Genomic DNA, 144,179 nt, shown 5'->3' with positions numbered 1-144,179 from the left:
TTCTGTGCTTGTGTGATGTGTCTGATGTGTGCTCTGTGCTTGTGTGATGTGTCTGATGTGTGCTTTGTACTTGTGTGATGTGTCTGATGTGTGCTCTGTGCTTGTGTGATGTGTCTGATGTGTGCTCTGTGCTTGTGTGATGTGTCTGATGTGTGCTCTGTGCTTGTGTGATGTGTCTGATGTGTGCTCTGTGCTTGTGTGATGTGTCTGATGTGTGCTCTGTGCTTGTGTGATGTGTCTGATGTGTGCACTGTGCTTGTGTGATGTGTCTGATGTGTGTTCTGTGCTTGTGTGATATGTCTGATGTGTGCTCTGTGCTTGTGTGATATGTCTGATGTGTGCACTGTCCTTGTGTGATGTGTCTGATGTGTGCTCTGTGCTTGTGTGATGTGTCTGATGTGTGCTCTGTGCCTGTGTGATGTGTCTGATGTGTGTTCTGGGCTTATGTGATGTGTCTGATGTATGTTCTGTGCTTGTGTGATATGTCTGATGTTTGCTCTGTGCTTGTGTGATGTGACTGATATGTGGCTTGTTCTTGTGTGATTTGTCTTATATGTTGGCTGTGCTTGTGTGATGTGTCTGATGTGTGCTCTGTGCTTGTGTGATATGTCTGATGTGTGCACTGTGCTTGTGTGATGTGTCTGATGTGTGCTCTGTGCTTGTGTGATGTGTCTGATGTGTGCTCTGTGCCTGTGTGATGTGTCTGATGTGTGTTCTGGGCTTGTGTGATGTGTCTGATGTGTGTTCTGCGCTTGTGTGATGTGTCTGATGTGTGCATTGTACTTGTGTGATGTGTCTGATGTGTGCTCTATGCTTATGTGATGTGTCTGATGTGTTTTCTGTGCTTGTGTGATGTGTCTGATGTGTGCTCTGTGCTTGTGTGATGTGTCTGATGTGTGCTCTGTGCTTGTGTGATATGTCTGATGTGTGCTCTGTGCTTGTGTGATGTCTGATGTGTGCACTGTGCTTGTGTGATGTGTCTGATGTGTGCTCTGTGCTTGTGTGATGTGTCTTGTGACGAACAGCCCACCGCCGTTCGTCCACTTACGGGCGACACTAACGGGAGTCCCGCTGCCACCAAAACGCGACGGACAGCGGACCCTGTGTCACCACTATGTCACAGTCCCACCACTGACACGGGTGTATCAGCGGACGGAGGGGCGTGACACAATGCCGGCACACGGCTATCACAGGCGCAGTGGGGCTTATCTTAGTTATCCCAACACTGGCACCATGTGACCAAAAATATCCAGCAAGCTAATCTCGCTCTACAATTTGCCGCAGGGGGAGTTTAATTTGGATGCCCCACCACTGCTATCAATCTTCCAAGTACTGCGGGGATTTATGTATATCCCACTTTCCCAGTTCCACTTTGGAACTCACAGCTCTCCGGCGCCCCCCTTACCCTCAGGTCAGTCAGGGAACTGCACCTAGGATAATTGGTCGCCGGACGGGCTGCCTGTTGTGAACCGGCAATTAGGCTTCTGCAGTAAGGGAATTATCAATGCTGTGGCTGCAGACCCTTATTCAGCAATATAAGACCCTTCTGTACTGCCAGCAAGCCGTAATAGCCGTACACAACGCGCTGCCACCAGTCACGGTTACTTAATTCACAGTGTTAAATTAAGAGGGTCCGTGGCAAACCCCTTGAATTAGTAGCGATTATCTATCAAAGGCGTATAGTTCGATTCTCAGAGCATGGAGACAGATCTAAATAATTTCATTTATTTTCCGAAAGAGGACAGTGATTACAGATAAAAGTTGCTATAAAATTGAGACATAAAATATGTACAGTACAGGTATAAAATAAAAGTGGAGAAAACAAAGAGATTACACTCACAGTTCCATATTGTTCCTTAGGCAGACCATGCGGCTTTAAGGGAGGAGGAGCCACACGTCTCCATTCATCTGGAGTTCTTGTCAGCACGGACTCTGCAGCTGTTCTGAGCTGGTTTGCCCAGGAAATGCCTTATAGACTTTCCTATGTGACATCACGGAGAGGTGCATTCTGGGTTGATCCCACCTCTCTTATCCAAGTTATGTTTTGGCTACAAAACTTAGATTAGCTATAACTTTATGGGAGAAGCTGGTATGGACTCATCAGTGGTATCATGTTTCCCAGCGTAATGAGCCCATCAAGAAAACATCAAACATCTATGCGATATGACTGTCCATTTGGGCGCAAATCATATCTCAGGTTCTGGACATCCGAGAGTTTTGCAACAGGCACCACAGCGAAGCTGGGTCTGCTCGGATCGCAGAAATATGATTTTCATATCTCTACTGGGTATGGTTTTCGCGGGACAATCCCTTATTGTTTTATTCAAACTCCTGGTTTCAAACAAAGAGTTTAGTTCCCGCACTTTTTTTCTCTTTCAGCTGAGAGAAGCCAAATGGTGTGAGGAAGATGGTTTAAGGTTTCAGAGCTAGCCCAGGCAGGGGGGCACTGGTCAGTGTGTGAGTGAGCCATGGGCGAAAAGAGGAGGGGGGAAGGTGCTGCATGAGCTGACAGCCTGCATTGGCATAGAGGGCTGGATTTTTCTGGAAAGTTACAACAGAAAACATCATATTTTGTAGACAAAACCCCATACCTCACAGACATTGTACATCACACCTCCCCCCTTAAGAGGGCGCTAAGGAGGCATTACCTCTCGGTAATCGGCCATGCGCACCTCAGCGGGTTCGCCCCGGCGGGACAACCCATCGGCATTGCCGTTTTCGCTGCCCTTCCTGTGTTTTACAGTGAAGTCGTACTGTTGAAGGGCAAGGCTCCAGCGGAGCAACCTTCCATTGGTTCCGGACACTGTGTGCAACCAGCTCAGAGGGTTGTGGTCGGTTACCACCGTGAAGGCGCGCCCATACAGGTAGGGCTGCAAACGCTGCAGTGCCCACACCATGGCCAGACACTCCTTCTCGATGGTCGAGTATGCCACTTCCCTCGGCAAAAGTTTCCGGCTCAGGTACAACACGGGGTGCTCTTGGTCCCCCGAGTCGACCTGGCTAAGCACAGCACCGAGGCCAAACTCGCTGGCGTCGGTCTGTACCAGAAACGGGCGACTGCTGTCGACTGCTCTCAACACTGGAGAGTTGCACAGGGCTGCTTTCAAAGCTTGGAAAGCCGCCTCACAGTCATCTGTCCAGTTGACTGTTTGGGGTAGCCTCTGCTTGGTGAGGTCAGTCAAGGGTTTGGCAAGGGCGCTATAGTCCTGTACGAACCGCCTATAGTACCCTGCAGTGCCCAAGAAGGACTTCACCTGTTTCTTGGTCCTGGGGGTGGGCCAGGACACGATTGCGTCCACTTTTCCTGGCTCCGGACTCATGGAACCCCCGCCTACCCGGTGCCCCAGGTAGTGGACCTTGCGCATGCCTATCTGGCACTTCCCCGGCTTGATGGTCAGGCCTGCCTGGTGAAGACGCTTGAGCACCTCCTGGAGGTGCTGAAGGTGTTCCTCCCAGGTGGAACTGAAGACGGCAATATCGTCTAAGTACGCCACTGCGTACTCCTCCAGTCCCCGAAGCAGGTGGTTGACCATCCGCTGGAAAGTGGCAGGGGCATTCTTCATGCCGAAGGGCATGACCGTGGACTCGTACAGTCCAAAGGGGGTGATAAAGGCGGATTTCTCCTGCGCCTCAGGGCTCAGGGGAATCTGCCAGTATCCCCGACTCAAATCCATGATGGATATGTAGTTGGCGTTTGTCAACCGCTCGAGCAGATCCTCGATGCGCGGCATCGGGTGGGCATCAGAGGTTGTGATGGCGTTGAGCCCCCTGTAGTCCACGCAGAACCGGGTGGTTCGATCCTTTTTAGGCACGAGGACTACAGGTGAAGCCCACGCACCTTTTGACCGTCGAATCACCCCCAGCCTTAACATCTCATCGATCTCTTGGCGCATGACTTGTTGCACCGTTTCAGAGATCCGATAAGGTGTTCGCCGTAATGGGGCATGATTCCCGGTGTCCACCTCATGAACCGCTAACTCCGTCCTCCCAGGACGGTTGGTGAACACGGGCCGGAAGAGTTCCAGGGTGGCCATCAACTGCAACCGCTGGGACACGGTGAGCGAACCACTTATCTCCATGTCCTCAATGGACCCATTGGCCTTGGCCTGGGCCAGCATGTCCAGGAGGGAATCTTCCTCCCCATCCTCTGGCAGATTGCAGACCGGTAGGACGCAAGCTTCACGTTCATAGTGCGCCTTCAGCATGTTGACGTGAAAGGCCTTGCGCCTACCCCGAGCATGGTCAAGCGTGACCACGTAGGTGACCGGGTTGAGCTGTTGGTGGACGACGTACGGGCCGTCCCAGGCTGCCTGAAGCTTATCCGTTGGTACAGGGACCAGCGCCCACACCTTTTGACCCACCTGGTAGGTCCGCTCCCGGGCGTTCTGGTCGTACCAGTGCTTCTGGTCAGCCTGAGCCTGCGTCATGTTGTCATGCACCAACTGCGTCAAGGTCTGCATCTTGTCACGGAAGCGCATGACATAATCCACGATGGACACTTCTGTGGGGTTTGGCTCATCTTCCCAGGATTCTCTTATCAACCCAAGGGGTCCCCGGACTCGCCTGCCATACAGGAGCTCGAAGGGGGAGAACCCGGTCGAGGCCTGCGGAACTTCTCTGTAAGCGAACAGCAGGTGTGGGAGGTACCGCTCCCAGTCGCGCCCTTGGGTCTCAACCAGTATGCGGAGCATCTGTTTGAGGGTACCGTTGAAGCGTTCACACAAACCATTAGTCTGTGGGTGATACGGACTCGATACCAGGTGCGTCACCTGCATTTTCTCACAGAGAGCCTCCATTAGGCGAGACATGAATTGGGGCCCTTGATCGGTAAGCATCTCCCTGGGAAATCCTACCCTTGAAAAGATGGTCACCAGTGCGTCAGCCACCTTATCTGCCCTGGTTGAAGACAGAGCTACTGCCTCTGGGTACCGGGTAGCGTAGTCTACCACGGTGAGAATGTATCGCTTTCCGGAGCTGCTGGGGACGGACAGCGGTCCTACAATGTCCACCGCGATTCTCTGGAAAGGCTCCTCTATCACCGGCAAAGGAATAAGGGGAGCCTTAAGAGCAGGCCCCGCCTTACCCACTTTTTGACAGGTGGCACAGGAGCGGCAGTAGTGTGTTACATCTGTCCCCATCTTGGGCCAATAGAAGTGTTGAGACAGCCGTGCCTTTGTTTTGCTGATCCCCAAGTGTCCAGCGAGTGGAATCTCATGGGCAATCCGCAACAACTCAGTTCTGAACTGATAGGGGACGACCAGCTGTCTTTCCCTCAACCACTCCTTTTTAGGATCTCCGGGTACTGTCTCCCGGTACAACCTTCCTCGTTCCCAGAACACCCTCTCCTTATCAGACTTGGAGGTGGGCGTCTCGGCGAGACCTCTCAATTTCTCCAGGCTGGCATCTGAGTGCAGAGCAGCCTGGAACTCCATGCTGGAGGCTGCCAGAAGTGACGTCAGGGTCCCCTCTTTACTGGGACCCTCTGGAACCGGCTCTGGGTTCACCTCTGGTTCAGTCTCTCCTGTAGCAGCAGAGGGTCCAGAAGACAGTGCGTTACCTGCGATCTGGGCACTCTGACTGCGTGTGACAGCTGCTATGTATGCTGTCTCCCTGGGGATTTCTGCAGACCCACCAGCTGGTGCTGCCCTGGGCTCTACCTCCCCATCCACCCCCAACACTTTAGGAGCAGTGCTACTTATGGGCCAGTTACCTTCCTCGGTGGCACTGGTCAGCTGCATGGCATTACCTTCCTCATGGTCCCCATGCACCTCCCCATTCTCTTGAGCACCGTTGCTTGCTCCTGCCAGGGGTTCCTCAGCCGTCTCACTCCGCAGAGTGACGGGGCTGAGCACCTCGGTACCTGTGGACACATCTACCGTTTCAAAGAAAGGGTTAACGGGTTCAGTCGGCACAGATACATCAACATCATCATTCCTAGGAAAAGAATGGTTATCAGTTTGCTTTGGTACAATCACATCAGCATCATACCTTGGGAAAGAATGGTTGTTAGTTGCATCATTACTCATCAAGGCATTAGCAGGTAACACATTCAGTTTCCCATCATCAACATCATCAGGGTTAACGTTACCCTTATTATCAGTTTGGGGAAGGGTGTCAGGGACATAGTATGCAACCATCCTCCCCAAGTCAGTCCCCAATAAAACATCAGTGGGCAAATTTTCAGACACTCCCACCTCCCTCAACCCGCTCCCAGCACCCCAATCGAGATAAACTCGTGCCACTGGCAAGGGACAACGGGTGCCTCCAATCCCGGTGACAGTCAGGGTTTTCCCCTCAACAAACTCTTCAGGGGCCGCCAGTCCAGGACGGATGAGGGTTCGTTCAGCCCCGGTGTCCTTGAGGCCTGTAGCAAGACGGGCCCCCACCTGAACAGGTTGAACGTTGTCGTCAGCCCTCCCAACCACACCTCCCACCAAAAGAACAGAGGCGTTGGGCCCGGGGGCCTTGGCTGGGGGGTTCTTCGGCCTATTCGGACAGGTGTAAGAGAAGTGACCAGGCCGCTGGCAGTGGTGACACAGGCGACTGTCAGTAGCCGGCCTGTTGTTGGCAACAGGGACAGGGCCTCCGGAGGGACGGCCAGCTGGGGCATTGGGGTTGGTTGCTGGCTTACCCCCTTTCCAGCTGGTGGTGACTGGCCTCCGCGTCTCGGGCTTCCGGTTGGCCTCGTGGTTGTCGGCGATCTGCGCCGCTTTGTCCGCGTTCGTTGGTTCGCGGTCCAGGATGAACTGTCGGACCTCAGCTGGGCAGAGATGCAGGAACTGGTCTTTGATCATCAGGTCCCGTAGCTGCTCAAAGGTTTCAACGGACAGTCCATGGATCCACTGGTCAAAGTGGGTCCTGAGTCCTTGCACCACATCACTGTAGCTATCGTGTGGGCCACGTTGGAGGTGTCGGAACTTCTTTCGGTATACCTCAGGTGTCAGCCGGTATTTGGCGATCAGCGCCTGCTTTATGGCGTCATAGTCGTCATCGGCTTCTGGCGGAAGAGAAGCAAATGCCTCCAGGGCTTTGCCTTTTAGCCCTGGGGTCAAGTACCTTGCCCATTGGTCTCTAGGCAGCTGGTACTGTCTGCAGGCTTTCTCAAAGGCTCGCAGGAACGTGTCCAAGTCCCCATCCTTTTCCATCACGGGAAAATGCTCTGGCCGGGGTTTAGGAGTCTGGACGCTGCTGGGCTCACGGCTTCGGGCTGTGGGGGCATTCCACCCCCGCTGGAGCATCTCCAGCTCATGGGCCCTCTGAGCTTCTGCATGGCGCTCAGCTCTCTCAGCCTGGGCTTGACGCTCGACCCTCTCAGCCTCAGCTTGGCGCTCACGTTCGGCTTGGGCCTCCTGCCGATATTGCTGGATCAGCCTCACCCGCCCATCCCTGTCTTCGGCGGGGAGTTCGTCCAAGGCCATTTGCAGATAGGGGTCCACCCCGTTCTGGTTGAATGTGGGGCCAGCGCTCAGGAGTGGAGCCTCTGCTGCAGCCCCATGGCAACTTGGGCCAACTTCTGCGCTCGCTGGATTCTGGCCGTTGTCCAGCTGCACCAGAGCCGCGATCATTTGATCTTTGGTTCCTCCTGCGGCGTCTATGCCTCGGTACGTGCATAACCCAGCAAGGGTGTCCTTTTTCTGCTTCTGATACCACTCCACTGTCATCGCCGCCATGGTTGCCAAATAAAAGATAGAAAAAGAAAAACGAAGAAACGGGAGGGGGATACTTGCAAGTACACACTAATGTCTCAGGACTAGTAACCACTGAGTCTGTTCTCCAAAACCTATGATGCAGGATTCCCGCAGGAACCGTGCAGGTTTTTAGTGAGAGGAATGATTGCTCAAACCAAATCACTAATGCTCTAGGATTATCCCACCGCTCTGCCACCAATATGTGACGAACAGCCCACCGCCGTTCGTCCACTTACGGGCGACACTAACGGGAGTCCCGCTGCCACCAAAACGCGACGGACAGCGGACCCTGTGTCACCACTATGTCACAGTCCCACCACTGACACGGGTGTATCAGCGGACGGAGGGGCGTGACACAATGCCGGCACACGGCTATCACAGGCGCAGTGGGGCTTATCTTAGTTATCCCAACACTGGCACCATGTGACCAAAAATATCCAGCAAGCTAATCTCGCTCTACAATTTGCCGCAGGGGGAGTTTAATTTGGATGCCCCACCACTGCTATCAATCTTCCAAGTACTGCGGGGATTTATGTATATCCCACTTTCCCAGTTCCACTTTGGAACTCACAGCTCTCCGGCGCCCCCCTTACCCTCAGGTCAGTCAGGGAACTGCACCTAGGATAATTGGTCGCCGGACGGGCTGCCTGTTGTGAACCGGCAATTAGGCTTCTGCAGTAAGGGAATTATCAATGCTGTGGCTGCAGACCCTTATTCAGCAATATAAGACCCTTCTGTACTGCCAGCAAGCCGTAATAGCCGTACACAACGCGCTGCCACCAGTCACGGTTACTTAATTCACAGTGTTAAATTAAGAGGGTCCGTGGCAAACCCCTTGAATTAGTAGCGATTATCTATCAAAGGCGTATAGTTCGATTCTCAGAGCATGGAGACAGATCTAAATAATTTCATTTATTTTCCGAAAGAGGACAGTGATTACAGATAAAAGTTGCTATAAAATTGAGACATAAAATATGTACAGTACAGGTATAAAATAAAAGTGGAGAAAACAAAGAGATTACACTCACAGTTCCATATTGTTCCTTAGGCAGACCATGCGGCTTTAAGGGAGGAGCCACACGTCTCCATTCATCTGGAGTTCTTGTCAGCACGGACTCTGCAGCTGTTCTGAGCTGGTTTGCCCAGGAAATGCCTTATAGACTTTCCTATGTGACATCACGGAGAGGTGCATTCTGGGTTGATCCCACCTCTCTTATCCAAGTTATGTTTTGGCTACAAAACTTAGATTAGCTATAACTTTATGGGAGAAGCTGGTATGGACTCATCAGTGGTATCATGTTTCCCAGCGTAATGAGCCCATCAAGAAAACATCAAACATCTATGCGATATGACCGTCCATTTGGGCGCAAATCATATCTCAGGTTCTGGACATCCGAGAGTTTTGCAACAGGCACCACAGCGAAGCTGGGTCTGCTCGGATCGCAGAAATATGATTTTCATATCTCTACTGGGTATGGTTTTCGCGGGACAATCCCTTATTGTTTTATTCAAACTCCTGGTTTCAAACAAAGAGTTTAGTTCCCGCACTTTTTTTCTCTTTCAGCTGAGAGAAGCCAAATGGTGTGAGGAAGATGGTTTAAGGTTTCAGAGCTAGCCCAGGCAGGGGGGCACTGGTCAGTGTGTGAGTGAGCCATGGGCGAAAAGAGGAGGGGGGAAGGTGCTGCATGAGCTGACAGCCTGCATTGGCATAGAGGGCTGGATTTTTCTGGAAAGTTACAACAGAAAACATCATATTTTGTAGACAAAACCCCATACCTCACAGACATTGTACATCACATGTCTGATGTGTGCTCTGTGCCTGTGTGATGTGTCTGATGTGTGCTCTGTGCTTGTGTGATTTGTCTTATATGTTGGCTGTGCTTGTGTGATGTGTCTGATGTGTGCTCTGTGCTTGTGTGATATGTCTGATGTGTGCACTGTGCTTGTGTGATGTGTCTGATGTGTGCTCTGTGCCTGTGTGATGTGTCTGATGTGTGTTCTGGGCTTGTGTGATGTGTCTGATGTGTGTTCTGCGCTTGTGTGATGTGTCTGATGTGTGCTTTGTACTTGTGTGATGTGTCTGATGTGTGCTCTATGCTTGTGTGATGTGTCTGATGTGTTTTCTGTGCTTGTGTGATGTGTCTGATGTGTGCTCTGTGCTTGTGTGATGTGTCTGATGTGTGCTATGTTCTTGGGTGATGTGTCTGATGTGTGCTCTGTGCTTGTGTGATGTGTCTGATGTGCGCTCTGTGCTTGTGTGATGTGTCAGATGTGTGCTTTGTACTTGTGTGATGTGTCTGATGTGTGCTCTGTGCTTGTGTGATGTGTCTGATGTGTGCTCTGTGCCTGTGTGATGTGTCTGATGTGTGTTCTGGGCTTATGTGATGTGTTTGATGTGTGTTCTGCGCTTGTGTGATGTGTCTGATGTGTGCTTTGTACTTGTGTGATGTATCTGATGTGTGCTCTGTGCTTGTGTGATGTGTCTGATGTGCGCTCTGTGCTTGTGTGATGTGTGCTTTGTACTTGTGTGATGTGTCTGATGTGTGCTCTGTGCTTGTGTGATGTGTCTGATGTGTGCTTTGTACTTGTGTGATGTGTCTGATGTGTGCTCTGTGCTTGTGTGATGTGTCTGATGTGTGCACTGTGCTTGTGTGATGTGTCTGATGTGTGTTCTGTGCTTGTGTGATATGTCTGATGTGTGCTCTGTGCTTGTGTGATATGTCTGATGTGTGCACTGTCCTTGTGTGATGTGTCTGATGTGTGCTCTGTGCTTGTGTGATGTGTCTGATGTGTGCTCTGTGCCTGTGTGATGTGTCTGATGTGTGTTCTGGGCTTATGTGATGTGTCTGATGTATGTTCTGTGCTTGTGTGATATGTCTGATGTTTGCTCTGTGCTTGTGTGATGTGACTGATATGTGGCTTGTTCTTGTGTGATTTGTCTTATATGTTGGCTGTGCTTGTGTGATGTGTCTGATGTGTGCTCTGTGCTTGTGTGATATGTCTGATGTGTGCACTGTGCTTGTGTGATGTGTCTGATGTGTGCTCTGTGCTTGTGTGATGTGTCTGATGTGTGCTCTGTGCCTGTGTGATGTGTCTGATGTGTGTTCTGGGCTTGTGTGATGTGTCTGATGTGTGTTCTGCGCTTGTGTGATGTGTCTGATGTGTGCATTGTACTTGTGTGATGTGTCTGATGTGTGCTCTATGCTTATGTGATGTGTCTGATGTGTTTTCTGTGCTTGTGTGATGTGTCTGATGTGTGCTCTGTGCTTGTGTGATGTGTCTGATGTGTGCTCTGTGCTTGTGTGATATGTCTGATGTGTGCTCTGTGCTTGTGTGATATGTCTGATGTGTGCACTGTGCTTGTGTGATGTGTCTGATGTGTGCTCTGTGCTTGTGTGATGTGTCTGATGTGTGCTCTGTGCCTGTGTGATGTGTCTGATGTGTGCTCTGTGCTTGTGTGATTTGTCTTATATGTTGGCTGTGCTTGTGTGATGTGTCTGATGTGTGCTCTGTGCTTGTGTGATATGTCTGATGTGTGCACTGTGCTTGTGTGATGTGTCTGATGTGTGCTCTGTGCCTGTGTGATGTGTCTGATGTGTGTTCTGGGCTTGTGTGATGTGTCTGATGTGTGTTCTGCGCTTGTGTGATGTGTCTGATGTGTGCTTTGTACTTGTGTGATGTGTCTGATGTGCGCTCTGTGCTTGTGTGATGTGTCAGATGTGTGCTTTGTACTTGTGTGATGTGTCTGATGTGTGCTATGTTCTTGGGTGATGTGTCTGATGTGTGCTCTGTGCTTGTGTGATGTGTCTGATGTGCGCTCTGTGCTTGTGTGATGTGTCAGATGTGTGCTTTGTACTTGTGTGATGTGTCTGATGTGTGCTCTGTGCTTGTGTGATGTGTCTGATGTGTGCTCTGTGCCTGTGTGATGTGTCTGATGTGTGTTCTGGGCTTATGTGATGTGTTTGATGTGTGTTCTGCGCTTGTGTGATGTGTCTGATGTGTGCTTTGTACTTGTGTGATGTATCTGATGTGTGCTCTGTGCTTGTGTGATGTGTCTGATGTGCGCTCTGTGCTTGTGTGATGTGTCTGATGTGTGCTTTGTACTTGTGTGATGTGTCTGATGTGTGCTCTGTGCTTGTGTGATGTGTCTGATGTGTGCTTTGTACTTGTGTGATGTGTCTGATGTGTGTTCTGTGCTTGTGTGATGTGTCTGATGTGTTCTTTGTACTTGTGTGATGTGTCTGATGTGTGCTCTATGCTTGTGTGATGTGTCTGATGTGTGTTCTGTGCTTGTGTAATGTGTCTGATGTTTGCTCTGTTCTTGTGTGATGTGTCTGATGTGTGTTCTGTGCTTGCGTGATGTGTCTGATGTGTGTTCTGTGCTTGCGTGATGTATCTGATGTGTGCTCTGTACTTGTGTGATGTGTCTGATGTGTGCTCTGTGCTTGTGTGATGTGTCTTATGTGTACTCTGTCCTTGTGTGATGTGTCTGATGTGTGCTATGTGCTTGTGTGATGTGTCTGATGTGTGCTCTGTGATTGTGTGATGTGTCTGATGTGTGTTCTGTGCTTGTGTGATGTGTTTGATGTGTGCTCTATGCTTGTGTGATGTGCCTGATGTGTGCTCTGTGCTTGTGTGATGTGTCTGGTGTGTGCTCTGTGCTTGTGTGATGTGTCTGATGTGTGCTCTGTGCTTGTGTGATGTGTCTCATGTGCGCTCTGTGCTTGTGTGATGTGTCTGATGTGTGCTCTGTGCTTGTGTGATGTGTCTGACGTGCGCACTGTGCTTGTGTGATATGTCTGATGTGTGCTCTGTGCTTGTGTGATGTGACTGATATGTGGCTTGTGCTTGTGTGATGTGTCTGACGTGCGCACTGTGCTTGTGTGATATGTCTGATGTGTGCTCTGTGCCTGTGTGATATGTCTGATGTGTGCACTGTGCTTGTGTGATATGTCTGATGTGTGCTCCGTGCTTGTGTGATATGTCTGATGTGTGCACTGTGCTTGTGTGATGTGTCTGATGTGTGCTCTGTGCTTGTGTGATGTGTCTGATGTGTGCCCTGTGCCTGTGTGATGTGTCTGATGTGTGTTCTATGCTTGTGTGATGTGTCTGATGTGTGTTCTGCGCTTGTGTGATGTGTCTGATGTGTGTTCTGCGCTTGTGTGATGTGTCTGATGTGTGCTTTGTACTTGTGTGATGTGTCTGATGTGTGCTCTGTGATTGTGTGATGTGTCTGATGTGTGTTCTGTGCTTGTGTGATGTGTCATATGTGTTCTATGCTTGTGTGATGTGCCTGATGTGTGCTCTGTGCTTGTGTGATGTGTCTGGTGTGTGCTCTGTGCTTGTGTGATGTGTCTGGTGTGTGCTCTGTGCTTGTGTGATGTGTCTGATGTGTGCTATGTGCTTGTGTGATGTGTCTGACGTGCGCACTGTGCTTGTGTGATGTGTATGATGTGCGTTCTGCGCTTGTGTGATGTGTCTGGTGTGCTCTGTGCTTGTGTGATGTGTCTGGTGTGCTCTGTGCTTGTGTGATGTGTCTGATGTGCGTTCTGCGCTTGTGTGATGTGTCTGATGTGTGCTCTGTGCTTGTGTAATGTGTCTGATGTTTGCTCTGTTCTTGTGTGATGTGTCTGATGTATGTTCTGTGCTTGCGTGATGTGTCTGATGTGTGTTCTGTGCTTGCGTGATGTGTCTGATGTGTGTTCTGTGCTTGTGTCATGTGTCTGATGTTTGCTCTGTACTTGTGAGATGTGTCTGATGTGTGCTCTGTACTTGTGTGATGTGTCTGATGTGTGCTCTGTGCTTGTGTGATGTGTCTTATGTGTACTCTGTCCTTATGTGATGTGTCTGATGTGTGCTCTATGATTGTGTGATGTGCCTGATGTGTGCTCTGTGCTTGTGTGATGTGTCTGGTGTGTGCTCTGTGCTTGTATGATGTGTCTGATGTGTGCTCTGTGCTTGTGTGATGTGTCTGATGTGCGCTCTGTGCTTGTGTGATGTCTGATGTGTACTCTGTCCTTGTGTGATGTGTCTGATGTTTGCACTGTGCTTGTGTAATGTGTCTGATGTGTGCTATGTGCTTGTGTGATGTGTCTGATGTGTGTTGTGTACTTGTGTGATGTGTGCTCTGTACTTGTGTGATGTGTGCTCTGTACTTGTGTGATGTGTGCTCTGTACTTGTGTGATGTGTCGGATGTGTGCTCTGTACTTGTGTGATGTGTTTGATGTGTGCTCTTTGCTTGTGTGATGTGTCTGATGTGTGTTCTGTGCTTGTGTGATGTATCTGATATGTGCTCTGTGCTTGTGTGATGTTACTGATGTGTGCTATGTGCTTGGGTGATGTGTCTGATGTGTACTCTGTCCTTGTGTGATGTGTCTGATGTGTGCACTGTGCTTGTGTAATGTGTTGTCTGTACTTGTGTGATGTGTCTGATGTGTGTTCTGTGCTTGTGTGATGTGTCAGACGTGCGCACTGTGTTTGTGTGATGTGTCTGATGTGCGTTCTGCGCTTGTGTGATGTGTCTGATGTGTGCTCTGTGCTTGTGTAATGTGTCTGATGTGTGCTATGTGCTTGTGTGATGTGTCTGATGTGTGTTCTGTACTTGTGTGATGTGTGCTCTGTACTTGTGTGATGTGTGCTCTGTACTTGTGTGATGTGTCGGATGTGTGCTCTGTACTTGTGTGATGTGTTTGATGTGTGCTCTTTGCTTGTGTGATGTGTCTGATGTGTGTTCTGTGCTTGTGTGATGTATCTGATATGTGCTCTGTGCTTGTGTGATGTTACTGATGTGTGCTATGTGCTTGGGTGATGTGTCTGATGTGTACTCTGTCCTTGTGTGATGTGTCTGATGTGTGCTCTGTGCTTGTGTAATGTGTCTAATGTGTTGTCTGTACTTGTGTGATGTGTCTGATGTGTGTTCTGTGCTTGTGTGATGTGTCAGACGTGCGCACTGTGTTTGTGTGATGTGTCTGATGTGCGTTCTGCGCTTGTGTGATGTGTCTGATGTGTGCTCTGTGCTTGTGTGATGTGTCTGATGTGTGCTCTGTGCTTGTGTGATGTGTCTGATATGTGGTCTGTGCTTGTGTGATGTGTCTGATGTGTGGTCTGCGCTTGTGTGATGTGTCTGATGTGTGCTATGCGCTTGTGTGATGTGTCTGATGTGTGCTCTCTGCTTGTGTGATGTGTCTGATGTGTGCTCTGTGCTTGTGTGATGTGTCTGATGTGTGCTATGTGCTTGTGTGATGTGTCTGATGTGTGCTCTGTGCTTGTGTGATGTGTGTCCTGTGCTTGTGTGATGTGTCTGATGTGTGTTCTGGGCTTGTGTGATGTGTCTGATGTGTTCTGCGCTTGTGTGATGTGTCTGATGTGTGCTTTGTACTTGTGTGATGTGTCTGATGTGTGCTCTATGCTTGTGTGATGTGTCTGATGTGTTTTCTGTGCTTGTGTGATGTGTCTGATGTTTGCTCTGTACTTGTGTGATGTGTCTGATGTGTGCTCTGTACTTGTGTGATGTGTCTGATTTGTGTTCTATGCTTGTGTAATGTGTCTGATGTGTGTTCTGTGCTTGTGCGATGTGTCTGATGTGTGTTCTGTGCTTGTGTGATGTGTCTGATGTGTGCTCTGTGCTTGTGTGATGTGTCTGATGTGTGCTATGTGCTTGGGTGATGTGTCTGATGTGTACTCTGTCCTTGTGTGATGTGTCTGATGTTTGCACTGTGCTTGTGTAATGTGTCTGATGTGTGTTCTGTGCTTGTGTAATGTGTCTGATGTTTGCTCTGTTCTTGTGTGATGTGTCTGATGTGTGCTCTGTGATTGTGTGATGTGTCTGATGTGTGTTCTATGCTTGTGTGATGTGCCTGATGTGTGCTCTGTGCTTGTGTGATGTGTCTGGTGTGTGCTCTGTGCTTCTGTGATGTGTCTGATGTGTGCTCTGTGCTTGTGTGATGTGTCTGATGTGCGCTCTGTGCTTGTGTGATGTGTCTGATGTGTGCTCTGTGCTTGTGTGATGTGTCTGACGTGCGCACTGTGCTTGTGTGATGTGTCTGATGTGCGCTCTGTGCTTGTGTGATGTGTCTGATGTGTGCTCTGTGCTTGTGTGATGTGTCTGATGTGTGCTCTGTGATTGTGTGATGTGTCTGAGGTGTGTTCTGGGCTTGTGTGATGTGTCTGATGTGTGTTCTGCGCTTGTGTGATGTGTCTGATGTGTGCTTTGTACTTGTGTGATGTGTCTGATGTGTGCTCTATGCTTGTGTGATGTGTCTGATGTGTTTTCTGTGCTTGTGTGATGTGTCTGATGTTTGCTCTGTACTTGCGTGATGTGTCTGATGTGTGCTCTGTACTTGTGTGATGTGTCGGATGTGTGCTCTGTACTTGTGTGATGTGTCTCATTTGTGTTCTGTGCTTGTGTAATGTGTCTGATGTGTGTTCTGTGCTTGAGCGATGTGTCTGATGTGTGTTCTGTGCTTGTGTGATGTGTCTGATGTGTGCACTGTGCTTGTGTGATGTGTCTGATGTGTGTCCTGTGCTTGTGTGATGTGTCTGATGTGTGTTCTGGGATTGTGTGATGTGTCTGATGTGTTCTGCGCTTGTGTGATGTGTCTGATGTGTGCTTTGTACTTGTGTGATGTGTCTGATGTGTGCTCTATGCTTGTATGATGTGTCTGATGTGTTTTCTGTGCTTGTGTGATGTGTCTGATGTTTGCTCTGTACTTGTGTGATGTGTCTGATGTGTGCTCTGTACTTGTGTGATGTGTCGGATGTGTGCTCTGTACTTGTGTGATGTGTCTGATTTGTGTTCTGTGCTTGTGTAATGTGTCTGATGTGTGTTCTGTGCTTGTGCGATGTGTCTGATGTGTGTTCTGTGCTTGTGTGATGTGTCTGATGTGTGCTCTGTGCTTGTGTGATGTGTCTGATGTGTGCTATGTGCTTGGATGATGTGTCTGATGTGTACTCTGTCCTTGTGTGATGTGTCTGATGTTTGCACTGTGCTTGTGTAATGTGTCTGATGTGTGCTCTGTGATGGTGTGATGTGTTTGATGTGTGTTCTGTGCTTGTCTGATGTGTCTGATGTGTGCTCTATGCTTGTGTGATGTGTCTGATGTGTGCTCTGTGCTTGTGTGATGTGTCTGATGTGCGCTCTGTGCTTGTGTGATGTGTCTGATGTGCGCTCTGTGCTTGTGTGATGTGTCTGATGTGCGCTCTGTGCTTGTGTGATGTGTCTGACGTGCGCACTGTGCTTGTGTGATATGTCTGATGTGTGCTCTGTGCTTGTGTGATGTGACTGATATATGGCTTGTGCTTGTGTGATGTGTCTTATATGTTGGCTGTGCTTGTGTGATGTGTCTGATGTGCGCTCTGTGCTTGTGTGATGTGTCTGATGTGTGCTCTGTGCTTGTGTGATATGTCTGATGTGTGCACTGTGCTTGTGTGATGTGTCTGATGTGTGCTCTGTGCTTGTGTGATGTGTCTGATGTGTGCTCTGTGCCTGTGTGATGTGTCTGATGTGTGTTCTGGGCTTGTGTGATGTGCCTGATGTGTGTTCTGCGCTTGTGTGATGTGTGCTTTGTACTTGTGTGAAGTGTCTGATGTGTGCTCTATGCTTGTGTGATGTGTCTGATGTGTTTTCTGTGCTTGTGTGATGTGTCTGATGTGTGCTCTGTGCTTGTGTGATGTGTCTGACGTATGCTATGTGCTTGTGTGATGTGTCTGACGTGTGCTATGTGCTTGGGTGATGCGTCTGATGTGCGCTCTGTGCTTGTATGATGTGTCTGATGTGTGCTTTGTACTTGTGTGATGTGTCTGATGTGTGCTCTGTGCTTGTGTGATGTGTCTGATGTGTGCACTGTGCTTGTGTGATGTGTCTGATGTGTGTTCTGTGCTTGTGTGATATGTCTGATGTGTGCTCTGTGCTTGTGTGATGTGTCTGATGTGCGCTCTGTGCTTGTGTGATGTGTCTGATGTGCGCTCTGTGCTTGTGTGATGTGTCTGATGTGAGCTCTGTGCTTGTGTGATGTGTCTGACGTGCGCACTGTGCTTGTGTGATATGTCTGATGTGTGCTCTGTGCTTGTGTGATGTGACTGATATGTGGCTTGTGCTTGTGTGATGTGTCTTATATGTTGGCTGTGCTTGTGTGATGTGTCTGATGTGTGCTCTGTGCTTGTGTGATATGTCTGATGTGTGCTCTGTGCTTGTGTGATATGTCTGATGATTGCACTGTGCTTGTGTGATGTGTCTGATGTGTGCTCTGTGCTTGTGTGATGTGTCTGATGTGTGCTCTGTGCTTGTGTGATGTGTCTGATGTGTGTTCTGGGCTTGTGTGATGTGCCTGATGTGTGTTCTGCGCTTGTGTGATGTGTCTGATGTGTGCTCTATGCTTGTGTGATGTGTCTGATGTGTTTTCTGTGCTTGTGTGATGTGTCTGATGTGTGCTCTGTGCTTGTGTGATGTGTCTGACGTGTGCTATGTGCTTGTGTGATGTGTCTGATGTGTTTTCTGTGCTTGTGTGATGTGTCTGATGTGTGCTCTGTGCTTGTGTGATGTGTCTGATGTGTGCTTTGCACTTGTGTGATGTGTCTGATGTGTGCTCTGTGCTTGTGTGATGTGTCTGATGTGTGCACTGTGCTTGTGTGATGTGTCTGATGTGTGTTCTGTGCTTGTGTGATATGTCTGATGTGTGCTCTGTGCTTGTGTGATATGTCTGATGTGTGCACTGTCCTTGTGTGATGTGTCTGATGTGTGCTCTGTGCTTGTGTGATGTGTCTGATGTGTGCTCTGTGCCTGTGTGATGTGTCTGATGTGTGCTCTGTGCTTGTGTGATTTGTCTTATATGTTGGCTGTGCTTGTGTGATGTGTCTGATGTGTGCTCTGTGCTTGTGTGATATGTCTGATGTGTGCACTGTGCTTGTGTGATGTGTCTGATGTGTGCTCTGTGCCTGTGTGATGTGTCTGATGTGTGTTCTGGGCTTGTGTGATGTGTCTGATGTGTGTTCTGCGCTTGTGTGATGTGTCTGATGTGTGCTTTGTACTTGTGTGATGTGTCTGATGTGTGCTCTATGCTTGTGTGATGTGTCTGATGTGTTTTCTGTGCTTGTGTGATGTGTCTGATGTGTGCTCTGTGCTTGTGTGATGTGTCTGATGTGTGCTATGTTCTTGGGTGATGTGTCTGATGTGTGCTCTGTGCTTGTGTGATGTGTCTGATGTGCGCTCTGTGCTTGTGTGATGTGTCAGATGTGTGCTTTGTACTTGTGTGATGTGTCTGATGTGTGCTCTGTGCTTGTGTGATGTGTCTGATGTGTGCTCTGTGCCTGTGTGATGTGTCTGATGTGTGTTCTGGGCTTATGTGATGTGTTTGATGTGTGCTTTGTACTTGTGTGATGTATCTGATGTGTGCTCTGTGCTTGTGTGATGTGTCTGATGTGCGCTCTGTGCTTGTGTGATGTGTCTGATGTGTGCTTTGTACTTGTGTGATGTGTCTGATGTGTGCTCTGTGCTTGTGTGATGTGTCTGATGTGTGCTTTGTACTTGTGTGATGTGTCTGATGTGTGTTCTGTGCTTGTGTGATGTGTCTGATGTGTTCTTTGTACTTGTGTGATGTGTCTGATGTGTGCTCTATGCTTGTGTGATGTGTCTGATGTGTGTTCTGTGCTTGTGTAATGTGTCTGATGTTTGCTCTGTTCTTGTGTGATGTGTCTGATGTATGTTCTGTGCTTGCGTGATGTGTCTGATGTGTGTTCTGTGCTTGCGTGATGTGTCTGATGTGTGTTCTGTGCTTGCGTGATGTGTCTGATGTTTGCTCTGTACTTGTGAGATGTATCTGATGTGTGCTCTGTACTTGTGTGATGTGTCTGATGTGTGCTCTGTGCTTGTGTGATGTGTCTTATGTGTACTCTGTCCTTGTGTGATGTGTCTGATGTGTGCTATGTGCTTGTGTGATGTGTCTGATGTGTGCTCTGTGATTGTGTGATGTGTGTTCTGTGCTTGAGTGATGTGTTTGATGTGTGCTCTATGCTTGTGTGATGTGCCTGATGTGTGCTCTGTGCTTGTGTGATGTGTCTGGTGTGTGCTCTGTGCTTGTGTGATGTGTCTGATGTGTGCTCTGTGCTTGTGTGATGTGTCTGATGTGCGCTCTGTGCTTGTGTGATGTGTCTGATGTGTGCTCTGTGCTTGTGTGATGTGTCTGACGTGCGCACTGTGCTTGTGTGATATGTCTGATGTGTGCTCTGTGCTTGTGTGATGTGACTGATATGTGGCTTGTGCTTGTGTGATGTGTCTGATCTGTGCTCTGTGCCTGTGTGATATGTCTGATGTGTGCACTGTGCTTGTGTGATATGTCTGATGTGTGCTCCGTGCTTGTGTGATATGTCTGATGTGTGCACTGTGCTTCTGTGATGTGTCTGATGTGTGCTCTGTGCTTGTGTGATGTGTCTGATGTGTGCCCTGTGCCTGTGTGATGTGTCTGATGTGTGTTCTATGCTTGTGTGATGTGTCTGATGTGTGTTCTGCGCTTGTGTGATGTGTCTGATGTGTGTTCTGCGCTTGTGTGATGTGTCTGATGTGTGCTTTGTACTTGTGTGATGTGTCTGATGTGTGCTCTGTGATTGTGTGATGTGTCTGATGTGTGTTCTGTGCTTGTGTGATGTGTCATATGTGTTCTATGCTTGTGTGATGTGCCTGATGTGTGCTCTGTGCTTGTGTGATGTGTCTGGTGTGTGCTCTGTGCTTGTGTGATGTGTCTGGTGTGTGCTCTGTGCTTGTGTGATGTGTCTGATGTGTGCTATGTGCTTGTGTGATGTGTCTGACGTGCGCACTGTGCTTGTGTGATGTGTATGATGTGCGTTCTGCGCTTGTGTGATGTGTCTGGTGTGCTCTGTGCTTGTGTGATGTGTCTGGTGTGCTCTGTGCTTGTGTGATGTGTCTGATGTGCGTTCTGCGCTTGTGTGATGTGTCTGATGTGTGCTCTGTGCTTGTGTAATGTGTCTGATGTTTGCTCTGTTCTTGTGTGATGTGTCTGATGTATGTTCTGTGCTTGCGTGATGTGTCTGATGTGTGTTCTGTGCTTGCGTGATGAGTCTGATGTGTGTTCTGTGCTTGTGTCATGTGTCTGATGTTTGCTCTGTACTTGTGAGATGTGTCTGATGTGTGCTCTGTACTTGTGTGATGTGTCTGATGTGTGCTCTGTGCTTGTGTGATGTGTCTTATGTGTACTCTGTCCTTATGTGATGTGTCTGATGTGTGCTCTATGATTGTGTGATGTGCCTGATGTGTGCTCTGTGCTTGTGTGATGTGTCTGGTGTGTGCTCTGTGCTTGTGTGATGTGTCTGATGTGTGCTCTGTGCTTGTGTGATGTGTCTGATGTGCGCTCTGTGCTTGTGTGATGTGTCTGATGTGTACTCTGTCCTTGTGTGATGTGTCTGATGTTTGCACTGTGCTTGTGTAATGTGTCTGATGTGTGCTCTATGCTTGTGTGATGTGTCTGATGTGTACTCTGTCCTTGTGTGATGTGTCTGATGTTTGCACTGTGCTTGTGTAATGTGTCTGATGTGTGCTATGTGCTTCTGTGATGTGTCTGATGTGTGTTGTGTACTTGTGTGATGTGTGCTCTGTACTTGTGTGATGTGTGCTCTGTACTTGTGTGATGTGTGCTCTGTACTTGTGTGATGTGTCGGATGTGTGCTCTGTACTTGTGTGATGTGTTTGATGTGTGCTCTTTGCTTGTGTGATGTGTCTGATGTGTGTTCTGTGCTTGTGTGATGTATCTGATATGTGCTCTGTGCTTGTGTGATGTTACTGATGTGTGCTATGTGCTTGGGTGATGTGTCTGATGTGTACTCTGTCCTTGTGTGATGTGTCTGATGTGTGCACTGTGCTTGTGTAATGTGTTGTCTGTACTTGTGTGATGTGTCTGATGTGTGCTCTGTGATTGTGTGATGTGTCTGATGTGTGTTCTGTGCTTGTGTGATGTGTCAGACGTGCGCACTGTGTTTGTGTGATGTGTCTGATGTGCGTTCTGCGCTTGTGTGATGTGTCTGATGTGTGCTCTGTGCTTGTGTAATGTGTCTGATGTGTGCTATGTGCTTGTGTGATGTGTCTGATGTGTGTTCTGTACTTGTGTGATGTGTGCTCTGTACTTGTGTGATGTGTGCTCTGTACTTGTGTGATGTGTCGGATGTGTGCTCTGTACTTGTGTGATGTGTTTGATGTGTGCTCTTTGCTTGTGTGATGTGTCTGATGTGTGTTCTGTGCTTGTGTGATGTATCTGATATGTGCTCTGTGCTTGTGTGATGTTACTGATGTGTGCTATGTGCTTGGGTGATGTGTCTGATGTGTACTATGTCCTTGTGTGATGTGTCTGATGTGTGCTCTGTGCTTGTGTAATGTGTCTAATGTGTTGTCTGTACTTGTGTGATGTGTCTGATGTGTGTTCTGTGCTTGTGTGATGTGTCAGACGTGCGCACTGTGTTTGTGTGATGTGTCTGATGTGCGTTCTGCGCTTGTGTGATGTGTCTGATGTGTGCTCTGTGCTTGTGTGATGTGTCTGATGTGTGCTCTGTGCTTGTGTGATGTGTCTGATATGTGGTCTGTGCTTGTGTGATGTGTCTGATGTGTGGTCTGCGCTTGTGTGATGTGTCTGATGTGTGCTATGCGCTTGTGTGATGTGTCTGATGTGTGCTCTCTGCTTGTGTGATGTGTCTGATGTGTGCTCTGTGCTTGTGTGATGTGTCTGATGTGTGCTCTGTGCTTGTGTGATGTGTCTGATGTGTGCTATGTGCTTGTGTGATGTGTCTGATGTGTGCTCTGTGCTTGTGTGATGTGTGTCCTGTGCTTGTTTGATGTGTCTGATGTGTGTTCTGGGCTTGTGTGATGTGTCTGATGTGTTCTGCGCTTGTGTGATGTGTCTGATGTGTGCTTTGTACTTGTGTGATGTGTCTGATGTGTGCTCTATGCTTGTGTGATGTGTCTGATGTGTTTTCTGTGCTTGTGTGATGTGTCTGATGTTTGCTCTGTACTTGTGTGATGTGTCTGATGTGTGCTCTGTACTTGTGTGATGTGTCGGATGTGTGCTCTGTACTTGTGTGATGTGTCTGATTTGTGTTCTATGCTTGTGTAATGTGTCTGATGTGTGTTCTGTGCTTGTGCGATGTGTCTGATGTGTGTTCTGTGCTTGTGTGATGTGTCTGATGTGTGCTCTGTGCTTGTGTGATGTGTCTGATGTGTGCTATGTGCTTGGGTGATGTGTCTGATGTGTACTCTGTCCTTGTGTGATGTGTCTGATGTTTGCACTGTGCTTGTGTAATGTGTCTGATGTGTGCTCTGTGATTGTGTGATGTGTTTGATGTGTGTTCTGTGCTTGTCTGATGTGTCTGATGTGTGCTCTCTGCTTGTGTGATGTGTCTGATGTGTGCTCTGTGCTTGTGTGATGTGTCTGATGTGCGCTCTGTGCTTGTGTGATGTGTCTGATGTGCGCTCTGTGGTTGTGTGATGTGTCTGATGTGTGCTCTGTGATTGTGTGATGTGTCTGATGTGTGCTCTGTGATTGTGTGATGTGTCTGATGTGTGTTCTGTGCTAGTGTGATGTTTTTGATGTGTGCTCTATGCTTGTGTGATGTGCCTGATGTGTGCTCTGTGCTTGTGTGATGTGTCTGGTGTGTGCTCTGTGCTTGTGTGATGTGTCTGATGTGTGCTCTGTGCTTGTGTGATGTGTCTGATGTGCGCTCTGTGCTTGTGTGATGTGTCTGATGTGCGCTCTGTGCTTGTGTGATGTGTCTGACGTGCGCACTGTGCTTGTGTGATATGTCTGATGTGTGCTCTGTGCTTGTGTGATGTGACTGATATGTGGCTTGTGCTTGTGTGATGTGTCTTATATGTTGGCTGTGCTTGTGTGATGTGTCTGATGTGTGCTCTGTGCTTGTGTGATGTGTCTGATGTGTGCTCTGTGCCTGTGTGATGTGTCTGATGTGTGTTCTGGGCTTGTGTGATGTGTCTGATGTGTGCACTGTGCTTGTGTGATGTGTCTGATGTGTGCTCTGTGCTTGTGTGATGTGTCTGATGTGTGCTCTGTGCCTGTGTGATGTGTCTGATGTGTGTTCTGGGCTTGTGTGATGTGTCTGATGTGTGTTCTGCGCTTGTGTGATGTGTCTGATGTGTGCTTTGTACTTGTGTGATGTGTCTGATGTGTGCTCTATGCTTGTGTGATGTGTCTGATGTGTTTTCTGTGCTTGTGTGATGTGTCTGATGTGTGCTCTGTGCTTGTGTGATGTGTCTGATGTGTGCTATGTTCTTGGGTGATGTGTCTGATGTGTGCTCTGTGCTTGTGTGATGTGTCTGATGTGCGCTCTGTGCTTGTGTGATGTGTCTGATGTGTGCTTTGTAGAATCATAGAATCATAGAATCGTAGAGTTGGAAGGGACCTCCTGGGCCATCTGGTCCAACCCCCTGCTCAAAGCAGGATTCGCTAAATCATCCCAGTCAGATGTCTGTCCAGCATCTGTTTGAAGACTTCCATTGAAGGAGAACTCACCACTTCTCGTGGCAGCCTGTTCCACTCATTGATCACTCTAACTGTCAAAAAGTTTTTTCTAATATCTAATCTGTGTCTCCTCCCATTCAGTTTCATCCCATTGCTTCTAGTCTTTCCTTGTGCAAATGAGAATAAAGTTGATCCTTCTACAATGTGACAGCCCTTTAGATATTTGTAGACAGCTATTAAGTCTCCTCTCAGTCTTCTCTTTTGCAAACTAAACATTCCCAAATCCTGCAACCTTTCCTCATAAGACAGGGTTTGCAGACCGGTCACCATTCTGGTCGCTCTTTTCTGAACTTGCTCCAGTTTGTTGATGTCTTTTTTAAAATGTGGTGCCCAAAACGGACACAATATTCCAGATGAGGTCTGACCAAAGAGGAGTAGAGGGAAATAATGACTTCACGTGATCTAGACTGTATGCTTCTGTTAATACATCCTAGAATTGCATTTGCCTTTTTTGCTGCTGCATCACACTGTTGACTCATATTCAGTCTGTGATCTATTAGTATACCCAAGTCTTTTTCACATGTGCTGTCACTTAGCCCTATTCCTCCCATTCTATATATGCTTTTTCCATTTTTATTGCCCAGATGTAGTACTTTGCATTTCTCCCTGTTAAAAACCATTCTGTTAGTTGCTGCCCACTTCTCCAGTTTATTTAAATCTTTTTGAATCCTCTCTCTCTCTTCTCTAGTATTAGCTATCCCTCCTAGCTTTGTGTCATCAGCACATCAGTACTTGTGTGATGTGTCTGATGTGTGCTCTGTGCTTGTGTGATGTGTCTGATGTGTGCTCTGTGCCTGTGTGATGTGTCTGATGTGTGTTCTGGGCTTATGTGATGTGTCTGATGTGTGTTCTGCGCTTGTGTGATGTGTCTGATGTGTGTTCTGTGCTAGTGTGATGTGTTTCATGTGTGCTCTATGCTTGTGTGATGTGCCTGATGTGTGCTCTGTGCTTGTGTGATGTGTCTGGTGTGTGCTCTGTGCTTGTGTGATGTGTCTGATGTGTGCTCTGTGCTTGTGTGATGTGTCTGATGTGCGCTCTGTGCTTGTGTGATGTGTCTGATGTGCGCTCTGTGCTTGTGTGATGTGTCTGACGTGCGCACTGTGCTTGTGTGATATGTCTGATGTGTGCTCTGTGCTTGTGTGATGTGACTGATATGTGGCTTGTGCTTGTGTGATGTGTCTTATATGTTGGCTGTGCTTGTGTGATGTGTCTGATGTGTGCTCTGTGCTTGTGTGATATGTCTGATGTGTGCACTGTGCTTCTGTGATGTGTCTGATGTGTGCTCTGTGCTTGTGTGATGTGTCTGATGTGTGCTCTGTGCCTGTGTGATATGTCTGATGTGTGTTCTGGGCTTGTGTGATGTGCCTGATGTGTGTTCTGCGCTTGTGTGATGTGTCTGATGTGTGCTCTGTGCCTGTGTGATGTGTCTGATGTGTGTTCTGCGCTTGTGTGATGTGTCTGATGTGTGCTCTGTGCTTGTGTGATGTGAGTGATATGTGGCTTTTTCTTGTGTGATTTGTCTTATATGTTGGCTGTGCTTGTGTGATGTGTCTGATGTGTGCTCTGTGCTTGTGTGATATGTCTGATGTGTGCACTGTGCTTGTGTGATGTGTCTGATGTGTGCTCTGTGCTTGTGTGATGTGTCTGATGTGTGCTCTGTGCCTGTGTGATGTGTCTGATGTGTGTTCTGGGCTTGTGTGATGTGTCTGATGTGTGTTCTGCGCTTGTGTGATGTGTCTGATGTGTGCTTTGTACTTGTGTGATGTGTCTGATGTGTGCTCTATGCTTGTGTGATGTGTCTGATGTGTTTTCTGTGCTTGTGTGATGTGTCTGATGTGTGCTCTGTGCTTGTGTGATGTGTCTGATGTGTGCTATGTTCTTGGGTGATGTGTCTGATGTGTGCTCTGTGCTTGTGTGATGTGTCTGATGTGCGCTCTGTGCTTGTGTGATGTGTCTGACGTGCGCACTGTGCTTGTGTGATATGTCTGATGTGTGCTCTGTGCTTGTGTGATGTGACTGATATGTGGCTTGTGCTTGTGTGATGTGTCTTATATGTTGGCTGTGCTTGTGTGATGTGTCTGATGTGTGCTCTGTGCTTGTGTGATATGTCTGATGTGTGCTCTGTGCTTGTGTGATATGTCTGATGTGTGCACTGTGCTTGTGTGATATGTCTGATGTGTGCTCTGTGCCTGTGTGATGTGTCTGATGTGTGTTCTGGGCTTGTGTGATGTGTCTGATGTGTGTTCTGCGCTTGTGTGATGTGTGCTTTGTACTTGTGTGATGTGTCTGATGTGTGCTCTATGCTTGTGTGATTTGTCTGATGTGTTTTCTGTGCTTGTGTGATGTGTCTGATGTGTGCTCTGTGCTTGTGTGATGTGTCTGATATGTGGCTTGTGCTTGTGTGATGTGTCTTATATGTTGGCTGTGCTTGTGTGATGTGTCTGATGTGTGTTCTGGGCTTATGTGATGTGTCTGATGTGTGTTCTGCGCTTGTGTGATGTGTCTGATGTGTTCTTTGTACTTGTGTGATGTGTCTGATGTGTGCTCTATGCTTGTGTGATGTGTCTGATGTGTGTTCTGTGCTTGCGTGATGTGTCTGATGTGTGTTCTGTGCTTGCGTGATGTGTCTGATGTGTGTTCTGTGCTTGCGTGATGTGTCTGATGTGTGTTCTGCGCTTGTGTGATGTGTCTGATGTGTTCTTTGTACTTGTGTGATGTGTCTGATGTTTGCTCTGTTCTTGTGTGATGTGTCTGATGTATGTTCTGTGCTTGCGTGATGTGTCTGATGTGTGTTCTGTGCTTGCGTGATGTGTCTGATGTGTGTTCTGTGCTTGTGTCATGTGCCTGATGTTTGCTCTGTACTTGTGAGATGTGTCTGATGTGTGCTCTGTACTTGTGTTTTGTGTCTGATGTGTGCTCTGTGCTTCTGTGATGTGTCTTATGTGTGCTATGTGCTTGTGTGATGTGTCTGATGTATGCTCTGTGATTGTGTGATGTGTCTGATGTGTGTTCTGTGCTTGTGTGATGTGTTTGATGTGTGCTCTATGCTTGTGTGATGTGCCTGATGTGTGCTCTGTGCTTGTGTGATGTGCCTGATGTGTGCTCTGTGCTTGTGTGATGTGTCTGGTGTGTGCTCTGTGCTTGTGTGATGTGTCCGATGTGTGCTTTGTGCTTGTGTGATGTGTCTGATGTGCGCTCTGTGCTTGTGTGATGTGTCTGATGTGTGCTCTGTGCTTGTGTGATGTGTCTGATGTGCGCTCTGTGCTTGTGTGATGTGTCTGATGTGTGCTCTGTGCTTGTGTGATGTGTCTGACGTGCGCACTGTGCTTGTGTGATATGTCTGATGTGTGCTCTGTGCTTGTGTGATGTGACTGATATGTGGCTTGTGCTTGTGTGATGTGTCTTATATGTTGGCTGTGCTTGTGTGATGTGTCTGATGTGTGCTCTGTGCTTGTGTGATATGTCTGATGTGTGCTCTGTGCTTGTGTGATATGTCTGATGTGTGCACTGTGCTTGTGTGATATGTCTGATGTGTGCTCTGTGCGTGTGTGATGTGTCTGATGTGTGCTCTGTGCCTGTGTGATGTGTCTGATGTGTGTTCTGGGCTTGTGTGATGTGTCTGATGTGTGTTCTGCGCTTGTGTGATGTGTGCTTTGTACTTGTGTGATGTGTCTGATGTGTGCTCTATGCTTGTGTGATTTGTCTGATGTGTTTTCTGTGCTTGTGTGATGTGTCTGATGTGTGCTCTGTGCTTGTGTGATGTGTCTGATATGTGCTCTGTGCTTGAGTGATGTGTCTGATGTGTGCTCTGTGCTTGTGTGATGTGTCTGATGTGCGCTCTGTGCTTGTGTGATGTGTCTGATGTGTTTTCTGTGCTTGTGTGATGTGTCTGATGTGTGCTCTGTGCTTGGGTGATGTGTCTGATGTGTGCACTGTGCTTGTGTGATGTGTCTGATGTGTGCTCTGTGCTTGTGTTATGTCTGATGTGTGCACTGTCCTTGAGAGATGTGTCTGATGTGTGCTCTGTGCTTGTGTGATGTGTCTGATGTGTGCTCTGTGCTTGTGTGATGTGTCTGATGTGTGCTCTATGCTTGTGTGATGTGTCTGATGTGTGTTCTGGGCTTATGTGATGTGTCTGATGTGTGTTCTGCGCTTGTGTGATGTGTCTGATGTGTGCTTTGTACTTGTGTGATGTGTCTGATGTGTGCTCTGTGCTTGTGTGATGTGTCTGATGTGCGCTCTGTGCTTGTGTGATGTGTCTGATGTGTGGTTTGTACTTGTGTGATGTGTCTGATGTGTGCTCTGTGCTTGTGTGATGTGTCTGATGTGTGCTTTGTACTTGTGTGATATGTCTGATGTGTGCACCGTGCTTCTGTGATGTGTCTGATGTGTGCTCTGTGCTTGTGTGATGTGTCTGATATGTGCTCTGTGCTTGTGTGATGTGTCTGATATGTGCTCTGTGCTTGGGTGATGTGTCTGATGTGTGCTATGTGCTTGGGTGATGTGTCTGATGTGTACTTTGTCCTTGTGTGATGTGTCTGATGTTTGCACTGTGCTTGTGTAATGTGTCTGATGTGTGCTCTATGCTTGTGTGATGTGTCTGATGTGTGCTCTGTGCCTGTGTGATGTGTCTGATGTGTGTTCTGGGCTTATGTGATGTGTCTGATGTGTGTTCTGCGCTTGTGTGATGTGTCTGATGTGTGCTCTATGCTTGTGTGATGTGTCTGATGTGTGTTCTGTGCTTGTGTAATGTGTCTGATGTTTGCTCTGTTCTTGTGTGATGTGTCTGATGTGTGTTCTGTGCTTGTGTGATGTGTCTGATGTGTGTTCTGTGCTTGTGTCATGTGTCTGATGTTTGCTCTGTACTTGTGAGATGTGTCTTATGTGTACTCTGTCCTTGTGTGATGTGTCTGATGTGTGCTATGTCCTTGTGTGATGTTTCTGATGTGTGCTCTGTGATTGTGTGATGTGTCTGATGTGTGTTCTATGCTTGTGTGATGTGCCTGATGTGTGCTCTGTGCTTGTGTGATGTGTCTGGTGTGTGCTCTGTGCTTCTGTGATGTGTCTGATGTGTGCTCTGTGCTTGTGTGATGTGTCTGATGTGCGCTCTGTGCTTGTGTGATGTGTCTGATGTGTGCTCTGTGCTTGTGTGATGTGTCTGACGTGCGCACTGTGCTTGTGTGATGTGTCTGATTTGCGCTCTGTGCTTGTGTGATGTGTCTGATGTGTGCTCTGTGCTTGTGTGATGTGTCTGATGTGTGCTCTGTGATTGTGTGATGTGTCTGAGGTGTGTTCTGGGCTTGTGTGATGTGTCTGATGTGTGTTCTGCGCTTGTGTGATGTGTCTGATGTGTGCTTTGTACTTGTGTGATGTGTCTGATGTGTGCTCTATGCTTGTGTGATGTGTCTGATGTGTTTTCTGTGCTTGTGTGATGTGTCTGATGTTTGCTCTGTACTTGTGTGATGTGTCTGATGTGTGCTCTGTACTTGTGTGATGTGTCGGATGTGTGCTCTGTACTTGTGTGATGTGTCTCATTTGTGTTCTGTGCTTGTGTAATGTGTCTGATGTGTGTTCTGTGCTTGAGCGATGTGTCTGATGTGTGTTCTGTGCTTGTGTGATGTGTCTGATGTGTGCACTGTGCTTGTGTGATGTGTCTGATGTGTGCTCTGTGCTTGTGTGATGTGTGTCCTGTGCTTGTGTGATGTGTCTGATGTGTGTTCTGGGATTGTGTGATGTGTCTGATGTGTTCTGCGCTTGTGTGATGTGTCTGATGTGTGCTTTGTACTTGTGTGATGTGTCTGATGTGTGCTCTATGCTTGTATGATGTGTCTGATGTGTTTTCTGTGCTTGTGTGATGTGTCTGATGTTTGCTCTGTACTTGTGTGATGTGTCTGATGTGTGCTCTGTACTTGTGTGATGTGTCGGATGTGTGCTCTGTACTTGTGTGATGTGTCTGATTTGTGTTCTGTGCTTGTGTAATGTGTCTGATGTGTGTTCTGTGCTTGTGCGATGTGTCTGATGTGTGTTCTGTGCTTGTGTGATGTGTCTGATGTGTGCTCTGTGCTTGTGTGATGTGTCTGATGTGTGCTATGTGCTTGGATGATGTGTCTGATGTGTACTCTGTCCTTGTGTGATGTGTCTGATGTTTGCACTGTGCTTGTGTAATGTGTCTGATGTGTGCTCTGTGATGGTGTGATGTGTTTGATGTGTGTTCTGTGCTTGTCTGATGTGTCTGATGTGTGCTCTATGCTTGTGTGATGTGTCTGATGTGTGCTCTGTGCTTGTGTGATGTGTCTGATGTGCGCTCTGTGCTTGTGTGATGTGTCTGATGTGCGCTCTGTGCTTGTGTGATGTGTCTGATGTGCGCTCTGTGCTTGTGTGATGTGTCTGACGTGCGCACTGTGCTTGTGTGATATGTCTGATGTGTGCTCTGTGCTTGTGTGATGTGACTGATATATGGCTTGTGCTTGTGTGATGTGTCTTATATGTTGGCTGTGCTTGTGTGATGTGTCTGATGTGCGCTCTGTGCTTGTGTGATGTGTCTGATGTGTGCACTGTGCTTGTGTGATGTGTCTGATGTGTGCTCTGTGCTTGTGTGATGTGTCTGATGTGTGCTCTGTGCCTGTGTGATGTGTCTGATGTGTGTTCTGGGCTTGTGTGATGTGCCTGATGTGTGTTCTGCGCTTGTGTGATGTGTGCTTTGTACTTGTGTGATGTGTCTGATGTGTGCTCTGTGCTTGTGTGATGTGTCTGACGTGTGCTATGTGCTTGTGTGATGTGTCTGACGTGTGCTATGTGCTTGGGTGATGTGTCTGATGTGCGCTCTGTGCTTGTGTGATGTGTCTGATGTGTGCTTTGTACTTGTGTGATGTGTCTGATGTGTGCACTGTGCTTGTGTGATGTGTCTGATGTGTGTTCTGTGCTTGTGTGATATGTCTGATGTGTGCTCTGTGCTTGTGTGATGTGTCTGATGTGCGCTCTGTGCTTGTGTGATGTGTCTGATGTGCGCTCTGTGCTTGTGTGATGTGTCTGATGTGAGCTCTGTGCTTGTGTGATGTGTCTGACGTGCGCACTGTGCTTGTGTGATATGTCTGATGTGTGCTCTGTGCTTGTGTGATGTGACTGATATGTGGCTTGTGCTTGTGTGATGTGTCTTATATGTTGGCTGTGCTTGTGTGATGTGTCTGATGTGTGCTCTGTGCTTGTGTGATATGTCTGATGTGTGCTCTGTGCTTGTGTGATATGTCTGATGATTGCACTGTGCTTGTGTGATGTGTCTGATGTGTGCTCTGTGCTTGTGTGATGTGTCTGATGTGTGCTCTGTGCCTGTGTGATGTGTCTGATGTGTGTTCTGGGCTTGTGTGATGTGCCTGATGTGTGTTCTGCGCTTGTGTGATGTGTCTGATGTGTGCTCTATGCTTGTGTGATGTGTCTGATGTGTTTTCTGTGCTTGTGTGATGTGTCTGATGTGTGCTCTGTGCTTGTGTGATGTGTCTGACGTGTGCTATGTGCTTGTGTGATGTGTCTGATGTGTTTTCTGTGCTTGTGTGATGTGTCTGATGTGTGCTCTGTGCTTGTGTGATGTGTCTGATGTGTGCTTTGTACTTGTGTGATGTGTCTGATGTGTGCTCTGTGCTTGTGTGATGTGTCTGATGTGTGCACTGTGCTTGTGTGATGTGTCTGATGTGTGTTCTGTGCTTGTGTGATATGTCTGATGTGTGCTCTGTGCTTGTGTGATATGTCTGATGTGTGCACTGTCCTTGTGTGATGTGTCTGATGTGTGCTCTGTGCTTGTGTGATGTGTCTGATGTGTGCTCTGTGCCTGTGTGATGTGTCTGATGTGTGTTCTGGGCTTATGTGATGTGTCTGATGTATGTTCTGTGCTTGTGTGATATGTCTGATGTTTGCTCTGTGCTTGTGTGATGTGACTGATATGTGGCTTGTTCTTGTGTGATTTGTCTTATATGTTGGCTGTGCTTGTGTGATGTGTCTGATGTGTGCTCTGTGCTTGTGTGATATGTCTGATGTGTGCACTGTGCTTGTGTGATGTGTCTGATGTGTGCTCTGTGCTTGTGTGATGTGTCTGATGTGTGCTCTGTGCCTGTGTGATGTGTCTGATGTGTGTTCTGGGCTTGTGTGATGTGTCTGATGTGTGTTCTGCGCTTGTGTGATGTGTCTGATGTGTGCTCTGTGCTTGTGTGATGTGTCTGATGTGTGCTCTGTGCTTGTGTGATGTGTCTGATGTGTGCTCTGTGCTTGTGTGATATGTCTGATGTGTGCACTGTACTTGTGTGATGTGTCTGATGTGTGCTCTATGCTTATGTGATGTGTCTGATGTGTTTTCTGTGCTTGTGTGATGTGTCTGATGTGTGCTCTGTGCTTGTGTGATGTGTCTGATGTGTGCTCTGTGCTTGTGTGATATGTCTGATGTGTGCTCTGTGCTTGTGTGATATGTCTGATGTGTGCACTGTGCTTGTGTGATGTGTCTGATGTGTGCTCTGTGCTTGTGTGATGTGTCTGATGTGTGCTCTGTGCCTGTGTGATGTGTCTGATGTGTGCTCTGTGCTTGTGTGATTTGTCTTATATGTTGGCTGTGCTTGTGTGATGTGTCTGATGTGTGCTCTGTGCTTGTGTGATATGTCTGATGTGTGCACTGTGCTTGTGTGATGTGTCTGATGTGTGCTCTGTGCCTGTGTGATGTGTCTGATGTGTGTTCTGGGCTTGTGTGATGTGTCTGATGTGTGTTCTGCGCTTGTGTGATGTGTCTGATGTGTGCTTTGTACTTGTGTGATGTGTCTGATGTGTGCTCTATGCTTGTGTGATGTGTCTGATGTGTTTTCTGTGCTTGTGTGATGTGTCTGATGTGTGCTCTGTGCTTGTGTGATGTGTCTGATGTGTGCTATGTTCTTGGGTGATGTGTCTGATGTGTGCTCTGTGCTTGTGTGATGTGTCTGATGTGCGCTCTGTGCTTGTGTGATGTGTCAGATGTGTGCTTTGTACTTGTGTGATGTGTCTGATGTGTGCTCTGTGCTTGTGTGATGTGTCTGATGTGTGCTCTGTGCCTGTGTGATGTGTCTGATGTGTGTTCTGGGCTTATGTGATGTGTTTGATGTGTGTTCTGCGCTTGTGTGATGTGTCTGATGTGTGCTTTGTACTTGTGTGATGTATCTGATGTGTGCTCTGTGCTTGTGTGATGTGTCTGATGTGCGCTCTGTGCTTGTGTGATGTGTCTGATGTGTGCTTTGTACTTGTGTGATGTGTCTGATGTGTGCTCTGTGCTTGTGTGATGTGTCTGATGTGTGCTTTGTATTTGTGTGATGTGTCTGATGTGTGTTCTGTGCTTGTGTGATGTGTCTGATGTGTTCTTTGTACTTGTGTGATGTGTCTGATGTGTGCTCTATGCTTGTGTGATGTGTCTGATGTGTGTTCTGTGCTTGTGTAATGTGTCTGATGTTTGCTCTGTTCTTGTGTGATGTGTCTGATGTATGATCTGTGCTTGCGTGATGTGTCTGATGTGTGTTCTGTGCTTGCGTGATGTGTCTGATGTGTGTTCTGTGCTTGCGTGATGTGTCTGATGTTTGCTCTGTACTTGTGAGATGTATCTGATGTGTGCTCTGTACTTGTGTGATGTGTCTGATGTGTGCTCTGTGCTTGTGTGATGTGTCTTATGTGTACTCTGTCCTTGTGTGATGTGTCTGATGTGTGCTATGTGCTTGTGTGATGTGTCTGATGTGTGCTCTGTGATTGTGTGATGTGTCTGATGTGTGTTCTGTGCTTGTGTGATGTGTTTGATGTGTGCTCTATGCTTGTGTGATGTGCCTGATGTGTGCTCTGTGCTTGTGTGATGTGTCTGGTGTGTGCTCTGTGCTTGTGTGATGTGTCTGATGTGTGCTCTGTGCTTGTGTGATGTGTCTGATGTGCGCTCTATGCTTGTGTGATGTGTCTGATGTGTGCTCTGTGCTTGTGTGATGTGTCTGACGTGCGCACTGTGCTTGTGTGATGTGTCTGATGTGCGCTCTATGCTTGTGTGATGTGTCTGATGTGTGCTCTGTGCTTGTGTGATGTGTCTGACGTGCGCACTGTGCTTGTGTGATATGTCTGATGTGTGCTCTGTGCTTGTGTGATGTGACTGATATGTGGCTTGTGCTTGTGTGATGTGTCTGATGTGTGCTCTGTGCCTGTGTGATATGTCTGATGTGTGCACTGTGCTTGTGTGATATGTCTGATGTGTGCTCCGTGCTTGTGTGATATGTCTGATGTGTGCACTGTGCTTGTGTGATGTGTCTGATGTGTGCTCTGTGCTTGTGTGATGTGTCTGATGTGTGCCCTGTGCCTGTGTGATGTGTCTGATGTGTGTTCTATGCTTGTGTGATGTGTGTTCTGCGCTTGTGTGATGTGTCTGATGTGTGTTCTGCGCTTGTGTGATGTGTCTGATGTGTGCTTTGTACTTGTGTGATGTGTCTGATGTGTGCTCTGTGATTGTGTGATGTGTCTGATGTGTGTTCTGTGCTTGTGTGATGTGTCATATGTGTTCTATGCTTGTGTGATGTGCCTGATGTGTGCTCTGTGCTTGTGTGATGAGTCTGGTGTGTGCTCTGTGCTTGTGTGATGTGTCTGGTGTGTGCTCTGTGCTTGTGTGATGTGTCTGATGTGTGCTATGTGCTTGTGTGATGTGTCTGACGTGCGAACTGTGCTTGTGTGATGTGTATGATGTGCGTTCTGCGCTTGTGTGATGTGTCTGGTGTGCTCTGTGCTTGTGTGATGTGTCTGGTGTGCTCTGTGCTTGTGTGATGTGTCTGATGTGCGTTCTGCGCTTGTGTGATGTGTCTGATGTGTTTTCTGTGCTTGTGTGATATGTCTGATGTGTGCTCTGTGCTTGTGTGATGTGTCTGATGTGTGCTATGTACTTGTGTGATGTGTCTGATGTGTGCTCTGTGCTTGTGTGATATGTCTGATGTGTGCTCTGTGCTTGTGTGAAGTGTCTGATGTGCGCTCTGTGCTTGTGTGATGAGTCTGATGTGTGTTCTGTGCTTGTGTAATGTGTCTGATGTGTGCTCTGTGCTTGTGTGATGTGTCTGATGTGTGCTATGTGCTTGTGTGATGTGTCTGATGTGTGCTCTGTGATTGTATGATGTGTCTGATATGTGTTCTGTGCTTGTGTGATGTGTCATATGTGTTCTGTGCTTGTGTGATGTGCCTGATGTGTGCTCTGTGCTTGTGTGCTGTGTCTGGTGTGTGCTCTGTGCTTGTGTGATGTGTCTGATGTGTGCTCTGTGCTTGTGTGATGTGTCTGATGTGTGCTATGTGCTTGTGTGATGTGTCTGACGTGCGCACTGTGCTTGTGTGATGTGTCTGATGTGCGTTCTGCGCTTGTGTGATGTGTCTGATGTGTGCTATGTGCTTGTGTGATGTGTCTGATGTGTGCTCTGTGCTTGTGTGATGTGTCTGATGTGTGCTCTGTGCTTGTGTGATGTGTCTGATATGTGGTCTGTGCTTGTGTGATGTGTCTGATGTGTGCTCTGTGCTTGTGTAATGTGTCTGATGTGTGCTATGTGCTTGTGTAATGTGTCTGATGTGTGCTATGTGCTTGTGTGATGTGTCTGATGTGTGCACTGTGTTTGTGTGATGTGTCTGATGTGTGCACTGTGCTTGTGTGATGTGTCTGATGTGTGCTCTGTGCTTGTGTAATGTGTCTGATGTGTGCTCTGTGCTTGTGTAATGTGTCTGATGTGTGCTATGTGCTTGTGTAATGTGTCTGATGTGTGCTATGTGCTTGTGTGATGTGTGCTCTCTGCTTGTGTGATGTGTCTGATGTGTGTTCTGTGCTTGTTTGATGTGTCTGATGTGCGCTCTGTGCTTGTGCGATGTGTCTGATTTGTGCTCTGTGCTTGTGTGATGTGTCTGATGTGTGCTCTATGCTTGTGTTATGTGTCTGATGTGTTTTCTGTGCTTGTGTGATGTGTCTGATGTTTGCTCTGTACTTGTGTGATGTGTCGGATGTGTGCTCTGTACTTGTGTAATGTGTCTGATGTGTGTTCTGTGCTTGTGTGATGTGTCTGATGTGTGTTCTGTGCTTGTGTGATGTGTCTGATGTGTGCTCTGTGCTTGTGTGATGTGTCTGATGTGTGCTATGTGCTTGGGTGATGTGTCTGATGTGTCCTTTGTACTTGTGTGATGTGTCTGATGTGTGCTCTGTGCTTGTGTGATGTGCGCTCTGTGCTTGTGTGATGTGTCTGATGTGTGCTCTGTGCTTGTGTGATGTGTCTGATGTGTGCTTTGTACTTGTGTGATGTGTCTGATGTGTGCACTGTGCTTGTGTGATGTGTCTGATGTGTGTTCTGTGCTTGTGTGATATGTCTGATGTGTGCTCTGTGCTTGTGTGATATGTCTGATGTGTGCTCTGTGCTTGTGTGATATGTCTGATGTGTGCACTGTGCTTGTGTGATGTGTCTGATGTGTGCTCTGTGCTTGTGTGATGTGTCTGATGTGTGCTCTGTGCCTGTGTGATGTGTCTGATGTATGTTCTGGGCTTATGTGATGTGTCTGATGTGTGTTCTACGCTTGTGTGATGTGTCTGATGTGTGCTTTGTATTTGTTTGATGTGTCTGATGTGTGCTCTATGCTTGTGTGATGTGTCTGATGTGTGTTCTGTGCTTGTGTGATGTGTCTGATGTGTGCTTTGTACTTGTGTGATGTGTCTGATGTTTGCTCTGTTCTTGTGTGATGTGTCTGATGTAAGTTCTGTGCCTGCGTGATGTGTCTGATGTGTGTTCTGTGCTTGTGTCATGTGTCTGATGTTTGCTCTGTACTTGTGTGATGTGTCTGATGTGTGCTCTGTTCTTGTGTGATGTGTCTGATGTATGTTCTGTGCCTGCGTGATGTGTCTGATGTGTGTTCTGTGCTTGTGTCATGTGTCTGATGTTTGCTCTGTACTTGTGTGATGTGTCTGATGTGTGCTCTGTACTTGTGTGATGTGTCTTATGTGTACTCTGTCCTTGTGTGATGTGTCTGATGTGTGCTATGTGCTTGTGTGATGTGTCTGATGTGTGCTCTGTGATTGTGTGATGTGTCTGATGTGTGTTCTGTGCTTGTGTGATGTGTTTGATGTGTGCTCTATGCTTGTGTGATGTACCTGATGTGTGCTCTATGCTTGTGTGATGTGCCTGATGTGTGCTCTGTGCTTGTGTGATGTGTCTGGTGTGTGCGCTCTGTGCTTGTTTGATGTGTCTGATGTGTGCTCTGTGCTTGTGTGATGTGTCTGATGTGTGCTATGTGCTTGTGTAATGTGTCTGATGTGTGCTATGTGCTTGTGTGATGTGTCTGATGTGTGCTCTCTGCTTGTGTGATGTGTCTGATGTGTGCACTGTGTTTGTGTGATGTGCCTGATGTGTGCTCTGTGCTTGTGTGATGTGTCTGATGTTTGCTCTGTGCTTGAGTGATGTGTCTGATATGTGGTCTGTGCTTGTGTGATGTGTCTGATGTGTGTTCTGTGCTTGTTTGATGTGTCTGATGTGCGCTCTGTGCTTGTGTGATGTGTCTGATGTGCGCTCTGTGCTTGTGTGATGTGTCTGATGTGCGCTCTGTGCTTGTGTGATGTGTCTGATGTGCGCTCTGTGCTTGTGTGATGTGTCTGATTTGTGCTCTGTGCTTGTGTGATGTGTGCTCTGTGCTTGTGTGATGTGTCTGATGTGTGCTCAGTGCTTGTGTGATGTGTCTGATGTGTGCTCTGTGCTTGTGTGATGTGTCTGATGTGTGTTCTGGGCTTGTGTGATGTGTGTTCTGCGCTTGTGTGATGTGTCTGATGTGTGCTTTGTACTTGTGTGATGTGTCTGATGTGTGCTCTATGCTTGTGTGATGTGTTTTCTGTGCTTGTGTGATGTGTCTGATGTTTGCTCTGTGCTTGTGTGATGTGTCTGATGTGTGTTCTGTGCTTGTGTGATGTGTCTGATGTGTGCTCTGTGATTGTGTGATGTGTCTGATGTGTGCTATGTGCTTGGGTGATGTGTCTGATGTGTGCTTTGTACTTGTGTGATGTGTCTGATGTGTGCTCTGTGCTTGTGTGATGTGTCTGATGTGCGCTCTGTGCTTGTGTGATGTGTGCTCTGTGCTTGTGTGATGTGTCTGATGTGTGCTTTGTACTTGTGTGATGTGTCTGATGTGTGCACTGTGCTTGTGTGATGTGTCTGATGTGTGTTCTGTGCTTGTGTGATATGTCTGATGTGTGCTCTGTGCTTGTGTGATATGTCTGATGTGTGCACTGTGCTTGGGTGATGTGTCTGATGTGTGCTCTGTGCTTATGTGATGTGTCTGATGTGTGATATGTGCCTGTGTGATGTGTCTGATGTGTGTTCTGGGCTTATGTGATGTGTCTGATGTGTGTTCTACGCTTGTGTGATGTGTCTGATGTGTGCTTTGTACTTGTTTGATGTGTCTGATGTGTGCTCTATGCTTGTGTGATGTGTCTGATGTGTGTTCTGTGCTTGTGTGATGTGTCTGATGTGTGCTTTGTACTTGTGTAATGTGTCTGATGTTTGTTTTGTTCTTGTGTGATGTGTCTGATGTGTGTTCTGTGCCTGCGTGATGTGTCTGATGTGTGTTCTGTGCTTGTGTCATGTGTCTGATGTTTGCTCTGTACTTGTGTGATGTGTCTGATGTGTGCTCTGTACTTGTGTGATGTGTCTGATGTGTGCTCTGTGCTTGTGTGATGTGTCTTATGTGTACTCTGTCCTTGTGTGATGTGTCTGATGTGTGCTATGTGCTTGTGTGATGTGTCTGATGTGTGCTCTGTGATTGTGTGATGTGTCTGATGTGTGTTCTGTGCTTGTGTGATGTGTTTGATGTGTGCTCTATGCTTGTGTGATGTGCCTGATGTGTGCTCTGTGCTTGTGTGATGTGTCTGGTGTGTGCGCTCTGTGCTTGTGTGATGTGTCTGATGTGTGCTCTGTGCTTGTGTGATGTGTCTGATGTGCGCTCTGTGCTTGTGTGATGTGTCTGATGTGTGCTCTGTGCTTGTGTGATGTGTCTGACGTGCGCACTGTGCTTGTGTGATATGTCTGATGTGTGCTCTGTGCTTGTGTGATGTGACAGATATGTGGCTTGTGCTTGTGTGATGTGTCTTATATGTTGGCTGTGCTTGTGTGATGTGTCTGATGTGTGCTCTGTGCTTGTGTGATATGTGTGATGTGTGCTCTGTGCTTGTGTGATATGTCTGATGTGTGCACTGTGCTTGTGTGATGTGTCTGATGTGTGCTCTGTGCCTGTTTGATGTGTCTGATGTGTGTTCTGGGCTTGTGTGATGTGTCTGATGTGTGTTCTGCGCTTGTGTGATGTGTCTGATGTGTGCTTTGTACTTGTGTGATGTGTATGATGTGTGCTCTATGCTTGTGTGATGTGTCTGATGTGTTTTCTGTGCTTGTGTGATGTGTCTGATGTTTGCTCTGTACTTGTGTGATGTGTCTGATGTTTGCTCTGTACTTGTGTGATGTGTCTGATGTGTGCTCTGTACTTGTGTCATGTGTCGGATGTGTGCTCTGTACTTGTGTGATGTGTCTGATTTGTGTTCTGTGCTTGTGTTATGTGTCTGATGTGTGCTCTATGCTTGTGTGATGTGTCTGATGTGTGCTCTATGCTTGTGTGATGTGTCTGATGTGTGCTCTGTGCTTTTGTGATGTGTCTGATGTGTGCTCTGTGCTTGTGTGATGTGTCTGATGTGTGCTATGTGATAGTGTGATGTGTCTGATGTGTGTTCTGTGCTTGTGTGATGTGTGCTCTGTGCTTGTGTGATGTGTCTGATGTGTGCTCTGTCCTTGTGTGATGTGTCTGATGTGTGCTCTGTGCTAGGGTAATGTGTCTGATGTGTGCTAGGTGCTTGGGTGATGTGTCTGATGTGTGCTCTGTTCTTGTGTAATGTGTCTGATGTGTGCTCTGCACTTGTGTGATGTGTCTGATGTGTGTTCTGTGCTTGTGTGATGTCTCTGATGTGTGTTCTGTGCTTGTGTGATGTGTCTGATGTGTGCTATGTGCTTGTGTGATGTGTCTGATGTGTGCTCTGTGTTTGTGTGATGTGTCTGATGTGTGCTCTGTGCTTGTGTGATGTGTCTGATGTGTACTCTGTCCTTTTGTGATGTGTCTGATGTATACTCTGTCCTTTTGTGATGTGTCTGATGTGTGCTCTGTTCTTGTGTGATGTGTCTGATGTGTGCTCTGTGTTTGTGTGATGTGTCTGATGTGTGCGCTGTGCTTGTGTGATGTGTCTGATGTGTGCTCTGTGCTTGTGTGATGTGTCTGATTTGTACTCTGTCCTTTTGTGATGTGTCTGATGTGTGCTCTGTGCTTGTGTAATGTGTCTGATGTGTGCTCTGTGTTTGTGTGATGTGTCTGATGTGTGCTCTGTGCTTGTGTAATGTGTCTGATGTGTGCTATGTGCTTGTGTGATGTGTCTGATGTGTACTCTGTCCTTTTGTGATGTGTCTGATGTGTGCTCTGTGCTTGTGTAATGTGTCTGATGTGTGTTCTGTGCTTGTGTGATGTGTCATATGTGTTCTGTGCTTGTGTGATGTGCCTGATGTGTCCTCTGTGCTTGTGTGCTGTGTCTGGTGTGTGCTCTGTGCTTGTGTGATGTGTCTGATGTGTGCTCTGTGCTTGTGTGATGTGTCTGATGTGTGCTATGTGCTTGTGTGATGTGTCTGACGTGCGCACTGTGCTTGTGTGATGTGTCTGATGTGCGTTCTGCGCTTGTGTGATGTGTCTGATGTGTGCTATGTGCTTGTGTGATGTGTCTGATGTGTGCTCTGTGCTTGTGTGATGTGCCTGATGTGTGCTCTGTGCTTGTGTGATGTGTTTGATGTGTGCTCTGTGCTTGTGTCATGTGTCTGACGTGCGCACTGTGCTTGTGTGATGTGTCTGATGTGTGCTCTGTGCTTGTGTGATGTGTCTGATGTGTGCTCTGTGCTTGTGTGATGTGTCTGATGTGTGCTCTGTGCTTGAGTGATGTGTCTGATATGTGGTCTGTGCTTGTGTGATGTGTCTGATGTGCGCTCTGTGCTTGTGTGATGTGTCTGATGTGCGCTCTGTGCTTGTGTGATGTGTCTGATGTGTGCTCTGTGCTTGTGTGATGTGTCTGATGTGTGCTCTGTGCTTGTGTGATGTGTCTGATGTGTGCTCTGTGCTTGTGTGATGTGTCTGATGTTTGCTCTGTACTTGTGTGATGTGTCTGATGTGTGCTCTGTACTTGTGTGATGTGTCGGATGTGTGCTCTGTACTTGTGTAATGTGTCTGATGTGCGTTCTGTGCTTGTGTGATGTGTCTGATGTGTGTTCTGTGCTTGTGTGATGTGTCTGATGTGTGCTCTGTGCTTGTGTGATGTGTCTGATGTGTGCTATGTGCTTGGGTGATGTGTCTGATGTGTGCTTTGTACTTGAGTGATGTGTCTGATGTGTGCTCTGTGCTTGTGTGATGTGTCTGATGTGCGCTCTGTGCTTGTGTGATGTGTCTGATGTGTGCTCTGTGCTTGTGTGATGTGTCTGATGTGTGCTTTGTACTTGTGTGATGTGTCTGATGTGTGCACTGTGCTTGTGTGATGTGTCTGATGTGTGTTCTGTGCTTGTGTGATATGTCTGATGTGTGCTCTGTGCTTGTGTGATATGTCTGATGTGTGCACTGTGCTTGTGTGATGTGTCTGATGTGTGCTCTGTGCTTGTGTGATGTGTCTGATGTGTGCTCTGTGCCTGTGTGATGTGTCTGATGTGTGTTCTGGGCTTATGTGATGTGTCTGATGTGTGTTCTACGCTTGTGTGATGTGTCTGATGTGTGCTTTGTACTTGTGTGATGTGTCTGATGTGTGCTCTATGCTTGTGTGATGTGTCTGATGTGTGTTCTGTGCTTGTGTGATGTGTCTGATGTGTGCTTTGTACTTGTGTGATGTGTCTGATGTGTGCTCTGTTCTTGTGTGATGTGTCTGATGTATGTTCTGTGCCTGCGTGATGTGTCTGATGTGTGTTCTGAGCTTGTGTCATGTGTCTGATGTTTGCTCTGTACTTGTGTGATGTGTCTGATGTGTGCTCTGTGCTTGTGTGATGTGTCTTATGTGTACTCTGTCCTTGTGTGATGTGTCTGATGTGTGCTCTATGCTTGCGTGATGTGCCTGATGTGTGCTCTGTGCTTGTGTGATGTGTCTGGTGTGTGCGCTCTGTGCTTGTGTGATGTGTCTGATGTGTGCTCTGTGCTTGTTTGATGTGTCTGATGTGCGATCTGTGTTTGTGTGATGTGTCTGATGTGTGCTCTGTGCTTGTGTGATGTGTGTGACGTGCGCACTGTGCTTGTGTGATATGTCTGATGTGTGCTCTGTGCTTGTGTGATGTGTCTGATGTGTTCTCTGTGCTTGTGTGATGTGTCTGATGTGTGCGCTGTGCTTGTGTGATGTGTCTGATGTGTTCTCTGTGCTTGTGTGATGTGTCTGATGTGTCTTCTGTGCAGTGTGATGTGTCTGATGTGTGCTCTGTGCTTGTGTGATGTGTCTGATGTGTCTTCTGTGCAGTGTGATGTGTCTGATGTGTGCTCTGTGCTTGTGTGATGTGTCTGATGTGTCTTCTGTGCAGTGTGATGTGTCTGATGTGTGCTCTGTGCTTGTGTGATGTGTCTGATATGTGCACTGTGCTTGTGTGATGTGTCTGATGTGTTCTCTGTGCTTGTGTGATGTGTCTGATGTGTGCTCTGTGCTTGTGTGATGTGTCTGATGTGTGCTCTGTGCTTGGGTGATGTGTCTGATGTGTGTTCTGTGCTTGTGTGATGTGTCTGATGTGTGCTCTGTGCTTGTGTGATGTGTCTGATGTGTGCTCTGTACTTGTGTGATGTGTCTGATGTGTGCTCTGTGCTTGTGTGATGTGTCTGATGTGTGCTCTGTGCTTGGGTGATGTGTCTGATGTGTGCTCTGTACTTGTGTGATGTGTCTGATGTGTTCTCTGTGCTTGTGTGATGTGTCTGATGTGTGTTCTGTGCTTGTGTGATGTGTCTGATGTGTGCTCTGTGCTTGTGTGATGTGTCTGATGTGTGCTCTGTGCTTGTGTGATGTGTCTGATGTGTCTTCTGTGCAGTGTGATGTGTCTGATGTGTTCTCTGTGCTTGTGTGATGTGTCTGATGTGTGTTCTGTGCTTGTGTGATGTGTCTGATGTGTGCTCTGTGCTTGTGTGATGTGTCTGATGTGTCTTCTGTGCAGTGTGATGTGTCTGATGTGTTCTCTGTGCTTGTGTGATGTGTCTGATGTGTGCGCTGTGCTTGTGTGATGTGTCTGATGTGTTCTCTGTGCTTGTGTGATGTGTCTGATGTGTCTTCTGTGCAGTGTGATGTGTCTGATGTGTGCTCTGTGCTTGTGTGATGTGTCTGATGTGTCTTCTGTGCAGTGTGATGTGTCTGATGTGTGCTCTGTGCTTGTGTGATGTGTCTGATGTGTCTTCTGTGCAGTGTGATGTGTCTGATGTGTGCTCTGTGCTTGTGTGATGTGTCTGATATGTGCACTGTGCTTGTGTGATGTGTCTGATGTGTTCTCTGTGCTTGTGTGATGTGTCTGATGTGTGCTCTGTGCTTGTGTGATGTGTCTGATGTGTGCTCTGTGCTTGGGTGATGTGTCTGATGTGTGTTCTGTGCTTGTGTGATGTGTCTGATGTGTGCTCTGTGCTTGTGTGATGTGTCTGATGTGTGCTCTGTGCTTGTGTGATGTGTCTGATGTGTGCTCTGTGCTTGGGTGATGTGTCTGATGTGTGTTCTGTGCTTGTGTGATGTGTCTGATGTGTGCTCTGTGCTTGTGTGATGTGTCTGATGTGTGCTCTGTACTTGTGTGATGTGTCTGATATGTCTTCTGTGCTTGTGTGATGTGTCTGATGTGTGCTCTGTGCTTGTGTGATGTGTCTGATGTGTTCTCTGTGCTTGTGTGATGTGTCTGATGTGTCTTCTGTGCAGTGTGATGTGTCTGATGTGTGCTCTGTGCTTGTGTGATGTGTCTGATGTGTCTTCTGTGCAGTGTGATGTGTCTGATGTGTGCTCTGTGCTTGTGTGATGTGTCTGATGTGTCTTCTGTGCAGTGTGATGTGTCTGATGTGTTCTCTGTGCTTGTGTGATGTGTCTGATGTGTGCGCTGTGCTTGTGTGATGTGTCTGATGTGTTCTCTGTGCTTGTGTGATGTGTCTGATGTGTCTTCTGTGCAGTGTGATGTGTCTGATGTGTGCTCTGTGCTTGTGTGATGTGTCTGATGTGTCTTCTGTGCAGTGTGATGTGTCTGATGTGTGCTCTGTGCTTGTGTGATGTGTCTGATGTGTCTTCTGTGCAGTGTGATGTGTCTGATGTGTGCTCTGTGCTTGTGTGATGTGTCTGATATGTGCACTGTGCTTGTGTGATGTGTCTGATGTGTTCTCTGTGCTTGTGTGATGTGTCTGATGTGTGCTCTGTGCTTGTGTGATGTGTCTGATGTGTGCTCTGTGCTTGGGTGATGTGTCTGATGTGTGCTCTGTGCTTGGGTGATGTGTCTGATGTGTGTTCTGTGCTTGTGTGATGTGTCTGATGTGTGCTCTGTGCTTGTGTGATGTGTCTGATGTGTGCTCTGTACTTGTGTGATGTGTCTGATGTGTGCTCTGTGCTTGTGTGATGTGTCTGATGTGTGCTCTGTACTTGTGTGATGTGTCTGATATGTCTTCTGTGCTTGTGTGATGTGTCTGATGTGTGCTCTGTGCTTGTGTGATGTGTCTGATGTGTGTTCTGTGCTTGTGTGATGTGTCTGATGCAGGCTCGGACTGGCCCACAAAGGTACTCTTGGATCCCTCGGTGGGCCCCGCCCCCGAATGTCACTGTCACTCACTGGTCGCTGGTACCCAGGGGCAGGGCCGGCGTCAGCACCCGGGCAAGTGCTGGGGCCCTGGCGAGATGGGAGGGCCCACTCACGCTGTCTGGGATACCCGCCGGCCGCCGCCACGCCCCCCATGTACTGACCCCATCCTGCGCCCTCCGCGAGGGACCCACGCAGTGACGCAGCCCCTTACAGCCAGCAATGATCATCGCTTCCTTCCACTGTAATCTTGTGTGCGGTGCCAGCACAGGACCTGTGATGAGGTCACAGGAGGGGAGGAGTCGGGTCACATGACCAGGGTGGCTGCAGGACTCTGCTCTGCTGGCCGCTTTTCATTATGGTGCTGGTCTGGATGGATGAGGTAACATTTATGTGTGGGACAGTGGGGTCAGGGAGGGGTTTAACAAGGTGGATGTAGCAGAGCCGTGTGTGTACTTGTGTGGGGTCAGGATGGGTTTACAAGGTGGATGTAGCAGAGCCGTGTGTGTACTTGTGTGGGGTCAGGAGGGGTTTACAAGGTGGATGTAGCAGAGCCGTGTGTGTACTTGTGTGGGGTCAGGGAGGGGTTTTACAAGGTGGATGTAGCAGAGCCGTGTGTGTACTTGTGTGGGGTCAGGGAGGGGTTTTACAAGGTAGATGTAGCAGAGCCGTGTGTGTACTTGTGTGAGGTCAGGGAGGGGTTTTACAAGGTGGATGTAGCAGAGCCGTGTGTGTACTTGTGTGGGGTCAGGGAGGGGTTTTACAAGGTAGATGTAGCAGAGCCGTGTGTGTACTTGTATGAGGTCAGGGAGGGGTTTTACAAGGTGGATGTAGTAGAGCCGTGTGTGTACTTGTGTGGGGTCAGGGAGGGGTTTTACAAGGTGGATGTTGCAGAGCCGTGTGTGTACTTGTGTGGGGTAAGGAGGAGTTTACAAGGTGGATGTAGCAGAGCCGTGTGTGTACTTGTATGGGGTCAGGAGGGGTTTACAAGGTGGATATAGCAGAGCCGTGTGTGTACTTGTGTGGGGTCAGGGAGGGGTTTTACAAGGTGGATGTAGCAGAGCCGTGTGTGTACTTGTATGGGGTCAGGAGGGGTTTTACAAGGTGGATGTAGCAGAGCCGTGTGTACTTGTATGGGGTCAGGAGGGGTTTACAAGGTGGATGTAGCAGAGCCGTGTGTGTACTTGTGTGGGGTCAGGGAGGGGTTTAACAAGGTGGATGTAGCAGAGCCGTGTGTGTACTTGTGTGGGGTCAGGAGGAGTTTACAAGGTGGATGTAGCAGAGCCGTGTGTGTACTTGTGTGGGGTCAGGGAGGGGTTTTACAAGGTGGATGTAGCAGAGCCGTGTGTGTACTTGTGTGAGGTCAGGGAGGGGTTTAACAAGGTGGATGTAGCAGAGCCGTGTGTGTACTTGTGTGGAGTCAGGGAGGGGTTTAACAAGGTGGATGTAGCAGAGCCGTGTGTGTACTTGTGTGGGGTCAGGGAGGGGTTTAACAAGGTGGATGTAGCAGAGCCGTGTGTGTACTTGTGTGGGGTCAGGGAGGGGTTTTACAAGGTGGATGTAGCACAGCCGTGTGTGTACTTGTGTGTGGTCAGGGAGGGGTTTTACAAGGTGGATGTAGCAGAGCCGTGTGTGTACTTGTGTGGGGTCAGGAGGGGTTTACAAGGTGGATGTAGCAGAGCTGTGTGTGTACTTGTGTGGGGTCAGGAGGGGTTTACAAGGTGGATGTAGCAGAGCTGTGTGTGTACTTGTGTGGGGTCAGGAGGGGTTTACAAGGTGGATGTAGCAGAGCCGTGTGTGTACTTGTGTGGGATCAGGGAGGGGTTTAACAAGGTGGATGTAGCAGAGCCGTGCGTGTACTTGTGTGGGGTCAGGAGGGTTTAACAAAGTGGATGTAGCAGAGCCGTGTGTGTACCTGTGTGGGGTCAGGAGGGGTTTACAAGGTGGATGTAGCAGAGCCGTGTGTGTACTTGTGTGGGGTCAGGGAGGGGTTTAACAATGTGGATGTAGCAGAGCCGTGTGTGTACTTGTGTGGGGTCAGGGAGGGGTTTAACAAGGTGGATGTAGCAGAGCCGTGTGTGTACTTGTGTGGGGTCAGGAGGGGTTGTACAAGGTAGATGTAGCAGAGCCGTGTGTGTACTTGTGTGGGGTCAGGGAGAGGTTTAACAAGGTGGATGTAGCAGAGCCGTGTTTGTACTTATGTGGGGTCAGGGAGGGGTTTAACAAGGTGGATGTAGCAGAGCCGTGTGTGTACTTGTGTGGGGTCAGGGAGGGGTTTAACAAGGTGGATGTAGTAGAGCCGTGTGTGTTCTTGGGTGGGGTCACGAGGGTTTTCCAAGTTGTACGGAGCAGAGCCGTGTGTGTACGAGTTGTACGGAGCAGAGCCGTGTGTGTACGAGGTGTACGGAGCGAAGCCGTGTGTGTAAGAGGTGGATGTAGCAGAGCCGTGTGTGTACTTGTGTGTGGTCAGGGATGGGTTTTACAAGGTGGATGTAGCAGAGCCGTGTGTGTACTTGTGTGGGGTCAGGAGGGGTTTACAAGGTGAATGTAGCAGAGCTGTGTGTGTACTTGTGTGGGGTCAGGAGGGGTTTACAAGGTGGATGTAGCAGAGCCGTGTGTGTACCTGTGTGGGGTCAGGAGGGGTTTACAAGGTGGATGTAGCAGAGCCGTGTGTGTACTTGTGTGGGGTCAGGGAGGGGTTTAACAATGTGGATGTAGCAGAGCCGTGTGTGTACTTGTGTGGGGTCAGGGAGGGGTTTAACAAGGTGGATGTAGCAGAGCCGTGTGTGTACTTGTGTGGGGTCAGGAGGGGTTGTACAAGGTAGATGTAGCAGAGCCGTGTGTGTACTTGTGTGGGGTCAGGGAGGGGTTTAACAAGGTGGATGTAGCAGAGCCGTGCGTGTACTTGTGTGGGGTCAGGAGGGTTTTACAAAGTGGATGTAGCAGAGCCGTGTGTGTACCTGTGTGGGGTCAGGAGGGGTTTACAAGGTGGATGTAGCAGAGCCGTGTGTGTACTTGTGTGGGGTCAGGGAGGGGTTTAACAATGTGGATGTAGCAGAGCCGTGTGTGTACTTGTGTGGGGTCAGGGAGGGGTTTAACAAGGTGGATGTAGCAGAGCCGTGTGTGTACTTGTGTGGGGTCAGGAGGGGTTGTACAAGGTAGATGTAGCAGAGCCGTGTGTGTACTTGTGTGGGGTCAGGGAGAGGTTTAACAAGGTGGATGTAGCAGAGCCGTGTTTGTACTTATGTGGGGTCAGGGAGGGGTTTAACAAGGTGGATGTAGCAGAGCCGTGTGTGTACTTGTGTGGGGTCAGGAGGGGTTTAACAAGGTGGATGTAGCAGAGCCGTGTGTGTACTTGTGTGAGGTCAGGGAGGGGTTTTACAAGGTGGATGTAGTAGAGCCATGTGTGTACTTGTGTGGGGTCAGGGAGGGGTTTAACAAGGTGGATGTAGTAGAGCCGTGTGTGTTCTTGGGTGGGGTCACGAGGGGTTTACAAGTTGTACGGAGCAGAGCCGTGTGTGTACGAGTTGTACGGAGCAGAGCCGTGTGTGTACGAGGTGTACGGAGCGAAGCCGTGTGTGTACGAGGTGTATGGAGCAGAGCCGTGTGTGTACGAGGTGTACGGAGCGAAGCCGTGTGTGTACGAGGTGTATGGAGCAGAGCCGTGTGTGTACGAGGTGTACGGAGCGAAGCCGTGTGTACGAGGTTTATGGAGCAGAGCCGTGTGTGTACGAGATGTACGGAACGGAGCCGTGTGTGTACAGAGCTGAGCCGTGTGTTTATGGAGCGGAGCAGAGCCGGGGGTGTACGGAGTGAAGCTGCGTGTGTACAAGGTGTACGGAGCGGAGCCGTGTGTGTACGAGGCATACAAAGTGGAGCCGTGCGTGTATGGTGGGGAGCATTTATACCTCTCGAGTCCCAACTGTCCCGGATCCAGCGAGACAGTCCCGATTTTGAGAGAGAGACTGCCCCAGCCGGGAGCATACTTTCCCCGCGGGACACAGGAGTACACAGCGGACCCCCAAGGAGCAATTTAAAACTTGCACGTAACGTTCTGCCGGAAGTGACGTGCTGGAAGCTTATCAGAAATTAGGTCATTTCAGTAGGAGATTGTGACGGAACCATGGAGGCACTTCAGGGAATGCTTCAGATCCATCACCGTGTCCTCCTCTGACAGCGGACAGCGAGATTGCCTTGGAATCGGGGATGTCGGCCATGTGAGCGGATCATGATCTGTCCTGCACCAGGAGGCTCAGGTAGGCACTACAATGGGAGCTGGGCTGCTATAGTATCTTTATAGAATTTTTCTTTCTCTGTTTCTTTCTCTCTCTGTTCTTTCTCTCTAATCTTTTTTTTCTCTCTCTCTGTTCTTTCGCTCTCTGTTCTCTTTCTTTCTTTCTGTCTCTGTTCTTTCTCTCTGTCTGTTCTCTCTTTCCTCTTTCTTTCTCTGTTCTTTCTTTCCCCTCTTCCTCTCTGTTCTTTCCCCTCTTTCTTTTTCTCTCTACCTCTCTGTTCTTTCTTTCCCCTCCTTCTTTTTCTCTCTCTCTGTTCTTTTTTTCTGTCAACTTTTTCTCTCTCCGTTCGTTCTTTCTTTCTTTCTTTCTTTCTTTCTTTCTTTCTCTCTTTGTTCTTTTTTTCTGTCCACTCTTTCTTTCTCTTTGTTCTTTTTCTTTCTTCTTTCTCTCTGTTCTTTCTTTCCCCTCTTTCTTTCTCTATCTGTTCTTTCTTTCTTTACCCCCTTTCTTTCTCTTTCTCTCTGTTCTTTTCTTTCTCTGTGTTCTTCCTTTCTTTTTCTCTGCTCCTTTCTTTCTTTCTTTCTTTCTTTCTTTCTTTCTTTCTTTCTTTCTTTCTTTCTTTCTTTCTTTCTTTCTTTCTCTGTTCGTTCTTTCTATGTTCTTTCTTTCTCTCTCTGTATCTTTCTCTGTTCTTCCTTCCATTCTTTCTCTTTCTTTCCCTGTTCTTTATTTCCCATCTCTTCTTTCTTTCATGCGTACACTACTAATCAGTAGCCTCCATCACATGAACGTGTTTTGCCACAGAGCGAGTGTCCGTGTGAATCACATGCGTGTCCGTGTGATCCACATGGAGACAAGTCCGTTTTTGGCCGTCACCACGCATGTCACATGGCATGAGTCGTGGTATGTGTTAAGGGGGGGCCAACTGAGACTTTTTCGCCCGGGGCCCTCAAAAACCTGGAGCCGGCCCTGCCCAGGGGTGGGATTCAGCGGGTTCTCCCTGGTATCTGGTACACAGGCCAACGCCGGGTCAGTGAGTTACTGTCTGTATGTGCTGCGTATTGGGGACCTGTGCTGCCTACTAGGGACCTGTGCCTGCCTTTTGGGGACCTGTGCTGCCTATTAGGGACCTGTGCTGCCTACTAGGGACCTGTGCCTGCCTATTGGGGACCTGTGCTGCCTACTAGGGACCTGTGCTGTCTATTGGGGACCTGTGCTGCCTATTGGGGACCAATGCTGCCTATAGGGAACAATGCTGCCTATTGGGGACCTGTGCTGCCTATTGGGGACCAATGCTGCCTATAGGGAACAATGCTGCCTATTGGGGACCTGTGCTGCCTATTAGGACCTGTGCTGCCTATTGGGGACCTGTGCTGCCTATTGGGTACAATGCTACCTATTGGGGACCTGTGCTGCCTATTGGGACCTGTGCTGCCTATTGGGGACCTGTGCTCCCTATTTGGGACCAATGCTGCCTATTGGGGAACAATGCTGCCTATTGGGGACCTGTGCTGCCTATTGGGGACCTTTGCTCCCTATTTGGGACCAATGCTGCCTATTGGGGACCTGTGCTGCCTATTGGGGACCTGTGCTGCCTATTGGGGACGTGTGCTACCTATTGGGGACCTGTGCTGCCTATTGGGGACCTGTGCTACCTATTGGGGACCTGTGCTGCCTTTTGGGGACCTGTGCTGCCTATTGGGGAGTTGTGCTGCCTATTGGGAACCTGTGCTGCCTATAGGGACCAATGCTGCCTATTGGGGACCTGTGCTGCCTATTGGGGCAGCTAATCGCACGGGTACCGGGAGGCTTTCGCCGCTAAGACCGGCAGGCAGCAACACTGCCTGGCTGCTCCGGGGGAATTTTAGCCCCCCCTGCAGATACGAACGCTTCGATTGGCTGGGCTGTGTAGCATCTACCATGGAACTCTTGTTGGGACAAAAGTGATCACTATACCCCCTACGTTAATCCTTTGGGGTGTAGATTCCAAAATGGGGTCACTTTTTAACTTCAAAGTAACACAGGTCAGATTTGCAAAAAATGGCCTGGGCATTAAGGTGAAAACAGGCCTGCGGCCCTAAAGGATTAAATGAATCGTAGTGCGGAAAGATCTGCAGCATATGAACAACGGTGCAGCTTTTAGTAGAATTAGGATGCTGAAATGATGCAGATTTGGCGTGGGATATACGGCAAAAGAACCCATTGTGTAATTCTGCGGTCTCAAAGCCTAAATGTTGAGTTGTACATTACTGTAGGCGGGCCCCTAAAGTTAATTCCCTTAGTGGGCCCTAGACACCCCAGTCCGACCCTGGTGCTATCGGAAAGAGTCTTCAGTGCTGCTGGATCAATCCTGACAGAAAAAAGGACCCGTCTGTCGATCCAAAATGTGGATGATCTAACCTTCATTAAAATGAACCACGCATGGGTTTCCAAGGATTCTGTCCCACCGTCCTCTGATGACACATAGGTTGACAGAAAAATGGCTTGCTTTGGTCCTCCTCTTCCTGGGACTTGAACAATTTCTCATTTTGCATCAGCTGAATGTTCAACATCAACATATGCCGCTTTCTAAAACTCCCTAACTGTGCTGCCCCCCCCCCCCCCCCCCATGGCCGGGGTTACCACCTAGAGCACAAAACCGTGCGAGTGCCGTTGCCCTGGACAGGTGGGTAGGCCGACTCTTGGGCGCGGGCACTGGCACAGGGTCCCTCATAGTGCAATCAGGTGTCTCTGACGGTGGTGGTGCACACCCGCCGTCAGACACACCGCCGTACTATGAGGGGCCCAGTGCCAGTACCGATGCCCACCAGTGGGCCCCCCTTGCTTGAGCAGAGCCCCAGCATTTGCAATGTTTACCTCTCCCTGCTCCTCCGCTGTGTAATCTGGGCCGTCAAATCCATACTGGGCCTGACACCGTCTGAGCCTGCCTCCTGATCTATAGACATATATTTTGAATGTGTACACTATGCTATCCATACATGTTATCCGGTGATACGGTACCCTTTCTCACCTTTGTGCAATCACGTGTAATCCATACTGGGCCTGACACCGTCTGAGCCTGCCTCCTGATCTATAGACATATATTTTGAATGTGTACACTATGCTATCCATACATGTTATCCGGTGATACGGTACCCTTTCTCACCTTTGTGCAATCACGTGTAATCCATACTGGGCCTGACACCGTCTGAGCCTGCCTCCTGATCTATAGACATATATTTTGAATGTGTACACTATGCTATCCATACATGTTATCCGGGGATACGGTACCCTTTCTCACCTTTGTGCAATCACGTGTAATCCATACTGGGCCTGACACCGTCTGAGCCTGCCTCCTGATCTATAGACATATATTTTGAATGTGTACACTATGCTATCCATACATGTTATCCGGGGATACGGTACCCTTTCTCACCTTTGTGCAATCACGTGTAATCCATACTGGGCCTGAGAACGGTTGGCGAGCTGTTAAGCAAGCTACAGCACCTGTGGTTTGCACACGTAAGTTTTTCATTTTTTCAGGAATGACGGTTAGGCCTAATTCCGGAACTGCGGTTGACCTGCACTTACTGGGAAATCATCGTTCGCGGGTAATAATTGTAATCCCAGATCCCCATCACTAACGGTGTTCAGCGGGTTATCTGCACCTGTAAGGCTAGTTTCATATTAGCGCTTTTGAGTGCAGCACCGGCCTGCGCACGGCCGCCTCTAAGCCCCGCCCCTGCCGCGCCTCCGCCGGTAGCTCCGCCTACCGGCGCATGACGCTGCATGTGTCCTGCGTCCCCTATCTTTATCACTGGGGGCGCAGGCCGTGCGCGGTATGCGTTTGGCGGCGCATGCGCCTTTTTGACGGTGCGCCAACCTGCGCCAAACGCAACCTGCTGCAGTTTGGTTGCGCTCGGCGCACGGTCAAAAAGGCGCATGCGCCGCCAAACGCATACTGCGCACGGCCTGCGCCCCCAGTGATAAAGATAGGGGACGCATGCAGCGTCATGCACCGGTAGGCGGAGCTACCGGCGGAGGCGCGGCAGGGGGTGGGGCTTAGCGGCGGCCGTGCGCAGGCCGTCGCTGCGCTCAAAAGCGCTAATGTGAAACTAGCCTAAGCGACAAACGCTGGCCCTTTCAGTGTAGCGCACATGCAGCCACGGACATGTAAGGGCATGACACACCAGTTATTGGCCAATCTCACGTGCCAGAGCCTCGCGTGTCCCTCTAGTAAGCCGGACTTGGACCGCGGGGTATGACGGAGTCTCATTCGTTAACGGAATTAAGCTTGCAATGTGTGCATCTGTTCTGTAGCTGGCATGGTTGAGGTTGCCCGTGTTGAGTCAAATTACGCTGCAGGCTCCACTCCTGGTGGTGCCCTTCTGGACATTCCTTTAAGGTTCAGCTTTGCAACCATACTGCCCACATAAAACAAACACTTTGCCTTCATGAACGCTGTTTGGAGGGTCGTGACTCGTGGGAATAACGCCGCCCAATCAGTTAACCTGCTAGAGAGATCCTTCGTTGCTCCCAAGTATGACATCACACTCCCTAGGAGGAAGGTAATGCCACTGTGGCGACCGTACTCCTGGGGGCGACACAAGTGCACTGATGCCCAGCCACTGCTCGATGAATCTGCTGGTACATTGACCCAGACCACTACATTCCCCTCGCACGCTACACGGCCTGAATCTGACCCTGATGAAACTCAGGTTACCCTTCCCATATACTGTTCCATCTTACACGGTGACAAAGAGGTAGCTGCAGATGAAAGTGCAGGTTCGGCCCACCCGCCATCAGACACACCACTGTACTATCAGGGGCCCTGTGCCAGTGCCGTCGCCAACGAGTGGGCCCCCCCTGCTTGCTCAGGATCACAGCACTTGCAAGGTTGAAATACTGTGCAGTGAGATGGAAGATGGGGACGACGAGGAGTCCAGACTAGTACAGGGATTCCCTAGCGAGGAGACTTATTTCATTGTTTTCAATGTTGGGACAGCAATTTTTGGGGAGCACTATACTCTGGAGAATGATAGATGGGGCCCACCATACACTGGAACATTCCAAAGGTGGACATCAGACACTGGAGCAGCATTTACAGGGCCCATTATACACTAGAGCATTAGAAATGGGGCCCATTATGTATGGAGCATTATTTGGGCCCATAAGACAGTGGAGCTTCATCCATGGGGACCAACATATACTGTAGCATTATGTGGAGCTCATCATATACTGTTTCAAACATTATATGGGACCAATAATTCTGTATGGAGAAATAGATGGGCCTCGTCATGAGATGTAAAAAGTGAAGTATTTTTCTTTGTAGTATACCACTATTTCTCTGCCGTATCGGAGCAGCATGAGTTGTGGTATTATGTGTTAAAGGGGCGCTTTTTCGCCCAGGGCACATGAAAACCTGGAGCCAGCCCTACCCCCCCATAACTTTAGCCAAATAACCCCCATTTTTCAGTGCGTAACTTGTATTATGAAGTAAATAAAGGGTGACAAGCTTCAGTAATAAGAATTTATGCTTTTGGCATTCAAATGGGCACTGTAAGCGTGTTTCCTGTCCTCCTCTCACTGCCGACTTTTCTTCCCCATTGACTTACATTGGGTTTTCGTGTTTCAGTCGGACCCCCGACTTTTCCCTATAGTCGGCCGATTTCGTTCGACCCGACTTTTGCGAAAGTCGGGTTTCGCGAAACCCAACTCGACCCGAAAAAAGGCAAAGTCGCTCATCTCTAATGAACAACTATCATACCTTGAGATTTTAGCTCTACCCAACCCCCTTTAACAGTAATCTCTTTACATCCAAAAAGGCAAAGACTGACCATTACTGGCAACTACTGTCAGTTCATCAGTTGGGCCACGGGTAAGTTCAGAATCAGCTCAATACCTCTTGTAAAGAATGTACGACGTAGTGGTCACCTGAGAGCCAGTGTCCAGCAAAGCGTTCATGGGGATACCGTCAATCACCACCGGAAGGATTGGTCTCCCTCCAACATACTTAGCTCTCCAGTTCTTTGGGCCTGGGGATCCTATTCCTGGGGGTTGGGCCTCTAACCCCTGGGATTGCTCGTTTAAAGGACAGAATCTTGCAAGATGACCTGCCTTATATCAGCGACAACAGATGCGACGTCCGTCATGGTCATAGCGATTGTTGTTCCTTCCTCGAAGTGGCGGGGTTCTCCTCCTCCAGAGCCATGGGACATCCTCTTGACTGGAAGCAAGCTGGATCTTTTCTTTAGAGGACACTTGCAGAGACTGCACATTTTTAGTAAGCGCAGCCATTCCTTTGGTCAACTCCTGGACCTGAAGACGCAGCTCTTCAGTTGGATCTTTATCCAGAGTCTGTGCATCAGCCTCCACAGGGATGGAAGGGAAAGACGTTGCTTCCTGGTGGTAGGTGATCGCTGGGCGCCTCAGGGGCGCTGGACAGCTGTCAGTGGGTTCCTGCAGAACCCGTATAACCCTGTCCTTAAAATCAGCAAAGTCCAGATCAGGGTCTTGCAGGGTTATGATGCTCAATTGTCCTCTGTGTGTACTGGATAGAAGTCCTTCAATGAACTGCTCCTTTAACAGTTTATCTTCCTCCTTTACACTGTCAGGATGAACTTGCTTAACTGCTCGCAGCGCCTCCTGCAGGTTGAGAGCATAGTCCCTTATACTGTCCTGTGCCTTCTGTTTACAGCCAAAGAACCTCATCTTGATTTCAGCTGCAGTGCCGGTGTCAAAGGTGCTTCTCAGCTTGGCCAGGATCTTTGCAACAGTCTCTTTATCAGTGTCCTGCCTGGCTTTCACCTCTCTCTGTGCTGCACCCGTTAGCTGTCCATTCAGGATATTCACTTTCTCGCTTTCAGACAGAGGGTATACTTTAAACAAACTGCACAGTCTCTCTTTAAATTCACTCAGGGTGTGTGACTCACCCGAGTACTGCGTTTGCCAGGCCGCTCCCGGTATGTAGGGCATAGACAGCGGCATGATGGGGACCACCGCAGCAGGCGCTCCTCCTTGCGGTGCTGCGGGGTTGGCGGCGGCGTCCGCCTCTGCATCACCTTGTCTCTCTTTAAATTCACTCAGGGTGTGTGACTCATCCGAGTACTGAGGTAGCCAGGCCGCTCCCAGTATGTAGGGCATGGACAGCGGCATTATGGGGACCGCTGTGGCGGGCGCTCCTCCTTGCGGTGCTGCGGGATTGGCAACCGCGTCCGCTGCTGCACTGCTGTGTGGCGCGGACATTCTCTTCCCCCCTAGTTAACGTTAGCCAGGGCCGGGGGTTGTATGAGCTCGCCGGCGGCCGCTTCGCAGGCCCGACGCTCTGGGCTGTAGGCCTCAGCTCCTCCCCTTCTCGCGCGCTGTCCTCTCTTCCCGCGCGGCACTTCACTTCTTCGCGCTCTGTTAGGCTCCGCCCACGAAGGCCCGCCTCTTTTGGTTCCTGCGCGCGTCAAGCAGTGCGGCAATGGCGGAAATTGGCGCCAATTTCACACTCAGTCTTTTACACCAACACAGTCTATGGCACACAGGACCCGGGGGTACTGGGCTCCGTAATCCTGTTTGTGACGCCAAGTTGGGTCGGTACCGGGCCGGTATCAGTGGGATGTGTCACAGCAGCAGTGACCCAGACTGTGGCCCTGGGTGCCCAAGTAATGGGGAAAATGGGAATGGTGGAATATAGTTAGATGAATAGTTCATGACGCCACCCGTGGCCGTTCGGCAAGGGAGGTGTTAAGCCGACGCTGCATGCAGATCCGCTGGGACTGATGGTATGGTGCAGCAGAGATGTAAAAGCTCCCCACAGGTGAAGCTGTAGTCCCAGGGCAGTGTAGATGTGGTTGGCACGGGGATGTAGCGGTGCCGGAAAGGTAGGAAGCAGACAAGACACAGCGGGGTGTAATTTCTGTACCTTTACTTGATAACCGCAGTCCAGGGTCCTGATTACAGATGGTAACGGAGCAGGCTAGCCTGGAAGCAACTCAGGGATTCTCTCTCAACAGATGGGCTGTGCAGTCTCCTTCCTAGCGCTTACTTAAGGGATCTCCAGTACTGAGTTACACTGAAGTTCCTCCTGTCAGATGTTCCTAAGAACTCTACTTGTACGGCAGACAACTGTAGCCTGTTCCAGGGACTCCTCACTCCTAAGTCCCGGCTCACTATCCGTGTTGCTGTTGTTCCCTCAAGTCTTAGATGGGAGTATTGCATTTACAGCCTTCTACTCCTCTGGTGTCGTAGGACCATCAGTGTCCATCCATACAGCCGTGGAGACCAGGGAGATGAGCTTTTCCTCTCAGCTCTATCTCAGCGCTCCTTCCACACGTCTGCACACTTCACCCTCCGCAGACTAACTCACCACTCCTTCCTCTTGGCCCTCAGCGAGCACTCCTCCCCTTAATTCCGGTTCAGAACTCCCCCTGCTGGCCTGGAGTGGAACTGTGTTGCATGCATAGATTGACTGCGAGAGGGACCCGTCATTGCCTCCAAGCCTGGCATTACCCTCCCTGGAGGAAGGCAAAGCCACTGTGGCGGCCATGCTCCTGATGGAGCCACAGTTGCATGGTATTATGGTGAAGCCTGAAGTTTTTTGGTCCTTCTCTGGCTGATGTGATGATCTGCAATGTGTAAAATAGCCATGATTAATTGAGGAGATAAAACGTCTGCTCCATTTCTTGCTTTGGTTTTTATACAGGCTTTGACAGTCCCTCATGATTGGCTGCACTATAAATGTGATATTATGGTTACATGGTACTATGGTGAAGCCTCAGGCCATGTGGTCCTTCCCTGGCTGATCTAATCTTCTGCAAGGTATAAAATGGCAAATGGCAACTGAGGCAGTAAAACGGCTGCTGCATTTCGTGCTTTGTTTTCTATACAGGCTATGACAGTCCCTCATGATTGACTGCATTATACAATGTGATGTGATGGTTACATGGTAATATGGTGAAGCCTGAAGTCATGTGGTCCTTCTCTGGCTGATCTAATCTTCAGCAATGGCCGGAGCTGAGCCTCCCCCCTCCCCTACAGAAGAGGCGTGGGCGGAGGCCAAACATGACGGGGGGTTGGAAGGTGAGGGTGGGGGGAGCGTCTTCGGGGAATGGGAGCGTTGCACATTTAAAAGGGGGTGCAGTGGGCCTTCCTCCCTCTCTGTTCCCGCTCTTACCTGCAGCTTGTCACCAGCCACCATGTCGGCCGTGGATCGGGCCTTGGAGTGTCTCCGGCAGGCATCCATGTCGCAGCCTCCTGGCTGTTTGGCGGCGCAGCTGGCCTCAATCTCGCCTGGGACCACCGTGCAGGCGACACAGCCGGGGAGGAGAGAGCTACGGACCAGAAGGGTGAGGCTTCCCGAGCGGCTCTCCCCTGACTCGGCTCCCCGGGCCTCCCGATGGCGTAGGAGCCCCTCCCGGGACCCTCCAAGCCGGGCGCCACGCGCTCCCCGCAATAGCGGGCCCCGGCTTGGGAGGAATCCGCAAGCCCGGCGAGGCCCTGCGGCTCGCTCTCTGCAGGGGGCGGGGCGGACACGCGCAGGGCGGCGCAGCTCCACACAGGCATCGGGGGGGCTGTGGTGACGGCGCCCCAGCGTCACAGCCTGCTCTCTCCTCCGGTTCGCGGTCGGGCAGCCCCGGGACGGCGGCCTGCCAGGCGGCAGGGCCCAGCACCTCACCCCTCACCGGGAGGGGGACTTTTGGGGGGTCGGGGGACTGCGGCGGGGGGGTGCCCGCACCGTGGTCTGCCTCTCACGCGGGGCGGCATGACAGGAGGTCCTGCAGCAGGGATGCAGCAGCCTGCAGAGCGGCAGGGCCTGTGGCTTCCACCCCATCAGACGGCGGCAGGTGGCGCGCTCTGGGGCCACATGCGTCATCACCGGGGGCCGTTACAGCAGGGTCAGATGGTGGGGGATCCAGGACCCATGACGCGGCGACCCAGGCAGCGTGGTCGCCAGGAGATTGGCTAGCGGGATCCACCCCGGGTTTCGGGTCCTGCACCCCTGATCCTCCGGGAGAGAGTCCTCAGTGTCAGCGCCAGTCCAGCGGCGCCAGCTTCGCTACAAGAACAGGTGGACATTCATCCGCGGATCCTAGTCGTTCGGCTGGAGGGCCCACAACCCCCTCGCAGCCCGGTGAGTATGCCTCTATGTCTACTGTTTTGTCTTCCTCTTTGGCGGGTGTGGGTTCCCCGGCGGATGGTACTGGGGTTGGAGGGGGTGTAGTTAACATGTTAGGGGACGTGCGGAATTTGTTGTCGCGCTTGGAGCGGGGTTTTCTTGCGGCAACTCCGTTGGCGGCTTGGGTGGGCTTATTCAGCACTTGTCGTTTCCTCGTGGGAGGTCGGTCAATGATGGGATTGATCCGGAGATTTGTTCAGTGGTCTACTCGTCGTTTGATGAGGCTGCTCGGTGGGTGCGGAGCTGTGGTCGGGGGGCGCTTCTGGCTAAGACCGACATTGAAGCTGCGTTTCGCTTATTACCGGTTCATCCGAACAGCATGAGGCTGCTGGGTTGTATTTGGGACGGCAAGTTTTTCGTGGACAGGTGCTTGCCAATGGGTTGCTCATTGTCCTGCGCATATTTTGAGGCATTTAGTTCTTTTCTGGAGTGGTTCGTTCGGGAGGTTTCCGGTTGGGACTCAGTTATCCATTATTTGCGTCTGTGCGTCGGTCCCGCAGATTCATTGCGTTGTCAGAGAATTCTCCAGGCTATTGAATGGGTTGCTGAGCGATTTGGCGTGCCGTTGGCGCCCGGTAAAACAGAGGGCCCCGCTATGTGCCTGCGTTTTCTGGGGATTGTGATTGATACTGTTGCGTGGGAGTTCAGGCTACCTGAGGATAAGTTGGTGGATTTGCGGGCGGAAGTGGTTCGTGCGCGTCGTTTGAAGAAGATATCGTTGCGTGACCTCCAGTCAGTGCTGGGGAAGTTGAATTTTGCGTGTCGGGTGATGCCGATGGGGCGAGTTTTTTCACGTAGGCTGGCCAGCGCTACTGCAGGGATTCAGGCCCCCCATCATTTCATCAGATTGTCGTCGGATCTCAGGGCTGATTTGGCGGTATGGGAGTCTTTTTTGGTCGGCTACAATGGCCGCTCTTTGGTGATGTCAGACGTCGTTGGGAATGATGTCTTGGAATTGTTCACGGATGCTGCTGGCGGTGTAGGCTTCGGTGCTTACTTCAGAGGACAGTGGTGCGCGTCTCGTTGGCCCGATGAGTGGTTCGCGATCGGTTTGGTGCGTAACATTACGTTGTTGGAGATTTTTCCGATCCTTGTGGCCGTTCATTTGTGGGGGTCCGAGTTTCGCGATCGGCGCTTCCGTTTCAATTGTGACAACATGGGCATTGTGAGTGCGATTAACGGTCTTACCGCGTCGTCGCCTCCAGTCGTTCGAGTGTTGCAACAGTTGGTTTTGCTATGCTTGTCCTTGAATGCACATGTGACTGCGTCTCATGTTCCTGGAGCCAAGAACGACATAGCTGACTCTCTCTCTCGTTCGCAGTGGGATCGTTTCCGCTCGTTGGCGCCAGAAGCGGAGGTCGAGGGTTTAGCTTGTCCCGAGGAATTGTGGAACCTGGCTTACGGGCCGCAGAGTCGCTGATCGAAGCTTCCTTGGCGCCTAAAACTTGGGAGGCTTACCAGGCAGTGTGGCGGATGTGGGAGGAAGTTGTTGCAGCTGGTCTGGTCGATGGTTTTGGGCAGGATCAAGAAGGGATGTTGTTGGCCTGGTTGGGGCGCGGCTCCGTCGAGGGTTGGTCGTGTGCAAAAGTTTCTCGCATTTTGGTCAGCCTGTCCTTTGGTTTTCACTTGCGTGGTTGTCAAGATTTGACAAAGACGTTTTTAGTCAAACAGGCGGCGAAGGGTTTTCGTCGGGGCCGAAGCAAGGGGGATTTGAGGAGGCCGGTATCCTTCAATTTATTGGAGCAATTGGATCTCACGCTGGAGTCCGTATGTTCTACGCGTTACGAGGTCTTGTTGTTTCGCTTGGCTTTTTCGTTCGCATTTTTTTGGGGCTTTACGTGTTGGTGAACTTGTTTCTTCCAGTAAGAAATTGGCAGGGGGGTTATTGGCCAGGGATGTTGTATTGACTTCGGGCGGGGTTGAATTTTGGTTGCGACGTTCCAAGACGGATCAGTCGGGAAGAGGTCGCTGGGTGGTGTTGGGGAAGGTGCCTGGTTCTGCAATGTGCCCTGTTCAGTGCTTGAGGAATTTTTGGGACTTGCATCCCAGCTTGTCTGGGTCTCTCTTGTGTCATCTTGACAGCGGTAGTTTGTCCAGATATCAGTTTGGTGCCGTTTTTAAGAAGTCCGTTCGGTGGCTGGGCCTGGATGACTCTCGCTTTGCTCCTCATTCTTTCAGGATAGGGGCGGCGACGGAAGCGGCAGTGGGGGGTTTGGATCCGGCTGCTATATGGCGCATTGGTGGTTGGAAGTCTGACCGATATCGGAGTTACGTTAGGCCTTAGTCGTCATTTGTGTTGTTAGCACTCATCCTTTTTTGTTTCAGGTGTCGAACCTTTGCTGTTTGGATTTTTGGGCACTCCTTCGTTCATTGGGGAGCTTTGAGAGCTGATGTTCGACATGAAGGCAGACAACTGGGCTTCCCCAGGAGCACGGCGGTGGTGCGGTGGCTCGGCTTCCGGGGGATGGAATGGCGGAGGGTTTTACAGGAAATTCACGTGTGTGCCCAGTTGGATCGCGCACCGGACATTCTTGTTCTTCATGTGGGGGGCAATGATTTGGCGGTGAGGCCTTTTCGGGAACTTATAAAGGACATCAAGCAGGATTGTTTGCGGTTGTGGTTGTTATATCGGGGGGTCACCATTGTGTGGTCCGAAATAGTTCCACGCAGGAGGTGGCGTTCCATGAGGTCCCTGGTAAAGGTCAACAAGGCCAGGATTAAAGTTAACAGGGCGGTGTCTTCCTTTGTGGTAAGAAACGGGGGTGTGGCTGTGCGTCACTTTGATCTTGAAAGGGGTGAAGGTGATTTTTGGTTGGCGGATGGGGTCCATTTGAATGGGGTCGGCTCCGATATTTGGACTCTTGGTCTTCAGGAAGGCATTGAGCGGGCCATTGCTTGGCGTGTTCGGGGGGTCTCGGGCCCTTGAGGTGTTCAAGGTCCCTCGTTGTGGCGGTTTTTGAAAGGGGGGGAGTCCTTGGAGTCGTTTGGAAATTTGGTTTTTGGAGATTCACTGTATAGGGTCTCCTCTGTTTATAAGTTGGTGGTGGTGATCTGGTGAAAGGTGGATGGGGAGTTCCGTAAAGAGTGCGGATCCCCTAGTTGCCTAGTGGACAGACGTGTCGGTGGTTGGTGCTCCCGAGCCTGTGGGGTAACGGCTGGGAGTAATATGTGGGGTTCTGTCCACAGCATTTTGGGGTCGATTCACCTAGATCTTGTGGCTTCAAGGACTCCTCCGGGGTCAAGTTACTGTATCTATGTTATTTATAATACTTTATTGTTAATGTTGTTTGTTTACTAAAAGGCTGCTGTGGCCGTATAAATTCCAAAAGAAACCTTTGGCCTTTGGTTTTATGTTGCGGCGTATGGGATTAATTTGTGTTTGGGTGGGGGGTGCGGGGTTGTGGGTGGGTCCCGCCTCCCCCGGCTGGGAGCAACTTGACAATACCAACGTCATGCAATGTATAAAATGGCAATGGACAATTGATGGGATTCATGCTAATGTGATCGCAAATTGTTAAAATTTGTCAAGTTCAATTAATTCCCAAAAAATCAATGCCAACTTGTTTCTCATCAAGTTGATTCACTCATTTCCATTTAATTGGTTTGATTGAATAAAAAAACGTTTTATGCGATAAAAATCATTTTTGTGTCACCACATTCTGAGATCCAGGTTTATTTTTCTTAGTCCATAGTTGTTAAGCACCTTAAATGTCTCAACTAGTTTTGGTGTAGTGGTACCTCCATTCCATTTTTCCTGTACCTGGCTGTAAGGTAACTCGCTACAGCAGAAATTCGGCCACATTATTTTTCTGTAATAGACAGCTAGGAGCACAAAGGTTCATCTACCATGAAGGATTATCACAAACAAAAGATCATAATCACACTCATTTCACGTTAATCTTCAGAGTTAACAGGCTGCCGATTACCTCGATGAACAATGAATGATTTCAATAAGATTTTTTTTTTTTTTTGGGGGGGGGGTGCGAGTTTTATGATCAGAGAAGATTTAATTTTTAATTTTTGTTTTCATTCCCATTTAATTCTAATTTACTTTTCTAGAAAAGTGTGAGATCACAGAAACAGATAATAATTGTATCTCAGGACACAGCTGTGCCCTTTATTGTGTCAGATATTTAATATGGACATTGATCCTTCAAAATACATTGACCCGAATTGGGATCTCGGACAAATCCACTGTCACAAAAGCAGTTCTGAGTTCTCTTTTCAAGACACGGCTGCTTGGGAGCTTCACAGATTTCATCACAATATCCATTTCTGAGAGTACTGTGCGGTAAGCAATAAAGACCTGTAGAGTTAGAAAAAGGGTCAAATTTGCCATCACAAGTTTTGAGAAAAGAGGAAACTAAAAAAGTTGCAAAATAAGCACTGCAAAGATTTCTACTTTACAGTCTTTGTGACTTTTTTTTTATAATTTCAACTTCATTTCTTTTGTTTGTTTATTCTTACACCGTATGAGCTACTCTTCACAATTTTCCTACAATAATTTTCTGTCATGATCCATGCTAGATCAGGACTGATATAAAGCACAGGTAAACTTTTTTTTCTGTGCTTAGGTTTGATTTTTGCCCCCAGTGGCCATTAGGATTATCGCACTGTGGTGTCTTTTGTTCTAAATTTGCTCCCCAGTGGTGGTGAGCGTCATTGCACTCTGTTTCTTTAGTTAATTGCACATGTTTATGATGCAGGTGTGATTGCTGGCTCTGCTATAAAAGAGTCACAGGTGTTGCAATCACCGTTGGTGATAGTATTCATTTCAACCATCCTTGGTGGAGAAAGGAGCTGGAGAACGTTCCTTGCAGCACTGGCTTAGCCCTGGTGTGGAAGGAGTCATAGGGGATTTCCTTGCAGCTCTGACAGAGCTTGGTGGCAGCGTTTCAGGAGGAGAGCTGTATTCTGGTGGTGGACTCTGTTGCCAGGAGCAAGTGCAACAGAGTAAAGCTAAGTGGTGTTTCCCTGTTTGTGTTTTCTCTTCGTGTGTATTAGTACAGCGGTGGGTCCAGTGTCTGTGCCACCCAGCTCCCTAGCAAGGGATAGGTGTAGGGTGTGCTAGGGTGACAGGTATCCTGAGCGGCACCAGGTGCAGAACCAGCATAGGGAACGTCAGGAGTGTTAGGGACACTGACTCAGGGGAGTGCAGGAGGTCTCCACGTCCCCTTTCCCTATCGCAGGGCCCACCATTGTAACTGTTTTCCCTTCCCCTTGTCTTGTTGTTTTAGTTACTGGCCTGCGGGCCGTGTCACACAGGACTGTACCACGTGCCGCGTCTTGTTGTTTATAGTTACCGGCCTGCGAGTCGCGTCACACAGGATGGGTCCACGTGACATTTTCCAGTTAAATAAAAACATATCTTCCCTATTGTGCTTCAGCATAAAATTTGGTTTATGGAGACAACCAATATTGTTGAGGTGTTTATACCCTTATGCATGTTCAATATAACTGTGTTTCTGTAGAGATAAAAATATGTTGTATGGCTGGATAAGTCCTGGTTAGAGATAATGTGTCACCGAGGTGCCTAGCCTCAATGATTTGAAACCCAGAGAGCACATATAGTGCTGAGAGATTCCTTAATGGGCACGGATTTTAGGGCCAGGTTTTAGGAATGACTGCAAGAGCTAGGTGGGACTGGCCATTCCCTTTCCTCTAGTTCCAGGCCTTTCAATGGAAGATTGAAAGTAACCCATCTGCATTCAGAAACTCAATGGGGCTATGGAGAACACCATTGAAAGTCAACTCAAGACAACTAGCACAAGTGACCATCAAATGCAGCATATACCAAGGTGATGAACTGTCCCCATTGCTGTTCTGCCTAGGCTTGAACCCCCTCAGTCAGATAATTACAGAGTATGGCTATTGATACAAGTTCAAGAGTGGAAGCACCATCAGCCACCTCCTCTACATGGATGACCTCAAGCTGTATGCGAAAAACAAACTAGACATCAATTCACTGATCCACCTGACGAGGATCTACAGTGAAGACATCGGGATGTCCTACGGACTGGAGAAGTGCGGCCAGTTGGTAATAAAGAGAGGCAAGATAGTCAAGACCTATGGAGTGGAATTACCAGCAGGGCACATAGCAGATATACACACATGCTACAAGTACCTCAGCATCCCATAGGGATACGGTAACCACGATGAGGAGGCAAGGAAAGCAGCAACATCCAAATACCATCAAAGGGTAAGACAGGTCTTGAAGAGCTAGTTCATTGGGAAGAATAAAATTTGCGCCATCAATACATATGCCCTACCAGTTATCAGATACCCTGCCGGCATAGTGTGCTGGCCAAAAGAAGAGATGGAAGCTGCAGATGTGAAGACACAAATGCTCCTCACAATGCATGGAGGTCTCCACTCTAAGTTTAGCACCCAAAGATTGTATACCACCAGAATGGAGGGTGGTCATGGCTTGATAAGCATCCAATCCACCATCACGGATGAAACAAGGTGTATCCAGGAATACATTTGAAAAATGGCACCAAAAGATGAGATGCAGCAGCAACAACAGATCTGGAAGGAGGAACAGGAACATGACGCGCCATGGCAAGACAAGACGCTGCATAGGATGTACCATCAACAGATAATGGAGGTGGCTGACACAGAAAAACCCTAGCAATGGCTGGAGAAAGCTGGACTCTGAGACAGCACAGAGGCATTAATCATAGCGGCACAAGAGCAAGCACTAAGGACAAGATCCATAGAAGCAGGAATCTACCACAAAAGACAAGACTCAAGGTGCAGACTATGCAACGAAACCTCAGAAACCATCCAACACATAGTGGCAGGATGCAAAATGCAAGCAGGAACAGCGTATAATGAACGCCACAACCACATAGCAGGAATTGTATGCAGGAACATCTGCACAGCATATGGGCTAAGTCCCCCTAAGTCCAGGTGGGAGACCCCAGTAAAAGTGGTGAAGAATGAAAGGGCTAAAATCCTGTGGGACTTCAAGATCCAGACGGATAAGCAGGTGAGGGCTAACCAACTAGACATTGTCATAGTAGACAAGGATCAGAAGACAGCAATGATAATAGATGTGGCAGTACCAAGTGACAGCAACATCAGAAAGAAGGAATATGAGTAGCTGGAGAAATACCATGGCCTCAAAGGAGAACTCGAGAAGATGTGGAAGGTGAAGGCAGCAGTGATTCCAGTGGTGATAGGAGCACTTGGAGCAGTGACCCCTTAAGTTGGAAGAATGACTACCACAGATCCCAAGAGCAACATCTGAGCTCTCTGTCCAGAAAAGCGCAATGCTGAGAACAACTAAGATCCTGTGCAGAAACCTCAAACTCCCAGGCCTCTGGTAGATGACCTGAGGATGAGAAAGGACAGCAAAGCCCAACCCCATTTGGGGTAAGAAGGAAGGTTTTTTTTTACATTTATATGTGTGTGTATGTATGTAAAGCATATATTCTATGTGTCTATGTACATGTGTGTGTATATACATATTTGTAAGGAGTGCATGTAAGTGAGCATGGTGTATATCTGTGTGTATCTATATACGTATATTTATTTAGGTCTGTGTGTGCAGTATGCAGTGTATGTGCATGGTATGTGTGTTCCCCAAGTTCATGCATTATTTCCTGAATAAATTCTCCTTACCTGAACATATTGGTGGTCTCTGGCTCAGACATGGCAGAACTGTGGAAATGCAAAAGTTACAGATTAGGGTTTTTTTTTTTTTGTTTTACTTTTTTCATGCTCACTGTCACCCAGCTGAGGTCACTGATATTTTCTAAGTTACTCATAAACTTTTTGGATCACAGTATGAAAATAGAAGACATCCATATAAAGGGACAATTCAATTGTTGGTGGTGTCATAATCTGCACCAAGGACTCGAGTTTGTAAAGTGGGGCACATGTTTAATATATTACACAATCTAGAAATAAATGCCAGTATTAGAATATAAATTGTTAGCTCAAAATTGGCTTCTTCCCTTAAAATTAATGTCTGACCCTTTAACAAGCCTTGGAATATCAAGGGACATTATCTAAGTCCATCATCCACCTGCAGACATCTCTTCAGGGGTGTTACTCCTCCTTAGTACAAAGCATTGTTTTGCAGTAAAAATGAGGCACCACTTGATTTGTTGATACTATGTAATGAGATGTCTATGCTATATGTGCCAATTTGTGGACACCAAGTAGTTGTTATACATTCATGGCCAAAAGTGTTAGCATCCTTGAAATTGTTCAAGAAAATGAAGTATTTCCCATAAAATTATTGCAATGACACATGTTTTGTTATACTCAAGTTTATTTCCTTTGTGTGTATTGGAGCAGCACAAAAACAGAGAAAAAAAGGCAAGTTGAACATAATTTCTCACAAAATCACAAAAATGATCCAGACAAAATTGTTAGCACCTTTCTTAAATTGTAGGTAAATAACTTTGTTTTAAGCATGTGATACCCATTGAAACTCACCTGTGGCAAGTAACAGGTATGGCCAATATGAAAATCACACCTGAAACCAGATAAAATGGGGAGAAGTTGACTCAATGTTTCCATTGTGTGTCTATGTGTGCCACACTAAGCATTGAGAACATAAAGAGGAGAAGAGAACTGTCTTAAAACTTGAGAATGAATATTGTTGAAAAATATCAACAATCTCAAGTTTACAAGTCCATCACCAGAGATCTTGATGTTCCTTTTTCCATGGTGCACAAAATAATCAAGAAGCTTATAACCCATGGCACTGTAGCTAATCTCCCTGGACGTGGACGTCAGATAACAATTGATGAAAGGTTACAACGCAGGATAGTCTGAATTTTGGATAAGCAGGTCCAACTAAGTTCCAAAGAAATGCAAGTTCTGCAGACTCATGGGGCATCAGTGTCAGCACAAACTATCTGTCCACATGGGAATTAAATGAAACGCTATACCAGGAGATCCTGGAGGACCCTACTACTGACACAGACATTAAAAAGCTAGAATGAAGTTTGCCAAAATGTACGTGAGTAAGCCAAAATCCTTATGGGAAAGTATCTTGTGAACAGATGAGAAGAAAATACAGGTTTTTGGTAAATCACAGCATTATACTGTTTACAAAAGCAGAATGAGGAATACAAATAAAAAAACACAGTACATACAGTCAAATATGGTGGAGGTTCACAGATGTTTTGGGGTTGCTTTGCTGCTTCTGGCACTGGGGACCTTGACTGTGTGTAAGGCATGATGAAATCTGAAGATTAACAAAGGATTTTAGGTGGCACGCTTATGGGGGCGTGGCCTGGCTGAGGATGAGAGCAGACATAGGGAGGGAGCGCTCTGGGAACTATAGCTTATCCTTAACTCCACTGGGCCATAACAGCGTTGATTTACAGCCTCATAACTTCCAAGATTATCCTGCTTGCATTGGTACCCACAGAAGACGGTTTTGTGGACGGAGGAGCAAATAAAAAGTCAAAGGTGGCAGCGGCGGGAAAACCAGAAGCCTTCCAAGCTGGCGCTGCAGAGTCTACTACAGGTATCCAAGCAGGCAGGGCTGCAGCCTTACATGCAGTGGAGAGGCTGGCAGAGTAGCCAGGGGATCAGAGAAGAGCTTCCAGGCCCCATATAAACAGCTGCAGGAGAAATCTGACTCCACTCAGGTTAACTCCTAAGATGCCATTAGAGAGAATGGGGGGAGTAGTGCTAGCTCCCATCCACTGCATTCCTGTACACAGGACAATCCTGCAATCTCAGCCACATTCCAACAGAGTACAGAGCCTACACTGGAGGACATCCTAACTGCCGCAAATCATTATGGCACTGCCATGTCATCCATCAGTACTCAAATAGGTCAAATTAAAGAGGAAATCTCTGGCATGAGGCAGGGCCTCCAGGAAGTTAATGATCGCATGGCAGCATCAGAAGGGAGGATTACTGACCTTGAGGATAAAGTACCACAGATATCGCAAGTTTCCCGCAGACACGAGCAGCAGCTGTCAGCTCTGTTGATGACTTGGAAAACAGACTAAGAAGAAATAATGTAAGAGTTATTGGAGTGCCGGAGATAACAGAAGGAACTAATCCCACTGAATTCTTTGAGAAATGGATTCACCAAATTTTTGATGCTGAGGTCCTGTCCCCACTTTATGCTGTGGAACGAGCCCATAGGGTTCCTACCAGACCCCTTCCACCGGGAGCTCCCCCAAGGCCAGTTTTAATGAAATTACTCCACTACAAAGACCTGTGGGCGGCCAGAAATAAAGATTCTATAATGGTAGATGGCCACAGAATATCATTTTTTCCTGATTACTCCGTTGAAATATCCAAATTGAGAGCTCAATTTACGAATGTGAAAAGGCGCCTGAGGAACCTCCAAGTTTCATACTCTATGCTGTATCCGGCTAGGCTCAGAGTGGTAGCTTGGAATGAAACATTCTGTTTTGAAAATCGTAAAGATGCTTCACATCGGCTGGACACGAATCAGCAACGGCTTAGACAAGAACAGCGATGCTGAAATATATTTGTTATGGCATGTGTCATCTAGGATCATTAGTTCGGCCATCGTCACTATAACATAACCACTATGACCCAGTGGATTGTCCACTTTGTTATCCATTATTCAGTCCCGGTGGATCTCTTTAAATTTCATATTACTTCATTTTCCGTTTTCAGAGCTGTAGGCTTGGCTTCATTCTTCGGCTTCAGGATGAACTGGTGCTCTTACATTGACTTTTTTGTCATGTTGCGGTTGCAGTTTGCAGGGTGGGTAAGGGTGGGAAGGGGTATGGTAGTGGCTGTTCTAACTGAGGTTTTTCTTTTTCATAACTTTTATGTGCTGCTGATCTTAGTGCTGCTCTCAGATGCCAGAACAGGTGGAATCCACCTGATAGTCATATTTGTTTATTCCATTTATCTGTCTCACTGTAATGATGGGTAAAGTCAACTTTCTTTTATGGAATGTTCGCGGTCTGGGGGATGCTACTAAAAGGGTGGCAGTTATGGATTATATTAGACCCCATTTTCCTGCAATAGTGTGCCTACAGGAGACTCATCTGGAACAAGATAAAATATCATTCTTGACTCGTGCATGGATGAGCTCTGGATATCACTCAACATATTCGGGTTATTCTAGAGGAGTCAGTATTTTGGTCCATAGGTCTATCCCTTTTATATTGATTGCATCTACAATAAATCAAGACGGTAGATATGTATGTATTCACTGTAAAGTTTTTAATACGGAATTGTTATTGATAATAGTACATATTCCTCCCCCTTTTAATAATACTGTCATGAATATTATAGCTGGTATTATTGGAAGGACCCCAGGGGTTCAACCCGGTGATGTGCATGGGGGATTTTAATAACATCGTTCACCCATATCTGGATAAGCACAATGCGGATGCAAGCCTACATCACCCTATTTCTAGATTTGGGGAGATGGTGGCAGAGCTCTCATTGTTAGATCTGTGGAGAGTCAAAGCAGTTCTCGTGCTATTCTAAAACGCATAATACTCTATCTAGAATAGACTTGGTCCTGGGTTCGGAAGAAATATTGCACATGATGGACATAATTGCATACTTACCCAGAATACTATCTGATCACTCTCCCATACTAACTAGTCTTAACCTCCTACCAGGTTTGAGTCTTTCTCATAATTTGTGGTCATTCAACCCTTTTTGGTTACAGATTGTAGACATAGAGCCGACCTCGCTTGCCCTCAAACATTATTTTCGTGAAAATGATACTGGTGAAGTATCGCTTAATATGATATGGGATGCTATGAAAGCCTGTTTGAGGGGGACTTTAGTTCAGGGGGTCAGCAGGTCCAAGACTAAATCTATTCAGTTTGGAGTATTTCTTAGGGAACGTGTCCAGGCGGCAGAGCATAAATACATATCTACAGGGAAATTACGAGATTTGTTGGAGTGGAAGTGTGGCGCCCCCAGGAGTATGGTCGCCACAGTGGCATTACCTTCCTCCTAGGGAGTGTGATGTCATGCTTGGAAGCAATGAAGGGTCTCTCTATCAGTTAAATACAACACACAGCACAGTTCCCACTCCGGGCCAGCAGAGCGAGCTCTGAACCAAAACTGGGAGAAGGGCTGCTCTCTGGAGGCCAGGAAGGGGAAATTAGTTAGTTCGTGTGAGGAGGGAAAGGTGTGTGGACGTGAGGAGAGGAGCTGGAAGATTGAGCAGAGTTCGGGCTCACTTCTAGCTGTAGCGCATGATCTGGAGTCCGGTCTCCAAGGTTGTATGGATACTGATGTTCCTGCAGCAGAAACCAGAGGATTAGGAAGCTGTAAATGCTCTGTTTCCACATAAGACTCGGAGGCACAACAGCAACGTGTGAGCCAGAAGAAGAAGGCTACAGCTGTCTGCTATACGAGGGAGTTCCAAAAGAGAGCAAGCAAGAGGAACTTCAGTGTAACTCAGTACTGTATGTACCTCAAATAAGCGCTAGAAAGGAGACTACACAACCCATCTGCATAGAGAGATTCCTAAGTTGCTTCCAGGCTGGACAGCCTCTGTTCCATCTGTAATCTGGATCCTGGACTGCACTTGCACAGCAAAGTAAAGGTAAAGGAAATTGCACCCTATTGTGTCATTGCCTTCTTCCTGCAACCCCTTCAGCACTGCTACATCTCTGTGCCCAACACTGCACCCTAATCCTGAACACGTACTTCTACTGCCCTGGGACTACAGCTCTACCTGTGGGGAGCTATTACATCTTGCTGCCTTATACCACCTGTCCCAGAGGATCTGCCTGCAGCGTCGGCTTAACCCCTTCATTGCCGAGCACCACAGGTGGCGTCACGTATCATCCACTTATAAACTTTAATCAGCCATGCTTCACCCCTTTTACATGGACTCCCAGGGCCACGGACCGGGTCACTGCTACTGTGACACTTCCCTCTGAGATACCGGCCTGTTACTGAGTACCCCACTGCTCTGGCAGGCGACCCATTTTGGCATCACAAACAGGATTTATGGAGCCCGGTGCCCCCGGGTCCTGTGTGCCAGAGACTGTGTTGTGTGCCATAGACTATTTGCGCAATTGCCACCATTACCCCGCTGCTTGGCGCACGCGGGAAGCCAAAGAAGCGGGCCGTCGTGGGTGGAGCCAGACTAAAAGCACAAAAAAGTGAAGTGCTGCGTGGGAAGAGGCCAGCGCGCGGGAAGTGAGGGGCAGAGGCCTGTGTCACCCAATCAACCAGCCTGCAGAGTGGCAGCCGGTAAGCCAGCGCAACCCAGGGCCTGGCCAAACATTAACTAGGGGGGAGGAGAATGTCTGAGACAAGAGCAGATGCAGCGGTGGACGCCACCCCCCACAGCACTGCAAGATGCAGGGGCCAGCGAAGATGTGGCTCCAATGGCACCGCAGAATCCAGCAGCCAGCGCTGCCTTCAGAGCACCGCAAGAATCAGTGCCCACCGCAGCAGTCCCCATAATGCCGCTGTCCATGCCCTATATACCAGGAGCGGCCTGATTACCGCAGTACTCAAGAGAGTCACATACTCTGAGTGAATTTAAAGAGAGACTGTGCAGTTTGTTTGAGGTGTATCCTCTGTCTGAAAACCAAAAAGTGAACATCCTTATTGGGCAGCTAACTGGTGCGGCACAAAGGGAAGTAAAAGCCTGGCAGGACACTGACGAAGAGACTGTTAAAAAGATCCTGGCTAAGCTAAGAAGCACCTTTGATGCCCGCACTGCAGCTGAAATAAAAATGAGATTCTTTGGGTGTAGGCAGAGAGTGCAGGACAGTGCTATGCTCTTAACCTGCAGGAGGTGCTGCGAGCCATAAAGCAGATTGACCCTGACAGTGTGAAAGATAGAGACAGACTGTTAAAGGAGCAGTTTATTGAAGGACTCCTATCCAGTACCCACAGAGCACAGCTGCGCATCATAGCCCTACAAAACCCTGACCTAGACTTTGCAAACTTCAAAGACAGGGCTATCCGGGGACTGCATGAACAAATGTCAGCATTCCAGTGCCCCCTAGGCGCCCAGCGATCACATACCACCAAGAAGCAGCATCTTTCTCTCCCAGCCCTGTGGGGGCTGATGCACAGACTCTGGATAATGATCCATCTACAGAACTGCGCCTTCAGGTCCAAGAGCTTGCCAAAAGTATGGCTGCACTTGCCAAAACTGTGCAGTCCATGCAGGTGTCCTCAAAGGAGAAGATCCAGCTGGCCTCCAGTCCAGAGGATGTCCTGTGGCTACGGAAGAAGAGGATCCCGCCACGCCGAGGGAGAGACAACGATCGCTATGACCATAATGGACGTCCCATCTGTCGTCGCTGCTGCAAGGCAGGCCACATCTCAAGATTCTGTCATTTAAACGAGCAATGATGACCTTAGGTACTAATGTGATTGAAAATTGTCTTGCCGAGGTTATTGCTTTGTTGCAACAGGTGGCTGAGACTGCTGGTTCCAGTGAACAACGAGTCGTGCAGAAGGAGATCAAGGCCCTGATGCAAAGACAGCAAGTAGAACTGTCTGGCGGAGAAATTGGCAGCGTCAGAGTGAGTGATCCTTTCTCCATTGTGATACCCCCCAGATGTGAAATGTTAATTTGGTGTCGGGCAGCCATAGACCTCAGAGGAAAAGATTACCAAGCATTGGTAGAGCCAGTGTACTCTGATAGCCGGCCCACTGTCCTGACAGCCAGAGGGGTAGTCGATGTCCGCAAAGGGAGAGTGCCTGTACGTCTCTTGAATTGTGGGGAAGAGGAGGCCACAATACCTCGGTATGCCACAGTTGCTAAGCTGCTTACCGTCAGTAACAACGCAATATGTGATGCAGAGCCCTTGGTCTCATCCAACCAGGTGGAGGACAAAGGCTCTGTAAAGCAGCTGGAGGAGTAGTGTCAGCAGCTGCAGGTGGGAACTGACTCCACCCCTTCATACCAAAAGAGTGGGGTTTACCGAGTGACTCATGAGTATGAGCGGGTATTCAGTAAACACCCTCTAGACTTTGGGAAGGCAAAAGGGGTTCAACACCATATCCCCACTGGAGATCATCCACCCATTAAAGAAAGGTACCGGCCTATACCCCCAACACAATATCAATGTGCCAAAAGTATGCTGCGGAAAATGAAGGAGGCTGGGGTGATCATAGACAGTTGTAGCCCCTGGGCAGCTCCAATAGTCTTTGTGAAAAAGAAAGACGGTACCATGAGAATGTGTGTTGATTGTTAATTACAGCAAAATTAACAGCATTACACATAAGGATGCCTACCCATTAACCGGAATTGAAGAGTCATTAGCTGCACTTAAAACTGCTAACTATTTTTCCACCTTAGATCTCACTAGTGGATATTGGCAGGTTCGCGTGGCAGAGGCAGACAAGGAGAAAACAGCGTTTACCACACCAATGGGTCTCTGCGAGTTCACCTACATGCCGTTCGGGCCCTGCACCGCCCCAGGGACATTTCATTGGCTAATGGAGTGCTGTCTTGGACACAAGAACTTTGAGACAGTCCTGCTGTACCTTGATGATGTCATTGTTTTCTCCAAGACTTATGAAGACCATCTGAAACACCTGGCTGAGGTGTTTGAAGCATTGTCCAACTTTAGCCTGAAGGTGAAGCCATCCAAATGCCACCTCCTGAAGCCCAAGGTACAGTACCTCAGTCATGTGGTGAGTGCAGAAGAAGTGGCACCAGATCCTGACAAAGTCACTGTCATCCGAGACTGGCAGAATCCCAGCAACCTCCATGAAGTGCGTCAATTCCTCAGGTTGGTAGGCTACTACCGAAGGTTCATCAAAGGCTTCACTGAGATAGCCACGCCTATGCAAAATCTTCTGGTGGGCCAGCCCAAGAAAGCAAGGAAGAAGAGTCCTACATTTGAATGGAATGAGGAATTGGAGAGGTCCTTCACTCGACTGAAGATGGCTCTCACAGGAGATGAAGTGCTGGCCTACCCAGATTATGACCAATCATTTGTTTTGTATACTGATGCCAGCAACGTGGGACTGGGAGCAGTACTGTCACAGGTACAGAATGGCAAAGAAAGAGTGATCTCCTACACCAGCAAGAAGCTTTGTCCCACTAAAAGGAACCCTGACAACTACAGTTCCTTCAAACTGGAGTTCCTCACCATAGTCTGGGCTGTGACTGAACGATTCAAGCATTACCTAGCTTCAGCCAAGTTTACCGTCTTCACGGACAACAACCCGTTGACTCACTTGGAGACTGCAAAGCTAGGCGCACTGGAGCAGCAATGGATGGCCCGGCTGTCTAACTATGAATTTACCATCAAGTACCGAGCGGGGCACAAGAATGCCAATGCTGATGCGCTGTCCAGAATGCCCAATCTGCCAGATGCAGGAGAAGACCATGAGGCACTCGAAGAAATAGTATTACCTGCCTTCCACCGGCCAATTGCGGCCCAACGTGCCCAAGGAGTGAGAAACAGATGATCTATCATGAAAGAGGCCACCCTAAATCCATTGCCTCATCATGACTGGGCAGAAACCCAGGATGGCGACCCCGCAGTCCGCCTGGTAAAGGAGCTACTGTCACAAGCTGACTCACGCCCAGATCCAGATGCTCCTGAAGAAACCCAGCAGTTGTGGAAGGAAAGAGGCAGGCTTTTCATCTATGAGGGAAAGCTGTGTAGGAGGAGTATCAATGCCCGCACTCATGAGTTGGTCTGGCAAGTGGTAGTCCCAAAGAGAGAGGCATCAATGGTCTTGGAGGCATACCACAATAGAGCTGGACACTTCGGATGGAAGAAGTTGGAGTCCTTGCTCCGGGAGAGATTCTACTGGGCTGGTATGAGGAAGGCCAATGAAAATTGGTGCCGGGAGTCCACTGTGGACAATGCAACCTGCGCAGGAAGGACCGTAACAGCCAGCGAGCTCCTTTGCAGCCAATAATAACCAAACAACCACTTGAGTTGGTCGCCCTGGACCATGTGAAGCTGGTTCCAAGCCATTCAGGCTACGTTTATGCTCTTACCATCGTTGACCACTACTCGAGATTCCTGGTAGTCGTGCCTGTCAAGGATCAAAGCGAGTGCTTACAGATCAAGGTCCAGCCTTTGAGGCGGAAGTGTTCCAGGAATTCTGTAACTTGTACGGTTGTACCATCCACAGACCAATGGCATGTGTGAAAAGATGAATCAGGTGGTGATCGATCTACTGAAGACCTTGCCTTTGGAGGAGAGGAATATGGCCAGAGAAGTTGCCAGATCTGGTAGACCTCAACAATCACATTCCTGTGAATTCCACCAACTGCACTCCAGCCTACCTAATGAGAGCGAGGCCTGGCAAGCTGCCTATTGATTTGGATATGGGAGTCCTAACACCTGAAGTGACATCACCAGATGCTGACTGGGATATAGAGCAGCAGCAACAGTACCGTAGAGTACAAGAGTGCGTAGAAAAGAGTCTAGCTCAGGCGAGACAAAAACAAGAAAAGAACTACAATCAACATGCACCAGCAGTCCCCTTGTCACCAGGAGAACAAGTCCTAAAGAGGAAAAGGAGGATGCATAAATTGGATGACCGGAGGAATAGGAAGCTGTAAATGCTCTGTTCCCACATAAGACTCAGAGGCACAACAGCAACGTGTGAGCCAGAAGAAGAAGGCTACAGCTGTCTGCCATACTGAGAAATACACAAACAACAATGGAACCTATAACCCATAACCACAAAGCTGCATATTTTCATTAGATATAAAGATATTTTATTAAATACAAAAAGGACTACAATTATTTACTTCATGTGATAACCATAAACAGAGAGCAGATGGTAAAAATCCAAATGCACCGGTAAAACTACAACGCACTGTGACATGGTCCAGCAAAAAACACCACCCTATAAAACATACAGTCATATGTTAAAGTTTGGGCACCCCTATTAATGTTAACCTTTTTTCTTTATAACAATTTTGGCTTTTGCAACAGCTATTTCAGTTTCATATATCTAATAACTGATGGACTCAGTTATATTTCTGGATTCAAATGAGGTTTATTGTACTAACAGAAAATGTGCAATCTGCATTTAAACAAAATTTGACCGCAAAAGTATGGGCACCTCAACATAAAAGTGACATTAATATTTTGTAGATCCTCCTTTTGCAAAAATAACAGCCTCTAGTCACTTCCTGTAGCTATTAATGAGTTCCTGGATGAAGGTATTTGTGACCATTCCTGTTTACAAAACAATTCCAGTTCAGTTAAGTTTGATTGTCGCCGAGCATGGACAGCCCGCTTCAAATCATCCCACAGATGTTCAATGATATTCATGTCTGGAGACTGGGATGGCCATTCCAGAACATTGTAATTGTTCCTCTGCATGAATGCCTGAGTAGATTTGGAGCGGTGTTTTGGATCATTGTCTTGCTGAAATATCCATCCCCCGCGTAACTTCAACTTCGTCACTGATTCTTGCACATTATTGTCAAGAATCTGCTGATACTGAGTTGAATCCATGCGACCCTCAACTTTAACAAGATTCCCGGTGCCGGCATTGGCCACACAGCCCCAAAGCATGATGGAACCTCCACCAAATTTTACTGTGGGTAGCAAGTGTTTTTCTTGGAATGCTGTGTTTTTTAGCCTCCATGCATAACGCCTTTTTGTATGACCAAACAACTCTATCTTTGTTTCATCAGTCCACAGGACCTTCTTCCAAAATGTAACTGGCTTGTCCAAATGTGCTTTTGCATACCTCAGGCGACTCTGTTTGTGGCGTGCTTGCAGAAACGGCTTCTTTCGCATCACTCTCCCATACAGCTTCTCCTTGTGCAAAGTGCGCTGTATTGTTGACCGATGCACAGTGACACCATCTGCAGCAAGATGATGCTGCAGGTCTTTGGAGGTGGTCTGTGGATTGTCCTTGACTGTTCTCACCATTCTTCTTCTCTGCATTTCTGATATTTTTCTTGGCCTGCCACTTCTGGGCTTAACAAGAACTGTACCTGTGTTGTTCCATTTCCTTACTATGTTCCTCACAGTGGAAACTGACAGGTTAAATCTCTGAGACAACTTTTTGTATCCTTCCCCTGAAAAGCTATGTTGAATAATCTTTGTTTTCAGATCATTTGAGAGTTGTTTTGAGGAAGTGGCCACCTTAAATACCTTTTCTCATGATTTGATATACCTGGCTATGAAGTTCAAAGCTCAATGAGGTTACAAAACCAATTTAGTGCTTCAGGAAGTCAGTAAAAAGTCGTTAGGAGTGTTCAAATCAAGAAAATGATAAGTGTGCCCATACTTTTGCACCGGTCAAATTTTGTTTAAATGCAGATTGCACATTTTCTGTTAGTACAATAAACCTCATTTGAATCCAGAAATAGGGTTGCCCAAACTTTAACATATGACTGTATATATCATGGTAAAATGCCATATGAGGGAGTTCCAAAAGAGAGCAAGCAAGAGGAACTTCAGTGTAACTCAGTACTGTATGTACCTCAAATAAGCGCTAGAAAGGAGACTACACAACCCATCTGCATAGAGAGATTCCTAAGTTGCTTCCAGGCTGGCCAGCCTCTGTTCCATCTGTAATCTGGATCCTGTACTGCACTTGCAAAGCAAAGTAAAGGTAAAGGAAATTGCACCCTGTTGTGTCATTGCCTTCTTCCTGCAACCCCTTCAGCACTGCTACATCTCTGTGCCTAACACTGCACCCTCTTCCTCAACACCTATTTCTACTGCCCTGGGACTACAGCTCTACCTGTGGGGAGCTATTAGATCTTGCTGCCTTATACCTTCTGTCCCAGAGGATCTGCCTGCAGTGTCGGCTTAACCCCTTCATTGCCAAGCACCACAGGTAGCGTCACGTATCATCCACTTATAAACTTTAATCAGCCACACGTTTCACCCCTTTTACATGGACGCCCAGGGCCACGGACCGGGTCACCGCTACTGTGACACTTCCCTCTGAGATACCGGCCTGTTACCGAGTACCCCACTGCCCAGGCGGGCGCCCCAGAAGGAGGCACAAAAGGGGTATGACTCTCACATTAAAGAAAGAGCTAATACCAAAATATTATTTTCACAGCACAGATTTTTTGAAGAAGGGGAGAAGGCAGGCCACCTCTTAGCAGTAATTTCTAGGGCACAGAGGGGGAATTCATTTATTGGAGCACTCAGGGATCAAAATGGAGTATTGGTTAATTGTCCTGACAAAATCTTAACAATTTTCTCTGAATTTTATAAAGAGCTTTACAGCTCTAAGTTACAATCTAACAAAGAACAAATAATGTCTTACATGGATATTATTTCATTGCCCACACTTTCAGACACGGACAGGATTTACTTAAATAGCCCATTACAGTTGGAAGAATTATAAGATGCGGTTGTATCTATGCCCAATAATAAATCACCGGGTTCAGATGGCATACCTGCGGAGATTTATAAAAAGTTTGGAGATGTTTTACTTCCCCAGCTCCTTAAGACCTTTCAGGGGGTGGCTGGGACTGGTTCTCTACCCCCATCAATGCAGGAGGCTCTAGTTGTAGTTATCCTTAAACCAGACAAAGATCCTTTATTGCCTAATGCCTACAGATGTTAAAATTATTGCCAAAGTATTAGCCACCAGAGTGATATCTTCCCTAATCCATACAGATCAATCTGGATTTATGCCCTCCAGATCAAATATTCGATGGTTATATCTTAATTTACAATTACCGGCCGACAACTCGGGAGACAGGGTGGTCTGCTCTCTTGATGCAGCCAAGGCATTTGATTCTGTTGAGTGGGAATTTCTCTGGGCTGTACTACATACATTTGGGCTGGGGGATTCATTTATCTCTTGGGCAAAGGGGTGTCTCAACATACTTCTATATGGAATACCCCTACCCTTTCTAATCTCAGCCGCTTGGAGGGTTTTGAGAGCTGGGCCCGAAGAGGGATACGTAGAATTGAACATATATTGGAGGGAGATAGAATTAGAGATTTTACTTATTTGCGTATGGAATTTGGGATCCAGAATTCTGAATTTTACAAGTATTTACATTGCAGGAAAACCTATGCCACAGAATAAGATTATACGGCGTATTGAAAAATCCACAGGAACAGCTGGGATGATTTCTCATTTATATACTGTAGGGACATACTGCATTTGGTGCTTCTGAATCATCCTGTACGTGCGAAGGAGAGGTGGGAGCAAGATATTGGTCCTATTGAGGACAATTTATGGTCAGAAATATTAGAAAGAGTTCCCGGACTCTCGCTGGGAGAAGCAAATCGTTTGTCACATTTATACGTAATTCATCAAGTTTATCGCACTCCCAAGTTTTTGTTCGATATTGGAGTTAGGCCCGCTCCTCTTTGTCCAAGGTGTCGAACAAACACAGCCACCCTACTGCACATGTTATGGTCGTGTCCAAATCTTTAAGCGTTCTGGAGAGGAGTAATAGGGATAATTAATAGAGTATATTCGGTTGAGCTGAGAAGAACCCCCTTTGTATGCATCCTAGGATATATAGAAGACTTGCCAATAGAAGAGGTCGGGAAGTTAGCTGTATCTAGAATGCTTTTTATGGCCAGAAAATTGATAGCCCAGTATTGGATCTCCCACCAAACCCCCTCAATTGCAGAATGTGTAATTAAAATTAACTGGTTAGTTAATTTGGAAAGAGGTATATATCGCAAGAGAGAATCTATTTCCAAATTTGAAAAAATATGGGCATGTTGGATTGATCATTCTGGTCTTGCGTCGAGAGAGCTGACCAGGTTCAGGTTGGGTCTATCCTGATACGATGATATAAAGGTGGAACAAGATTTGACTCTGACAGAGATGATTACATTATAATTTGATTTGGCTTACAATAAGGAGACTTCAGATATGTAGCTCTTTAATTGAGACTTATACTAACCTGTTGTTATCTTCCTTTGTACTGTTGTAACAATTTTCAGAGCGGCACTATATGTAATCAGCTATACCATTTTACCATTAAAATATTGTTTGCATTGGGGTTGTAAACTGGGAGAAAGGGGAGAGCGGGGTTAGAGGTGTATGTACCTCTATTGCGGGTTGTTGTTTTCTTTGTTTTTCCTTTTTGTATTAAAAATTTCAATAAAAATTACTTTAATTAAAAAAAAAGGATTTTGGGTGGCAATGTAGTGTCCCATGTCAGAAAGCTGTGTTTGCTTCCTAGGTCATGGGTCTTCCAGCAGGACAGTGACCCCAAACATACTATAAGAAGGCCCCAGAAATGGATGGAAACAAAGTGCTGGAGAGTTCTGAAGTGACAGCAAAGATTCCAGATCTAAATCCCATTAATCACATGTAGAGAGATCGTACAATTTCTGTTGGGAGAAGGCACCTTCACATACGAGAGACCTGGAAGAGTTTGTGAAAGAAGAGTCATCCATAATTCCAGTTGAGAGGTGTAAGAAGCTTGTTGATGGTTATAGAAAGCGATTGATTGCAGTTATTTATTCTATATAGTGCAAACAAATATTAAGTTGAGGGTGCCAACAATTTTGTTTGTCCTATTTAAGGATTTTTTTGTGAAATAATGTCCAATTTGCCGTTTGTTTAAATTTTTTTTGTTGTTCCAATACACCTAAAGGAAATAGTGTATAGTAAAACTTGTAATTATGGTATTTTTCTGGGAGAAAAATTTCATTTTCTGGAACAATTTCAAGGATGCCAACACTTTTGGGCTATGACTGTATGTATTTCAGCCTGAAATGGAAAAGGTGGGCGGTGGGCACAAAGAAAACGAAAATTCTGTCATACCAAGTATCACCAGTAGAAGAAGTCTCAGCAGAGCCATCGGCAATTACTTAGTCTGAAAAATATCAACTGCATGCATTATATAATCAGCTCTTTATACCAATCAGCAGCTGTTAAAGCAAATGCATAAAAACATTATTTCAACTAATCAATGAAACGTGAGAGAAGATTCTTGCAGCCTGAACCGTATGAATCGGACACATGATGCTTTATTGAAGCCGTATATGTTTTATTCTGAAACAGCTTATTGTTCAGATGATAGAAATTTAGCAAAATATTAAAATTCTTTTATTTGTGTCAGTTTAATATTTTTTTCTGCGAAGGACAATGATATAATAAACCCAATATTGATTTATGTAACTCAATGCCAGAGGTGCAATACCTGACACGTACATTAAATGGAGTGGCGCTGTTTCTGGAAAAAGTGAAGTCCTCTGCATTTTACGGAACTTATTGTTTGTTTTCTGAGATAGCTCATTCCTTATTATTCTTACAAATCCTAACAAGTCACAGGTGAAAAATATAGTAACTCACTGATACGTCTTAGGAAATCAGGTGAGGTTTCGACAACTTCCACGATTAACAATATGATATATTTATATTTTGTCGTCCAGCAAGGAGACAACGCAAAGTCAAGTTGTTGTCTGACTTTTGAATGCACTGCCAGACGTTTTATACTCCTAGAATACAGTAAATATTCAAGTACATTTGTCTCTTTCTTATTGGTTAGAATCTATATGCATAAGCAGCAACTTTTTGAAATGTTGAATAACAAATAACAGTCTCCTGAATGTGTCCACTTATCTCTAGCTAAGCCACAGGTGTAGAAAGTCACAAGTCTTGCACAAGGTTGTAAGCAAACATTATTTTCCCTGCTGTAGGCACAAGCATTTTTGGAGCATATTTTGCTACAACTTTTAACTCTTGATTTTCTGGACACTACGTGTCCTGAATATGTAATATATTCAGCAGCAGATCCCGTTGGTACAATCAGATCTGACATACCCAGGATCACACACAAACACCTGTGACATTTACTTAACTTGTCTTGTGATTTGTCCAAATCTTTTTCCATGAGTCTTAAGTATTAGGCCGGGATCAGACATGAGCGGAATACAGCCGAGTCTCGCATGTTAATACCCAGCACTGCCGTCGGCACTCGGGAGCGGAGCGTGCGGCTCCATGTATTGCTATGCAGCGGCACCCTTTGCTCCTGAGTGCTGGCGGCAGTGCCTGGATTAACATGCGAGACTCAGCCGTGTTTCTTGTATGTGTGGTCCCGGCCTCATTCTGTATCTCACTGTTTATCTCATTGTCTTAATTTAGGTATTAGTAAAATAAAGGATTAATTTGATGTTATTCAGCCTTTCTGTTTGATAACCCATAAAATCCTTCTATGTATTAATTCAGCTAATTTAACCAGGAAATATGTGGATTTTCATAGTATATGAAATCTCTGACCTTTCCTGGTGCCTGCGCACTGCAGTACTTGGCTCTGCCCTCAACAGGGCAGGTGAAGTAGGTCGCGACAGAAGCAAAGAGGAGGACGTCATCGCATGAAGATAGGAGGCACCGGACCCGGACCTGCATCGCCCATCGGACCGAACCAATGATGACCTGGTTATTAGAAAGGCAGATAAGGGTGGGGGAACAGTAGTGTTGATATCATCCTTATATTTTAAGGAAAATTATAGAATCTTGCAAGATACTAGCACTTATGTCCTTTCCTCACTAAATGAAGCAGAATTCCTGTAGCTATACAGGCAGCTAAACCGCTATAATGGGGTCCAATAAGGAGACTGTAGTTGAATCTGTGCTTTATTGAATGTGATGGTATATTGATGCGGTGAAACTACAAACAAAAACATATATGCATGCAATCAATACTGGGTTCATCAGGGATTCATATATACTTAGTACATCATCTGCACTAATAGCTAACCAGGGGAGAACTATTTAACTCCTTCCTGACATCAGACGTACTATCCCGTCCATGGGACCCGGGCCCCTATGCCCATGGACGGGATAGTACGTCTAGCGCGATCAGCGGCGCCCACGTGGTGAGCGCCGCTGATCGCGGCCGTGTGTCAGCTGATTATCACAGCTGACACCCGGCACTATGTGTCAGGGGAGGTCACGGACCGCCCCCGACACATTAACCCCTTGCACACCGCGATCAAACATGATCGCGGTGTACCGGGAGTTAAAGGGAAGCATCGGCAGGGAGGGGGCTCCCTCCGTGCTTCCCTGAGCCCCCCACGGCAGCGCAATGTGCAGCGCTGCTGCGGGGGACTCCTTTCCTCCAGGCCCCCGGATCCAAGATGGTGACAGGGGCCTGGAGGAAGCTGGCTTCCTCAGTGCCTGCAAAGCGCAGGCATGAGGAAGCCTTGTGCACTGCCTGTGACAGATTGCTGATCTGTCACAGTGATCTGTGATGTGACAGATCAGCGATCTGTTACAGGACAGTGATGTCCCACCTGGGACTATGTAATAAAGTAAAAAAAAAATTAAAAAAAAGTGTAAAAATAATTTTAAAAAAATCGCCAAATAAATTAGTGAAAAAAAAAAAAATTATTCCCCAATAAATTCATTTTTTGAAAATAAAAAAAACCAAAACAATAAAAGTACACATATTAGGTATCGCCGCGTCCGTAACGACCCGCCCTATAAAACTGTCCCATTAGTTAACCCCTTTAGCGAACCCCTTAAAAAATAAAAATAAAAAACGAAGCAAAAAATAATGATTTATTATACCGCCAAACAAAAAGTGCAATAACGCGCGATCAAAAAGACGCATATAAATATCCATGGTACCGCTGAAAACGTCATCTTGTCCCGCAAAAAACGAGCCACCACACAGCATCATCAGCGAAAAAATAAAAAAGTTATAGCTCGCAGAATAAAGCGATGCAAAAATAATTAATTTTTATATAAAATAGTTTTCATTGCATAAAACCGACAAAACATAAAAAAACGACCTAAATGAGGTATCGCTGTAACCGTACTGACCCGAAGAATAAAACCGCTTTATCAATTTTACCGCACGCGGAACGGTGTAAACGCACTCCCCCAAAAGAAATTCATGAAACGCTGGTTTTTGTTCATTCTGCGTCCCAAAAATCGGAATAAAAAGCGATCAAAAAATGTCACGTGCCCGAAAATGGTACCAATAAAAACGTCAACTCGTCCCGCAAAAAATAAGACCTCACATGACTCGGTGGGTCAAAATACGGAAAAATTATAGCTCTCAATATGTGGTGATACAAAAACTATTTTTATCAGCATACTCAGGACAAATTGGACAACAACTTTTGGGGTCCAATTTCTCCTGTTACCCTTGGGAAAATAAAAAAAATGGTGACTAAAAGATCATGTTTGTGGAAAAAATACGAATTTTTTATTTTCACGCCCGGGCGTTATAAACTTCTGTGAAGCACTGAGGGGTTCAAAGTGCTCACCACACATCTAGATAAGTTCCTTGGGGGGTCTAGTTTCCAAAATGGTGTCATTTGTGGGGGGTTTCCACTGTTTAGGTACATCAGGGGTTTTCCAATCGCGACATGGTGTCCGATCTCAATTCCAGCCAAAAACGTCAAATGGCGCTGCTTCCCTTCCGAGCTCTGCCATGCGCCCAAATAGTGGTTTACCCCCACATGTCGGGTATCAGCATACTCAGGACAAATTGCACAATAACTTTTAGGGTCCTGTTACCCTTGGGAAAACAAAAATTGGGGTGAAAAGATCATTTTTGTGGAAAAAATATGATTTTTTAATTGTACCGCTGTACGTTATAAACTTCTGTAAAGCCCTTGTGGGTTCAAAGTTCTCACCACATATCTAGATAAGTTCCTTGGGGGGGTCTAGTTTCCAAAATGGGGTCACTTGTAGGGGGTTTCGACTGTTTAGGTACATCAGGGACTCTCCAAACGTGACATGGCGTCCGATCTGAATTCCAGCCAATTTTGCATTGAAAAAGTCAAACGGCGCTCCTTCCATTCTGAGCTCTGCCATGCGCCGAAACAGTCGTTCCCCCCCACAAATCAGGTATCAGCGTACTCAGGACAAATTGCACAATAACTTTTGCAGTCCAATTTCTCCTGTTACCCTTGGTAAAATAAAAAAAATTGAACCTGAAGTATTTTTTTTGTGAAAAAAAGTTAGATATTCATTTTTTTTTAAATATTCAAAAAAATTCCTGTGATGCACCTAAAGGGTTAATAAACTTCTTGAATGTGGTTTTGAGCACCTTAAGGGGTGCAGTTTTTAGAATGGTGTCACTTTTGTGTATATTCTATCATATAGACCCCTCAAAGTGGCTTCAAATGTGATGTGGTCCTAAAAATAAAATGGTGTTGTAAAAATGAGAAATCGCTGGTCAACTTTTAACCCTTATAACTTCCTAACAAAAAAAAATTTTGGTTCCAAAATTGTGCTGATGTAAAGTAAACATGTGGGAAATGTTAGTTATCAAGTTTTTTGTGTGCCGTATCTCTGTGATTTAAGGGCATAAAAATTCAAAGTTGGAAAATTGCGAAATTTTCAAAATTTTTGCCAAATTTCCATTTTTTTACAAATAAACGCAAGTTATTTGAATGAAATTTTACCACTAACATGAAGTACAGTATGTCACGAGAAAACAATGTCAGAATCACCGGGATCCATAGAAGCGTTCCAGAGTTATGACCTCATAAAGGTACAGTGGTCAGAATTGTAAAAATTGGCCCGGTCATGAACGTGCAAACCACCCTTGGGGGTGAAGGGGTTAAGCAGGCTATTATGAGACAGGAATTGGATACAGGAAGCATAAATACATACCAGCGATGCTGTCACAAGGGAAGAAGAAAAATGAGATGCTTCCTGAGGGAAAATGGGGACTGAACTAACTATAATCCTTTGTAAAAGGCTACCAGGATGCATTGCAAATGGAGGGAAATAGCATAGTGAAAGTAAAACACACAATAACACTACGGTTATGGAGCCAGAAAACACTGTAAACATTAACATGCAGATAATCAGGGATTATGAATTAAATGTCGGAGACAGAACAACTTATATCCCCCTAGCCAAGGACCAGACTGCTTTCTATAAAGTTAAAAGCTAAATTAGACAGATTGTTGCAGGAGGATTTGAGGGAAGGAATTTTTGATCAAAAATCAATTGATTATCATGGTAGTAAATTCACCAGTTATGCCAATCTATCACTTCCTGCCTAAAATCCATAAAGGTGTTTCCCTTCCCCCCCTTTCAGACCAATTAAATCAGGTATTGGGTCTATGGGAGAAAAAGTACGGGAATGGATTGACTTTTTTCTGCAACCTTTGGTGAAGGAAATACCAGGTTTTATACGAGACAAAAATACCTTGGTGCAAAGTTTTCAAAATATGAAATGGGAAAAATGTTTTTCGTGGTTAACCTGTGACATCATAAACTTATACCCCTCTATACCACACCATATTGCTTTAGACAGCCTAGAAATGGCGGTGCGGTGACCTGCGCCGAACGCAACATGTTGCATTTTGGTGCGGTCGCCGCACCGTCAAAACGACGCATGCGGAGGCATCCGCATACATTGGCACAGCCTGCGTATCTAATGCTAAAGATAGGGTACACAGGCCGCATGCTGACGTGGGGCGAAGCTGACCAGAGGAGGTGCGGCCAAGGGCAGAGATTCACGGCGGAAGTCGGCATCCCTCCGCATCTCCTCCATACGCTAGTGTGAAACTCGCCTAAGCGTGCTCCCACCTTGGCTAGTTTGCATTTTGGTGCGGTCACCGCACCGTCAAAACGACGCATGCGGAGGCATCCACATACATCGGCACAGCCTGCATATCTAATGCTAAAGATAGGGTACACAGGCCGCATGCTGACGTGGGACGAAGCTGACCAGAGGAGGTGCGGCCATGGGCAGAGCTTCACGGCGGAAGTCGGCATCCCTCCGCAGCTCCTCCATACGCTAGTGTGAAACTCGCCTAAGCGTGCTCCCACCTTGGCTAGTTTGCTTTCACCATTTATTATTGAGTGATAGCACACAAAGCAAACGTACCTGGTTGTCTTGCACGTGTTTTTATGGTTGTGGTCATGCTCATAGTATTGCTTGCAGTTATGCAACCAGGAGTAAAATTCACTCACAATCTCACACACTCCCACACACACTCACAGTCACACTCACACTCATACACTCACACTCTTCCACTAACACACACTCACATTCACACAGTCACACTCACACACTCACAATCATACACTCACACTCTTCCACTAACACACACTCACATTCACACAGTCACACTCATACTCTCCCAATCCCAAATGCAGGAGGACGACCATAAGGGGTGAGCTGAATTATTTTACTTTTTTTTTCCAAATGTTAATCTGTGGGGCAGCTTCCATCATTCGTTTATTAAAACGTGCGATTGAAATTGCAGCATGCTGCGATTTGCACCGTTTGTCGTCCGAGACTCGCCAATGCAAGTTTATGGGTGCGAGAAAAAAACGGATACCACACAGACTATCAGTGTGACTTGCGAGAAATACACACCGTGTCCTTTGAAAAGCCGGCAATTCATATGCGGCTATACAGTAAAATCATACTGACATGTTATAATATCAAAGATAGAGTACATGTATACCTGTAGAATAGGTATATACAGTCATGGCCAAAAGTATTGACACCCCTGCAATTCTGTCAGATAATACTCAGTTTCTTCCTGAAAATGATTGCAAACACAAATTCTTTGGTATTATTATCTTCATTTAATTTGTCTTAAATGAAAAAACACAAAAAGAATTGTCCTAAAGCCAAATTGGATATAATTCCACACCAAACATAAAAAAGAGGGTGGACAAAAGTGTTGGCACTGTTCGAAAAATCATGTGATGCTTCTCTAATTTGTGTAATTAACAGCACCTGTAACTTACCTGTGGCACCTAACAGGTGTTGGCAATAACTAAATCACACTTGCAGCCAGTTGACATGGATTAAAGTTGACTCAACCTCTGTCCTGTGTCCTTGTGTGTACCACATTGAGCATGGAGAAAAGAAAGAAGACCAAAGAACTGTCTGAGGACTTGAGAAACTAAATTGTGAGGAAGCATGAGCAATCTCAAGGCTACAAGTCCATCTCCAAAGACCTGAATGTTCCTGTGTCTACCGTGCGCAGTGTCATCAAGAAGTTTAAAGCCCATGGCACTGTGGCTAACCTCCCTAGATGTGGACGGAAAAGAAAAATTGACAAGAGATTTCAATACAAGATTGTGCGGATGTTGGATAAAGAACCTCCACTAACATCCAAACAAGTTCAAGCTGCCCTGCAGTCCAAGGGTACAACGGTGTCAACCCGTACAATCCGTCGGCATCTGAATGAAAAGGGACTGTATGGTAGGAGACCCAGGAAGACTCCACTTCTTACCCCGAGACATAAAAAAGCCAGGCTGGAGTTTGCCAAAACTTACCTGAAAATGCCTAAAACATTTTGGAAGAATGTTCTCTGGTCAGATGAGACAAAAGTAGAGCTTTTAGGGCAAAAGCATCAACATAGAGTTTACAGGAGAAAAAAGAGGCATTCAAAGAAAAGTACACGGTCCCTACAGTCAAACATGGCGGAGGTTCCCTGATGTTTTGGGGTTGCTTTGCTGCCTCTGGCACTAGACTGCTTGACCGTGTGCTTGGCATTATGAAGTCAGAAGACTACCAACAAATTTTGCAGCATAATATAGGGCCCAGTGTGAGAAAGCTGGGTCTACCTCAGAGGTCATGGGTCTTCCAGCAGGACAATAACCCAAAACACACTTCAAAAAGCACTAGAAAATGGTTTGAGAGAAAGCACTGGAGACTTCTAAGGTTGCCAGCAATGAGTCCAGACCTGAATCCCAGAGAACACCTGTGGAGAGATCTAAAAATGGCAGTTTGGAGAAGGCACCCTTCAAATATCAGGGACCTGGAGCAGTTTGCCAAAGAAGAATGGTCTAAAATTCCAGCAGAGCATTGTAAGAAACTCATTGATGGTTACCGGAAGCAGTTGGTCGCAGTTATTTTGGCTAAAGGTTGTGCAACCAAGTATTAGGCTGAGGGTGCCAATACTTTTGTCCGGCCCATTTTTGGAGTTTTGTGTGAAATGATCAATGTTTTGCTTTTTGCTTCATTCTCTTTTGTGTTTTTTCATTTAAGACAAATTAAATGAAGATAATAATACCAAAGAATTTGTGTTTGCAATCATTTTCAGGAAGAAACTGAATATTATCTGACAGAATTGCAGGGGTGTCAATACTTTTGGCCATGACTGTATATATATATATATCAGTTACATATATACATATATGTTTTTTTTATATTTCACAGAGAGACATGTGGTAGAATAGCCATTAATTCATTTGTTAGCTTCTGAAAAATCAGAAGCCGAAAGGATAGGAGACAAGGTTTACATATAGTAAACCCATGCAGGACAGTTAGATTTATATATTTCAGTAAAACAACCATATCCTAAACGGATATCAAGAATGTATGAAAAATGATTGTATCTTAAAAAATCAATTTATTAGCCAATATTAAAACAATAAATATTATGAGTGCTCACAGATCAATCAGAAACGGTTGGGAACAAACACAGTCAGCCAGATAAAAAAATGATTATACATATAGCGCTAGGCGGTATAAAAACTCATATATACCGCATATCAATAAATGCTCATGGTTTTCCTTTTTAAAATATTGCACAAATTTGTAAACAAATTTAATAGAAAGCAGCTAAATCATTTAAAGTGTACTAAAAGTTAAATAACAAGACCCCTGACCGCTGCCAATGACAAAGTGTCTGTGTGCAGCCAAAAATTACATCATGGCGCCTGACCGCTGCTTACAATAAAGTGTCTATGTGCAGACCGAGAGCCGAACTCATGTCACTATGAGGATGTGAGTAATTAATGAAACGAGAGGTAATCTCCCACCATGAATATGCAAAGCCGAAACGCGCATCAGGGGACGCGGTGTGGGTCCCGACACAGCATCACAGGTAATTCTATACGCTTTGCATATTCATGGTGGGAGATTATCTCTCGTTTCATTAATTACTCACATCCTGGTTATGGCCCCCCTGGCTAAAAAAATCTGCCCCCGCCACCCCAGAAAAGGCACATCTGTAAGATGCGCCAATTCTGGCACTTAGCCTCTCTCTTCCCACTGCCCTGTAGCGGTGGCATATGGGGTAATATTCTGCATGTGTGTGATTATTTAACCCTTTACAATCTTCAGGATTAATAATGGATAGGTGTTTTATTGACACCTCTCCATTACTAAGCCACGTTTAATGTAACCTTACAATGCAAAGATGACATTAACCTCTTATTACCCCATATGCCACCCCTACAGAGCATTTGGAAGAGAGAGGCTAAGTGCCGGAATTGGCGCATCTTACAGATGCGCCTTTTCTGGGGTGGCTAGGGGCAGATTTTTATTAACCGGGGGGGGGCAATAACCATGGTCCCTTTCTAGGCTATTAATATCTGCCCTGAGTCACTGGCTTTCCTTCACTGGTGCAAAAAATTGCGCGGGAGCCCACGCCAGTTTTTACTTCAATACATTCTTTTAATACATACAGGTCCCAAATTTTACATACACATGCTAATAACAGTGTTAGACACTGACATTAGTGATGAGCGAACATGCTCGCCACTAATCGTTACGCACCCGAGCGCCGAGCATTTCCGGGAATACTCGCCGGGAACTCGGGTCTCCACCTTGCATTTTTGGCGGTTTTTAAAGACCCAATCAACATGCAAGGATTGTCTGCCAGGCACTGTAGCGCTGCAGCCATCTTTGCTGTGGTCTTGCAGTGATTGGCTGGCCGCACAGCATCATCAGGGGTTTAAGAGACTGGACGCTGTGCTGCTCGGCGCATTCGACTCCGGATTGAGATCGTGTAGGGAGAGCTGCTCCTGAGATAGGGTCAGATTTGGGGATTTATTAGTCAGTGTGGGATCTACCATCCTAAACTACTCAAATCCAGGTAAACCAACAGTCCTTCTAAGGACTAATTCCGGAGTATATATGTTGCAGTGTTAGGTAGGCAGGGGAATGTACGTCACTCTATACATATCAGTGCAAGGCCTGTAGGTACTGTATGTGTGTATATAGATATCATTGCATACATCAAGAGGGTCCATTCCATTACTGTCTGCTGCTGCTACCTATAGCATATATTGACTGTATATACCTAGCCCCAGGTATAATTGGCTGGTAAAAAAATTTTTGCCAGGTAAATAGAGATTAGTTTATTGCAAAGCAATCCAGAGCCCTTTTTTTCTCCATTTGCTTTTTGACACTGCACAATACAGCCAGATCCTTTTCCTAGCACAGCATGAAAATCTAGCAATCTTAAAGGGGTCCCAAAAATCAATTTTTAGTGTGCAGAGAAATCTTTCATTTTAATGTGGTACGGTAGAGTAGAATTTTTTTATTGCCTTACACAATTTCTTTTCTTTTCAATGTTCTTTTTATTGAAGTTAATAAAGTTACATACAATATCAAACAAATTGCAGTCAAAATTGTTATTTATCTTACAATCTTCGTTTATCAGAAAATGAACAAATAGCATGTAATATCTATTCATGACATTGAGATCTACCATGTAAAGGTTAGAAAGTGCTATAAATCAGAAGGTTCATCTAGTAGTGTGAAACAGGCCTAAGCTGGAAATCCATAGATGCAGTGTAAAGTATGGAAATGCTAGAGAGCGTCAACTGATTATAGGGGAGTTGTGACTATTATAGACTCTCATACAATGCATCAGAAATCATAGCATACGACAAAGAACTATTCAGGGTCTTTAAAGTCAACATTTAATCAGAAAATGACCGATTGAAGAACTCGCACGCTCCCTGCATGCCTCCCCAGCCCACAAATCCTGTATAATGTCTTTTGTTGCATGGATAAAATAAAAAAGACTTTGGAATATTGAATCCAAATGGTGAGTGCCACATTTTTTTTCTTTTGGATAATGAGAATGAACATGTACTTTCACTGCTGAGCACCCCGCATTGGAAAAGTGTAAAGGAGAAAGCAGTTCGTTTGATGCAGTGAGTAACCGGAGACTGAGAAGGGGTTAACAAGTATTTACTAAACAATCGATAACAGTAATATTCCTCGCAAGGAGGTAAAGACAATGGCAAAGAGAATATAGAAGATAAACGGGACACTTATCGGTTGAAGTTCTGACAGGAGGAAGGCTGCAATATCTCCCGAAGGCGTCTCAAACGATGCACAAAGTCTCTGGTTCTGCTTCGAAGAAACAAGTAATACTGCTGCCCGACAGTGCCAAAGAATTCAGTTCTCTTTGTCTTTGGTACGCTGGAACATGGAAACAGCCTCTTCGACTGCCGGTCTCAATCGTGGATGGTAAACGAACCATTGGAACCACTGAAATGTTTTCTCAAGGCCGAAGTGAGCCCCCCTCTCGTGAGCTTTGGTAGCCAGCGTAGGTAGTACTGTCTCTAGTATCGCGACCTGCCAGGAAGCTCCCAGTTCTTCCTGGAGTTGTACCTTCCGGTATAGCAGTCCATTTCTCATCTGTAGCTGCTCCCACTACCATAAGATCTTTAATGCTACTGGGGTCAAAGCACTTCGCTGCTTTGGACTAAGCAGCTCCCCCACTGTCACCCAGTGCCTAAACAAAGCGAGTTCACAATCCTCCTGCTGTAATTGGACCCACTCATCCCGAGATCTTCCCAATACTCCTCCATGGCAGAGGGTTTGTATCTGGTCCAGCGTGGCCGTCACCGTCCCAGCAGTCCTTCAAAATCGGGGAACCTCCTCCCACTCCAGAAATTCACCCCTACTCTTCCCCAGTGGTGCATGTCTTGCGCTAGACATGGCATCAGCGTGTGTGTTCTCTGCTCCTCTCCTGTAGGTGATCCGATACTAGAACTTTGCCTTCCTGGCCACCCAAGGTTGCTTTAAGGCAACTAGTTTAGCATTCTCCTGGTGTGCCAACGGGTTATTATCGGTACGTACCAGTACCTCCGAGCCAGACAGGTATTCTGTGAATCTCTCCGTCATAGCCCACACCAACGCCAGCAGGTCCAGCATTGAAGGAGCTGTAATTGACTGGGTTGCGCTCGGAATTGTGGAGGGACCGACTAGCATCACCCTCACCCTCTCTCTCCCGTCCTGCACCTGCAACAACACCGCTCCAAGTCCGTACAAGCTGCTGTCAGTGTGGACAATGAGCGGTAAAGAGAAGTCTGCATAAGCCAGTACCGGGGCCTCGGTTAGTGCCTTTTTAGCTCACAAAACACCTTCTCCTGCCTTACTTCCCAGCGAATGGATCTCTCCTTGGCATTCGGAGGTACTCCCTTCAGGAGTTCGAGCAACAGTTGTACCACCCGAGTAAAGTTCTTCACGAAACGACGGTAGTATCCCGTTAGTCCTAGGAATGCATGTACATTCTTCATGCCTTCTGGAGTCGGCCAATCACTGATCACTTTTGTGACGGTCTCACTCCATCGGCGGAAACAATATGCCCCAAGTAATTGATCTGAGTCTGGAACAGGTGACACTTCTGGGGTTTCACTTTTAGCCCATACCTCTGTAGACATTCCCTTGCCACGTGCCTTGACCATTGTAAATGGACTAGAATATTTTACACGTTCACTACAAATGGCTGAATTTAGAGCGAAATTGTATGTGATACATAAGCGGGAAAACCACACTTTAACCTATCTGGACTGTAGTTAAAAATGTTTTTTTAGGGCCAATAAGTACGGTAACATACTGTAAAAACACAAGAATATGTAGGCCTAAAATGCCCAAATTTTTAGCACACAGCTGTAGGAGGCGTGTCACAGATAGACCCCACTGTAAAATATGTGGCCTGTTTATTACAAAAATGCAACATAGTGCTGTATATAACTTGAGTAACAGACAGGAAAACACTGGAATACCGGCCTAAAAACTCAAATTTTTATCACACGGATGCATGAGTGTCACAGATATACCACACTGTAAAATATGTGGCCTGTTTTTTTTTTAATGCAAAAGAGTGCTGGATATAACTAGAGTGACAGTGAAATTTAGACCTAAAATGCCAAAGTTTTTTGCACACGGATGTATGAGGCGTGTCACAGATATACCCCACTGTAAAATATGTGGCCTTTTTAAAAAAATGCTAAATAGTGCTGTAAATAAGTACAGTGACACACAGGACAAAAATGTAAAACCGGCCTAAAGTGGCCAAACCTAGCACGCAGAATCGCAGATATATGAACTGTGTTCTTCACTGTCCTATTAAGGGAATAGAAGAATCCAGGATATCTATAAACAGAAAGATAGTGAGGAAACACTTAGCTAACCTAAATGAATTCAAGTCTCCAGGTCCAGATGAATTACACCCCAGAGTACTGAAGGAGATAGCAGAAGAAATTTTTGAACCCCTCTCCATAATCTTTGAAAATTCTTGGAGAACAGGAGAAGTCCCAGAAGACTGGAGAAGAGCAAATGTTGTTCCTATCTTCAAAAAGGGGAAGAAGGCGGACCCAGGCAACTATAGGCCGGTGAGTCTGACTTCTATACCAGGAAAGATCTTTGAACAAATTATTAAACAACATGTATGTCAGTGCCTGGATAAGAATGAAGTGATTAAACAGAGTCAGCATGGGTTTGTAACTAGTAAGTCATGTCAGACTAACTTAATTTCCTTCTATGACGGAATCACTGATTGGGTGGATCAAGGAAATGCTGTAGATATAGTATATCTTGACTTCAGCAAAGCATTTGACAAAGTATCTCACACAATCCTTATTGAAAAAATGACTAAGTATGGAATGGACAAGGCAACTGTTAGGTGGATTCATAACTGGCTTAGTGATCGGACCCAAAGAGTGGTCGTAAATGGCTGCACATCCTGTTGGAAGAATGTCTCAAGTGGGGTACCACATGGCTCTGTCCTGGGCCCTGTATTGTTCAACATCTTTATCAACGATTTAGATGAAGGAATTGAAGGTAAACTGATTAAATTTGCTGATGACACAAAGCTAGGAGGGATAGCTAATACTAGAGAAGAGAGAGAGAGGATTCAAAAAGATATAAATAAACTGGAGAAGTGGGCAGCAACTAACAGAATGGTTTTTAACAGGGAAAAATGCAAAGTACTACATCTGGGCAATAAAAATGAAAAAAGCATATACAGAATGGGAGGAATAGGCCTAAGCAAGAGCACATGTGAAAAAGACTTGGGTATACTAACAGATCACAGACTGAATATGAGTCAACAGTGTGATGCAGCAGCAAAAAAAGCAAATGCAATTCTAGGATGTATTAACAGAAGCATACAGTCTAGATCACGTGAAGTCATTATTTCCCTCTACTCCTCTTTGGTCAGACCTCATCTGGAATATTGTGTCCAGTTTTGCGCACCACATTTTAAAAAAGACATCAACAAACTGGAGCAAGTTCAGAAAAGAGCAACCAGAATGGTGACCGGTCTGCAAACCCTGTCTTATGAGGAAAGGTTGCAGGATTTGGGATTGTTTAGTTTGCAAAAGAGAAGACTGAGAGGAGACTTGATAGCTGTCTACAAATATCTAAAGGGCTGTCACATTATAGAAGGATCAACTTTATTCTCATTTGCACAAGGAAAGACTAGAAGCAATGGGATGAAATTGAATGGGAGGAGACACAGATTAGATATTAGAAAAAACTTTTTGACAGTTAGAGTGATCAATGAGTGGAACAGGCTGCCACAATAAGTGGTGAGTTCTCCTTCAATGGAAGTCTTCAAACAGAGGCTGGACAGACATCTGACTGGGATGATTTAGCGAATCCTGCTTTGAGCAGGGGGTTGGACCAGATGGCCCAGGAGGTCCCTTCCAACTCTACGATTCTATGATTCTATGAGCTATCCCAGAGATACCACTACGACAAATGTGTGCCTTTATTTTTTGCTTTTTTTGGCTAAATAGTGCTGTAAATCAGTACAGTGACACACAGGACAAAAATGGAAAACTGGCCTAAACTGGCCAAACTTGAAGCACGCACAGATATGAGCCGACACGGAGATACCACACTGACAAATATGTGGCCTGTATATTTTGCTTTTTAGGCTAAATAGTGCTGCATATAACTACAGTGACAGACAGCAAAAGAAAATTGAATTTAGGGATAAGATGACCAAAATTTTTAGCAGATGGATGGATGAGGTGTGTCACAGATATACCGCACTGTAAAATATGTGGCCTGTATGTATTTTTTTGGGGGGTTCAGCAAAATGGTGTCAAGAAATTGTGTAAGGCTAGTTTCACACTAGCGTATTTTACATGCAGCGCACGGTGCCGCTAAGCCCCGCCCCCTGCCCGCCCCGTCCGGTCATCTACTATCGCACACGGCCGCATGCGATCTGCGCACCCTATCTTTAGCATACAGTGCGCAGACCGTGCGCTGGCCGTGCGCTAGTAGGATTTTTGCGTGCGCTGCGCACTTTTGAAGGTGCGCCGAGCGCGCCAAAATGCAACATGGTGCGTTCGGCGCACACCGGCGCACCTTCAAAAGTGCGCAGCGCACGCAAAAATTCTACTAGCGCACGGCCAGCGCACGGTCTGCGCACCGTATGCTAAAGATAGGGTGCGCAGATCGCATGCGGCCGTGTGCGATAGTAGGAGGAGATGACTGGACGGGGGGCGGGGCTTAGCGGCGCTGTGCGCTGCATGTAGAATACGCTAGTGTGAAACTAGCCTAAGACACTAAAAAAAGCTACTCTACAGTACCACATAAAAATTAAATATTTCTCTGAGCACTAAAAAGTGATTTTTTGGGACCCCTTTAAAATTGCAGGATTTTCATGCTGTGCTAGGAAATGGATCTGGCTGTATTGTGCAGTGTCAAAAAGCAAATGGAGAAAAAAAAGGGCTCTGGATTGCTTTGCAATAAAAAAATCTCTATTAACCCTGGCCACAATTTTTTTCCAAGCCAATTAGATCTGGGGCTAGATATATACGGTCAATGGAATGGACCCTCTTGATGTATGCAATGATATGTATATACACACATACAGTGCCTGCAGGCCTTGCATTGATATGTATAGAGCAACGTATGCTACCCTGCCTACCTAACACTGGAACCTATATACTCTGGAATTAGTCCTTAGTAGAACTGTTGGTTTAGTTGGATTTGAGTAGTTTACAATGGTAGACCCCACACTGACTAATAAATCTCAAAATCTGACCAAATCTCGGCAGCCGCTCTCCCTACACTATCTAAATCCGGAGCTTATACCCCTGATGATGCTGTGCGACCAGCCAATCACTGCTCGACCACAACAAAGATGGCTGCGGCGTTTCATTGCCTGGCAGATAAACCCTGCATCATGATTGGGTCTCTAAAGTCCAAGTTCCCGCCGAGTAATCCCGGAAATGCTCGGTGCTCGCCAAGTACGAGTAACAAGTAGTGGCGAGCACGTTAGCTCATCACTAGTTATTATATTACTATGTTACTATTACGTCATAATGCCACCAGATGACGTAAAGTGCAGAAAGGAATTAACTAGAACGCTGAAAATCTCTGAGAGGAGAAAAATGTGTGCATATTTAGAAAGGTAAGTATGAACATGCTAATGGAAGAATGGTTAACAAGAATGAAAGTAATCTCATAGCTTACCCATGTGAGGGATAGCACTAACGTGAGTGACTTACCCATGTAGACAACACAGGATCCACCATTCACAGTATCTGATGTCACAGCTCACTTCCTCCTCTTCCTGTATAATGACTGATAACACCTCTATACACACTAGATAATACAGGATCCCTCATTCACAATAGGTGATATCACAGCTCACCTCCTCTTCCTATTGTACAATGACAGATAACACCTCTATATACAGTAGATAACACAGGATCCACCATTCACAATAGGTGATGTCACAGCTCACCTTCTCCTCCTGTACAATGACTTAAAACCCCTTTATATACAGTAGACAACACAGTATCCACCATTCACAATAGGTGATGTCACAGCTCACTTTCTCCTCCTGTACAATGACTGATAAAACCTCTATACAAAGTGGATAATACAGGATTCTCCATTTACAATAGGTGATGTCACAGCTCACCTCCTCCTCCTGTACAATGACTGATAACACCTCTATATACAGTAGATAATACAGGATCCCTCATTCAGAATAGGTGATATCACAGCTCACCTCCTCCTATTGTACAATGACAGATAACGCCTCTATATACAGTAGATAACACAGGATCCACCATTCACATTAGGTAGTGTCAGAGCTCACCTCCTCCTCCTATTGCACAATGACTGATAGCACCTTTATATACAGTAGATAACACAGCAGCCACCATTCACAATAGGTGATGTCATAGCTCACCTCCTCTTCCTGTACAATGACTTGTAATACATCTATATACAGTAGATAACACAGGAGCCGGCATTCATAATAGGTTATGTCACAGCTCACCTCCTCCTATTGTACAATGACAGATAACACCTCTATATACAGTAGGTAACACAGGATCCACCATTCACATTAGGTAGTGTCAGAGCTCACCTCCTCCTCCTATTGCACAATGACTGATAACACCTTTATATACAGTAGATAACGCAGCAGCCGCCATTCACAATAGGTGATGTCATAGCTCACCTCCTCTTCCTGTACAATGACTGGTAAGTTGATAACACCTCTATATACAGTAGATAACACAAGATCCACCATTCACAATAGGTGGTGTTAGAGCTCACTTCCTCCTCCTAATGTGCAATGACTGATAACACCTTTATATATAGTAGTTAACACAGGATCCCTCATTCAAAATAAGGGATGTCACAGCTCACCTCCTCCTCCTGTACAATGACTGATAACACCTCTATACACAGTAGATAACACAGGATCCACCATTCACAATAAGGGATGTCACAGATCACCTCGTCCTCCTGTACAATGACGGATCACACCTCTATATACAGTAGATAACACAGGATCCACCATTCACAATAGGTGATGTCACAGCTCACCTCTTCCTCCTACTGTACAATGACTGATACACCTCTATATGCAGTAGTTAACACAGGATCCACCATTCACAATCAGCTCACCTCGTCCTCCTGTATAATGACTGATAACACCTCTATATACAGTAGATAACACAGGATCCACCATTCACAATAAGTGATGTCACAGCTCACCTCCTCCTACTGTACAATGACTGATAACACCTCTATATACAGTAGATATCACAAGATTCACCGCTCACAAAAAGTGATGTTGCAGCTCCCCTCCTCTACAATGACTGATAACACCTCTATGTAGAGTAGCTAATACAGGGTCCACCATTCACAACAGGTGATGTCACAGCTCACCTCCTCCTCCTCCTGTACACTTCTATATACAGTGGATAGCACAGGAGCCACCATTCACAATAGCTGTTAGGAACATGGTTGGAATCAAATTGTCGGAGGAGCACGAGCAGGAACCAGCAAGAGATTGTGTTAGGAGTTAACCCCTTCACGACCCATGACACCTACGTAGGCATCATGAAAAGCCGTGCCCAAACGTAGGCGTCATGCTATAAATAGCCCCCCTGCGGGTCGGGTGACCGGGGTTAATGAAAGGTCACCCGACCCGCACACAAAGGACCCTTTATGCTTCACCACAGGGGGGGTGGCTTAGCCCCCACGTTGCTACGATCGCTCTGATTGGCTGTTGAAAGTGAAACAGCCAATCAGAGCGATAGTAATATTTCATCAATGAAATTTGATGAAATATTACAATCCAGCCATGGCCGATGCTGCAGTAGCATCGGACATGGCTGGAGACACTAATTTAACCCCCCCACACCGGCTGGCAGGGGCGATTGGCCCCCGCCACGGACTGACAGCAGCGATGGGCTGCTGCTGTCACAATCTGCCCCCCCTCCCCTTCCTTCCGCTCCCCCCCGATGTCCGACCCCCCCCTCACCCATTGGAAAATGGAGAGCGCGTGCGCAGTGCACCGGCTGCAGATTCATTCATTTATTTTGATCACTGTGAGAAACTCTCACAGTGATCAAAATCAAAAAAAAGTAAATAAAACCCCCCTTTATCACCCCCATAGGTAGGGACATATAATAAAATAAAGAAAATATTTTTATTTTTCCATTAGGGTTAGGGTTGGCATTAGGGTTAGGGCTGGAATTAGGGTTAGGGCTGGAATTAGGGTTAGGGCTGGAATTAGGGTTAGGGTTGGAATTAGGGTTAGGGTTAGGGCTAGGGTTGGAATTAGGGTTAGGGCTGGAATTAGGGTTGGGATTATCAGGGTTGGGATTAGGGTTAGGGGTGTGTTGGGTTTAGGGTTGGAGTTATAATTGAGGGGTTTCCACTGTTTAGGCACATCACAGGGTCTCCGAACACGACATGGCGCCACCATTTATTCCAGCCAATTTTGCGTTTTAAAAGTCAAACAGCGCTCACTCCATTCCGAGCCCCGAAATGTGCCCAAACAGTGGTTTACCCCACACATATGGGGTATCAGCATACTCAGGAAAAATTGCACAACACCTTTTGGGGTCTAATTTCCCCTGTTACCCTTGGGAAAATAAAAAATTGGGGGCTAAAATAATTATTTTTGTGGAAAAAAAAGATTTTTTATTTTCATGGCTCTGCGTTATAAACTTCTGTGAAGCACTCGGGGGTTCGAAGTGCTCACCACACATCTAGATAAGTTCCTTGGGGGGTCTAGTTTCCAAAATGGTGTCACTTGTGGGGGGTTTCTAATGTTTAGGCACATCAGGGGCTCTGCAAACGTAACATGACGCCCGCAGACCATTCCATCAAGTCGGCATTTCAATACCTCACTACTTCCCTTTCGAGCCCTGACGTGTGCCCAAACAGTGGTTCCCCCCCACATATGGGGTACCAGCGTACTCAGGACAAACTGAACAACTTTTGGGGTCCAATCTCTCCTGTTACCCTTGTGAAAATAAAAAATTGTGGGCTTAAAAATCATTTTTTGAGGAAAAAAAATTTTTTATTTTCTCTGCTCTGTGTTATAATCTTCTGTGAAGCACTTGGGGGTTCAAAGTGCTCACTACACATCTAGATAAGTTCCTTCGGGGGTCTAGTTTCCAAAATGGGGTCACTTGTGGGAGAGCTCCAATGTTTAGGCACACAGGGGCTCTCCAAACGCGACATGGTGTCCGCTAACGATTGGAGCTAATTTTTCATTCAAAAAGTCAAATGGCGCTCCTTCCCTTCCGGGCCCTGCCGTGCACCCAAACAGTGGCTTATGACCACATATAAGGTATCAGTGTACTCAGGAAAAATTGCCCAACAAATTTTAGGATCCATTTTATCCTGTTGCCCATGTGAAAATGAAAAAACTGAGTCTAAAAGAAAATTTTTGTGAAAAAAAAGTACTTTTTTTTAAGGATCAATTTGTGAAGCACCTGGGGGTTCAAAGTGCTCATTATGCATCTAGATAAGTTCCTTGGAGGGTCTAGTTTCCAAAATGGGGTCACTTGTGGGTGAGCTCCAATGTTTAGGCACACAGGGACTCTCCAAACGCAACATGGTAACCGATAAATATTCCAGCATATTTTCCATTCAAAAAGTCAAATGGCACTCCTTCCCTTCTGAGCCCTGCCGTGCACCCAAACAGTGGTTTATGACCACATATGAGGTATCGGGGTACTCAGAAGAAATTCCCCAACAAATTTTAGGATCCATTTTATCCTGTTACCCATGTGAAAATGAAAAAAATGATGCTAAAAGAAAGTTTTTGTTGGAAAAATTAAAATGTCCATTTTTTCCTTCCATGTTGCTTTAGTCCCTGTGAAGCACCTGAAGGGTTAATAATCTCCTTGAATGGAGTTTTGAGTAGCTTGAGGGGTGCAGTTTTTAGAATGGTGTCACTTTTGGGTATTTTCTGCCATATAGACCCCTCAAAGTGACTTCAAATGTGAGGTGGTCCCTAAAAAAAATGGTTTTGTAAATTTTGTTGTAAAAATGAGAACTCGCTGGTCAACTTTTAACCCTTATAACTTCCTAACAATAAAAAATTTTGTTTCCAAAATTGTGCTGATGTAAAGTAGACATGTGGGAAATGTTATTTATTATCTATTTTGTGTCATATAACTCTCTGGTTTAACAGAATAAAAATTCAAAATTTGAAAATTGTGAAATTTTCAAAATTTTCGCCAAATTTCCATTTTTTTCACAGAAAAACGCAAAAATTATCAACCTCAAATTACCACTAACATGAAGCCCAATATGTCACGAAAAAACAATCTCGGAATCGCTAGGATGCGTTGAAGCATTCCTGAGTTATTACCTCATAAAGGGACACTGGTCAGAATTGCAAAAAATGGCCAGGTCATTAAGGTCAAAATAGGCTGGGTCATGAAGGGGTTAATGATATTGGTAGAGAGGGCTATGAGCTGAGCAGAGAAGAGGGGATCAGCCATGAAGGATGTCAGTGTCCAATACTACGTTAATAACTACATGGATTTGATAATCCAGTTTGGGAATATAACATAAACGTGTCACCCGGATCACACAAAAGGCTCAATAATAGCGTGACTCACGGACTCACCTTTCCAGTTCTTCTTGCGTCGGATGCCCTTTCCGTACACGCACAGTATTTGTTGTACTCACTGAATTTGCATGTGAGTATGTAATTCCAGGTAGAAATAAATGTGACCTATAGAAATCATGCACAATAAAAAAAAAAAAAACATTTAGGATCCCAGCTATGAATGCGCTGAGGCTCTTCCATAAGGAAGAATAGTGTGAAGCATGGCAAAGTCAAGGTTGCACATAAAGTCTTGATCTCATCTTCTTTCCTTCCGTGGAGCAGGGGTGTGGAAGCCAAATAAATATACGACCAATAGATCCAAATAGAGTGGAGCGACTTTTGGTTTTTTATGGTCGAGTTTCGTTTCGTGAAACCCGACTTTTCCAAAAGTCGGGTCGAGCAAGATCGGCCGATTATAGGTAAAAGTCGGGGTCGTCCCGAAACACGAAACCCAATGTAAGTCAATGGGGAATAAAAGTCGGCAGTGAGAGGACAGGAAACACACCTACAGTGCTCATTTGAATGTCAAAAGCATCAATTCTTCTTACTTAAGCTGGTCAACCTTAATTAACTTCATAATACAAGTTACGCACTGAAAAATGGGGGTTATTTGGCTAAAGTTGTGGGGGGGTAGGGCTGGCTCCAGGTTTTCATGTGCCCTGGGCGAAAGAGCGCCCCTTTAACACATAATACCACAACTCATCATGCTCCGATACGGCAGAGAAATAGCGGTATAGTACAATGAAAAATACTTCACTTTTTACATCTCATGACGAGGCCCATCTATTTCTCCATACAGAATCATTGGTCCCATATAATGTTTGAAACAGTATATGATGAGCTCCACATAATGCTACAGTATATGTTGGTCCCCATGGATGAAGCTCCACTGTCTTATGGGCCCAAATAATGCTCCAAACATAATGGGCCCCATTTCTAATGCTCTAGTGTATAATGGGCCCTGTAAATGCTGCTCCAGTGTCTGATGTCCACCTTTGGAATGTTCCAGTGTATGGTGGGCCCCATCTATCATTCTCCAGAGTATAGTGCTCCCCAAAAATTGCTGTCCCAACATTGAAAACAAATAAGTCTCCTCGCTAGGGAATCCCTGTACTAGTCTGGACTCCTCGTCGTCCCCATCTTCCATCTCACTGCACAGTATTTCAACCTTGCAAGTGCTGTGATCCTGAGCAAGCAGGGGGGGCCCACTCGTTGGCGACGGCACTGGCACAGGGCCCCTGATAGTACGGTGGTGTGTCTGATGGCGGGTGGGCCGAACCTGCACTTTCATCTGCAGCTTCCTCTTTGTCACCGTGTAAGATGGAACTGTATATGGGAAGGGTAACCTGAGTTTCATCAGGGTCAGATTCAGGCCGGGTAGAGTGCGAGGGGAATGTAGTGGTCTGGGTCAATGTACCAGCAGATTCATCGAGCAGTGGCTGGGCATCAGTGCACTTGTGTCGCCCCCAGGAGTACGGTCGCCACAGTGGCATTACCTTCCTCCTAGGGAGTGTGATGTCATGCTTGGGAGCAACGAAGGATCTCTCTAGCAGGTTAACTGATTGGGCGGCGTTATTCCCACGAGTCATGACCCCCCAAACAGCGTTCATGAAGGCAAAGTGTTTGTTTTATGTGGGCAGTATGGTTGCAAAGCTGAACCTTAAAGGAATGTCCAGAAGGGCACCACCAGGAGTGGAGCCTACGGCGTAATTTGACTCCACACGGGCAACCTCAACCATGCCAGCTACAGAACAGATGCACACATTGCAAGCTTAATTCCGTTAACGAACGAGACTCCGTCATGCCCCGCGGTCCGAGTCCAGCTTACTAGAGGGACACGTGAGGCTCTGGCACATGAGATTGGCCAATAACTGGTGTGTCATGCCCTTACATGTTCGTGGCTGCATGTGCGCTACACTGAAAAGGCCAGCGTTTGTCGCTTACAGGTGCAGATAACCCGCTGAACAACGTTAGTGATGGGGATCACTGATTACAATTATTACCCGCAAACAATGATTTCCCAGTAAGTGCAGGTCAACCGCAGTTCCGGAATTAGGCCTAAACGTCATTCCTGAAAAAAATGAAAAACGTGTGCAAACGCCAGGTGCTGTAGCCTGCTTAACAGCTCGCCAGCCGTTCTCACGCCCAGTATGGGTTACACGTGATTGCACAAAGGTGAGAAAGGGTACCGTATCCCCGGATAACATGTATGGATAGCGTACACATTCAAAAGATATGTCTATACATCAGGAGGCAGGCTCAGACGGTGTTAGGCCCAGTATGGCTTGCACGTGATTGCACAAAGGTGAGAAAGGGTACCGTATCCCCGGATAACATGTATGGATAGCGTACACATTCAAAAGATATGTCTATACATCAGGAGGCAGGCTCAGACGGTGTTAGGCCCAGTATGGCTTGCACGTGATTGCACAAAGGTGAGAAAGAGTACCGTATCCCCGGATAACATGTATGGATAGTGTACACATTCAAAATATATGTCTATACATCAGGAGGCAGGCTCAGACGGTGTCAGGCACAGTATGGATTTGACGGCCCAGACTACACAGCGGAGGAGCAGGGAGAGGTAAAGATTGCAAATGCTGGGGCCCTGGCCAAGCAAGGGGGGCCCACTTGTGGGCGTCGGTACTGGCACTGGACCCCTCATAGTACGGCGGTGTGTCTGAAGGCGGGTGTGCACCACCACCGTCAGAGACACTTGATTGCACTATGAGGGACCCTGTGCCAGTGCCCACACCCAAGAGTTGGCCTACCCACCTGTCCATGGCAACGGCACTCGCACGGTGTCGTGCGCTAGGTGGTGACCCCGGCCATGGGGGGGGGAGGCAGCACAGTTAGGGAGTTTTAGAAAGTGGCATATGTTGATGTTGGACATTCAGCTGATGCAAAAGGCGAAATAGGTCAAGTCCCAGGAAGAGGTGGACCAAAGCAAGCCATTTTTCTGTCACCCTATGTGTCATCAGGGGAAGGTGGGACAAAATCCTTGGAAACCCATGCATGGTTCATTTTAATGAAGGTTAGATCATCCACGTTTTGGGTTGACAGACGGGTCCTTTTTTCTGTCAGGATTGATCCAGCTGCACTGAAGACTCTTTCCGATAGCACACTTGCAGCTGGGCAAGCGAGCTCCTGTAAGGCATATTGTGCCAATTCAGGCCAGGTGTCCAGTTTAGCGGCCCAATAGTCAAAGGGGAATGACCTGTGTGGGAGAACATCGACATGGGAGGAAAAATAGTTTGTAACCATAGTTGACAACTGCTGTCTCCTGTCACTTTCCATCGATGCTGTATTACCAGTTGTGTGAGCGGTACTTGAAAAATCAGTCCACAACATTGTCATGAAACCCCTGTCTCCAACGCCACTTCTGCTGTGTGCACCATGAACACCTCTGCCAAGCTGCCCCCGGCCCGTACGGCTCGTGTGAGAACCATCACCGCTGCTGTGTGCTGGGAATGCCTCAAGCAACCGATTTACCAGAGTTGCTTGTTTATTAGCCAATATTAGGTCAAGGTTCTCCTGTGGCATGATGTTTTGTAATTTGCCTTTATAGCGTGGATCCAGGATGCTGGCCAACCAGTAGTCGTCATCGTTCATCATTTTGGCAATGCGGGGGTCCCTTTTTAGGATCCGCAAGGCATAATCTGACATGTGGGCCAATGTTCCCGGTGTCAATGATGCACTGCGAGTGCTGGTTGGAGGAGCACTTTCTGGCAAATCCACATCCCTCCAGTCATGCACAAACCCTGTACCAGACCTTGCCACGCCAACATTTTCACTTGCCCCACGAGATGCATCCTCCTCCCCTAAGTAATCATCCCCATCATCCTCCTCCTCCTCCTCTTCTTCCTCCAACTCGTCCAGGAGAGGTCCCTGAGCAGACAATGGCTGAATGTCATCAAGGATTCCCTCCACCTCTTCCTCCTCGTCAACATTGGCTGCAGACGCCTGCTCCTTAAGGTGCGTCAAAGTTTGCATGAGCAGACGCATAAGTGGGATGCTCATGCTTAGGATGGCGTCGTCTGTGCTTACCAGCCGTGTGCATTCCTCAAAACACTGAAGGACTTTACAGAGGTCTTTCAGCTTCGACCACTGCACACCTGTCAACTCCATGTCTGCTCTCAAAGTGCCTGGCCGTGTATCCTCCCACAAATGCATTGTGGCCTGCCTCTGCTCGCACAGCCGCTCCACCATGTGCAGGGTGGAGTTCCACCTTGTTGCAATGTCGATAATGAGGCGGTGGTTGGGAAGGTGGAGCAATCGCTGCAGCTTCTGCATACGAACGGAGTGTACAGGCGACCGGCGGATGTGCGCGCACAGTCTTCGCACCTTCTGGAGCAGGGCTGTTAACTCTGGATAATTTTTGAGGAAGCACTGCACCACCAGGTTCAAGGTGTGAGCCAAGCAAGGTATGTGGCTGAGTTTTGAAAGGGCTATGGCTGCCACAAAATTACGGCCGTTATCACTAACTACCTTGCCTGCCTCAAGATGTACACTGCCCAGCCATGACTCAGTTTGTCGCTTCAAGTACTCGGCCAGCACCTCGGCGGTGTGTCTGTCGCCCAAACACATCATCTGCAACACAGCCTGCTGACGCTTTCCACTAGCTGCTCGATAGGGGGACACCTCGTGTGCAACAGTGGCAGCTGCAGATGGAGTGCTCATACGACTGCGCTCTGTGGATGAGCTTTCGCTTCTGGAGGAGGAGGAGGAGGGTGGAACGCCTACAGCCAACTGTTTCCTATACCGTGGGTTAGGCAGCACTGTCCCACCACCGCTGTCCCCTGTGGACCCTGCATCCACCACATTAACCCAGTGCGCAGTGATGGACACGTAACGGCCCTGGCCATGCCGACTGGACCATGCATCAGTTGTGAGGTGCACCTTTCAACTCACTGACTACTTGAGTGCATGGACAATGCGGTCTTTCACATGATGGTGGAGGGCTGGGATGGCTTTGCGAGAGAAGAAGTGGCGACTGGGTAGGTCATAGCGTGGTACTGCATAGGCCATGAGTTCGCGGAAAGCTGCGCTTTCCACCAACCGAAAGGGCATCATCTCAAACGAGATTAGTTTGGCAATGTGGGCGTTCAAACCCAGTGTACGCGGATGAGAGACTGAGTACTTTCTTGACCTACTCATAGTGTCTGGGAGGGTGAGCTGGACTTGAGAGCTGCATATGGTGGAAGTAGCGGTGGACAGGGCGGACTGAGAGAGGGTTGATGATGGTGATGGAGTTGGTGTTCTTTCTGATGGCCTAGATTCAGTATTTCGTTGATATAACAGTGGGATTCCCTGACTGCTGTGGCCTTGCAACGACACCTCAACATTTGCTGCTGTGCTAACCGGTGGGCTTACAGTGGGGGAAACAATGTAGCGTTGCTGACTACCTTCTTTGTGATCAGTTGCACATGTGGCACTTGAGGTTTGGTGTTGTGTCCACGCTTGCAAGTGCATGCTGGTTAAATGTCTAAGCATGCAACTGGTATTCAAATTTTTCAGATTTTTCCCTCGGCTAAAGGTCTTTGCGCACTTCTTACAGATAACCTTGGCCTGATCATGAGGATTTTGTTCAAAAAAGTGCCACACTGCACTCTTCCTACTTTGGCAGACATTTTGCGGCCTAGCACGCTGTGATGTTTTGACCCTCTGGACAAGCTGTCCAGCAACTCTTTTGATTTTTGAACCCTGTCTTTGGAGTGCTCCGGGCCTGCCAGATAACAGCTGTTGCGATGTTGATGTCTGCTGTGGATGCTCCTCATCTGAGCTATTGGAAGCAGCATCCTCTTCCCCCAATGGATGCCAATCTGGGTCAACAACTGGGTCATCCATCACCTCCTCTTCAATGTCATGTGCACCTTCCTCTGTGTCACCATGTATGGTGGTATAGTGTGCGGGAAGGGGCACCTGAGTCTCATCAGGGTCAGAATCTGGCTCTGTACACTGCGAGGACAATGTAGTGCTCTGAGTGAATGTACCAGCAGAATCATCTATCAGCGGCTGTGCATCAGTGCACTCCATGTCAGATTCATCTTGGCCTGGGTAATTCACCATTTCACTTGATGATCCAGGCATGGTATGTGAAAACAGCTCCATGGAGTAATCAGTAGTATGGCCTGCGTCATCCTTCAATCTTGGTTGTGGTGAAGGACACAAGGAAAGGTGTGGTTCATGAACATGAGCCTCCAATGACGACTCAGTGCTTTTACTTTTTACAACTTCAGAAGAGGAGGCGATAGAGCTGGAGGCTGAGTCAGCAATGTAAGACAAAACTTTTTCCTGATGCTTTGGCGTTAAAAGCGGTTTGCCAACTCCTAGAAAACTAAGCCTTCGAAGCCTTATGGAGCCAGACGATGACGCAGGCTCAACACCTCCTGCATTCGGTCCTATTTTGCTTTTGCCACTAGCATCAGATCCACCACCAACACCATCATTACCAGCTGCCAACCTCCGCCCAATTCCACGGCCTCTTCCACCAACCTTCCTCATTTTTGGTAGAAATGTAGACAAAATCCTACAAACTATATAGTAATGTAAAACAAGGTACAAGGTGTCTATAGGACAGGGGAGATTTAGATTTTCTGCAGACACTTGTGGACACTGGACACTTGGATTGTGTGAGGCCCACTGAATATCACAGCGCTATGTCACAGGCTCGATGGCACAGGTGTGAAAAAAGTGACTACAGGATAAGGGAGATTTTGAATTTCTGGGAGATTTTGAATTTCTGCAGACACTTGTGGACACTGGACACTTGGATTGTGTGAGGCCCACTGAATATCACAGCGCTATGTCACAGGCTCGATGGCACAGGTGTGAAAAAAGTGACTACAGGATAAGGGAGATTTTGAATTTCTGGGAGATTTTGAATTTCTGCAGACACTTGTGGACACTGGACACTTGGATTGTGTGAGGCCCACTGAATATCACAGCGCTATGTCACAGGCTCGATGGCACTGGTGTGAAAAAAGTGACTACAGGATAAGGGAGATTTTGAATTTCTGGGAGATTTTGAATTTCTGCAGACACTTGTGGACACTGGACACTTGGATTGTGTGAGGCCCACTGAATATCACAGCACTATGTCACAGGCTCGATGACACAGGTGTGAAAAAAGTGACTACAGGATAAGGGAGATTTAGATTTTCTGCAGACACTTGTGGACACTGGACACTTGGATTGTGTGAGGCCCACTGAATATCACAGCGCTATGTCACAGGCTCGATGCAGCAGGTGTGAAAAAAGTGACTACAGGATAAGGGAGATTTTGAATTTCTGCAGACACTTGTGGACACTGGACACTTGGATTGTGTGAGGCCCACTGAATATCACAGTGCTATGTCACAGGCTCGATGGCACAGGTGTGAAAAAAGTGACTACAGGATAAGGGAGATTTTGAATTTCTGGGAGATTTTGAATTTCTGCAGGCACTTGTTGACACTGGACACTTGGATTGTGTGAGGCCCACTGAATATCACAGCGCTATGTCACAGCCTCGATGGCACAGGTGTGAAAAAAGTGACTACAGGATAAGGGAGATTTTAAATTTCTGCAGACACTTGTGGACACTGGACACTTGGATTGTGTGAGGCCCACTGAATATCACAGCGCTATGTCACAGGCTCGATGGCACAGGTGTGAAAAAAGTGACTACAGGATAAGGGAGATTTAGATTTTCTGCAGACACTTGTGGACACTGGACACTTGGATTGTGTGAGGCCCACTGAATATCACAGTGCTATGTCACAGGCTCGATGCAGCAGGTGTGAAAAAAGTGACTACAGGATAAGGGAGATTTTGAATTTCTGCAGACACTTGTGGACACTGGACACTTTTGGATTGTGTGAGGCCCACTAAATATCAGAGCGCTATGTCACAGGCTCGATGGCACAGGTGTGAAAAAAGTGAATTGTAGAATTGGGCAGAATAGGAATCTCCCTAGAGTGTAGGTCTGTAAGAACGGAACAAGTCCTCCACTTATCCTTCCACAGTGACACACATATAGCTTCACTGTGGCTGTGATAACAGCCGTTACACGGTACTGTGTGAGGAGCGTACACCGCTGTATGGTGTGAATAAATGCACGCTCAGTACCTTAGCAGGACAAAAAAAAAATTGGGATTGCTTTTAAAAAAACAGTTTGCAGAGCAGTGGGGAAACAGCAATGCAGCTGTCAGGAAGCCTTAGAAGGCAGCCTAACAACCAACACCGCTGATCCACCACAATATAGCCTCCCCTTGCACTGCACACACAGTGACTGGTGTGTTGCACAGGCAAAATCGCTAGCAGCAGAAGCAGTTTTTTTGTCTTCTTCCCTGCCTAACGCTCTCCCTACAGAATCAGCAACCTCTCCCTATGCTAAGATCGGCAGAAGTAAGATGGCGGTCGGCGTGCACGCCCTTTTATGACCCCTGTGACGCCCACCAAAGCAAGCCAATCACTTGCATGCCCTTCTGAAAGATGGTGGCGACCCCTGCCTATGTCATCACGTTGCCCACAGTGTCCGTGGATCCTGATTGACTGAAAAAGAACTCTAAACAAACTTTTGAAACGCGACTTTGGCGCGTAAGTCGCCGACCTCATGGCCGACCTCATCCTAGGGTCGGGTTTCGTTTCATGAAACCCGACTTTGCCAAAAGTCGGCGACTTTTGAAATTGTTCGACCAGTTTCGCTCAACTCTAGATCCAAAGGTAGAAAAAGTAACTCCTTTATTAGGGGGAAATGACAAAAACGGGGAGCATGTGGAACATGTGCAACAAACAAACATGAAAGTGCAGCAATACTCAAGGACGAGTCAACCTTGCCAGTCCAAAAAATATATTGTATTATATTAGTATTAATCATCTGAAATACAGCCATTTACAGAGAATATAAAAATAGACCACCTGATGTACTCTCCGGTGCAATATGAGGGAATAAGGTGAACCTATAGGTGAGGAGGATAAAAGATATACCTCTCTCCCTCGGGGGTATCCAATACATATATGTGCGTATATATATAAGTGCCGATTACAATTAAAACGGCACAGCCAAACTGCAAATGTGGCCACTAGATTAACATCTGCATAACTTCATAGACAATACTGATAATAAGGCACCACATATATGGAGAGGCATTATACCCACCCCCAGGGGGGAGCACATGATAACACCCACTCACATAAGAATTAACAGCGCTGGATAAGAGTTACCTCAGGGGACGAAAATTCGGATGGCCGGGCGGTCAGCGTGTCGCCCAGACGCGCGTTTCGGAGACCCATGACGAAGGAGTATATCGCCGAAATGCGTGTCGGGGAGACACACTGACTTCCCAGCCATCCGAATTTGCCAAGTGCTTCACAGAAGTTTATAACGCAGAGCCGTGAAAATAAAAAATCATTTTTTTGCGTAAAAAAAAATGATTTTTAGCCCACAATTTTTTTTCACAAGCGTAACAGGATAAATTGGACCCCAAAAGTTCTTGTCCAGTTTGTCCTGAGTACCCTGGTACCCCATATATGGGGGAACCATTGTTTGGGCACACGTAAGGGCTCGGAATGGAAGTAGTGATGTTTTGAAATGCTGACTTTGAAGGAATGGTCTGCGGTCATCGTTACGTTTGCAGAGCCCCTGATTGCCTAAACAGTAAAAAACCCCCACAAGTGACCCCATTTTGGAAACTAGACCTTCCAAGTAACTTATCTAGATGTGTGGTGAGCACTTTGAACCCCCGAGTGCTTCACAGAAGTTTATAACGCAGAGACGTGAAAATAAAAAAAATATTGTTTTTTCCACAAAAATAATTTTTTAGCCCCCAATTTTTTATTTTCCCAAGGGTATCAGGAGAAATTAGACCCCCAACGTTGCTGTGCAATTTTTCCTGAGTACGCTGATATCCCATATGTTGGGGTAAACCACTGTTTGGGCACACGTCGGGGCTGGGAAGGGAGGGAGCATCGTTTGACTTTTTGAACTCAAAATTGGCTGGAATCAATGGTTGCACCATGTCGCGTTTGGAGACCCCCTGATGTGCCTAAACAGTGGAAACCCCTCAATTCGAACTCCAACCCTAACCCCAACACACCCCTAACCATAACCCTAACCCCAACACACCCCTAACCCTAATCCCAACCCTAACCATAACCCTAACCACAAGCCTAACTCTAATCCCAACGCTAACCCCAACACATCCCTAACCCTAATCTTAAACCTAATTCCAACCCTAACCCTAATTCCAACCCTAACCCTAATTCCAACCCTAAACCTAATTCTAATCCTAACCCTAATTCCAACCCTAACCCTAATTCCACCCTAACCCTATTTCTAACCCTAATTCTAACCCTAACCCTAACCCTAATGGAAAAATAAAAATAAAAATAATTTCTTTATTTTATTATTTGTTCCTGACTATGGGGGTGATAAATGGGGGGTTTATTTACTTTTCATTCTATTTTGATCACTGTGAGAGTTTATCACAGTGATCAAAATGAATGAATGGAATAGGCAGCCGGCGGGCGCACTAAGCATGCGCCTGCCATTTTCTAATATGGCGGCGCCCATGGTCCGGGACCGCGGGACACCGGGAGCTATAGCGGCACTCGGTAGGTAACGGGGGGTGGGAGGGGAGGTAATTGGAAGGTGGGGAGAGCGGAGGGTAGGCGGGGGGAGCAGATGATGACAACGGCGTCACATCACCGCTGTCATTCAGTGGCTGGGGGCAGTGGGGGGTTGGATCGGTGTCACCAGCCATGTCCGATGCTACTGCAGCATCGGCCATGGCTGGATTGTAATATTTCATCAATTTTCAATTTTCATTGATGAAATATTACTATCGCTTTGATTGGCTGTTTCACTTTTAACAGCCAATCAGAGCGATCGTAGCCACGTGGTGGCGAAGCAACACCCCTTGTGGTGAAGTACAAAGCCCCATGTATCTGCGGGTAGGGTAACCTTTCAGTGACCCTGGTCACCCGACCCGCAGGGGGGCTTTAAAGTCATGATGCCACATAGGCGTCACTGGTCATAATGGCACAGGATTTCATGACGTCTATGTGGTGTCATTGGTCGTGAAGGGGTTAAGGATTATGGAGGCCACTGTGCTCTTAGGAACCTTGAGTACTGCATAAATTCTTTTGTAACCTTGGCCGGCCAGATCTGTGCCTTGCCACAATTCTTTCTCTGGGCTCCTTGGCCAGTTCCTTTGACCTCATGATTCTCATTTGGTCTGACATGCACTATGAGCTGTGAGGTCTTATATAGACAGGCGTGTCCCTTTACAAATCAAGTCCTATCAGTTTAATTAAACACAGCTGGACTCCAATGAAGGAGTAGAACCATCTCAAGGATGATCACAAGGAAAAGGACACCATGTGACTTATATATAAGTGTATGAGCAAAGGGTATGAATACTTATTGACCATGTGATATTTCAGTTTTTCTTTTTTAATAACTTTGCAAAAATGTCTACATTTCTGTTTTTCAAGATGGGGTGCAGAGTGTACATTAATGAGAAAGAAATGAACTATTTTGAAGTTACCAAATTGCTGCATTGAAACACAGAGTTAAAAATGTAAAGGGGTCTGAATACTTTCAATACACCCTGTATCTATTTCTGTGTATAGCTGCTAATGAGTTAGTTGTTTCTAATCATTTCACATCTCTCCATTTACTGATTTTCTGCTGGGTTTGTGCTTGTTCCCAGAGATACTGATGTGAAATATGAATTCTTCGCTTTTTCAGAATTTTGGCAGGAAATTCAAATTTCGGCAAATTTATTATCCCCAAATTGATAGTCCTTCAAATTCTCCGATTGCTTTGAAAAAGTGCATATGTGTGATTAAATTACAGCAGCACCTCTACCACCACATCGACCAAGCGAGCTGCTAGCTATGTGCACCCCCTTGCCCTTACAAATGCTCTGACTCTTCTACTCCTTTTTCCTATCAATGAAACCTGTATATTATTTTTTTTTCACACACACTAATCTTTTTCACTGCTGAGCTGTCACACACTATCTGTACAGTGTCATCAGTATTTTATAACGTTCTCTCCACATCTCTATGGGTAAGCTTCGACCTGTGATGTTTTCTCACTATCTAGATTCACCACAAATTGTTGGAAATCCATAGATGCAGTGTAAAGTATGGAAATGCTAGAGAGCGTCAACTGATTATAGGGGAGTTGTGACTATTATAGACTCTCATACAATGCATCAGAAATCATAGCATACGACAAAGCAGACAAACTATTCAGGGTCTTTAAAGTCAACGTTTAATCAGAAAATGACCGATTGAAGAACTCGCACGCTCCCTGCATGCCTCCCCAGCCCGCAAATCCTGTATAATGTCTTTTGTTGCATGGATGAAATAAAAAAGACTTTGAAATATTGAATCCTAATGGCGAGTGCCACATTTTTTTTTCTTTAGGATAATGAGAATGAATACGTACTTTCACTGTTGAGCACCCCGCATTGGAAAAGTGTAAAGGAGAAAGCAGTTTGTTTGATGCAGTGAGTAACCGGAGACTGAGAAGGGGTTAACAAGTATTCACTAAACAATCGATAACAGTAATATTCCTCGCAAGGAGGTAAAGACAATGGCAAAGAGAATATAGAAGATAAACGGGACACTTATCGGTTGAAGTTCTGACAGGAGGAAGGCTGTAATATCTCCTGTCGGTGTCTCAAACGATGCACAAAGTCTCTGGCTCTGCTCTGAAGAAATGAGTAATACTGCCGCCCAACAGTGCCGAAGGATTCATTCCTCTTTGTCTCTGGTATGCTGGAACGTGGAAACAGTCCGTTGCATGAATGTCTCAGAAATGGCGCTGGGCACGGGTAGTGAGCACGTACACTAGCCACAACAATCTGAGGTCTCTCAGAGTAGTCTCTAGGCTGTTGTAACAGTATTTGGGTGTAGCAGAGGTATTCAGTGGTTTGGATACAGACGGTAACTCAATAGCGTCAGGGGTAATCTTCAAGTTAGCACACGGAGGTCTGGAAACAGGGGAGTCGTCAGTAGGAGCTGCAGAGAGGGAGTGAACTGTCTCCTGTCACCTTCCCGCCATATCTGACCCGTTCCCATGCTCAGGCCCCCTTAAGTACCCCGCACCCCCTGCTGTCTGACCAGATGGTTTCTCCCTCCCAGGGGAAATCTCCCCCCGCTAGCAGTGGTGAAAGCCCCGATAGCTCCGGCCTTAAAGGGCACCGCACACCGCTGACTCCGTCTTGTCTCACCTTCTTACACAAGTGTGCTGTTTTAATCAGTTTAAAAGGATTATTCATCACATTTAATAGTGATTGAAGCAACGCTCTAGTGCAGTTCACTTGGTTTCTTTGTGGAGATTAACTCAAGTTTATGTGTTCCACGTATTGTATGAAACCTTTTGTTTGTTTCCCCACAATTGATCTACATTAACAACAAAATTAGGTAGTATTGCAATTTTCACAATGACCTTTGCACATGCTCAATAGATGCTTCAATGCAAAAGTAAGGGTGTGAGTCTGTTCCTTGCTGCAAATGTACATGTGGATTTGCTGAAACAGGAGGAGAGAGTCTAAAACCGCCCCAGTGTCCAGTGTGAAAATTGCAAGATTCTAAAGACTGTGATATGGAAACAAAATGTTAAACCTGATTTACAAAACTACATTTTTGATGACACATTACCTTTAAGACCAAAGTTGGACATCTATTTTGTAGCTGGAAGAATCTGAGCCCTTTTGTATAAAATAAGGTATGTATGCTATTATTTCTAAACACTGTTTTTCGGTGATTCCTTTGTATCTCCGGTCATACTGCACCCACACATACAAATGATACACCAATTGAAAGGTAAACTTGCCCCCTTCAGCAAGAAAATAACCAAACAAACCACACATCCACGATTTGATCACAAAATACAGTTTAAACATTAATTTTCATAAACCTACAGTAAGGAAAAATGACCTGCAGGTGGCACCACTGTACCCCAAAGCACACTACCAACACATTTGTAAACATGCACTGCTTTTTCGCTGAATACTTCGCCCCAGCACACACGATACACCATTTGAAAGGTAAACTTGCTCCCTTCAGCAAGAAAGCAGCTAAAAAAAACCACACATTCACAATTTTATCACTAAATACAGTTTAAACATTAATTTTCATAAACCTGCAGAAAGACACAATGACCTGCAGGTGGCACCTCAACCGGAAAACATTTTCTGGGCTCTACTTATAAAAACAATTTATTGTATTACCATTCTACATATATAAATACCTTTACTTTTCTCAGTTCAGATTTGTTTTTTATTCATTTCATTGTGCATTCAGTGCATATATGGGTGTGACCGCCCTCTTTCTGAGCTGGGAAAGCCATCCAGTCTGGCCTAAGCTGTTACTAGTGGTTCAGCCGCTCGACCCTTATTCACATTCACGCCACTTGGCAAGTGAAAAGGTTTTAAATACTAGAGTAGGACTGTCCCACAAGGGTTGCCGTGACGTGGCGGGATGGCTTGTACATTATTTTGATCAAAATTATGTTTACTAAATACCCTTATTATTATTATTACCTTTATGCATTATTTGCAGTATACATTTTTTACTTTTTAGTTCAGGATATTTGTGTTTTTTGTTTTCTCTGGTTAATGGTCATGTGTTAATATGCACTTACATTGTGCATACACATTAACTTACTTGTCTCAGTTCAGATTTGTTTTTTGTTTTTTATTTTTTTTTATATATATAAATACCTGTCTGTGTTCATCAGCTCATGAAATACATTTTCATTTGGCCAGCTTGCTTTTTCTGAAATTGCTTGCGCCCCCGATGACCAATGTGTGAAAATTTTGCACGGGCCAAGCTAGTATTTATTAATTATGAGACATCTCATCCTTCCTTGTTTCATCACATTTTATTATTGCTTCATTTAAGGACATGTTGCACAATGTAATAATGAACAGATATGTAATGATGTATGCAAATATTACGGATCTGGTCCTATAAATGGCACAACGGAGAACTCTGTTCAACAGTACATAGACGACCATCCCAGAATTGTGATATTATATCAAGTCACTTGCAGTCTCCAATCTACAGAAGACATGGGCTTCCTGACACTTTCTGTAGTCTTCTTGATGGCAGGTGAGTCTTATTTCACATCTGTACTTCATTAGCTGTTATTTATCTGATCCGTGAATAATATATATATATATAATTACACAGACAAAAATAATAGTTGCAAAATAGTAATCATCATAATAATAAAAGCTTTTTAATCTCATTACAGTGTTACAGTGGCAGACCGACTGTTACAGTATAAAGAAAACAGGTGAGCAGAATTTTCAATTGTTAAGGAAAAGATACAGTGGGAAAAAAGTATTTAGTCAGCCACCAATTGTGCAAGTTCTCCCACTTAAAAAGATGAGAGAGGCCTGTAATTGACATCATAGGTAGACCACAACTATGAGAATCAAAATGAGAAAACAAATCCAGAAAATCACCTTGTCTGATTTGGCAAGATTTATTTTTCTAATTATGGTGGAAAATAAGTATTTGGTCATTAGCAAAAGTTAATCTCAATATTTTGTTATATATCCTTTGTTGGCAATGACAGAGGTCAAACGTTTCCTGTAAGTCTTCACAAGGTTGGCACACACTGTTAGTGGTATGTTGTCCCATTCCTTCATACAGATCTCCTCTAGAGCAGTGATGTTTTGGGCCTGTCGCTGGGCAGCACGGACTTTCAAATCCCTCCAAAGGTTTTCTATGGAGTTGAGATCTGGAGAGTCCTGGTCAGGGGCGGACACTGACAGCTTGGGGCCCCTGTGCAAGAAATGTGTCTGGGCTCCCTTCCTTTCATGGCGGCAAAGCTAATATATATATATATATATATATATATATATATATATATATATATATATATATTGTATACACTGCTCAACGGCTCCAAAGAAATAAAGGGAACACTTAAACACCATCTAACTCCAAGTCAATCACACCTCATATTAATTTTAATTTACAATAATCATTTTTATGTTTTATTGCTCTCAATGCATTACATGTGTAATGAATAAATTTTGGCAACTGGAATTTGTCATTCAGTGATATATAGGATGTGTTCCCTTTATTTTTTTTTTAGCAGTATGTATATATCTATATATTTAGATATACAGTATATATATATATATATATATATACACAGTATATATATATATATATATATATATATATATATATATAGGCACACACACACATAGATGTATATATATTACATGGTCTCCTATATTATGTATATTACCATCCCTTATTATACAGCGCTCTCTCATGTTATGTACAGTCCCTTACATATTGGATTATACGGTATAGAGTCCTGGTTTTTATAACATACCATCCTGTCTTGTTAGCTGTATAATGCAATGATGGCTGATGGAGCATGGGAAAGCTTCTTTTTTAATGGAGGAGCTTATGGACTGGTCGCTCCTCCATCAGCAGTCATTTTATATCTAAAAAGAGAGGGGACTATGTAATAAAAGAGGGCACTGTGAATAACAAAATTAACAAGAATACACTATGTAAGAGACAGCACAGTACATAACAGCAGAGGAAGCTATATAATAAGGGACGGCACCATATATAACTAGAGAGGACGGTACGTAATAAGGGACGGTGTTATACATAATAAAAGATGAAACAATGTAACTAAGGATGGTGTTATACAGAATTAGTGAGTACACTATATGCTAAGGGTCTGTGTTATCTATTTATATAATTGCCTTAAATTGTCTGTCATCCACTTCCGTCTGGATGTCCTCGAATCCCACTATCCACCGCACCGCCCCGGAAGTACGCCGACTGCCATATTGGAATACCCAAGTGATAGGTATTCCAATATGGCACCCGCTGGTGGTACCAGGCCCTTCCACAGTACCACCAGCGGGACACCTCCGGAACCCCCACACCGCTGGACCCGCCGCCGGACCCCGCCGCCGCCGGACCCACCGCCAGGACCCCCCGCCGCTGCTGGACCGACCGCCGGACCCCCCGCCGCTGCTGGATCCGCTGCCGGACCCACCACTGCCTGCCCACCCGCCTCCATGCAGTCACAGCCGGCAGGAAAGACCGCGGCTTGCGGCCTGTGCTGGAGATGGGGTGCGGCCACCCTCTGGTGGCGCCACACACCATCTCCAGCACAGGCCGCAAAACACCGTCTTTCCTGCCGGCTGTGACTGCACAGAGGTGGGTGGGCCGCCACCCCCAGCGCAACTCCCAGCGCCACAAAGCTGCCCCCATCGTGATGTCACTGCCCTCCCGATGTGATAGCATTGGGCCCACATCTAGTACATAATGATAATAATGTCTTCCTCCACCTCTCCCTGTTCCTATGTCCATTATAAGTGTTTTCTTCCCATCCCAATCCCCCACACCTCTCATTGTCCTCCTTCCCCCCGCATCCCATTATTGTCCTCTCCCCCACCCCATCATTGCCCATTCCACAACCTCCATCATTTCCTCCTCTCCCACCACCCCCATTATTGCCCTTTCCACTACCACCATCATTGTCCTTTCCGCCACCACCATCATTGCATTCTCCCCCACCACCCCATCATTGTCCTTTCCACCACCACCATCATTGCATTCTACCCCACCACCCCATCATTGTTCTTTCCACCACCTCCATCATTTCGTCCCCCTCCACCCCATTATTGCCCTTCCCACCACCTCCATCATTGCCTTCTCCCCCACTATCCCCATCCTTGCCCATTCCACTAAGTCCATCATCTTCTCCTCCCCCACAATCCCCATCCTTGCCCATTCCACCACTTCCATCATTTCCTCCTCCCCCACCATCCCCATCATTGCCCTCTCCATCACCCCATCATTCTCTTTTCCCCATTACCCCATCATTGCCATCTCCTCCACCTACACACAGACATACACAACACCATTCACCTCTCTGCACATTCCCCTACAGTGCTGCGCATGCACACACACACACCACCACTCATCTCCACACACATACAACACACATACTGTACATACAGAAAACACACACACAACTTCTCTCACCTCTCTGCAGGTTTCCCCGCAGCTGAAGCATCACCGTCACTGACAACTTCCTCTCTCTGGCACAGCCGGCCGCTGAGTGATTACATCATCCAGCTCTTTGGTCTTCATTGTAGTGGAGTTAGGAGTGTGACTGAGGTTGTGCACAGGTGTCTTTTACACAGATAACAAGTTCAAACAGGTGTCATTACTACAGGTAATGAGTGGAGGACAGAGGAGCCTCTTAAAGAAGGCGTTACAGTTCTGTGAGATCCTGAATTCTTGCATGGTTTTAGGTGACCAAATACTTATTTTCCACCATAATTTGCAAAATAAATCTTGCCAAATGAGACAAGGTGATTTTCTGGATTTGCTTTCTTATTTTGTCTCTCTTGTGATCTACCTATGATGTCAATTAAAGGCCTCTCTCATCTTTTTAAGTGGGAGAACATGCACAATTGGTGGCTGACTAAATACTTTTTTTTCCCACTGTATGTAAATAGAGAGTGAGAAAAAAGGGGAAAAAAGAGATGCTGCAAAAAAGAATGGGAGAGGGCAGAGGGGTTGAAAAGAGAGAAAGTTATGAGGGGTTACTGCAAAAGAAGGAAAGAGAAAACTGCTGTAAATTCAAAATGCAATCAGAGATAAATAGAGAGCAGAAAGCTGCTGCCATGAGAATGAAGGAGAGAACAGAAAGCTGTTTCAAAGTAAGAGAATAAGAAAGAGGAGAGAACAGCTGTTTAGGAAAAAAGGAGAAAGCTGCTAAAATGACAAGAGAAAGGGGAGACCTGCTGTGAAAAAAGGGCAGGAAAAAGGGGAGAGCTGCTGCAAAAGGAAAGAGCATGAGAAAGGGGAGTGCTGCTGTAAAAGGAAAGGTCAAGAAAAGGGGAGAGGTGCTATAAAAGTAAAGGGCAGGGAAAATGGGAGAGCTGGTGCAAAAGGAAAGGACAAAGGAGAAAGAGGAGAGCTTCTGCAAAAGGAAAGGGCAAGAGAAAAGGGAGAGTGTCATGGTCCAGTCCGGAGTTTATCTTCTGCTGTCTTCACTCCGGACTGGTCATGCGGGGGTTAATCTCCTCAGCCTCGTTCTGGAGCTAGCTGGGCTATTTAAATCCCTCAAAGCCTGCTGACCAGTGTTAGTGATAGCTCAAGCTTGCAGTTTAGAGCCGCTGACCCTTGTACCCTGGTGATCCTCCTGCCTTTGACTGATATTCACGTGTATGACCCGGACTGATTTCTGACCCCGTCTCTTGGTATTCGTCTCTGCTGTTACGTTCCCTCTCTGGCATCTGACTCCCTGGCTTGTACCCCGACCACGTATTTCGTCTCACGTTTTGGACCCCGTGCTCATGTTCTGGCTTTCTGACTCTCGGCTTTGGTATTTTGACTACGTGTTTTGCTGCTCCTTCTGGTACGTCTGCTCCTGCTAGTTTCTGACTCGGTTCGTCTGACTATTCTCTCTCGTTACCTGTGGCACCTGTGCTGTTGCTCAGGGTTGCTGCTCTTAGTGTATAACCTCTCTTCCCTCACCAGCTCCCCCTGGTGGAGGTTTCACTACAGAGAGCTGCTGCAAAAGGAAAGGGCTAGAGAAAGGGGAGAGCTACTGCAAAAGGACAAAGGAGAAAGGCAAGAGCTGCTAAAAAAGGAAAGGGCAGGAGAAAGGGGAGAGCTACTGCAAAAGGAGAAAGGCGAGAGCTGCTGCAAAAGGAAAGGGCTAGAGAAAGGGGAGAGCTACTGCAAAAGGACAAAGGAGAAAGGGGTGAGCCACTGCAAAAGGAAAGGGCAGGAGAAAGGGGAGAGCTACTGCAAAAGGACAAAGGAGAAAGGCGAGAGCTGCTAAAAAAGGAAAGGACAGGAGAAGGGTGAGCCACTGCAAAAGGAAAGGGCAGGAAAAAGGGGAGAGCTACTGCAAAAGGACAAAGGAGAAAGGCGAGAGCTGCTAAAAAAGGAAAGGACAGGAGAAGGGTGAGCCACTGCAAAAGGAAAGGGCAGGAAAAAGGGGACAGCTACTGCAAAAGGACAAAGGAGCAGCTGCTGAAAGATAAAGGACAAAGGAGAGAGCTGGTGCAAAAGAAAAGGACAGGAAAAAGGGGAGAGCTGCTCCAGAAAGAGAACAGAGAAAGGGGAGAGCTGCTATAAAATGTGAGTGAAGGAGAAAGGGGATGTCATGACACCTAAGATGTCACTGGTGCTGCCTATCGGGGGCACTTGCATAAATCTAGGGAGTGCAGAAACAAGGCATGCCAAGCTCAAGGACCTTAAACTAATGCAGTTCAGGACCTGGCACTGAGCAGTCACTTCACCAGGGGGCGGAGCCACCGCATGTGAATGCAGGGACACTGACCACACAGGGTGCAGTCAAGGCAAAGCGTTTCGGCTGCATTTGGCCTTTATAATTAAAAACGATACAGGAGTGTCAGGGATTCGTGGGAATCCTGTGGATATTTAGTGAGGCACGTCTCAGTATTGTCACTTTCACAAAAGTATGGGGCGTTAAAAGAGGAAAATCCCCAATGGTAAATAAGCCAGGGGACTTTAAGTTGAGTGCCTAGTTTATTTTTATTACTTCATGGTGTGGGACCCTACTACGGCACCTTCCTTAGTAGTTAGTGCACACGGTTCTCTACTCACACAGGGTGCAGAGCACAAACAGAAAACGTAGTCAAGGAGAGCCGAGGGTCAAAGCCAGGAGGGAGCAATGTACCGAAGGATAAGACACAGAGTAAACAGGGACAAGCCATGAGTTCTGATTACCAGGAGAGACAGAGCAGTACAAAGCAGAATGCAAAGGCAGCAGTCAGGGAACAGAACCAAGTCATACACAGCAAGACACACAAGCACAGAGGCACAACGTAAACCTGGGTCAGCAACCACAAGCCGAGTATACAGACGTGTCACCGACACACAATCCAGGAACTGCCAACGCTAAATGGCCACCCCAGAACCAAAGAGGTGGACTAAAATTAACCCTGACCTGACCAGGATGGAGGCAGCACCATCCTGTCCAGAGTCATGACAGGGGACAGCTTCTGCAGAAAAAGGAAAAGAGAACAATAGAGAGGAGAAAACTGCTGCATAGAGAGAGAGCTGCTAAAAATGACCAGAGACTTGGAAGAGCTGCTGCAATTGTAGAGAAGGAGAAAGTGGAGAGTTGCTGTAAAAGGAGAGTGCAGGAGAAAGGGGAGAGCTGCTGCACAACATTAGGAAGAGAGAGGGAAAAGCTACTGCAAAGCTAAGAAAAGAGAGAGCTGCTATATAAAGAATATAGAGAACGCTGCTAGAAATGACAAGAGAAAGGGGAGAGCTGCTGCCCAAACTTAGAAATAGGGACGAGCTGCTGTAAAGATAGAGAACGAGAAAGGAGAAACCTGCTGCAAAGTGACAGAAATGAGGAAGCTGCTAGAAATGATGCGAGGGGAGGGCTGCTGCAAAACTCCTCCAGTGGCCACTGTGGCATGAGAACTTCCTCTGAGGCCATGAGCCGACTGTAAAAAAGTGGCTGTGATCAGGATCCTTTATTAATGACTGGTTTACACGGCACAATCATGGCTGTTAAATGACTGCCGATTGACCAGAATTCTATATGCACAGAATGATCATTAATAGTTCTGTGCACATGAACCGTCATTGTTCTTGGCAGCTCATCTGCTGTTTACACACGACGATGTGCTGTGGATAACAATAATTGTAAAGCTGGCTTACAAAATAGTTGCACTAGACAAATTATGGTTTTACCAGCCTGTTTAGTTGGGCCAATAATCTGGAGTGAGTTTTCTTATGAACTTGCGTTTCCCAATTATCAACCATCCAAATAAGTTCCTGATGAAGCCGATTGACACATTCCGTAAATATACTGATCGTGTGAGGTAAACCCTAATCACATGGGAGACCCAACAAGCTCTAGTTATTTGTTGTTAGTCACTACATATGAACGTGGGAGGTTGCCAATATTCACCCTGCAGTGTTTGTGCCAAAAATGTCAGAAAAAAATTGTAATTGACTAAAGTGGACTTTGTGGTTGGTAACAATTCTTTAACATGAGATTTTCATCTTCTTTGGTTCTAGTTTGCCCTCCAAACACTCATTATGGACTCATTACTGGCTGTGATACAACCTGTAGCAGTCCTTTCTACCAGGGGAAACTCTGTACCTACCATGAATATTATGGCTGTAGATGTGATTCCGGGCTTATCCCATCCCCTGCAGGCTGCGTCAAGCCTGAAGATTGCGAAGGAAAATGTGAAGCTAACATGCACTATGAGCCTAATGCATCCACCTGCCAACCAAACTGTGAAGAAGGACATAGCCCTGATATCTGTGACACTGCTCCTTCATGTGTCTGTGATGACGGCTATATATTTTCTAATTTTAAGTGTGTGAAGAAAGAAGATTGTCCTGTTCCCTTAGAATAGCCACAGCTCCTTTATAGTTCTACAGTACTGGTCCACACGGTGGACATAAACGTTTAGTCCCTTGTTGATTATTGCCATGAAATGTTAGATTAATTTGTTAGTAGCTTCAGCATGTATCTGTATATTATCATATGTGTGAGCATTATAAGGGTATTTGTAAAAGAGCCATGAAGTAGAATAGACCCTCAAAGACGAAGTAGAATAGACCCTAGAAGACCAAGTAGAATAGGCCTTAGAAGACCAAGTAGAATGGACCCTAGTAGACCAAGTAGAATAGACCCTAGAACACCATATAGATTAGGCCCTAGAAGACCAAGTAGAATAGACCCTAGAAAGTCAAGTAGAATAGACCCTAGTAGACCAAGTAGAATAGACCCTAGAACACCATATAGATTAGGCCCTAGAAGACCAAGTAGAATAGACCCTAGAAAGTCAAGTAGAATAGACCTTAGAAGACCAAGTAGAATAGATCCTAGAAGACCAAGTAGAATAGACCCTAGAAAACCTATTCAATACCATGTTAATGACTTTCTATAAAAACCCCTCTTTCTGCCACTCATCTAGGACAGGGTGGATCAGAAATGAATATTTGGGCAAGTTTAGATGGAGTTGGCATGAATATTGCCTACAGCGTCGTTGATCACTCTGAATGGTCTACTGACACCAAGTCTTCCCCATTTTCAGTTTAGGAAATTAAGAAGAAGTATAGGAAGAAACCACTTAATCAGTTCAATCCTCCTATGTACATAATCCCACACCATTCATTAAGCAGCCTTGCAGCAAGGTGTGGGCTGTGGTTCCAGGGTATGGTAAATTTTTGCAGAGTTGATAATAAACTAGCACTTGATGACGTCGTAAAATCATTACCTTCTTTGTTTATGCAACATGAAACATAATAGACAATATAAACTTAAAGACTCCGGTTTATCTTGTTTATCTTGTGTGATGTTGAATAAATAAAGAAGATAATGTTTTTACGACGTCCTCGAGTTCTGGTTTATCATCAACCCTGTAACTCTAAGAAGAATCCCTGTTATATTCAGTATGTGGATGATTCTGTCACTTATTTCTGTGATCTCGTCTTATAATCCAGAATTATTCTGATTCCAATCTATGTAACAACAATAAAACAGTAAATATGAAGTGTGATGAAGATGTGGATATTATTGGGTTTACAAAGAAGGAAATGTCCAGATTCTTCTGGTTCATATCCCACTGATAGAGATGATTGACTTTATTCAAGGCGAAGTGAAACTTCTACAATTAAAAAGACATTTGTAGGAAACGTTTGCACAATTTATGGATAAGTAATCTATCTATTTCCAGTATATACATCCATAAATTGTGTGCAGCAAAACCATGACAAGGTCCTTCTTTTATCTGTTGAAAAACATTGGTGGAGCTCAGCCTTGCTCCTTGCTCCATGCCCAATATCCAGGCATTAGTGGTCATCAGTTATAATATACAGTATATCATCCAGATCAACAATTATATCAACTTAATCATTAACTTGGAAAAAAAAAAGATCCTTACTGAGATCGTCCTCCAGTTCAGGTTAGGGCAAATATTTCTTCACTATCAGTGCACATATCCTGGATGGGAGGAAGAAGGCTCCCGTCCGGGAAAAGAAGACCAATCTGGAGACTATAAAGAGTAAATAAGGACTGACTGAAACCAAAGCTTATAACTGGTGAGTTATTATGTCATCACTTTAGTAATATGTATCATTTACCTGGATGACATCAGACATCATCTCTCTTCTGTCTCTTGAATTGCAAAAATATTAATGTAGATAATATAACGCACCAGTAGAAAAATGCTGCAAATAAATGCAACAGAGTCCAGGCAAGTCTCAAAAAAAAGTTTTAAGTCAATATTCCTAGCGATGGATGGACTTTATAGTGGAAGTTGATTTTTTCTGTAAAAAAAGGCATGCGACTTTTTTTTTGCAGGCCAAAAAAATCGCACTGAAGCATTGATAAATAAAACCATTTTTTTATGTATGAAAATTGGGTGAACTCCATGAAGCATCTAATATTTGTGGCACCCCAGAGTCCGGTTGCCATAGTGACATTGCCTCCCTCTAAGGGGTGATGTCATGCCTGGAGGCAAGAGGGGGGTCCCCATGCCAGGTAACACAGTGTACATGACGATTCCTACTGCAGGTGAGAAAGGGGAACTTCCTTATAAATTCTGGCCAGCAGGTGGGGATAGTGAGTCAGTAAAAAGACAGCTGAGAGAGTAAACAAGAGAGTTGCTATGGAAACGGGAGCAGTTGGAGCTCATGACAAGACAGTTAGAGACGGTGGGAGTTGGTCTGTGGAGGGGGAAGGTACAGGAGCAGAGACAAGGGCTCTGGGGAGCTAAAATTGCGTATAGCTGACCCCAAAGCGAAGCGCTGATAAAAAAGGACACCAAAGTCCTTGGCTGGGCAAGAGATTTATGCCCTGACAGCCAAATCTGGAGTGCAGGGGACTGCAAGTTCTTTGGCCACACTGAACACTTGAAGGCACGGCAGCAGACCAAGAGCCTGGGGCTAACAGTGAACAAGACAGTGCCTGTGATATAGGCTCACGCTGTCAGCCATACAGGTTAGCAATCATCACGCAGGAGAGGGTCGCAGCTTAGCTACAAGCAGCAGAGACATGAAAAGAGAGCGCAGAAGGAAGGTCCCCAACCACACCTTCCATGAGGAAGCCTGCTTCACTGCCTGTCTGATCGCTGATCTGTCACAGCGCTGTGTGACGTGTCAGATCAGCGATCTGACATAAGACAGTGATGTCCCCCCCCCCTCCGGGAGAAAGTAATAAAGTGTAAAAAAAAAAAAAAAAAAAAGTGTAAAAATAATTTATAAAAAAATCGCTAAATAAATTTAAAAAAAAAATTTACTAATAAATTCATTTTTTGGAAATAAAAAAGCCCAAAACAATAAAAGTACACATATTTAGTATTGCCGCTCTATAAAACTGTCCTACTAGTTAACCCCTTTAGTGAATCCCTTAAAAAATAAAAATAAAAAACAAAGCAAAAAATAATGCTTTATCATCATACCGCCGAACAAAAAGTGCAATAACGCACGATCAAAAAGACTGATATAAATAACCATGGTACCGCTGAAAACATCATCTTGTCCCGCCAAAAATGAGCCATGACACAGCATCATCAGCGAAAAAATAAAAAAGTTATAGCTCGCAGAATAAAGCGATGCAAAAATAATTATTTTTTATATAAAATGGTTTATATTGTATAAAAGCGCCAAAACATTAAAAAATGACATAAATGAGGTATCTCTGTAACTGCAACCGACCCGAAGAATAAAAAACTGCCTTATCAATTTTACGGGATGCGGAACGGTGTAAACGCACCCCCAAAAGGAATTCATGAAATGCTGGTTTTTGTTGATTCTGTGACCCAAAAATCGGAATAAAAAGTGATCAAAAAATGTCATGTGCCCCAAAATGGTACTAATAAAAATGTCAACTCATCCGCAAAAAATAAGACCTCACATGACTCTGTGGGCTAAAATACAGAAAAATTATAGCTTTGAAAATGTGGTTATGCAAAAACTATTTTTACAATAAAAAGCGTCTTTTAGCGTGCGACAGCTGCCAAACATAAAAACCCGACATAAATAGTAAATCAAACCCCCCTTTATCACCCCCTTAGTTAGGGAAAAATAAAAAAAATTTAAAAAATGTATTTCCATTTTCCCACTAGGGTTAGGGTTAGGGCTAGGGTTAACGTTAGGGCTAGGGTTAGGGCTAGGGTAAGGGCTGAGATTATGGTTAGGGGTGTGTTGGGGTTTGGGTTGGAGTTAGAATTGGGGGGGTTTCCACTGTTTAGGCATATCACGTGCTCTCCAAACGCAACATGGTGTCTGATCTCAATTCCAGCCAATTCTGCGTTGAAAAAATCAAACGGTGCTCCTTCCATTCCAAGCTCTGCCATGCACCCAAACAGAGGTTTACCCCCAGATTTGGAGTATCAGCCTACTCAGGACAAATTGTACAACAACTTTTGAGGTGCAATTTCTCCTGCTACCCTTGGGAAAATAAAAAAAATGGGGGAAAAATATCATTTTTGTGGAAAAAAATATTATTTTTTTTATTTTTATGTTTCTACGCTATAAACTTCTGTGAAGCACTTGGGGGTTCAAAGTGCTCACCAAACATCTAAATAAGTTCCTTGGGGTGTCTAGTTTCCAACATGGGGTCACTTGTGGGGGGTTTCCACAGTTTTGGCACATCAGGGGCTCTCCAAAGGCAACATGACACCCGCAGACCATTCCATCAAAGTCTGCATTCCAAAACGTCACTACTTCCCTTCCAAGCCCTGACATCTGCCTATACAGTAGTTTTCTCCCACATATGGGACATCAGCATACTCAGGACAAATTGGACAACAACTTTTGGGGTCCAATTTCTCCTCTTACCCTTGGGAAAATAAAATAATTGGGGACTAAAAGATCATGTTTGTGAAAAAAATACGATTTTTTTATTTTCACGCCTGGGCATTATAAACTTCTGTGAAGACCTTGAGGGCTCAAAGTTCTCACCACACAGCAAGATAAGTTCCTTGGGGGAGTCTAGTTTCCAAAATGTTGTCATTTGTGGGGGGTTTCCACTCTTTTGGCACATCAGGGGCTTTCCAAACGCGACATGACGTCCGATCTCAATTCCAGCCAAAAAGTCAAATGGTGCTGCTTCCCTTCCGAGCTCTGCGATGCGCCCAAATAGTGGTTTACCCCCACATGTGGGGTATCAGCATACTCAGGAAAAATTGCACAATAACTTTTGGGGTCCTGTTACCTTTGGGGAAAATAAAAATTGGGGGTGAAAAGATAATTTTTGTGGAAAAAATATGATTTTTTAATTGTACGGCTGTACGTTATAAATGTCTGTGAAGCCCTTGGGGGTTCAAAGTGCTCACCACATATCTAGATAAGTTCATTGGTGGGTCTAGTTTTCAAAATGGGGTCACGTGTGGGGGGTTTCCACTGTTTAGGCACATCAGGAGCTCTCCAAACATGACATGGTGTCCAATTTGAATTCCAGCCAATTTTGCAGTGAAAAAGTCAAGCGGCGCTGCTTCCCTTCTGAGCTCTGCCATGCACCCAAATAATGGTTTACCACATGTGGGGTATCAGCGTACTCAGGACAAATTGCACAATAACTTTAGCAGTCCAATTTCTCCTGTTACCCTTGGTAAAATAAAAAAATTGGACCTGAATTAATTTTTTTTATGTGAAAAAAAGTTAAATGTTCATTTTTTTTAAACATTCAAAAAATTCCTATGAAGCACCTGAAGGGTTAATAAACTTCTTGAATCTGATTTTGAGTACCTTGCGGGGTGTAGTTTTTAGAATGGTGTCACTTTGGGTATTTTCTATCATATAGATCCCTTAAAGTGACTTCAAATTGTCAGGAGCCCCGCACTGCACTTGCTCACTGAGCCAGTGCTGGTCTCCTGAGTAGAAAAAAAAGGGCTCAAAGTTACCTGTGGAGTAGGGCAGCAGCGGTGACAATGCGTGCTTCAGAGTATCAGGACCTGAAGCACATGACTGCTGGGGGCGTGGCCTAAGCTCCACAGATCTAGGAGCTGCTAGGAAACTCCTAGAAAGGTAACTACAGGACAATGTTACCAAGGGGCATAGACAGAGACAGAAACCAGATGAAGCCAGGGTCAAAGCACAAGATAGCAATACAGTACCAAAGGGTTAGACAGAATGGATAGTCAGGACGTAGCAATAGGTCAGAAAACCAGAACGGGCAATAGATGGTACAATAGGGACAGATTGTAACGGAGTAACGATAGCCAAGCCAGGAGGTCAGAACCAGAGAAGACAATAGTACCAAAGCGAGAGACGGAGTACAGAGTGAGGGAACAGGCCGGGTCATACACGGGAAGCAAACAAGCAACGCAGAGTACACACACACCAGGGGTCAGACATACCAGAACAACAGTATAGCTGACAGAGAACCCTGGTAAAGAGTGAGTATAAATACCCCTCCCAGATCCAGAAAGAGGCCACGAACACTTAACCCTGTGAGTGCAGGGCAAGAACTCTGTTCAAACCATGACAGTACCCCCCTCTTAACGGGGGACCACTGGACTCCCAGGCTTGTCTGGGTATCTGGCGTGGAAAGCCCGCACCAGACGATCGGCATGCACTGAACTGGCCGGAACCCATGACCAATCCTCCAGAGAGTACCCCTTCCAGTGTATCAGATACTGGAGTCTCCGGCGCACCCACCGGGAGTCAACAATGCGCCCTACTTCATACTCCAGCTGCCCCTCTACCAGCACTGGCGGAGCATTTGATGAGGGATCCTCTCTCACCGTCCCCACAGGCTTTAACAGGGACCTGTGGAAGACATCAGAAATTTTAAAGGAGGTGGGCAGCTGCAGTCGGCAGGCTACTGGGTTAACAACCTCCACAACTTTGTATGGGCCAATAAACTTGGGGCCCAGCTTTATAGATGGTATCTTAAGCTTGATACTGCAAATGCTGGACTTGGCCCCCTCCTCCTGTCAGAAAACTGCTTATAGTTTTCCTGGGCCTTGGTAATATTCCTCTGAACCTCCCAAAGAATTCTAAGACGTTGTGCCGCACCCTCAGCTCCAGGACAACCTGAATCCATGTGGGAAAACTCTCCAAAATGTGGGTTAAACCCATAGTTGACCTGAAAGGGAGACTTCCCAGTAGATTGACTCACACGACCGTTGAATGCAAACTCTGCCATGGGCAATACCTCACACCAGTCCTCCTGCCTGGAAGAGGCCAAGTATCTCAGAATCTGCTCCAACGATTGGTTCGTGCGCTCCATCTGTCCATTAGACTCTGGGTGGTAGGCAGAGGAGAAGGACAACGAAATCCCCAGCTTTTTGCAAAAAGCCCTCCAGAACCTGGCTACAAACTGTACCCCTCTGTCTGACACCACATTCATAGGCACTCCAAGCAACCAAATTATATGCTGCATAGATAAGCGGGCCAGGGTTTCAGCAGATGGTAATGCAGGGAGAGGTACAAAGTGAGCTTGTTTTGAAAACCTATCCACCACCACCCATATCACCGAGTTGCCCCTGGAAGGAGGAAGATTTGTGATAAAAGCCATGGACAAATGTGTCCATGGTCTATCCGGAATTGGCAAAGGCACCAATTCCCCGGCTGGCCGGACTTGAGAACTTTTAGAACGAGCGCACACCCCACATGCAGTCACAAACTTTTTAATATCTGTTACCATAGAGGGCCACCAGAAATCCCTCCCAATTGCCCCCCGGGTAGCTGCAATCCCTGGATGAGCACTCAACATAGAATCGTGAAATTCCTGCATAAGTCCGAGACAGAAATGTTCCTGTACAAACAATTTGCCCGGGGGTTTACCACCAGGAGCCCGAGCCTGGGCCTCCAAAATCCCTCTCTGTAACTCAGATGAGATTTCGGCCACCACTACTCCTGGCTGAAGACTACTCCTGGCTGAAGAATGGAGGAGGGAGGTTCTGGAGGGGACACCGAATCAAAGCTTTGGGATATGGCATCAGCCTTGATGTTTTTAGATCCCGGGCGGAATGTGATGGTAAACTGAAATCGAGAAAAAAAAAGCGCCCACCGAGCCTGTCTGGGGGTCAATCTCTTGGCAGACTCGATATAGGCCAAATTTTTGTGATCAGGGGTGACTGTAATGGGAAGAACAGCCCCCTCCAGGAAATGCCTCCATTCTTCAAAAGCCAACTTTACCGCCAACAACTCTCTATTGCCGATATCGTAATTTCTCTCGGCAGAGGAGAATTGTTTAGAGAAGGCGCAAGGCTTCAGATTAGTAAGGGTAGGAGGGCCCTGAGACAAAACTGCCCCCACCCCTACTTCCGAGGCGTCAATCTCCACGACAAAAGGTCCTAACGGGTCGGGTTGTACCAATACAGGGGCTGAAGAAAAGCACTTTTTTAATGTCATGAAAGAATTTTTTGCAGCTACAGACCAATTTTTTACATCAGCTCCCTTGAGAGTGAGGTCCGTTAGAGGCTTTACCACCTGCAAGAAGCCCTTAATAAATTTCCTATAAAAGTTGGCAAAGCCCAAAAATCGCTGCAACCCTTTCAAGTCATGAGGCTGCACCCTCTCCGTAACAGCCTGGACCTTCTTAGGATCCATGCGGAACCCCTCCCCTGACACAATCAACCCCAGAAAGGATACTTCTTGCATGAAAAATGAGCATTTTTCCAACTTGGCATACAAATTATTCTCCCTCAGTCTCATGAGAACCATCCGCAAATGGTGCAAGTGAGATTGACTGTCCACCGAGTACACCAGAATGTCATCCAAATAGATAACCACAAAGCGACCAATTAAATCAGAGAAAATTGCATTGATAAAATTCTGAAAAACAGCAGGAGCGATGGTGAGAGCAAAGGGCATAACCAAGTTTTCGAACAGCCCTTCAGTCGTCAGGAATGCTGTTTTCCATTCGTCCCCTTCCCGGACTCTTATAAGGTTATATGCCCCACGTAAATCCAGTTTAGAGAACCACTTGGCCCCAGTGAGTTGGTTACATAGATCAGGAATTAGGGGGAGAGGGTATGTATTTTTCACAGTAATTTTGTTTAATTCCCGAAAGTCGAGGCACGGCCGCAAACCACCATCTTTTTTCTTAACAAAAAAGAAGCCCGCTGCCACAGGTGAAACAGAAGGCCTAATATGCCCTTTGCGGAGACTCTCGGTAATGTACTCCTTCATGGCTAGACGTTCGGGCCCGGACAAATTGAACAGGTGAGCCTTGAGTAACTTGGCTCCAGGGACTAGATTAATGGCACAATCAAAGGGTTTATGTGATGGTAGCGCCTCAGCTTCACTTTCAGAAAATACATCTTCAAAATCTTTCTGGTACTCCGGAATACCTTCCATATCGACAGACGACACTGACACAGATTTTACTGGGGTGGCAAGAGTTGTCAAGTTACAACATAGACCGTTAGCCATACAACCCCACTGAATGATCTCCCCCGTGACCCAGTCAATAGTAGGATTGTGACGTTGAAGCCAAGGCATACCCGGTACCAGTCCAGCCGGCAGATTATTTATAACAAAACACCTTCATTTTTCAACGTGAGTGGAACCCACTTTCAGAGAAAAGGTATCAGTCATGAAACAAATTCCCTCCTGGGTGATAGGAGAAGTATCAATTGCCACGATTTTAACAGAATCTTTTAACCTGACTGTCCCTATCTCATGAAAAGTCACAACTTTGGCATCGATCAGACTAATAGAAGAACCACAGTCAACAAAGGCGGTAGTCCCACCTGGACCGCCTGTAAGTTCCAGTTCCACCTGAAGCACAATTTTAGTAAGTGAGGAAAAGGGTACCTGGGAGTCTGGGCAACCTCCTCGATTGTTACCCAGACTCAGTCGTTTTCCTGACGGCTTCAATGAAGAAGGGCAAGAAGGACAGTTCCTTCTCCAATGTCCAGGGGATCCACAGTAAAAGCACAATTGGTTGTTTCTTCGGTGTCTCCTCTCTTTTTCCTCCATTGACGTGGCACCAACCTCCATGGGCTCAGGACTAGATGCAGAGTCTTTCAGATTGGAGAATAAAGGGGTCTCCTGCAGCATGACCCCTCTTGCCCGCAGCCTACGGTCCATGCGGACAGCCTGGATCATAGCGTCCTCCAAAGAATCCGGTGGAGGATGAAGGGCTAGGGCATCTTTCAAATGTTCGGACAGGCCTCTACAGAACAAAATCCAGAGGGCAGCATCATCCCAGGAATCCTCCGCTGCCCAGTGTCTGAAATCAGAGCAGAACCGTTCAGCAGAGTTCCTCCCCTGTGTCACACTCATCACCATATCCTCTGCCAGACACACTCTATCAGGCTCATCATAAATGTGCCCCAGAGCCTCAAAGAACAAATTCACAGACATACGTTCAGGAGCAGAGGAAGAGAGAGAGAGAAAGCCCATGCCTGTGGAGCCCCCCGAAGTAGGGAAATGACGACCCCCACCCTCTGGAACTCATCCCCGGAGGAGCGGGGCCTCAGAGAAAAAAAAGCTTGCATCCTTCTCTGAAAGACCTGAACTCCTTTTCATCCCCTGAGAAAAGGTCTGGCAATTTGACCAGAGATTCAGGGAATGCCAATGACACATCTGTACCCCCAGCACTAGGAGCCACTGCAGCGACAGCCCTCTGCACAGTATCCACCAACTGTTGCTGTGTCTGGGCCATCGTGCGCTGTTCCACATTACGTTTGTGGAACATTTGGGTCAGGTGCTTGACCTGATCAGCCAAAGCTTGTATGGGATCAATGAGGATAACATTTTTTTTTTTTCTTCAGAGGAAAAAAAACTGAAATGGTCAGCTATAATGTCAGGAGCCCCGCACTGCACTTGCTCACTGAGCCAGTGCGGGTCTCCTGAGTACAAAAACAGTGCTCAAAGATACCTGTGGAGCAGGGCAGCAGCGGTGATGATGCGTGCTTCAGAGTATCAGGACCTGAAGCACATGACTGCTGGGGGCGTGGCCTAAGCTCCACAGATCTAGGAGCTGCAGGGAAACTCCTAGAAAGGTAACTACAGGACAATGTTACCAAGGGGCATAGACAGAGAGAGAAACCAGATGAAGCCAGGGTCAAAGCACAAGATAGCAATACAGTACCAAAGGGTTAGACAGAATGGATAGTCAGGACGTAGCAATAGGTCATAAAACCAGAATGGGCAATAGACTGTACAATAGGGACAGACTGTAACGGAGTAACGATAGCCAAGCCAGGAGGTCAGAACCGGAGAAGACAATAGTACCAAAGCGAGAGACGGAGTACAGAGTGAGGGAACAGGCTGGGTCATACACGGGAAGCAAACAAGCAATGCAGAGTACACGCACACTAGGGGTCAGACACACCAGAACAACAGTATAGCTGACAGAGAACCCTGGTAAAGAGTGAGCATAAATACCCCTCCTAGATCCAGAAAGAGGCCACGAACACTTAACCCTGTGAGTGTGGGGCAAGAACTCTGTTCAAACCATGACACAAATGTTATGTGGTCCCTAAAAATAAAATGGTGTTGTAAAAATGAGATATCGCTGGTCAACTTTTAACCCTTATAACTTCCTAACAAAAAAAAATTTTGGTTCCCAAATTGTGCTGATGTAAAGTGAACATGTGGGAAATGTTACTTATTAAGCTTTTTGTGTGCCATATCTCTGTGATTTAAGGGCATAAAAATTAAATTTGGAAAATTGCGAAATTTTCAAAATTTTCAAAATTTTCTCCAAATTTCCGTTTTTTTCACAGATAAACGCAAGTTATATGAATGAAATTTTACCACTAACATGAAGTACAATATGTCACGAGAAAACAATGTCAAAATCCCCGGGATGTATCCAAGCGTTCCAAAGTTATCACCTCATAAAGGGACAGTGGTCAGAATTGTAAAAATTGGCCCGGTCATGAATGTGCAAACCACCCTTGGGGGTAAAGGGGTTAAGGATAGAGCCATCCGGGTGCTGCGTAAACCAAATCTTAGCGGCAGAGAGCCCTCTAGGTGTCCAGCAATTACCAGCAGGAGGCAGCATCCTTTTCCCAGACCGACACGCCGGCTCAAGATGATGATTCTGCTGCAGACCTATGTCTCCAGGTCAAGGAACTAACCAAAAGTGTGGCTGCACTCCCAAAAACTGTGCAGTCCATACAAGTGGCTCCAAAGAAGAGGATCCAGCTGGCCTCCAGTTCAGATGATGTCCCTGGCGACAAAAGAGGAGAATCCCACCGACTAGAGAGAGATAGCTATTGTCACGACGAGGACGGACAGCCAATCTGTCGCCGCTGCAACAAGGTGGGACAACATAGCAAGATTCTGTTGTTTAAACAACTAACCCCTGGGGCAAAGGGCCAACCCTCAGGAGTAAGACGACCAGGCCAACCAAAGTGGAGAGACAAGTACGTAGAAGGTCGGCCAGTCCTGCCCATTGTGATTGATGGCTTCCCGATGAACGCTTTACTGGACACCGGCTCCCAGGTGACAACAATGCCATATGTCCTCTTTCAGCGGTACTGGGCTGATTCAGACATTACTCACAGCCCAGATAAAGACCTTGCCATCCTTGTCAGAAATGGTCAACCCTTGCCTCAGATGGGATATAAAGAGGTGACCAACAAGATTGGCCGAGAAGAATTGCAATTGTAAGGTTTGATTATAGTTGATATTGGCAGACAAGAATGCCATCTTATGATCATTTTAGGCACTAATGTAATTGAAAATTGTCTTGGAGAAATTGTTTTGTTACAACAAGTAGCTGAGACCGCCAGCTCCAGTCAGCAGTGGGTCCTGCAAAAGGAGATCAGAGCCCTGATGCAGAGACAACAGGTAGAGCTGTTTGGTGGAGAAGTCAGCAGTGTCAGAGTATGTGATCCTTTCCCCATTGCAGTACCTCACTGAAGTGAAATGTTAATTTGGTGTCTGGCAGCAATAGGCCTCAGGGGTCAAGATTGCCAAGCCCTGGTAGAACCCATGTACTCTGATAGTAGGCCCACTGTCCTGACAGCCAAAGGAGTAGTTGATGTCCGCAAGGGGACAGTACCAATATGCATCTTCAATTGTGGGGAGAGAGAGGTCCATTTACCCCGATATGCCACCTATCAGGATCATGACAGCGCCGGCGTACAGCCTCCGCTGAGCAGGGACTCACCCGCACTGTAGGGACCCCTGGGGACCAGGATCGCCAGAAAGTATAGGTGCACAGGACCTGAGTGATGAAGTTTAGCAAGCTGGCACGGGACCTATGGTCATGTGACTGCAAGGGGGCGGGGCTTAGCGTCCTGCTTTCAGAGAAGACAGAAAACTCAGAGTCGGGCAAAACGGAGGTCATTCACAGTACGGACAGCGAGGTACAGGAGGGGTAAACAGACGGGAGGTCAGACAAAGCCAAAGGTCATACACAAGAGGGCGACGCGGTACCAAGGGGACGAGCAGAGAGAAGTCGGGTCACAAGTCAGAGAGTCTCATACTCGGATAAGGTTATACGCTCCTCTTAGATCTAATTTTGAAAACCACTTAGCTCCAGACAATTGGTTGTATAAATCAGGAATAAGTGGCAGGGGATACGTATTCCTCACAGTTATCTTATTTAACTCACGAAAATCGAGTTACAAAAAAGAGCCTCGCCGCCACAGGAGAAACAGAAGGACGAATGTGTCCCTTACGGAGGCTATCGGAAATATACTCCTTCATCGCTGCCCGTTCTGGACCCGAAAGGTTATACAAGCGGGCCTTGGGCAATTTAGCACCTGGAACCAGGTCAATGGCACAATCAAATGGGCGGTGTGGTGGTAAAACCTCAGCCCCTTTTTCGGAGAAAACGTCTGTATAGTCTATCAGGCACTCCGGAATACCTTCCAGACTCACGGATGACACAAACACAGTATCAAGACATTTCTCATAACAATAGGGACCCCATTTAACAATGTCCCGACATTCCCAATTAATTACAGGATTATGCAATTGTAACCAGGGGAACCCCAACACCAGTCCGGCTGGCAGGTTGTCCATCACAAAACATGAAATACGTTCCTGGTGCAAGGAACTCACTTTAAGGAGAAACTCTTCAGTACGAAACATAATGTCATTCTTTACCAGTGGTGTTTTGTCAATGGCCACAATGTGAATAGGAGTCTCCAACCTAACTGTCCCTAACTTACACCTGGATACCAAATCAGAGTCAATAAAGTTCAATGCTGATCCGCAATCCACGAAGGCAGAAGTGGATGTGGAGACGGTTCCCATCTCCATGATCTCCAATATAGGACTGGCTCCCCTTCCTTGGGAGAAAAACGGTCTTTCACTTTGCGTCACTCCCCTTGCCCGTAGCCTACGATCCATTCGGATGGCCTGTGTCATAGCTTCCTCCAGGGAATCAGGCGGAGGGTGGAGAGCCAAGGCATCTTTCAGATATTCAGACAGGCCTCTACGGAACAAACCCCGGAGGGCGGCATCATTCCAACAGACCTCAGCAGCCCAGCGTCTGAATTCTGTACAAAACCACTCGGCTGAGTGCTTCCCCTGGCACACACTCATCACCATGTCCTCAACCATACGCATACGATCAGGCTCATCATAAATATGCCCCAGGACCTTAAAAAATGCATACCGTCATACACTCAGGGGCCGTGGTCGGAAGGGAGAAAGCCCAAGCTTGGGGGGCTCCGCTTAACAGAGACATAATGACCCCCACTCTCTGACTTTCATCCCCAGAAGAGTGTGGTCTTAAGGAAAAAAAAAGCTTACAGCCCTCCTTGAAAACGCTGAAATCTTTTTTATCTCCAGAAAAGGTATCTGGTAACTTCACTGGAGACACAGGGGAAATTAATGTAATATCCCGAGCCCCCGATGAAAAAACCCCCTGCACAGTGTCAGCGATCAGCTTCTGAGACTGAGCCAGGACTCATTGTTATCCAAGGAGTTTCTGAGACATCTGGGTCAGGTGTTTAACCTGCTCAGAAAGAGCGTGCATAGGATCCATCACACACACAGGAGAAAGGGAGCAGAGAAAAAAAAATGGTATTGGTCAGTTATAATATCAGGATCCAGACAGCGCCGGCGTACAGCCTCCGCTGAGCAGCGCCTCACCCGCACTGTAGGGACCACTGGGGACCAGGATAGCCAGAAAGTATAGGTGCACAGGACCTGAGTGATGAAGTTTAGCAAGCCGGCACGGGACCTACGGTCATGTGACTGCAAGGGGGCGGGGCTTAGCGTCCTGCTTTCAGAGAAGACAGAAAACTCAGAGTCGGGCAAAACGGAGGTCATTCACAGTATGGACAGCGAGGTACAGGAGGGGTAAACAGACGGGAGGTCAGACAAAGCCAAAGGTCATACACAAGAGGGCGACGCGGTACCAAGGGGACGAGCAGAGAGAAGTCGGGTCACAAGGAGAAAGTCATACACGAGAGGTAGCGCAGTACAAGAGGGACAGGCAGAACTCGTAACAGGGACAGAACAGGATCAAAACCAAATAAGCAAGATATCAGGCACAAGGCACACGTACGCACAAGGTCAACTAACTCAGCCGAGGGCAGGAGTATAACTGACACTGGACCTAGGTCCAGTGAGCATTAAATAGCCACCCTCTGCCAGGGAGAGGCCGAACAATTAACCCCCAGTCAGACCAGGATGGGCCAAAGCGAAACCCCATCCTGGATCATGACACCACCCTTTCTAAGCTGTTCACTGTTAGTAACAATTCAATAGAGGCAGCAGAACCCTTGCTTCCATCCGACAAGGTGGAAGACAATGGCTCTGAAGGGCAGCAGGAGGATTGGTGTCAGCAGCTACACGTAGGCACTGACTCCACCCCTTCGCACCAAAAGCATGGGGCCTACTGGGTGGCTCGAGAATTTGAACGGGTCTTCAGCAAACATCCTCTAGGCTTTGGGCACCATTCTGTACCTGGATGACATCATCATCATCATCTTCACCAAAACCTACGAAGACCATTTGAAGCACCTAGCTGAGGTATTCGAAGCCCTGTCCAGCTTTGGCTTTAAAGTAAAGCCGTCCAAATGTCACCTTTTGAAGCCCAAGGTGCAGTACCTAGGCAATATGGTAAGCGCGGAAGGTGTGGCACCAGACCCTGACAAAGTCACCGTTATATGGGACTGGCAAAGACCCAACACCATTCATGAAGTAAAGCAGTTTCTTGGGTTAGTAGGCTACTACCGAAGATCTATCAAGGACGTCACCAAAATGGCTGCACCCCTGCAAGATCTTCTAGCGGGCCAATCCAAGAAGACCAAGAACAAGAGTCTTCCATTCGAGTGGAACAAAAGGATAAAAGAGTCCTTCATCAGGTTGAAACTGGCCCTCATGGGAGATGAGGTCCTGGCCTAGTCTGACTATGACCAACCATTTGTACTTTACACTGACACCAGCAACGTGGGATTGGGACCAGTGCTGTCACAAGTGCAGAAAGGCAGAGAGAGAGTGATTACCTATGCCAGCAGGATGCTTCCTCCCACTGAGAGGAACCCTGACAACTACAGTTCCTTTAAACTAGAGTTCCTCGCTATAGTCTGGGCGGTAACTGAGCACTTCAAGCACTACTTGGCTTCAGCAAAGTTCACCATCTACACGGACAATAATCCGCTAACCCACCTTGAAATGGCAAAGCTAGGGGCACTAGAGCAGCGATGGATGGCCCGGCTGTCCAACTACGAGTTTACCATCAAGTGCCGAGTGGGACATAAGAACGCTAATGCTGATGCGCTGTCCAGGATGCCCAATTCACGAGGCGGGGGAGAAGATCCAGAACTCGAAGAAATCGAGTTATCAGCCTTCCACTGTCCAGTTTCAGCCCAGTGCTCCCAAGGGGTGAGAAATAAGTACTATATCATATGAGAGGCAACATTGAACCCATTACCCCATCATGAGTGGGCAGAGATGCACGATAGTGACCCAGCTGTTCACCTAGAAAAGGAGTTGCTGACACAAGCTGATTCATACCCTGGTCCAGATGACACACAGGAAGCACAGCAGTTATGGAAGGAGAGAGGCAAGCTGTTCATCTATGAGGGTAAGCTGTGTCAGAGGAACATCAACTCGCGCACACACGAACTGGTCTGGCAGGTGGTAGTCCCGAAGCGGGATGCGCCCATGGTCTTGGAGGCATACCACGATGGAGCAGGATACTTCTGGTGGAAGAAGTTGGAGGTCCTACTTCGTTAAAGATTCTACTGGGTTGGCATGAGAACCATTGAGAAGTGGTGCCGAGAATGTGGCACTCCACAAGCTCCCCCTTTGTAAGTGGCATTATATAGGGATTATGCAGGCAGGATTTAATCTTGGTCATTTTAGCCTCTTGGCTACACCATGATTGCTATACTTTTCATCTATGCTCAGTACCCTATGGTGTTTATTCTCATGGCTCAGTTGCTTACATTTGTTATTACTTGCATTCATTATTGTACCATAGTCTATTTGGATGGATTATTCAATGGATCATTATGTTTAGTATTACATCTCTGAACATTTCTTCATTGCAGGTGTGCTATTGTATGTGATATATTCTAGAGCTTTTTTATGTATGTCCACTTACTGGAGGGAGCTCTTTGGGCTTTATTATAAGCCTTTGTGATAGTTTCATGTCATTGTATGACTTTTTAAATGTTTTTACATGGATGTTGTCTTTTTGTTACCAATAAAATTTGTAATTTTGCAGTGATCCCTGCATTTTGGTCAGTAGCTTTTTCTCCATTTTCTCAGTTTGTGTTTATACTGACTGCTGGTTGATCCGCATATCTTATTCAGTAGTGCCCTCCTGAGTTTTCACATATATAGAATGTGGCCCATGCAACCTGCGCAGGAAAGATCGTAACAGCCAGCGAGCCCCATTACAGCCAATCATCACGAAGCAGCTGCTTGAACTGGTAGCCTTGGTCATGTGAAGTTAACTCCGAGTAGGAAGGGCTACACCTACTCTCTTACCATCGTTGACCATTACTCAAGGTTCTTGGTAGTCTTGCCTGTCAAAGAACAAACAGCAAAGATAGCAGCCAAGGCATTTCAACAACACTTTTGTCGACCACACGGATACCCTGAACAAGTGCTCACCGACCAAGGTCCAGGCTTTGAGGCAGAAGTGTTCCAGGAATTCTGTAACATGTATGGTTGCAAAAAAATCAGAAGGACGCCGCACCATCCACAGACAAATGGCATGTGTGAGAAGATATCGCTTCTTATGGAACTTTATTTTTTTGGACTTTTGTGCGCTGCTTGACACAATACACAATCCAGTTATATTAGGAGATCAATCATTTATTCACATTTAATACCAACGCGTTTCGAAGTGGAAAACACCTGTTTTCTCTTTCTGCAGCGCTCTATTTCTTTTTCTGCAGCGCTGATCTACCTTCAAGTCGGATTTATGTCTGACGCCACAGTGAGAAACTGACAACCTGAGTGGTGATAATTTGGTCAATGTCTAGTACCAATAATTAATATATATGTCGATCTTACAATTTGATAAAAATCTGGTAGTAATTAACGCATATTTTTATTTGATCACCTTATTTTCATTTTATTTTTATAAGTTGAGAATAATTTGACACACACAATTTTGGTGAATTTATGCAATTCTTTATTTTTGATTTAGTTGACAACATTTATTCTTGTTT

At 46.5% G+C, this 144,179-nt stretch overlaps 1 protein-coding gene and 1 long non-coding RNA gene across 3 annotated transcripts; one reads left to right on the top strand and one right to left on the bottom strand.

Moving 5' to 3' along the window:
• Window positions 1-47,366: 47,366 nt before the first annotated feature.
• LOC141085257 (zonadhesin-like) lies at window positions 47,367-127,169 on the top strand. 2 transcript variants are annotated; one of them, XR_012231253.1, is made up of 5 exons: window positions 47,367-49,284; window positions 116,023-116,371; window positions 118,507-118,716; window positions 118,862-118,903; window positions 125,680-127,169. XR_012231253.1 is itself a non-coding variant. In XM_073570525.1 (4 exons), the coding sequence occupies exons 1-4, from the start codon at window positions 49,257-49,259 to the stop codon at window positions 126,024-126,026; spliced, it is 627 nt and encodes a 208-aa protein (XP_073426626.1). In that variant the 5' UTR covers window positions 47,382-49,256; the 3' UTR covers window positions 126,027-127,169. The 2 variants fall into 2 exon arrangements, 1 of the variants encoding a protein (XP_073426626.1); XM_073570525.1 differs by lacking the exon at window positions 116,023-116,371 and having other exon boundaries at window positions 47,382-49,284.
• On the bottom strand, window positions 63,495-82,227 carry LOC141085258 (uncharacterized). The gene is made up of 3 exons (XR_012231254.1): window positions 82,061-82,227; window positions 67,031-67,069; window positions 63,495-63,710 (listed from the first exon to the last, which is right to left on the bottom strand). It is a non-coding gene; the product is annotated as an uncharacterized lncRNA (long non-coding RNA).
• Window positions 127,170-144,179: the final 17,010 nt, after the last annotated feature.

The sequence above is a fragment of the Dendrobates tinctorius genome, unplaced genomic scaffold (genome assembly GCF_039654945.1).
Source record: "Dendrobates tinctorius isolate UK_male_01 unplaced genomic scaffold, ASM3965494v1 ptg000028l, whole genome shotgun sequence".
NCBI lineage: Eukaryota > Metazoa > Chordata > Amphibia > Anura > Dendrobatidae > Dendrobates > Dendrobates tinctorius.
Note: the sequence above shows the minus strand (reverse complement) of the source record. Positions and strands in the feature narration are given on the sequence as shown.

Excerpts from the sequence above, each read along its gene's own strand:
- LOC141085257 (XM_073570525.1), top strand. The coding sequence starts at position 49,257 with ATGATCTGTCCTGCACCAGGAGGCTCAG. Across the intron at positions 49,285-118,506 it reads TCCTGCACCAGGAGGCTCAG|GACATGTTGCACAATGTAAT; the intron begins GTAGGCACTACA and ends GCTTCATTTAAG. Across the intron at positions 118,717-118,861 it reads TGTAGTCTTCTTGATGGCAG|TGTTACAGTGGCAGACCGAC; the intron begins GTGAGTCTTATT and ends ATCTCATTACAG.